The 144179-nt window shown below is 43.8% G+C and overlaps 1 protein-coding gene across 1 annotated transcript; it reads right to left on the reverse strand.

Moving 5' to 3' along the window:
* Positions 1 to 13455: 13455 nt before the first annotated feature.
* Positions 13456 to 89880, reverse strand: LOC310775845 (venom factor-like; the record flags this gene model as incomplete). Its single annotated transcript, XM_083635972.1, is given in 41 exon segments — positions 13456 to 14065; positions 14812 to 14959; positions 15660 to 15740; positions 16565 to 16648; positions 18720 to 18809; positions 19488 to 19593; positions 20526 to 20615; positions 22519 to 22606; positions 26018 to 26069; positions 26422 to 26512; positions 26792 to 26851; positions 27560 to 27715; positions 28768 to 28931; positions 33645 to 33804; positions 34838 to 34945; positions 35662 to 35824; positions 36264 to 36339; positions 37453 to 37656; positions 40477 to 40560; positions 40709 to 40769; positions 42159 to 42371; positions 42664 to 42803; positions 43623 to 43708; positions 49371 to 49863; positions 50929 to 50997; positions 55345 to 55432; positions 55434 to 55475; positions 56011 to 56166; positions 57150 to 57350; positions 58474 to 58689; positions 60532 to 60681; positions 61068 to 61183; positions 61337 to 61451; positions 66878 to 66980; positions 67756 to 67843; positions 68081 to 68163; positions 75570 to 75604; positions 76117 to 76187; positions 85207 to 85372; positions 86625 to 86814; positions 89864 to 89880. Coding segments are annotated over 41 exon segments (5049 nt in total). The 3' UTR covers positions 13456 to 13920.
* Positions 89881 to 144179: the final 54299 nt, after the last annotated feature.

The raw sequence follows: 144179 nt of genomic DNA on the forward strand, positions 1-144179 counted from the left end.
CTGTGCACAGGGTCCTCAAGTCAGGATCGATAATAATAATAATAATAATAATAATAATAATAACAAATAATAATAATGATAATAATAATAATAATAATAATAATAATGCACGTCACGGAGATATAAATCTTGGCAGTGGTCCAGTGATTTTCCGACCTTGCTTCTTGTCCTCCTGAGTTGCCGCCCCTTTTCCAGCGTGAGTCAGTAGAGATTCAGTGATTCCCACAGGCTGATTCTTAACAGTTAATTTTACATTGATGGAATATGCTGAGAGAAAAAAGTGTCATGTCTCAGCATGCACCCCACACAGCCCAGCCAGCCTCAGGCGCATATGGCTCATTTCCACCACATTTTACAGCCCTGCACAGCTCGTCACCACTCGGCTCTACTTGTTTCAACCCGATGGACGTTTTGCTTCCACCGCTGGTCATCTGCCCCCACCCACCCCCGCCCACACCTGGTCGTCATAGCAACCGCATATCTGCCCTCCGCCCATATTCCAAAGTAGACTATAACATATAACGTTACAATTAAATCCATACACAGAACTTTTAAACTGTTTATGAAATACTGGTGCCTCTAAATGACCTACAGTGTACATGGGCAAATGTGACAATCGGCCAGGAGAATGGATATAACTTTTGGAGTTGCAAAAAACTACAAAAGTGCCACTTCCGGCCGCCAGGGGCCGGCAGTGATAGCGAGCGCTATGGTTGCTATGCGCACCACCCATGACAGCAGCGCAGAAGAAGACGAGTGTTTCTAGCTGATTCATTTTGAAGAAATGAGACCCGGGTTTCAGTGAGGGATTAAACATGTTTATTAGTGGCGCTATTGTTTCTACATCATGCGCGGAGGTTCACACAACCCTTTTCGCTCCGTAAGTACATTTGAAATTTCATTTGCGAAACTTTATCGAGTAGTTTGAAAAATTTAGCAGACGGAGCGACCTGTGGTGGCTACATCGGCGGTGTACTAACAAGGGACTGCGTAGTAGCGTAAGCTATGTTAGCAGTTCCGAAAGGGGCAAGATCACCAGGGGTCCTTGAAGGCATTCCAGAGGCTTTCCAGCAGATTTATGCATTTTTAGAATGATTATTTTGATCATAGTTGCTCTGTTGTCTCTCTACCTACAATGTAGTCATGTTGGACTTCTGGACAAAATCATATCTAGCAATACATACGTATATTCTTTCTCATATTTGATCAAAGGCTTGCTAGCCTGCATGAAAGATGCCACTGTGTGTTTATGTTTTTGATATAGTCTGGTCTCTGGTTTATAATGCTGCCACTACTCTTGGCAGTGCACGTATCATGTAGCCTACAGACACAAAAAAGAAAAATATAAAAGATGCATGAGAATTGATCAAGGGTGATATAAAAACAGTGTCAATGCCCATTTACAGTGAACTTTAATTCTCATTCTCATTCTCATTCTAACACAAGAGTGACATGTATTTGAATTGACATATTAATCAGAGCAACAATGTGATGAAATTTAGAATGACAAGGAAAAAATACACATGTCTGTGTAATAGGCTATTAGGCCTAAATAACTCAGTTATATGGTTTGCAATTGTAACGTTCAATATAAGTATCTCATGCTTGTTGATTTAATGATTGTTTTGCACCTGCTGCTCATGTTATGAACAAATGCTTAGATGACCATAGCCTCAGCAACAACTAACTGCAGTCATGTATGAATGTTAGCTGTCTGTCCAGCAAACACACCACTAATATAATATCTATAGGAATCATGCTTCAAAGTAGCCTGCTTTCCCCTCCACTGCATCACGAATAAAAGTATATTTAGGCTCGTTTGAGATACTTCTGGCTCGCCTGGAAAGAAGGCGAGAGCAGCCGAGTACAGTCAGCCAATCAGAGGCAGAGAGGGGCGGGTCATGCCTTTGCCTAGCCTTCGCCATCATCGGAAAAAAATATATTGCGCACTGTAAAGCATCTTTGAGTTTTTAGAAAAGCACAAATTAAATGTATTATTATTATTATGTTTTTTTTATATGATTTTGTCTCTGAACTCAGAAACTATTACATTATCTAACATTAACTATGTTATTTTTCAAAATTGAATAATGGGTAAATTCATCAATTTATCAAATTTGCTGAGGGGGTCCTCAAGGGCCCCTGGTGGTCCCTGGACCACACGTTGAGAACCACTGAGCTGTAAAACAAGCAGCAGCTCACTAGAACCACTAAGAACCACTGAGCTGTAAAACAAGCAGCAGCTCGCTAGAACCACTAAGAACCACTGAGCTGTAAAACAAGCAGCAGCTCGCTAGAACCACTAAGAACCACTGAGCTGTAAAACAAGCAGCAGCTCGCTAGGCGCCGATGTGAAGACGAGATGATGTTTCTGTCTGTTATTGTTGTTGTATTTGGATGTAAAGAAAGTGTGAGTCATACAGGTTAAAACAACAGTGATGCTGACTCAGTACAGTCAGGCTACACACACTGTACACTATTAACATCTGATATTCTGACGTGTGTGTGTGTGTGTGTGTGTGTGTGTGTGTGTGTGTGTGTGTGTGTGTGTGTGTGTGCGTGCGTGCGTGCGTGCGTGCGTGTGTGTGTGTGTGTGAGAGAGAGAGAGAGGCATGAAGCCATGCATAACTGCCAACATTAGGCTGTGAAGAAGATGATTTTCTGGGGTATCATCAGCAATGCTTCAAGTCCATAGAGACTCTGTCAGTAATGAGAAACATGCTCGTGCTACCTTATCAAACAATGCTAACGTTACCTTACCTGTAAAGAGGAGACATGTGGGTACTCATAGAACCAATAGATACAGTCGGTCTGTGTGGGAACGCCCACAAAATGTTACTACGGCTGCCATGCGAGACTAGACGTTTGGGGGAAAAAAAACATATATCTCAATGGGCTGACTCACCAAAGGACGGTGCTGCGGCTCTACACTTCAGGATTGGGCATTCAACAGCAGGTACATAAACGTCTGTTCAGATGTGCGTTTACTGCGGTGGTTGAATCCCCGATCCTGTCTGCCTGGGCTGGGCTAGCAGCTAAATGCTAACTATGCTGGCTGGGAAGAACGGGAGGATTTCCCCCATGCTGACCCATTGACCACGCGTCTATGACGAGACGTCGCCTGAACGCATTCTCATTCAGATATCTTGAGGTGAGAGGTCAAGGGATCGCTTTGAAAACAACGTTTAAAATACCCTGCTCTCTGTGTCACAGGGTGATCATCACCAGTCTGATCCTCACCACCATCTGCTGCTACCTGTTGTGAGTACACACTCTCTACACGCACGCGCACACAGACACACACCAACGGACACGCACATGCACAACACACACGCATGCACGCACCCACGCACGCACAGTTCTGGGAAAAGAATACAACATTTATATTTACCCACTGAAATGAAGTTTGGTGTTGTCCAGAATCCCTGACAGCGATATCAACACAAGTGATTTCAAATCATTGAAATAGAAGCAGCTGTAGCCATATGACAGATTAACGATTATACAGCTGTGATGATTAGTCGTAATTGATTAATTGGACTATTTGATTATTAGTCCATCGACAAAAAATGTATCGCCAAACACTTTTTTTAATCGATTAATCGTTTACTTTAGACTAATTTCTCAGAACTAAGAAATACTGAAATTCTCTCGTTCCAGCTTCTTGTGAATATTTTCTGGTGTCTTTAGTCTTCTGTGACAGTAAACTGATTCTCTTTGGGTTGTGGGCTGTTGCTCAGAACAAGAGAAGACATTTGAGGATGTCACCTTGGGCTTTATCACTAAATATCATTTAGTGATATTTTATAGACCAAACAACTAATCGATTAGTCGAGAAAATAATCAACAGATTAATCGATAATGAGAATAATCGTTAGTTGCAGCCCTAAAATATTACGCGCACCCTCTATCTCTCTCTCCATCCCTCTCCCTCTCTCTCTCTCTCCATCCCTCTCTCTCTCTCTCTCTCTCAGCTGGTTGATAGCGATCCTGGCCCAGGCTAACCCTCTGTTCGGCCCTCAGCTGAAGAATGAGACTATATGGTATCTGCGTTACTTCTGGGAGTAAACACGGTGAGTCCTGTCACAACAACTACAGCTTTCAGATGCCGAACCTGGCTAACAATGATTGAACAAGGCTAGGTAGGCTAGGTCAGGACGTAGCATATGGCCAGCGCGATAAAGCGCTCACGAGCATCGGCACTCAAATCGGCACACAAGTTGGACTGGACAAAGCCAGATATCGGGCCCGCTTGCGCTGGCCAAAAACAGCCGAAGTGGCTGCCGCAAACCGTTTCATTTCACTTCCTGATGACACCGGCCCGCAGACAGACTAATCATCAAGACAACACTCGCCGATTCACTCTGCTTTCAAGCGAGACTACTCTGCATTGGTCTCGTCTAATATTAGAGGTAAGATGTGAGGCATCGATATTCAATTTAGACTGTTTAATAACAATCGAAAATCTTGCTCGTAGCTGCTTTAAGGTTAATAAATAAATTTATTATGCACTTATTAAAGGTCCCATTCCATGCAAAAGCTGTTTTTACTTGTAAATGCATATATACTGCTGTCAGCCCTCCCTGTAATGAGTGGTCACAACCTCAGAACTGCCACAGTTGGATTTGTCCCTATCCAGCTTCCCCCTGCAGTCTCCTTCAAGCCACACCCCCAAACGCTCTATTTCCCAGACGGGGTATCGGGACGTCACGACCTTCCTCAGGCATACTGCGTGGGTCTCTCTCACACAAGCTACCTGCACCATTTTGTCTATAGCCACAAAATTAACACTTCTAGCTGGAGCGACGCCAACTGTACGTGATCCAGCAACTGCGGAGGTGCATTCGGTAAGTCTAGGCATTTTGAGATGTCCTCTTTAGCGTAGCAATGTTAAGTTAGCGATAGCGTTAGTTGTAGACACAACCTAGCGTGCTGGTCCACAGACGCTAATCTGATTGGCCGCTGGGAGCCTGGGGCGGGCTCTCCCTCAGCGGCCAATGGGAACTGTTAGTTCTGAATATATTATAGAAACAGACCATTCTTGGGACGAGGAAGGGACAACTCCGTCACAACAAACGGGGTTGCTATATTTTCGACAAATTAATCCAGAATCATGTTTTATGGACCAGAGACACACGTTTTTAAGAGGTTACAGCTGCACGAATTGGGACCTTTAACAGTTAACTCATTCATGGCCAAAGACGTCTTTAACGTCTTATCAGGAATGTGCCTCCCCGCCAAAGACGTGTTTGACGTGTTTTTGTTTTTATTAGTGCAGCGCGTAGTTCAAAGACTTCCCCAGCCTGTGACATGGTATCAGGTCCCTGGCCTCAAAGACAAAGCCGACAACACGTGAACAAACAACTACCCCAGCTGTTGTTTTGAAATGGAGCAGGAGGAAAAACAGAAAACGGAGAAACGCTTCCCGTTGCAGAGAGGAGAAACGCCATTGAAACGCCCCTCGGCGCGCTGCACGAGCTGGTCGCCTTGCTGCAGGGCAGAGTGAACATGGATGAGTTGTTCGCGGTAGTCAAACCCGTGACCTACATGATCGATCCTGGTCCCGGACCCCGTTCCTGTGTGCCAGCCCGAAAGAGACGAGACGGAGTCACACGCAGCGGGTCGGTCATGGAGGGGCGAAGCAGAAGGAGTCCAGGCAGTGAGAGGGAATGATAAATCCAACGGGAGAAAGTAATCCAGAGATGTGTTGATCAGCGGAGGAATGAGGAAATGATCGATCAGTTTGACGGGTAATCCAGAGGGTGGTGAGGACGTGTTGAATAGCCGAGGGGAAAACGGGAACGATCAAACAGCAGGGAGGATAGGACAGGGAGACATGGACGAGGACGGGTGGACCAGAACAAAACAAAAGAAACACACGAACAGCTAACAATAACGAAAAGTAAGGACGCGGGCAGAAGCGGCAGTCACAGCAGCAGACGCCAGCAGTACTCAGACCCGGAAACAACGTAACGAAGATAAAAGGGGGATCGTGTGTGTGTGTGTGTGTGTGTGTGTGTGTGTGTGTGTGTGTGTGTCTGTCTGTCTGTCTGTCTGTCTGTCTGTCTGTCTGTGTGTCTGTCTGTCTGTCTGTCTGTCTGTCTGTCTGTCTGTCTGTCTGTCTGTCTGTCTGTCTGTCTGTCTGTGTGTCTGTCTGCACACTCACTCACACTGAGTAAACTGTATTGTTGAATGTAAAAAAAGCACTTCATGTATATATATATATATATATATATATATATATATTTATTTATTTTTTGTCATTTGTGTCATAACGAATAATATTTACATGTCTGATGTCAATACAGTTCAAAATAAAAGAATTGAGAGCGAGTTCTGCCTGAGATTGTGTCCTTTACAAAAATGGCATTTTCTCCTGTTTCATTCCTCAGAGAGACCTTTTTGGTGAAAACAGGGTGTATATAAATGGCTATAAGTAGAGTACAGAACATGCTAAAAGCTCACTTTTTTTTTCCTGGTGAACCCAGAGACGTACATCTTCATTTTGAGGTATTGCAAATCACTTTGGTGCTAATAGATAATTTACTGTGGGTCTTGAAAGATGACCAACAATCAGGGCGGACTGGGATCATAATTCAGGCCGGGCATTAGATACCAAGCAGGCCAGGCCGATACGGGCCGACGTGCGTGCCGGCGTCCGAAAATTTGGGGCGTTTGAAGCTCAATTTGGGCCGTTTGAAGCCCAATTTGGGCCATTTGAAGCCAGATTTGGGTCGTTTAAAGCCAGATTTGGGCTGTTTGAAGCCCGATTTGGGCCGTTTGAAGCCCAATTTGGGCCGTTTGAAGCCCAATTTGGGCTAAATAAAATTAAAATAAATTTGCAAAAAAAAAAAAAAAAAAAAAATTTTTTTTTTTTTTTTTGGGCAGGCCAGGCCAGGCCAGGCCACCGGGCATTTGCCCGACGTGCCCGATTATGCAGTCCGCCACTGCCAACAATTATGAAAATCTTTGGCCTGTGCTAAATATTGGCAGTCCTAAACTGGCCATGAATAAGTTAACTATGGTTTTCACAGCTCACCTAGTGTGAAGGAGCACTATGTGGTCAAGGTTGTTCAAATGTGAGTAAAAATGACAATGTTTTAGCAGGTAAGGACAAAAACACTTTAAGACGGATCTTGTGTGTAAGTGTACAAAAAAACAGAGGTAGGTTATTTTTTTCAGTTTCTTTCCAAATTAAGCCTTTACAATCTATCATTTACAACAGTGCAATTGTATCAAAATGGCTGTTTAAAACCTTTCCAAATTGTGCCAAATTGTACCAAAAACTGAGGTAGATGGGGAAAAAAACACAATAGAAAAATAATGGTGTCTTCCAACATGTACAGTAGCATTTACAATCTTGCATTGTAACAAAAACTGAGGTACGTTTTTCATAAAATGGATTAAAAATCAAATTGTCTGTTTCAACATGGAGCACACAATCTATCACTTACAACAGTGATACTCAACTGGCGGCCCGCGGGCCACATGCGGCCCGCGGGTGCCCCCTGTGTGGCCCACGATGGAATTGCAAAAAAAATAAAAATAAAATTTACAGTGCACCTGAACACAACATGCAAGATACCCGCTGAATAAGTGTCCAAATGTTCATGTCATTCTGGCCAATACTCCACTTCTGTTATAGCATTTCAGTCTGGAATATGGAATATCTTTCAATAATCTATGATTTAGCTGCTAAATTGTCAAATACCGCCGTCTGCTCGCTACCCAGGCACTTATGTATGTACTTAACCTAACTAACTATCCGGTGTGCCCAACATTGTCAGACTAAACTCCGGCTGTAGGGCTGGCACGGATCACGGATAATCCGTGACCCGTACGGATCAGCCCCCACGGTTCGGAACGCGGTTCGGAAAGTCAATGGTCCGCGGACCCCCCCCCCCCCCCCCCCCCCCCCTTTGTTTCATTTAACGTTTAACGAGTGTATGAGAACACCTGACACAGACAGGCATCATCATGGCATGAACAAATGAGCTTCCTCATCCCTTGTCGCCGCTGTAAAGTCTCTCTGGCTACTAAAGACAACAAACTTAATTCAACACCTCTGAAAAAGCACAGGAATGCGAGCAGCGTGTTGCGGGCTGCACAAGATAACGAGAGCCACAACACACACACACACACACACACACACACGCGCACACGTTTCACGAACACATTATCACCGGACGGTGAAATGTTGCCTTGGACACATAACAACAAAACAACACGTGGGGCCACCGAGTAGCTTAACGTAGCATCAACGTTTTAAATGTTCACATATGGCATAGCTTTCATTAGTCTATTAATAACTTTCAAAATTAGCTTTTTTGTCCTCCGGCAAAATGGCTAGTGAATGTTTTTTTACCAGCCACTCAATAGATTACCATTGTTTTTGTTTTTTGGGCTGGTGGTGAGTGAAGCAAATCTATCAGCCACTTGCATATTTATATTTTACCAGCATTTGGGTAGTGGCTGCCAGTACTAATTTTGTGCCCTGCTTTTCAAGCAGCATTCAGTTCTGCTTAATCAGCATCTGCTCACTGGCTTGCTTCCTTTTTCCTCATCCTCTTTTTTCTATTTTTTGACTTCCAGATAACTTCTTCTTTCTAACTTCTCTTACTTTCACTGTGAATCATGGATTTCACACGAACAGGCAAGGCAGTTGCCTGCCTTGCCTGTTCACTGCGCCTCTGTCCATAGGCCTACAGTACATGGACATGATGACAGTGTTCATCAAACTGTATGCAGAGAACATTCATCATTTTACAGGACACAGGTGTAAGAGAGGGAGGGAAAGAGACCGAGAGAGAGACACACACATACAGGCGGGCAGACGGGTTGTCATGCCGTTTGCTATAACCCCCCCCCCCCCCCCCCCCCCCAATAACAAAACTCCACAATACAATGCTGATTAACATTATAACCAGTGTTTTAAATCCTGCAGTAGCCTATTTATAAGCCTACCATTTACAAGTACTCACAACAGTTTATCTGGCAACAAGAATGAATGCAGGCAGCAGCCCAGAGCAGCAGAACGGTGAAGTTTCACTTTCTCGTCCTTCCAAACTTCAGCTTCAAAACGATATTTAGCGTTCGAATTTCACAATAATCTTTATACAGAATGAAAGCCCAGGCTTTATTTGACTAAAATCAGGTGACACCCGAAAACAGCCGACATCAATATTTTCTCATAAAATCGCCTGTCTAGGCAAACGGCAGGTTGCGACATCCGACTCATTTTGATAGAACGGGTCACATATTGTAAAGCGTTTTGGATAAAAGCTCTAAATAAATGCAGTCCATTTACCATTTGTACAGATATTGATGAACATCAGGCAATGATCTTTCTGAACAGCTGACATGACTACAGTGAAGCTTATTCCACTGTTCCACTCAATGTAAATTGTTGTGGCTTAATGTAAGCAAAATGTGTAAAGTGGGAATGTAATGACACGATACCTGAGACAGACAGAAGGAAGAGAAGAAATCCACTTCCTGCGGATCGGATCTCATAGCTGGTCATCTCCTCTCTTTGTTCAGGCTATGGACAGTCAAACACATCACCAGGCACATCATGGACATAACATGAGAATATCAGTCACATCAAAAACACACCTCTAATATTTAGCTGGCAATGCCCTGCCCACTCTGCACTTGTATGAAGGATGTGGTCTTGCAGAGGAAATGGTTGTGGGCACATCGTTGCAATCGGCGTAGAAACTGCGTTTAAGGCGTAGCGCTAGGCCGCCTAGCGCTAGGCCGCCTAGCGCAGTAAGTGGGTGTGGACCAGCGCACTCGCTATCTTGGTATCGGCGCTACACGCAGCCTCAACCATTATAACCACGCCTTTTAAGCGTAAAATGATGCATAGTCCGCTCATTGGAGAATTGCAGTAAAGAGTCACACGCTTGCCTTTTAAGCTCCAATTCCTGGACAAATCCGGTAAAACCAGACAAAGCCAAGCGCTCTGCTCCCCCCCCCCCTCCCTTCATCCAGTCTGTCTGTCTCCATATATAGGCTATTATTCCATATTATTATGCTTCTCAAACCAATCTAACTGCAGTTTAAATACTGCAAGCATGTAAATACCCTACACTATAGCAAGATCAAAGTGAAAAGAATGTTCTAAATGCATCAGCTAGAAAAATATAGCCTATTAGATTGGTGAAAGTTTGTCCAGAAAGATATCATTTTCTCTCGCCTGCTGCAGGAAGGATGATGCACATAAATATACCCTACCTTATGTAAAGTCATTGCATAAATGTGTTTTTATTGTAAAACTAAATGTGAAGTAGGGCCAAGTTATTGGAGCGGACATCACAGTATAGCAGATGACAGTACCGCTGTCACTTATCTAAATCACGTTAAATCGACAAGGGATATATATAGGCCCAGGAGGACATAAATGTTTCACACAGGGTGGTGTTTTCATTTCGATGTTTTATTTGGTCCAATATTGAAATGTTCTACAATTGCAGGTTGTGTTACCATTACACATTATTTAGATCTACCTTTATATAGGTTTTCGGCTCATTTGGTTGCTATTTAGTAGCGAAATAGAGTACCACAATGCATGCTGGGACATGCCAGGCAGTGAACTTACAACTTATTTTTCCTATGGGAAGTGTGTTGTGTCTGTCTGAGCGAGGGAGTCAGAGAGAGAGAGTCGTATTGTGCCTGTCAGACTGAGGAGAGAGGGAGAGAGTGACACAGAGAAGGGTGACAGAGGGGAGCCAGAGGGGAGCGCTCCACGCAACCAGCGCACTGAATAGGCCTGGTTTTCAAAAGCGCAAAGTGCTAAATTTACGCCAGGTGGGAAGATATCATTAGGCCGATATTTAACGCCGAAACGCCCATTCTCGCCCATTCAGGGAGTGCGCCACGCCCATTCGGCCTAAAGCGCATTTGGCAGCGTAAAGCCATGTTGATATCTTCCCGAGGCAGGTGCAAGGCACGTTTTTTAGCGTCGAAGGCCCGTTTTAGCGCTGAAGGCCTGTGGGAGAATAGGGGCCATAATGTGCTCAACACGACTGCTAGAATACAGGTTTCCTTCCTGTAACAGTGCAGGTGACTGCATGATGCATCACTTTGTTGCTTATGTGTGTATGTCAGAGAGACACAGGGAGCCTTGCCTTGGTTCCAGCATCACATCAGTATTGTAGCCGAGTATTTGGGTCCGCCTATTACTCACAATTGGATAACAAAATAATAAAAAGAGAGTCAGGCTGTAACAGTATAACACGCGTCCATCTTGTTGTTGTAACTGTAATCACATTACTTTTGTCGGTAACGAGTAGTGTAAGACACCACTGTCCCTAAGTGCAGTAATCACATTACAGTTACTAATCAAACACTTAACTCGTTACTTGCGTTACTTGCGTACTAGCAAGATAAGTATAGAGAGAAAAGGGTAACACTTTACAATAACGTACACAAATAATGTAGTAGCTACTAGTAAACTAATCATTAACTAATAGTTAGTTGGTAGTTACCACAGTTGGTAGTTAGTCGGTAGTTACCACAGTTGGTAGGCCTCATGAAAAATCATTTAGAGTAATTCCCGTGAAGATATTGTAAGTAAGTGGTACCTTGAGGTTGGATAATCTTACTGGCAAGGTTCTCACCAAGTGAAACGAAATGATTATTGAAGCTGTTGGTTAGATCGTTAATATTTTTACTGGCATTTCTGTAGGAGTCAGGAAGCACAGTGTCTTTGAGCCCCCTGTCAAGTACTTCGTTCAGTACCTGCCAAGTCTTCTTGGAGTCACCCTGAGTTGATATCATGCGTTCAGTGTAATGATCTATTTTACTTTTGCGTATGATTAGTGTGAGTTCATTCCTATTGTCTCCATTCACTGGACACTTTGTATCATGGTGCTCTGAGATCTGTTGTATAATAACATGCCCCTGTGTATTGTCTCCATTCACTGGACACTTTGTATCATCGTGGTGCTCTGAGATCTGTTGTATAAACATGCCCCTGTGTAGTGTCTCCATTCACTGGACACTTTGTATCATCATGGTGCTCTGAGATCTGTTGTATAAACATGCCCCTGTGTATTGTCTCCATTCACTGGACACTGTGTATCACAGTGCTCTGAGATCTGTTGTATAAGCATGCCCCTGTGTATTGTCTCCATTCACTGGACACTTTGTATCATGGTGCTCTGAGATCTGTTGTATAAACAAGTCAAGTTTATTTGTATAGCCCTAATTCACAAGCATGTCTCAGAGGGCTTCACAGAAAATATGTCTAGCTAATTTTAGCTGACACAACAGTAGCAAATTACAGTAGTAATAATAACACATTGAACAATCTAAAAATATAGAAATATAGCAAAGTTGCCCATCCATGGGTTACGGCATGACAATATTTGTTTGGCCCCCGGCAACAATCTGGGTATCTCATGTGGCCCCCCATGAAAAATAGTTGCCCACCCCTGCTTTAGAGTGTGAGAGAGGAGAAAGCAGGAAAAGGGGGGGAGCAAATCAGACAATCTGACTACTCTAGCCATTAACCGGAACTAGAACACAGGGAATCTAGCTAATCTACAGCCTAGTCTGCCCTGTCCTATTCTGCTCTAGTCTGATTTTAGCCTCAACACTATAACAGGTCAGTGGAACTGAGGAGTTCCACTGATTTATCCTATCCAGCAGAATCCCTTCTAACTTTGACATAAGCTGGCCAAGCTATGACCTATTAGATGTGTAGGTTACTTTACCAGCTTTGACCTTGATGACAGCATGCCATGATTAAACTAGTAAACAATAGCAAGGAGAGGAGCCATCCTCAACATGAAGGTGTTCCAGCAGAAAAACGACTAGCCGCTAGTTTTGTTATCAAATATCTTGTTCATGCTCTTCAGGGAGGACTCGGCAGACAAGGAACTCTAACAGACTGGCCATTCCAAGATGTCACACGGAGAAATACAGAAGGTCACCTATCCACTATTATGTGTATTCTCCTAAATCAAGGGTTCCCAAACTCTTCAGGCGCCGACCCCCAAAACAACAGTGCCAGACCCCCTCTACCCCCGGAGGTGGTGCCAGACCCCCACTATCCCCGGAGGTGGTGCCAGACCCCCAATATCCCCGGAGGTGGTGCCAGACCCCCACTATCCTCGGAGGTGGTGCCAGACCCCCACTATCCCCGGAGGTGGTGCCAGACCCCCACTATCCCCGGAGGTGGTGCCAGACCCCCACTATCCCCGGAGGTGGTGCCAGACCCCCACTATCCCCGGAGGTGGTGCCAGACCCCCACTATCCCCGGAGGTGGTTGGAGCATGCAAACGTTTATGTGCACATGGGAATTTCGCAAACAAAACACACACAAAACGAACAATTATGATTAAAATGTGCTCTTTTTAATCACATGTATTTGTATTTAACACATTTTGTATTTAACACATTCTTTAGGCCAATTTCACACATTCTGGAAATCAGAACCCCCCCGACCCCTGCTTTGGGAACAACTGTGCTAAATGACAGTGGATTTTCGACTTGAAACATGATGAACATTGGGATTTTATACGGAAGCGTATTGCATTCACTTGAGAAATACAAAATCACCCTGTTTTTCTGAATTAATGAGATAAGTTTTCATTAAAAAATATATTTTCTGCTCTGTTTTTCTGAATTAACGAGTCTGTCTGTCTGTCTGTCTGTCTGTCTGTCTATCTATCTATAAAAGCCATAATATTATTGAGAACATTCTTAACTGTGATTATGGGTACTGAAGTGTTGTTGGTGGTACTCAGTACCACCTCATACCAATTGCATCAGTTCTCTTTTTCCCAAAGACACAACAAAAACGTTTAAGCTGTCAAGATTTCAAATGTCCTTGACTGAATTCAAACTGATGTGTTCAGCCTCTACAGCCTGCAGGCATTAACAGACAGTTCAAACTGATGTGTTCAGCCTCTACAGCCTGCAGGCGTTAACAGACAGTTCAATGGCAGTTTCCTCCAGCGCCGTGCATTTAGCCTGGAGGCTGGAGTTGCTGGAGCACTCTGCAGATGAAGGCCAGCGCTCCACCCAGGTGTTCTTACCCAACATGTAGATGAAGCTGACGGACAGGAAGAGAGAAAGGAAGACGTTAATTTCCAAGGTCCTTGATTCAACAGATTTGAGTTTAAAAGATCAGAGGGGGCTGAAAATGTAATAACATAATAACTTGTGTTTGTGTTTACTGAGTCATATAGGAGCTCTACTTAGCTGACTTGCTCCTCTGTATTATGAAAATGTGTCTTTATCATAGGGCTGGGCGATATGGACAAAATCAAATATCACAATACTTTTGACCAAATACTTATCGATATTGCGACAATATTGGTGCTTTCACGACATATTGACACAATGAGATTTTCGATAAATAATCATCAGTAATGTGGATATAATGAATAAGTGGGTAAAGGCAAATGATACAACAGCTAAAACGTTCTGCTAGGTTCAGAAAATTACATCGGTTTACTGTAATGCAGCCTTCAAAACCAGGAAAAGACAACACTTATGGCATATCACAATATGATATTCGAAACCAAGATGATATCTACTCTCATGATATCAATATAATATTGATGTATTGCCCAGACCAACTTTATCATTTTCAGGTTCAGGTTCAGGTTAAACTTCAGTTGTCAGTTACAAGTCGCTGCATGTCACTCAAGGGCACAGGAAGGAACGGGGTGTGAGTGGATGTTAAAACAGGATGTGGGGGCAGGACATAATGCAGGGAGGGATCATTCAAAACTGTAAACCAATATCTAATATCTGGATTGAAATTTGCTGATCCCTGACACTTCTCCTCCTTACCTGTTGGTGTCGCTGTCTACGGTCCACTGGTCCTCTTTGGGGCCGATGACGAGGTACTGGGAGCCCTGCTGCAGGTTGAGGCCGTCTCTGCAGCCTCCATGAGACATAAAGAGCCTCTTCTGACCTGCCTCCACCCCAGCCTCCACCCCTGGGTGGAGGGAAGGAGAGAGTTGGAAATGTTTACAACATAACTCTGCATAACTAAACACTATATAACACAATATCAGATATTTACAGTCATGCTGTCCACTGCTGATAAGATGGAGGTGTCATTTTCCAACAATCTGGAAAATGTGCAGTGAAATCTGGTTTTCTTTGTTCTTTCTTTCTTTCTTTCTTTTCTTTCTTTATTAAATTAATGTGTCAGTGTTTGTTTTTCCCACAGCGCAGCCAAGAGCATCACTAGGCTAATCCTCCCATACAGAGGCTTCTTCCCAACTGCCATCGGCCTCTTCAACTAGGCCCGAAAGCCCCCCACAGCCGCCTCAACAACAGGCCAGAACCCACTGACTGACATTAACCAACCCCCCCTCCCCATCATATGTCACTATGGACTCCAGCTTAGATCTTTGTGTGTGTGATTGTCTTTCTGTATCGTCTTTGTCTTCTGACTAATTGATGTGACCGCTACACGGCATACTGCATACATACACTAAATCAAATTCATTGTATGTAATCTGATTACCTACTGTTTCTAACAAAGTGCATCTGAATCTGAATATGAAGTTGGTCAGTGTATAGACATTGGTCTAAATGGATCTCTGATGTGCTCCTCATGTCATGTGGAGATGCACAGAGCAGCAGCATTGTACTCGAGCGTGTGTAAGAGACCAAGTCCAGTGACTCACCCAGCTTGATAACCTGTGTGATCTCCATCTCGTACTGGTCATAGTAACTCTGGGTGACATTCAGCACCTTCACCTGGAAGACTGGAGGACAGGAACACCACTGTCATTTTTTATATCACCTCCTAAATGCTTTGTCTGTAGTTTATGATCCGATGCTGGCGTTGGAGTTGTCATGACAACACTCTGCCCTCCATGAAACCAGAGCATCATCAGCATGCTGGACAGTTTGGCCTGTTCACAATCAACAACAATGAAGCTTCTATCATGTTTCACAAAGTTAGCTAGTTCCTTTTTGTTTGATGGGCACTTGCCATGATTAGGATCCTGACACTTCTAATGTTCCTGTTGTCTGTAGATTGCAGGAACATCTCAAAGTTGAGGAATCATTATTTAATATGTGAAGTAACTCCACTTCCCTGCTGAATAAAGGGGCATTTATGTTAAAATTCAAGCTGTTTGGAGGATTATAACATGCTGAATTTAGCACAACACCCGTCAGTAATAAAATGTCTAATTGTTCCGTTAATGTGCTGATAATTCATTTGTTTTTGAATGCAGGAATGTCTGCAGCATGTGCTGCTGTTCACTGTGTTTCAGGAAGCTGTGCTGATATTCCTCTGCAACTCTCTTCTTCATCTACAGCGTCTTCTGTTTATTCCTCATCTTTCTTCCCCGTCTTCTAGCCTACTTCCTCTCTGTGGTATCAGTATGAGTGAATAAGATAACGTACAGGATGTGTGTGTGTGTGTGTGTGTGTGTGTGTGTGTGTGTGTGTGTGTGTGTGTGTGTGTGTGTGTGTGTGTGTGTGTGTGTGTGTGTGTGTGTGTGTGTGTGTGTGTGTGTGTGTGTGTGTGTGTGCATGTGTGTGAGTGCGTGCGTGCGTGTTGGTTGAGTGTGCATCGTACCATGGTGTAAGGTCTCACAGGCAAACGTCTCTCTTGTATTGCTGGGGAAGGTTTGGGTGTCGCTCTTGGAGACGCAGCAGTCACCTAGAGATTAAAATACAGCCAGAGTTAAAACTTGATTTGTATTGATATTGATGCCATTTTCATGGCTGCTTAACGAACCGGGTCCTTATCGGGTCCACTATCGATACTTTTCTTTTGTATTATTTGGTGGAAAGACATGACGGCAAGTTTTGTTGTTGTTACATAACTGTTTTTTGTATTGCTTAACTGTGAGTCTGTGTCTGTTTTATTTGTGAACGGAAGGATTAGCCTTGCCTCCAATAAACAAAAACTGCTGATGCTGTTGCTGTGCATTTATTTGAAAAGGAATAGGGCCCGCATGACATGCAAATCGTAAAATAATATCAGCAGCACAGACATCAGCACTCAGCAACAATTTTTCCAACAATAAAATAAAATAAATGTTATTCACATACCGAGTAACTGTTATCCTTACACCACTATGATTTGTTTCCAGACTTTTCAAGATGTGCTCTGTACTGATACTGAACCAGTGGAAACAACTATTATGAAATTAATGGTTGTATTTTAATTTAAATATTTGCTTTGATTGAAACAAAAATCTTGGCATTAGTATTATTTTTATAGCCTATAACAAGCTGTTAGGAGTTAAACAGGTCATAATTCCCTCTCTCAATTTTATATTGCTGTGAAAACATTTATTGTGCACTGCAAACTATTTGGGCTTATTTTTTTTTATTTTTTTTACGGAATACACATTGAATATCCACACTGGGTAGACTAGCCTCGGTCAACCCACGGTCACCTATTATGCTACATTGCCGCCTGCCCTCCTAATATGGTCGGACAACGGTACATGTCATGACGTGTCACAGAGCAGGACGCATGGCACAAGGAACTTTCATCACTGCCTGGGACCGCATATTTTGGGATTATTTTATCAAGTGGATTATGTCAAAGAACGGGACTTGCGTGGCATCCGTGAACAATGCATACCTTGGGTGGCATTTGGCTCCAGGTTTGTCTTCACTTTGGTGAAGGGTATCCAAGCTTTTGATCATTTAACACATTCAGCATCCTGTCGCTTGTGTCAACTGGTCTGTCACGCAAGTTTGCAACCAAATGAAATGAATGATCAAATGAGCAGTGAACAGGGGGCGTGTCGCATCACGCGTGATGCACGTGATTCAAGTCTTAATCAAATGAAAAGTGTTAGTCACTCACTGCACGGCACGGCAGCACACAGGCTTGAGTCAGTGACAGCCTCAGGGCGCTTGACAGCGAATTCAGCACACAGATCCGAGAGGGTAAAGACCGGCGGGGAGGAATTAATGGACCAACGGCCGCTACTCGATAACAGTATCGATAAGGTCGGACCTTATTGATTTTCGGGTTATTGATACCCGGGTCCCATCCCTAACACACGCACGCACGCACGCACATGCACACCCACACATGCACATGCACGCCCACACAGGCACGTGCACGCCCACACAGGCACATGCACACCCACACAGGCACGTGCACGCCCACACAGGCACATGCACACCCACACATGCACGCCCACACAGGCACATGCACACCCACACATGCATGCACACAGGCACGTGCACGCCCACACATGCATGTCCACACAGGCACGTGCACGTCCACACAGGCACATGCACACCCACACATGCACACACGCACAGGCACATGCACACCCACACATGCACGCCCACACAGGCACGTGCACGTCCACACAGGCACGTGCACGCCCACACATGCACGCCCACACAGGCATGTGCACGTCCACACAGGCACGTGCACACCCACACATGCACGCACGCACAGGCACATGCACACCCACACATGCACGCCCACACAGGCACGTCCACGTCCACACAGGCACATGCACACCCACACATGCACGCCCACACAGGCACGTCCACGTCCACACAGGCACATGCACACCCACACAGGCACGTGCACGCCCACACAGGCACATGCACACCCACACATGCACGTGCACACCCACACGTGCGCATGCACACCCACACATGCACATGCACATGCACATGCACGCCCACACAGGCACATCCACACCCACACATGCACGTGCACGTGCACACAGGCACGTGCATGCCCTCACCCTGTGTGCAGCGGCAGACGTTGTCCTTGCAGATCTGAGTGAGCTCCGCCCTATCCTCGCTGGGCGTGTAGGTACGACTGCAGCGATGATCTGAGAGAGAGAGAGAGAGAGAGAGGGAGAGAGGAAGGGGGACAGAGAGAGGGAGACAGAGCGAGAGAGGAAGAGGGAGACAGAGAGAGGGAGACAGAGTGAGCGAGAGAGAGAGAGAGAGAGGGGAGGGAGACAGAGAGAGAGAGGGGAGGGAGACAGAGGGAGACAGAGAGAGAGAGAGAGAGAGAGAGAGAGAGAGAGAGGGGAGGGAGACAGAGGGAGACACAGAGAGAGAGGGGGAGAGAGAGAGAGAGAGAGAGGGGAGGGAGACAGAGAGAGAGAGGGGAGGGAGACAGAGAGAGAGAGGGGAGGGAGACAGAGGGAGACAGAGAGAGAGAGAGAGAGAGAGAGAGAGAGGGGGAGAGAGAGTATGCAGGGACAATAGACTTGACACCAAAATATTCAAAGTAGCAAATTGCGCAACATTTTCTGTGGGCGTGGCCAGTGGTGGTATCCTGCAGCTCAGGGGGAGGTTAGTGGGACTTCCTGCTTCAAGGCAAAAAGTAGAGCAAATAACTTTAAAAGAACAGCTTCAGTTTGTGGTTTAGCGGTGGCTACAGTAGCATCATATCATGCTGTCTCTTTTGGGCAAAAAAAGGCAGCCTAATATTGACTGACTGATTTAGTGACTTTCATCAGTGAATCTTTTTCAACAGTAACTTCTGTGTGTTTTCCTACCTGGGTTGTAATACTCATAGACAGTGACTGAGGAAGGCTGCAGGAGGCCGACCTTAAAGTTCTGCTGAAGCCTGAAGATCAGGATCTCTGGCTCTTTGTGAGACACCTGAGAGGAGAGGAGGGGAAGGGAGGGGAGAGAGGGAGGAGGGGAGAGGAGAGGAGAGAGGGAGGAGGGGAGAGGAGATAGGAGAGGAGATAGGCGAGGAGATAGGAGAGGAGAGGAGAGGAGAGGAGAGGAGGGGAGGGGAGGGGAGAGGAAAGGAGAGAGGAGAGGAGGGGAGAGGAAAGGAGAGAGGAGAGGAGGGGAGAGGAGAGGAGAGGAGAGGAAAGGAGAGAGGAGAGGAGGGGAGAGGAGAGTAAAGGAGAGTGGAATGTCAGGGAGTATAGTGGAAACAGTGTAAAGTAAAAGATTAGAAGGTCATAGAGCAGAACAAAACCGTAGAGTAGAACAGAGCAGATAGAGAAGAGTTGAGTAGAGTAGAATAGACCAGAGTGGAATGTGGCAGAATAGAGCGCAGAGCAGGGTGGAATAGGGTAGGCATCAGTAGAGTATGCACAACAGAGTAGAGCGCAGTAGAGCAGGGCAGAAGAGAGTACAGTAAAGTAACACAGTAGATTACGCAGAGTAAAGAGAGAATAGAATGGTGTAGAAAAGAGTAGGGCAGAGCAGAGTAAGGTTGAGCAGCGTAGAATAGGACACAATAGAGCAGGGTGAGTAGAATAGAGTTGATAGAGTAGGACAGAAGCAAGCACAGGTGAGTAGAGTGTAGAGCAAAATAAAGTAGAGTACAACAGAATGCAGTAGAGACACAAATACATAAAGCCTGATTTATATTCCAGTCAAAGCCCTGATCCTGCTTCTGTACATTCATATAAATAACCAAATAAATAACCAAATAAATAACCAAATAAATAAATAAATAAATAAATAAATAAATAAATAAATAAATAAATAATATAAATAAAATAATTTAAAAAAGTATACCATGTATACATGTAACGTGTTGTAATGTGTTATAACGTATTGTAAGATGTTACCTTGAAGAGGTGTAGGATCAGGGAGCCTCTGTCACTCAGGTTGTCAACGATCTGGAAGTTACTGATGTAACTATCTACTGAGTTGGACAGCTGCACACACGCGCACACACACACACACACACGCACACACACGCTCACACACACACACACACACACACACACACACACACACACACACACACACACACGACAGTAAGCAGCACTAGCCTGGATGTGATCAGGGCAGCACTTTAGAGAACATATAGCTATTGCAAGTCAACTTGTCTAGTATACTATAGTATACTGTAGAAGTCAACATGTCTAGTATACTATAGTATACTGTAGAACATGTCTAGTATACTATAGTATACTGTAGAACATGTCTAGTATACTATAGTATACTGTATAACATGTCTAGTATACTATAGTATACTGTAGAACATGTCTAGTATACTATACTGTAGAAGTCAACATGTCTAGTATACTAGTATACTGTAGAAGTCAACATGTCTAGAATGCTATAGTATACTGTAGAAGTCAACATGTCTAGAATACTATATTATACTGTAGAAGTCAACATGTCTAGTATACTATAGTATACTGTAGAAGTCAACATGTCTAGAATGCTATAGTATACTGTAGAAGTCAACATGTCTAGTATACTATAGTATACTGTAGAAGTCAACATGTCTAGAATACTATAGTATACTGTAGAAGTCAACATGTCTAGTATACTATAGTATACTGTAGAAGTCAACATGTCTAGTATACTATAGTATACTGTAGAACATGTCTAGTATACTATAGTATACTGTAGAAGTCAGCATGTCTAGTATACTATAGTATACTGTAGAAGTCAACATGTCTAGAATACTATAGTATACTGTAGAAGTCAACATGTCTAGTATACTATAGTATACTGTAGAACATGTCTAGTATACTATAGTATACTGTATAAGTCAGCATGTCTAGTATACTATAGTATACTGTAGAAGTCAACATGTCTAGTATACTATAGTATACTGTAGAAGTCAACATGTCTAGTATAATACAGTATACTGTAGAACATGTCTAGTATACTATAGTATACTGTAGAAGTCAACATGTCTAGTATACTGTATACTGTAGAACATGTGTTGTATACTATAGTATACTGTAGAAGTCACCATGTCTAGTATACTATAGTATACTGTAGAACATGCCTAGTATACTATAGTATACTGTAGAAGTCAGCATGTCTTGTATACTATAGTATACTGTAGAAGTCAACAGGCCCTATCTTCGTACAGGTGATATCCCGTGTATACTAGACATGTTCTACAGTATACTATAGTATACTAGACATGTTGGGCCCTATCTTTCGACAGGCGATATCCCCTATTAGCGCTTGCGCACCTGTTTGCGCGTGCCTTAAGGCAGGAAAGATACCGGTCTGCCTTACGCATTTGTCCAGGTGGTATGCCGAGTTTTGCACCCCCACCCCGGCAGCAAAAAAAAAGCATCCTTACCTCACGGGAGCATAATTGTAATGATTTATACAGAAACATAACTGTTTAAAAATTATAACAGGCATGCGCTTGTGCCTGCCCCCAATTTGCATTGTGCACGGCATTAAACAAGAGCAAACGCTAAATTGCCGCTTTTGGGAAGATAGGGTCCCTTCTCTTTTCGCCTCGCTCGGCGCGCCTTGGCCCCCACAACTCCCATTGACTTCACGTCTGGCAACTTCAGGCTTCACACATCATGCTTGGAAGATAGGAATGAATCCTGAATGATCGCTTGAGCGTGGTTTGAGGAAGGCACATGCGCGGCTAGGTGTGAATGGCTTCGCCTGTTAACAAGGACGCCGAAATGAAACTTGTGGGTTCAGCGTAGGTTGAGCGTTGCTTCGGCGTATGGTGTGAACAGGCTGTAATGCTGGATATGGCTTACTCTGTATGCTGTAGTAGTCACCCACTTTACCTCTCTATAGGCATTCTTATTATTTAGAGCACTAGTGGGCGGTGTTGCTTACCATCTCCAGGTCAGAGTTTTCTGGGGTGAAGCCGGTCGGCAGGTTGATATCCAGAACCACCATCCTGACATATCTGGGTCCTAAAGCCCTGTGGAAAGAGAAGGGAACAGAGATGGGTCAGGATACCAAACATGAGAGGAACCACATGGAGAGATGACAAGCCTCCTATTTAGTGTCAACAGAGCAGCATGGAAAGATTAGAATATTCAGGGCATAATAAGAATAGCACGGGTAAATCGAGTCGTATGAAAATAAGTTAAAGGTGTCCTCACTAATGATACAAGAACCCATTGGGACAATCAGTAACAACTAACAAGATGCATCATCATTCCTCCAAGCAGTTATGGCCTTTCAAAAGATTTAAAAATGTTGCCTCTGTAGCACCCCCATTTGGCCAATCAGTGTAATGTCTTAATGCCAGAAGAATGGCTCAATGACCAAAGGCCTGTGGTTATACTGGCTAGTTCCTGTTTGGTAACGTGTGTACTTCTGAGAGTGTGTATCAAGTCACTGATGAAAACATTTCTGTCTGCCAACTCACGTATTGAATGCAAATATAGTTGCAGAGACTATTGTAAGTCACTTTGGACAAAAAATATATTTTCAAAGTGGGGTGCCGGGGCCCCAGGGACTGCCAGAGGGCATTAGGGGGGCCTCAGCAAATTAATGGAAATGCTTAAAAAAAAACATCTTTATGGGGAAGAAAATAACCCTAATCCTAAGCCTTCAGTTACATTTGTTAATACTACAGTTTAATAAATAAAGAATATCATATATTTGTATTATATTTTATAAATATATTTAGTGTATTGTTAACAAACAAGAAAATCATATTTGCCATGCCCATCTGTCTGATTGCCTGCCAGTCATCACATTCATTGTCATTTCCCCCTGGTGTGGGTAGTACAGTAGTCTGAGTCTGACTCTGGAACAATGTTTATAATGGACAACAGAAAATAAAAGATTATTAGGTTATTACATTAACTCATTCACCGCCAATGACGTCTTTGACGTGTTATCAGCAATGGCCTTCCCCGCCAAGGACGTGTTTGACGTGTTTTTGTTTTTATTGGTGCAGCGCCTGCAGCAAACACTTGCCCAGCCTGTCACACAGACACAGGTCCCTGCCTTCAAAGGGTAGCCGACAGCACGCGATCAAACACATACCGCAGCTGTTGTTTTGAAATTGAGCAAGAGGAAAAGCAGAGAACGGGTAACGCTTCCTTGTGCAGACAGGAGAAACGCCATTGAAACGCCCTCGGCACGAGCTGGAGTCGCCTTCCTCTGTGCCAGCCAGGAGAAAACGGGAGAAAGTAATCAAGAGATGTGTTTGATCATCGGAGGAATGAGGAAATGATCGATCAGTTTGCGAGGGCGGTGAGGACGTGTTGAATAGCCGAGGGGAAAACGGGAACGATCAAATAGCAGAGTTGATATGACAGGGAGACGGGTGTACCAGAACAAATCAAAAATAAACACAGGAACAGCTAGGCAGCAGCGGGCAGAAGGCACTCACAGCAGCCCGCTGTCCTTCTCAAGAGCTCTTCAGTTGGTTCATGAAATCGCTGGGCTGCGTGCCCTCCAGTGTTGCTCCTGGCCAATCCCAGCGCCACAGGGCGTGGTTATTGCTTATCCTATGTTGGGTTAGAAATCTAAAAGGGGGATCGTGTGTGTGTGTGTGTGTGTGTGTGTGTGTGTGTGTGTGTGTGTGTGTCTGTCTGTCTGTCTGTCTGTCTGTCGGTGTGTCTGTCTGTCTGTCTGTCTGTCTGCACACTCACACCGAGTAAACTGTATTGTTGAATGTAAAAAAAAAGCACTTCATGTGTGTATATATATATATATATATTTTTTTTTTTGTCATTTGTGTCCTAACGAATAATATTTACATGTCTGATGTCAATACAGTTCAAAATAAAAGAATTGAGAGTGAGTTATGCCTGAGATTGTGCCCTTTTACAAAAATGCTTTTTTCTCCCTTTTCTCTTCCCAGACAGGCTTTTTTGGTGAACATGGGGTGTATAAAAAGGGTTATAAGTAGAGTACAGAACATGCTAAAAGCTAACTTTCTTTTTGGGGGTGAAAGTAGAGACTTAGATCTTCATTTCGAGGTATTGGACATCACTGTAGTCCTAGTACAGAATTTACTGTGGGTCTTGAAAGATGACCAAACATTATGGAAATACTTGGCCTGTGCCAAAAATGCCAGTCAGATATTGGCAGTGAATGAGTTAATACAAGTAAGGAAATATATTCGGAGGTTGTATGGATGTGATTTTTGACATCTTCAATAATATTATCAATGGGTTTTTAAAGACATCTTGCAATAGGGGGGGGGGCAAAGGCTAAAGCTAATTGGGGGACCTTGGCATGGAAAAGTTTGGGAACCCCTGTGCTAAATGACCTAATGTCATGTCATGTCATGTCATGTCATGTCATGTATGTCATGTCATGTCATGTCATGTATGTCATGTCATGTCATGTCGTGTCGTGTCGTGTCGTGTCGTGTCATGTCATGTCATGTCATGTGTCTGATCCTGTCATTCCCTGCAGCAGACACCTAGCTAGACAAATGAGAGCAGGGAGTGATGATTACATGGCTTAAATACACTCATGTATCTGTGAGCATGCATCTACAGGATGTAGGATGTGTGTGATGTGAATAACTATACTTTTGTAAATGTTCATGTGTACTTATTTGTGTATAATTTCAACCCGATAATTGTCTGTGAGACTGTGTTGATAATTTACTCTTTTACTTGGCTTTTAATTGTATTCTATGCTTTCTCTCTTGTACAGCACTTTGTAACTATAGTTTTGAAAGGTGCTATCGTAAATGATTTACTTACTTACTTAGGGGACATTCACACCCAAAGCGCTTTTGGAGCTGCCAGTGTCTTTCTGCAATTCATTCTCTGTGTAAGGACGCGCTAGACGTGCTCCTCTTTTAATGAACGCACCTGGCGTTTAAACGCTGGTGGCGTCTCGTCTTTTTGGCGGAGCACTCTGGGCGTTTTAAAGCTGAAAAAGTTGAACATTTGGAAGAAAAGCGCGCTGCTCGTCTTTTTACTCCTCCTACATTTTCTCCTCCCAGAGGGATCCTCAACCTCAACCAGCTGGCTACCGTCCGTCTGGTTATTGTGTGCTCAACTCTAGTGCGCGCGACTGCAGGGGAAAATAAAACGAAGCGCAAAAAAAAAACGCTCTGTGCGCTGTTTTGTGCACAATGGAAGCGCTCTCACCATGATTTTCATAGCGTTCTGACTGAAAAAAAAAACGCTTTTGGTGTGAATGTCCCCTTACTAGACTGCCTTATTGAGAGGGGATACTTGATACAGTAAGAGTGGCTGTGCGTATCACGTATCTGCAGCGTGACTTGAGTTGTCCACCTGAACTATAGTCTCACAGGCTTCACTTCATTTCCTCGTTCTCAGCTTTGTCCGTTTAAATAAAATGTAAACCAAACACACAAACACAAATGAGTCATGAAGCAATAACTCACCTCACTCTGATAGTGATCCGGTAGGACTTTTCCACATCTGCTGGAGGCTTCTCTGTTATGGGAGGAAAACACAAAATATGCTTTGGTCTGTCATGGATGAGGATCTCGTGCTGTGAATGTACATTAGGTTAGGTCACTGCTGCACCCTCCACTAACTATCTGCTGGGTTTTATTGTCATTGCACTACAGTTTGTTATGCTATTGTAATAATATTGTAATAACTTGTCAATCACTGGAATTAAATTGTCTTCTCACTTGTATCACTTGATGTAGGTTACATTATATTTTGTACATTATTTTATGTCATGTTTTAGGTTATCTTATGCTACATTATGTCACATTATGTTATAGATTATGTTGTTGTTATAAGTTGTGATATGGGGAAGTGTGAGAGTTGGAGCTACCGCTGGATTCTTCAATAGTGACGTTGAGGTAAAAGTCCTTGCAGGGTCTTTTCTCATCCACCTCGTGCAGCTGGTTGTAGTAGGTCACGACCTGAGGTCAAAGTTCACAGGATCAGGAAGTGAGCCCACATGTAAAACAAATGCGATGAAATGATTAGTATCAGTTAAATATTGGTAGAACAGCTGAAAATAACACCCATTCAAGTATTATTTATAATGCCCCCTGTCATAGGTTTCTAATGGATTTCATGAGCTTCTTGGTCATGAAACTAGCTCTACCTCCCAGCAAGGACCATCAAAATAAAAACATCAAAAGTTGGAGTTGTAACAGCAGCAATATTGGTCTACAAAGGTGTTCATGTGCTCAAACCTCCAGTATTCCCTGTCCGTTCCCTCGAGCCTCCACTTCAAACTCCTGGTCCAGGGCCACCTAGAAAAACACCAGAGAAGAAGAAATTGCAGATGAAATACAACTGAACAAAGAGACGTAAAGTTAGCACCAACTTATTGTTTATTAGAATCGCTGTTAAACTACAAGGGCGTTTGAATGCATGAAGGATGATGGCAACTTCCACACACATGCACACACACACGTGCACACACACACAGACACACACACACACACACACACACACACACACACACCCACACACTAACATTTAATTGTAAATTTAAGTGTATGTTTAATAAGGTACATGCTATTTGCACATGTATGTATAAAACGTCGAATTTGGAATGTCTGAACACGTCTAACGTATGCACATGACATGTGCACCTATGTGCAATGAATATGCCACTGTCGTATAAGCCACCGACTTGTCTTATTGCTTATTGATGCCTATTTCTTATTGCCTTATTGCTGTCTTATTGCTTATTGATGCCTATTTCTTATTGCCTATTACTTATTGCTTGTTGCCTATTTGTACTATGTCGTAAACGGAGTCCACTGCACAAGAATTTCACACGTGGTACTTGTACCATGGAGTGACAATAAAAATCTTGAATCTTGAATCTTGAATATTGAATCTTGAACACACACGCTCAGCTAAATGCCTGAAATATGAATGTGAAGCAGTTTGGTCTCTCTTACCTTGGAGGAGCGAGCCATATAGGAGGTCTTGGGTTTGGTCTCTCTTACCTTGGAGGAGCGAGCCATATAGGAGGTCTTGGGGTCAAAATGGTAGCGGGCGTCACTGCGCCCCGCAATCTTGAGGTCCACCTGCAGGCTGAGGTCCTGTGGAGGAGGCTTCTGGACCAGGTACTCTGACAGCGCCTGGAGCACCACCATGGTGGACTGGGGGGGGGGAGGGAAGGAAGGGGGAGCAGATGTTTTTTTATATTTATTATTATAAATGTCTCTGTGGTGACAAACTCAAAACAGATATTTATGTTTGGTTTCCAGGGTCAGTGCTCTTCAGCAGATTCCCAATATTGTGAAACAGAGATAGTTGGCATTGGTTCCCTGAGCAGGTAGCGATCCCTAAGAAGATCTGAGGGTCTCATTGCTGCTTTGATACTTTTTACCAGCTTGGATGCACTTTAGCCATCTTTTTGTCCGAGCTAAAATCTGTCATCATTTCATCATTGCTATTTAGCCTAAACAGCTATGAACCATTTAGACAACTGAATCTATCACATTCAGTCACAATCAATGTACATCACATCTCCAGCGTCGCACCCGGCTGTCCGCTTTTCCATGTCTTCACAATTGCACAGCCTATAGCACAGTTTTGCAAGCAGAAGCACTGTAAGGATGATCTGTCTCATCTTCACTCAAATTGCTCTTTTTGGTGTAAACGCTTATGTTGTTTGCAAAACATTAAAAAAAAAACATTTTGGAGAGAGGTTATAGTATTCATAAATGTATCAGCCACTCACACAGTTGACCACCTAAAACGTCATCCCTGTAACACAATCTTCACACATTTTACTAGTTACAGTATATTATTATTATTATTTTAATAGCTCATAATTCAATAGTCAGTTGTGAATGGATTTGAATGGACTTCGGCCCCACCATGACATGACAGAATAGTCAGTGCTGAATGAGGTTTAAGGAATTATGCACTAATCCAAGCCTGGAGGACAACGGACATGAGTTAACTTCAAGAGACTGTTCTTAATATTCTGTTCCATTAACACGGCCATTTTGCTGGAGAGATAACGGATGATTGTAATAAATCAACAAGTGATTATAATCAAATGAGAGCCACAGCCAATGAGCTGTGTATATTGTAAAGCACTGTATTGGTAGTTAAATGTGTGTGACGCTGTGGGAATTCTATGAATAACAAGTTGACTGAGCTGCAGCTTCCAGCTGGGCTACCCGGCGCCCCCTGCTGGTACCTGAGTGGAACCGAAGCCTCCTCCTCTCCTCCGTTGGCTGTTCAGCCATTTGAAGGGTGCTTCAGCCTCTTGCAGCCGCCCGCTCTTTAACAGGGCCAGCAGGGCGTAGCCGGTCGCCTCCAGAGTGAACAGGTGGTTTCCTGTGTCAGGCCACTGGCTACCTCCTGGAGGGGGGAGGGGGGGGGGAGAGAGAGATGGAGAGAGAGAGAGAGAGAGAGAGAGAGAGAGAGAGAGAGAGCGAGAGAGAGAGAGAGAGATAAGTGGGTGGGAAAGGGAGGTGGTGGGAGAGGGAGAGAGGTGGGTGGGAGAGTAAGAGAGAGGGAGAGGTGGGTGGGAGAGAGAGAGAGAGGTGGGTGGGAGAGAGAGATAGACACAGAGAGAGGTAGGTGGGACAGAGATGAATGACTTCAAAACCGTCATCTAGTTTGACAGTTATTGAGAGTTGATTTGAGTTAATGAGTTATTAATTTGAGTTAGTGTGGACCAGTGATGTCACTGGTCCACACTTTAACACTCAATAACTGTCAAATTGAATGACAGACTTCAAAACCGTTTACAGTTTTCTGATATACTACTGATGTTCTAATGATACAAAGCTGGTTGAAAATGGGCAGAGTGTTCCTTTAAGAGAGTAGATAGTAGTGTAATACATATGCATCCACCTGTAGATGTTAAGAGAGTAGATAGTAGTGTAATATGTATGCATCCACCTGTAGATGTTAAGAGAGTAGATAGTAGTGTAATATGTATGCATCCACCTGTAGATGTTAAGAGAGTAGATAGTAGTGTAATATGTATGCATCCACCTGTAGACATTAAGAGAGTAGATAGTAGTGTAATATGTATGCATCCACCTGTAGATGTTAAGAGAGTAGATAGTAGTGTAATATGTATGCATCCACCTGTAGATGTTAAGAGAGTAGATAGTAGTGTAATATGTATGCATCCACCTGTAGATGTTAAAAGAGTAGATAGTAGTGTAATATGTATGCATCCACCTGTAGATGTTAAAAGAGTAGATAGTAGTGTAATATGTATGCATCCACCTGTAGATGTTAAGAGAGTAGATAGTAGTGTAATATGTATGCATCCACCTGTAGATGTTAAGAGAGTAGATAGTAGTGTAATATGTATGCATCCACCTGTAGATGTTAAAAGAGTAGATAGTAGTGTAATATGTATGTATCCACCTGTAGATGTTAAGAGAGTAGATAGTAGTGTAATACATATGTATCCACCTGTAGATGTTAAGAGAGTAGATAGTAGTGTAATACATATGTATCCACCTGTAGATGTTAAAAGAGTAGATAGTAGTGTAATATGTATGCATCCACCTGTAGATGTTAAGAGAGTAGATAGTAGTGTAATATGTATGCATCCACCTGTAGATGTTAAGAGAGTAGATAGTAGTGTAATATGTATGCATCCACCTGTAGATGTTAAGAGAGTAGATAGTAGTGTAATATGTATGCATCCACCTGTAGATGTTAAGAGAGTAGATAGTAGTGTAATACATATGTATCCACCTGTAGATGTTAAGAGAGTAGATAGTAGTGTAATATGTATGCATCCACCTGTAGATGTTAAGAGAGTAGATAGTAGTGTAATATGTATGCATCCACCTGTAGATGTTAAAAGAGTAGATAGTAGTGTAATATGTATGCATCCACCTGTAGATGTTAAAAGAGTAGATAGTAGTGTAATATGTATGCATCCACCTGTAGATGTTAAAAGAGTAGATAGTAGTGTAATATGTATGCATCCACCTGTAGATGTTAAAAGAGTAGATAGTAGTGTAATATGTATGCATCCACCTGTAGACATTAAGATAGTAGATAGTAGTGTAATATGTATGCATCCACCTGTAGACATTAACACATTGACTGCCAGCCTTTTTTCAATGCTGTAGGTAAGTTCTGCCAGGTTTTTTTTTGAGGATTCTAGGCTCATTTTACAAGAGCCAAGGATTCTTTTCTGTTAGGACTTCGTGAACACCAATCATCTAAAAATAACTAATATAATGTGTGCTTTCTCTGTCTAAAAGAGTTAGTTTGTAGAGTTAGTAGTTATGTAAGCATTAGCAGTTGAATACAGCATGGTTTCAGCGTCTGAAAATTTATTCAGAGATAAACGGCTTTTTGTGAAATTCGATAGAACAGTCACTTTAACCATTCATTTTTGGCATCAGTAAGACCTAAACAATAGTTTTGAACAGTAATTTCCTCCATAACAGCAGGAAACTCCCCTCTGCTCAACTCCTCCCTCCGTGGGCGTTCTTCTTGGCTGCAGCGCCGTGTCACATACACTTTCCTACCTGTGCAAATGCACTTTCTCATACTCTCGACCTCTCAAATAAATTTCTGAATAGAAATTAAATTACTCTAAATTAGAGCGAAAAAGAAACAAAAAAGAATGGGTTGAAAATCCCATTCTAAAAGCCTTTTATGGCTGTTTCCAATTTGGTGCTATTTTGCAAGGCAAAATTGCCTGCTGCACCACAAGCTTGTCGCCAGTCTCACTGCCCCGCTGCCGCTGTGCGTGTCTGCGTGGCCGCTCCCCGAGGAAGCCCGGCTGGACTCGCCCGCCTCCCGGAGCCCTGGCCGAGAGCTCCGATGAAGCCCCTGCGACTCTGGTCATATGTACGCTGCGTGCCTCAAAGTGTGCTCCATCCGCAATCCACCATGCAAGTTTGCAACCCCGCACCGCCAGCAATCAGCGCGAAAACGAAAGTGTTTTCGCCCCATCCATTTTCACGATAATGGCTTCCATGCTGCTGTCTTGGCTTGCTTGGCTCTCAATAGTCTGAGCACCGTCTCCACTCAGTGGGTCGGCGGAATGGATTGCACACGCCCGGCGGCTCTAACACTATAATAGGAGATGCAAAAGGGCCAGATCAACGATCCACCGTCAAAAAAAAAAAATCGATTTTTTTTGACGTGTTAACACGTCGTTGGCAGTCAACAGCTGGATATTGAAAACGTGTTAACACGTCGTTGGCAGTCAACGTGTTAAGAGAGTAGATAGTAGTGTAATATGTATGCATCCACCTGTAGATGTTAAAAGAGTAGATAGTAGTGTAATATGTATGCATCCACCTGTAGATGTTAAAAGAGTAGATAGTAGTGTAATATGTATGTAATAGTGGTGTAATACATAATGTAATAGTAGTGTAATACATATGCATCCACCTGTAGATGTTAAGAGAGTAGATAGTAGTGTAATATGTATGCATCCACCTGTAGATGTTAAGAGAGTAGATAGTAGTGTAATATGTATGTAATAGTGGTGTAATACATAATGTAATAGTAGTGTAATACATATGCATCCACCTGTAGACATTAAGATAGTAGATAGTAGTGTAATATGTATGTATCCACCTGTAGATGTTAAAAGAGTAGATAGTAGTGTAATACATATGTATCCACCTGTAGATGTTAAAAGAGTAGATAGTAGTGTAATACATATGTATCCACCTGTAGATGTTAAAAGAGTAGATAGTAGTGTAATACATATGTATCCACCTGTAGTGGACTTTTTTCAGAGGCAGATCTGCACTGGAGACAGAACTAATTTCATGGGTTGAGTCAAACCACAGTGCACAGTGGGAAGGGAGGAATGGAATGGAGATGTATGTTCTTGAATGAAATGTCCAAAACAGTATAGTAACTTTAGTCCTTGGTTGACAAAATCTTTATAGGTGATATCCTCTTCATTTCCAGAGTGAAAAGATGCAGAGTGAACAGATACAGTACCTTGAGATGCAGCTGTGAGTAAGACAGAGTGAACAGATACAGTACCTTGAGATACAGCTGAGAGTAAGACAGAGTGAACAGATACAGTACCTTGAGATACAGCTGTGAGTAAGACAGAGTGAACAGATACAGTACCTTGAGATGCAGCTGTGAGTAAGACAGAGTGAACAGATACAGCACCTTGAGATGCAGCTGTGAGTAAGATAGAGTGAACAGATACAGTACCTTGAGATGCAGCTGTGAGTAAGACAGAGTGAACAGATACAGCACCTTGAGATGCAGCTGTGAGTAAGACAGAGTGAACAGATACAGTACCTTGAGATACAGCTGAGAGTAAGACAGAGTGAACAGATACAGTACCTTGAGATACAGCTGTGAGTAAGACAGAGTGAACAGATACAGTACCTTGAGATACAGCTGTGAGTAAGACAGAGTGAACAGATACAGTACCTTGAGATGCAGCTGTGAGTAAGACAGAGTGAACAGATACAGTACCTTGAGATGCAGCTGTGAGTAAGACAGAGTGAACAGATACAGTACCTTGAGATACAGCTGAGAGTAAGACAGAGTGAACAGATACAGTACCTTGAGATACAGCTGTGAGTAAGGCAGAGTGAACAGATACAGTACCTTGAGGTGCAGCTGTGAGTAAGACAGAGTGAACAGATACAGTACCTTGAGATGCAGCTGTGAGTAAGACAGAGTGAACAGATACAGTACCTTGAGATACAGCTGTGAGTAAGACAGAGTGAACAGATACAGTACCTTGAGATACAGCTGAGAGTAAGACAGAGTGAACAGATACAGTACCTTGAGATACAGCTGTGAGTAAGGCAGAGTGAACAGATACAGTACCTTGAGATGCAGCTGAGAGTAAGACAGAGTGAACAGATGCAGTACCTTGAGATGCAGCTGAGAGTAAGACAGAGTGAACAGATACAGTACCTTGAGATACAGCTGTGAGTAAGACAGAGTGAACAGATACAGTACCTTGAGATGCAGCTGTGAGTAAGACAGAGTGAACAGATACAGTACCTTGAGATACAGCTGAGAATAAGACAGAGTGAACAGATACAGTACCTTGAGATACAGCTGAGAGTAAGACAGAGTGAAAAGATGCAGTACCTTGAGATGCAGCTGTGAGTAAGGCAGGTATCGGGTCGAACGGTGGATCTTGCCCCAGCAGAGCCAGAGCGTAGGAGGTGATGGCCACAGTGTACGGCCTCCTCAGCTGTCTCCTCAGCGACCTCAACCTCAGGTGTCTGGCGGCCTTACGGGTGGCAGCCTACAGAGAAGATGGTATACCTATTAAGGGCAGTTTAGAGTCCAGCGATGTATCATAGCCGGACGGGCATCGCTGAACGTGATGTCCTTTCCAGTATCGCTCAACGCTGATTTGGGACGCTGTCGATCATAAAAAGTATAAACACCCAGGCGATAGGAGAACGCATCGCAGAGGCGCAGAGCAGGATATTTTCACATGGATTAATGCCGGGCGGACAGATAGAGAAGCTAGCCAGTCAAGGCATAACGTTACCGTTTTGATTGCAACATTACAAAACTAGTCTATCTGCTTGCTAACATGCTGTATGATTATCCATGCTAACGATGTGTTAGCTGTTACTTACCGTCTGCGTTGAGAATGTCTGCTTTCCAGGCATTTGCCTTTTTAACAGCATCTTCATAATCTGCCCGGTCGTTAGCCCAAACGCACGGGAACCGTGTCATCTTTATTAAGTTTTCGACAAATATGTGATCTTCTTCCATTGTTAATTCAACTAGCTAACTAACTAGTGGCTTCAGAAACTGCGGTAGGAGAGAAGAAAATGGTGGTTGTCATGACAACGGAGCCAACGATGGGGTCAAAGTTGAATCCAGATGAAGTCTTGACGATGGTCATCACAAAGATGGGATATCGCCCGTCGCTGGAAGTATAAACACTTCGTCGTTATCACCAACGATGGAATGTGATCATGGTCGGTCGCAACGACCATAAATCGCTGGGCTCTAAACTGCCCTTTAATACTGCTATGATTATATGGGGCTCACCTGTTAGAGCGCATGCCACAAAGGGTTAGTCCTTCCCGCGGCCGACCCGGGTTCAAATCAGACTGTCCTATCAAATAAAGGCAACAACCCCCCCCCCCCCACCACCAAAAAAAAAGAAAAAAAAAAGAAAAAGAAAAGACTATCGATTATTTATTTATTTTTTGGTTTGCTCAGGATTCTGGTACTTTTACAGTTGCTGTCCTTTTGTCTTTTATTGTATGGTCTCTAAAGCCCTTTGTAAACATATACACATTTTGAGTGTGTGTTACCTCCAGATCAGTGTTAGTACAGTGGATCCCTGCCTCTTTGGCCTCAGCCAGCGCTATGAGGACGAAGGCTGTCAGAGTTGTCTTAGGCTCATCGCCATGGAGACCGCCCTGGTGACACACACAGGAAGAGAGGATTTCACCAAAATCAGTTCAAAAAAACATTTGTTTTTTAAATAATCAACTAACACTGTTATACAGCCGACAGTATCATCATCAATGTATCAAGTTTAATATTGTTTTATATATTCCAGGAGTTATTTCATATTGCAGTGTTTGTGTTTGTGTGTGTGTGTGTGTGTGTGTGTGTGTGTGTGTGTGTGTGTGTGTGTGTGTGTGTGTGTGTGTGTGTGTGTGTGTGTGTGTGTGTGTGTGTGTGTGTGTGTGTGTGTGTGTGTGTGAATCTACTTTCCCTCAATCTACTTACGTTAGAGACTTCCTACAATTCCCAGAATGCCCTTTGACAACCCCCCCAAGAGAATGGGCATATTCAGCTTTGGGTTTAACATATAGGTGGAGAGACTGATAGAAATAGCTGAGTCTGGTGAGAGAAAGTCCCTTGTTTAAAATACAAAATGTTATGTTGCTGCAATGCATTCTGGTTTATTGAGGCTATTGAGGGAGAATTTGGTCTCTCTGCCTCTTCTATGATGATTTATCCCTGACTGTGTCCACACACACATCCATAGTGTGAGTGAGTCAGAGTGTGTGTGTGTGTGTGTGTGTGTGTGTGTGTGTGTGTGTGTGTGTGTGTGTGTGTGTGTGTGTGTGTGTGTGTGTGTGTGTGCGTGCGCGTGCGGAAGTGTCTGTGTGTTTGTGTGTCATACAATCATGGTGGTTTCGTAGACTGGGTTGTCCTCTCTGAAGTTCCCAGAAAACATCTGTTTGCTCATCAGGTAGAGCAGAGCGTCGCACACTTGCTGCTCATCGACGTCAATGCCGACGATAGAATGAGCCATGGAGAAAACCTTCACCACGTAGGCTGTGATCCTGAGATTTAATTTCACTTTGATTAGCCTATATTTATTGGCCTTTTAAGCAGATTATCTGATTTTACAAACAAATTTTTTTTACTTCATAAAGTCGCTTTTATTACTTTTTTAAGGAGTAATGAGTAACTAATTACATTTCCAGAGTAACTTGCCCAGTAACACTGTAAGCAAGTGCAACCACCTATAGAATATCAAACTTCATCAACAGAAAACTCAAGCTCCTCCCCCACACTGTTTGATTGACAGGGAACACAACTGCAATGAACACTTAACATTAAAGACAGAGATGAAATAATAAACAGCAACAATTAATGAGCGCTTACAATTTTACAAAAAAGAGAAAAAAGAGACAAAAAATTTACAAAAAAGAGAGTAAAACTAAAATATTGCCACTTTATGAGGGTCCATCAAAATATAATGTAATGACTGTACTGTACCATGTACTAGCGCCTTGGTTCCTGTAGGGGGGGTAGGAGCCATCACTCTTACGGTACACCAGCTGCTTTTCATAACCTGGGAATACACAGCAACATGGAGCAATGTCCAGACGGCATGTAAAGAGTCAGACCTCCACACTAATACACAGCAACATGGAGCCCCGTCCACTGCTGTGCATATGTAACCGAGGTGAATCAGCGTGGATTCCTCGTGAGTCCCGAGTGGTAGCGAGTGGATTGGTTAAACTCACTCCCCAGTATAAAGGCATGTTAATCAGCTCCGCCAAGGGAGCTAGCTCTCTTGGTGTTGCGGTTAACATGCTGGACTCCCAAGCCGAAGGTCGGCGGTTCGTATCCCACCCCTGGGCAAGTACCACCTACACAACGCCGTTACACATAATCCACTCCAGGTTTTGACAACTCTCCAAGGTGCTGAAGCCCTGAAGGGGACTTTGAACTCTAAAGCTAGTTTTGCCTGTTGGGATTTGAACTCTGAACTGTACATTGTGTTTATCTTTCAGTCAGTAAAGACTTTAAACGCACATTTTGTCTCTGTCTCCTGCATCCTTGGGTCCAGCTATTACACAGCGATTACACCTTTAGCCTCTGTAAGAGACGCACCAGGCTTTTCAACTAACCATAATATAAACCCATCAGCAACATTATTAAATACAACTGCTCCCACCATCCATTCAGAAACTTTAACACCACGGGAGAAAGAACACTTCTGTCAGTAACCCGGGTTGTGATCGGGGTGGAAGGAGGGCATACACACTTGCCTTTCATTCTGGAGACCGGTGTTTGCGTACGATAAGTTAGAACTCAAACGAAAACGCTAACCTTAACCAAGTTGTTTTACCATAGGTCCCTGAACACAACCATTACGCTCTCGTGAAAAGGTGGTGTCCGGTGGCGTCGGAAAATGGAGAAAAGGGTACGCAGTGTGTTAAAAAGTCAAAGTTAAAAAGTGACGCGAAGGGTCGTGACAAAGCGGCGGAATTTGACACCCTGGGATGAGAACGTGTTGGCAGGCATCCATCTACAGTACACACCATCAATGAGCCATTGTTTCCTATCCAGCGTGTGCATCTCTCTGCCTCCAGACTCACACCTCTATCTTAGCCATGTCTCCTAACCATCCATCCATTCATCATCCATCTATCGTCTATTCCCTCCTCGTCCCCCTCACCTCTCCTGATGTATCGGAGGGCCTTTGACTTGCGCTGCACCCCCACGCTCTCCCAGTCATTGGCTCGGTCCAGATAGAGCGTGGCGATGAGCGGTAGCGTGATGCTGGCCAGGTTCTGCTCCACACAACCGCCGGGCATCCGGATCAGAGAGGCCAGAGAGTCTTCGCTGATGGAGTTCTCTATACTGTCTGCCAACACATTACCTGAGAGGACAGGAGAGGAGGAGATGAGGACAGGAGAGGAGAGAAAAACTGTATCATCAAATGGCCCAAAAAATAGGACAGGATACAAACCAACTACAAGAAAATATCAATTCAAAAATGAATAAAAATAAAAAATAAAATAAAAATAAAAATAAATGAATTTAACTGGTGGTGGTGGGGGGGAGCGGGCCCGCTATGGCCCCTTTTCCCTAGCCCCGCTCCTTTCCTGACCATGCCCCTCCCACAACCCAGATACACTTAGCCACTCCGCCTACACAACCTTCGAAACTCGACTCACAACAACAACCTTCCTATTCCTAGCTACCGCCCCTTTTCCCTAGCCACGCCCCCTTCCGTGACCCAAATCTGATCCGATCAGCTCCAACATGTAGTGGGTTCTTCCTTGGCCCATGCTACAGCTTTCAATGTTTTTGCACCAAAAACATTGGTGCCAAACTCATAAAAGTGGTCCTCATGTGTGAAGATTATCCTGCTGAACACTGGTTCGCGTTGGAATAAGCTTGCGTTAACCACAGACCTTATTTGAAGCATCGCGCCAAAAACAGTGAAGAACCCGGAAGTGTTAGCATCGATGTTTTCTGGACTCATTCCTGCGGCTCTCTATTGTACTGGGCATAGGCGTGCCACATGCCAAAGCAGGCGTTTCAGCGCTAAAATGTGGGGATAGATGGCATTATCCTATCGTCAGCAGCGCGCAATTACTTTGCGCTAGGAGCTTTGAAAAGGACATCTTACGCGCAAATACCATACAACCATAATCTCCGTGCTGTGCAGCGCAGTGCAAAGTAAAATTCCTTTTGGATATGTCATTACGCACAGCCTTGGCACGCGTGGACATCAAATTCTGCTGCTAAAATTGGGTATTAGCAGATAATTCAGTGAGGCAATCAACTATAACTCACTGAGAAACTTTTATCACATCGCAAAGAGGGAAATTAATTGAGAAAACTTTTTGGACAATGGACATAGGCTATTTATCTTCATAACCCGGAGGGTCATTGGCACAACACACGATCTGTCCTCACACAAGTGAGTACACTCTATTACGCATGGAGAGAATTACAGCATACTGCATGCCTCGCACAAACAACCATTGTGAGACGGTAATCTGATTGGTTTTGATTGACGTAATGCCCAGCATTGCCTGGCCACACCTGTGAATAATTCTGGTAGTTAAAACCGCTCAAATCCCGTTTGCGCAGGCATTTTGGGGCGCAGATGATTTTGACACGGCTCTAATTTGCGCCTGCGACACGTGCCGTGAACCTTTCCGCATCCCCGCCGAGAATTGCATCCCAAACATATTTTGGGGCTGTTTTAACTTAGAAATCAGGGAGGTCACGTCTACCAGGCAATTATATCACTTTTAAACAGTTAAATGTCTGTATAAATCATTACAATATGCTCCCGTGAGGTGGGGATGCTGCCGCCGCTGGGGTGCAAGACTCGGCATAACACCTGGACAGCGAACTGCAATCTTCCCTGCTTTAAGGCACGTGCAAACAGGGGATATCGCTTCTACGAAGATATGGCCCCTTGACATGACAATATATTACAACTCGCCTGGCCATAGAATGGGCAAGATACATCGGAAATATTACTTTGACCCATCTAAAATCATGTAACTCATGACCCGTCTCTGACCTACTTCCGGTGTCCACCTGTTGCTCTCTTCTGTTATTTCCATCATCTTTCCATCGTCTTTTGTGTTGCTGCCTTCGGCTCTGGTGAAATAAAATTGATCTCCTTGCTCAGCTTTAACATGACGGTGGTTTTCAATTGTTTTGAGAGAGAAAAAGTCCGCTACTCAGGAAGCCCTTTTATTTGTGTGTTTACGTTGGCTCCGCTAGGCCGGAGGCGGGGGTTTAGCGAAGCCGCGGTCTTGCCTGGTGAGTGGCCGGCCGGGGTGGTGGCTTCCCTTTTCCCCGTAGCGTGTAACGCTAAATAACAACAAATTGATATCCATTCTCCTGGCCGATGGTCTCATTGCCCATGTAGGTCATAGAGGCAACAGGATTTCATAACCATGTTTAAAAGTTCCGTGTATGGATTAAATTTTAACGTTATACGTTATAGCTTGGGCTACTTGGGCTATGGGCGGAGGGCAGATGTGCGGTCGCTATGACGACCAGCCGGGGCTGGTGACATAAGTCACATGATTTTAGATGGGTCAAAGTAATATTTCTGATGTATTTTTTTATTTTTTATGTACGGGACGGCATTAGCTCGGGAGGTAGAGCAGGTCGGCCAATGACTCAAGGGTTGGCGGTTCGAATCCCGCTCCCTCCCAGCTGTTGTCGTTGTGTCCTTGGGCAAGACACTTAACCCTCATTGCCTCGTATGAATGGGTATGAATGTCTATGAATGTTGGTGGTGGTCGGAGGGGCCGTAGGCGCGAAATGGCTGCCACGCTTCCGTCAGTCTTCCCCAGGGCAGCTGTGGCTACATCACCCGTAGCTTACCACCACTGGTACGAATGGTGTGAATGAGTAATGATTCCTGTGAAGCGCTTTGGGTGTCTAGAAAAGCGCTATATAAATCCAATCATTATTATTATTATTATTATTATTATTATTATTATTATTATTTATTTTGCCCATTCTATGGCCAGGCGAGTTGCAATTTGTCATGTGATGGTGTTTTGGGGTCATTAATAAATGAGATTGATTCTGTTATTTAAAAAATAATAATTGGTAGTGCTATTTTACATTGAAGTCAATGGGGCGAGGCTTGTGTTTTCCCCCTAAAATGGGGCGGGGCCTAATTGCAGATCTGATGTATGACTCTGCAGTGTCTCACCTCTGATATTGATGAGCGTTACTGGCTGGGAGTTCGGCACAACTGATTCCAGTTCCACCTTGGGATGATGAACTGTCTGTGTCCCTGCACCAGGCACAAACACAGAGGCTCTGGATGACAGTGTCAACTACTGTAAATACGTACAACTTAAGGATAAAATCCCATAAATGTGGCATGTTAATACCGTTAACAGCAGAGCACTGAAAATAACATGTCATTACAATCTTCTTACCGCCTTCTGCAGATGGGTTCAACACCAAACTCCAAACTTCAGTCTTCTGCACTCCTTCCATCTGTTTGGGTTCAGAAAATAGCTTTGCTTAGTGAAAATCAAACTAAACTAAAAAGGTTGAAACTCATTTCAACCTAAATAAGTGTCTATGATATCTTCTTAGTTAAAATTGGCTAAGTGAGCGGTGTCTGTCTGTCTGTCTGTCTGTCTGTCTGTGGGGTCCTGTCAGTCACAATTTGTGATGGAAGTGATTTAATCAGTGATGTCACTTGAACAATTGTGATGTCATCACTGTAGTCCACTCAAGCAAATGTGATGCCATCAGTGATGTCACTCAAGCAACTTCTTCTTCTGTGGTGTTTCATGGCAGTTGGCATCCTTTATGTTGCATTGCCGCCTCCCATGCCGCACCGGCTTCCCACCCGCAGACACGGCCAAATGTGTCTGTAGGAACGTCTGACCAAGCCGGAAGTAATGCTGCCGGGAATTGAACCCGGGTCCCCACGGTGGTAGGCGAGTGCTTTTACCTCTACACACTACCCAGACACCCCTCACTCAAGCAACTGATTGCCCAACTGTGATGTCACTCGAGCTGTGATGTAGTTCTCTCACCACAACAAGAGAGGCATCTTACCATGGAGTCATTACGCCACAGAACTAGTTGCCATGCTGCCATGCCATAGAATGAGTTGCCATGCCATTTCATGCCATAGATCTAATCGCCATGTCATTCGTGAATAAAGCTCGCTACTAAATGGTAAATGGCATGCATTTATATAGCGCTTTTATCCAAAGCGCTTTACAGTCAGTAGGTACATTCACCCATTCACACACCGATGGCGGCAGGTTACCATGCAGGGTGCTGGCACACCAACGGGAGCAATTTTGGGGTTCAGTGTCTTGCCCAAGGACACTTCGACATGCAGACTGGAGGAGCCGGGAATCGAACCACCGACCTCTTTTATCCAAGGCGATTAGTGGACGACCCGCTCTACCTCCCGAGCTACAGCCGCCCCCTGTAGTATGTAGTATGTAGTATGAGCCGATGGCACCAAGTTGCACAATGGCGCCGTGGTGGGTGGGCAGTGCCTGTCTGTCTGTCAGTTATGATTTTGGGAGCCAGCAGAGCGGGCGATTTCCATAACTGCAGCCATGGCGCATTGCACGATGGCGCACAGTTGCACGGGTATTTTGTTTTTAGCTTTAACCCTGTTTTTAATGTCCAATTTATGTCTGATTTTTGTATGTTTTTTTTTTTTTCTTGGTGACGTTTTCTTGTCTGTGAAGCATTTAATGTTTTGTCTGAACTTCACCATCATGGCTAGTAAATTCCAAAACACACCATTGAGCTTCACTATTTTACCAGTTGACTCGTTTGTTAAAACAATATAGGAACACCAAATGATGGCTGGTGTATCACCGTTATATATTCTCATTAAAAGTGACTCACCACCACCCGCAGCAGTTTCTGGACGCGGTCCCCTACCAACACGTCCCCCCTGCCTAGCACCATCACCTCCACAGGGAGTTTCCCCACCACCAGCGGTACAATGGCATAAGGCAGCACCAGAGAAGCACCGGCCGGCAGAGTCACTTCCTGTGTGTGTCTCTCTTTGAAGGCGATGCTGCACATGCCCACTGTCTTCATCAGCACCACTCTCACCTGGGTACAAAACAGCCGCAGAACAGTCACAAATGCTCATAGTTTATTTAATGTATGTCATGTTATTGTATAACTTCTGTGGAGAGAGATTAGTGCCAGGAGAAATTGTATTTGAACTGTATACACATTTTCTTAAAGCCCCTGGAAACCCAAATCCACATAAAATGTGGGTGAGTTGTGAGCTGGTCAGGTGACTGAGGAGGAAGTGGCTGTGCTGTGGGTGAGTTGTGAGCTGGTCAGGTGACTGAGGAGGAAGTGGCTGTGCTGTGGGTGAGTTGTGAGCTGGTCTTACTTGCAGGTCTTCCTGGCCGTAGTTGTGCAGCACAGCTTTAATCACCACCTGTTCGTTCCTCGCTACTGAATAAGGCAGCTTCAGGTCCACAAAGAACTGCTTCCATGCTTTGACGTTGTACGGCTCGGCAACACAGAAACCTACAAGCATTTAGAAGCACACACATTAGTTGTGTGTGTGTGTGTGTGTGTGTGTGTGTGTATGTGTGTGTGTGTGTGTGTGTGTGTGTGTGTGTGTGTGTGTGCACGCGCGCGCGTGCGTGCGTGCGTGCGTGCTTGTGTATGAATATGTGTGGATCGAGTCAGACTCGACCACTATATCAGAGCCTCTCGCACATAATACTGTAGCTTGGTATGAATAAAGCAACCCACTAAGAAATTTAGCAGAATTTGACAACAAATTTCAGAAAAGAGTTGAGAACTGCAACACAGCATGTGTGGATATTGGTTTATATCATTATGTGTCAGGGAATAAATGTAGTAATGGGAGGTCCTCACAAGTATAGTAAAACAAACATGTCTGTAGAGGTTTATGCGCTAGGCAAAAGGGAGACATTTTGAAAGATCGATGGTAGAAGCGAGAGAAACCGTGTACATACAGATCCAAATCTATGATTTAAAATCTATATTAACTCCCACCTCTCTCCAAATCTATGATTTAAAATCTACAGTATATTAACTGCCACCTCTCTCCAAATCTATGATTTAAAATCTACAGTATATTAACTCCCACCTCTCTCCAAATCTATGATTTAAAATCTATATTAACTCCCACCTCTCTCCAAATCTATGATTTAAAATCTATATTAACTCCCACCTCTCTCCAAATCTATGATTTAAAATCTATATTAACTCCCACCTCTCTCCAAATCTATGATTTAAAATCTATATTAACTCCCACCTCTCTCCAAATCTATGATTTAAAATCTATATTAAGTCCCACCTCTCTCCCCCTCCTACCTGTCTCAGGTGATGCGCTGATGCCCATCACACCCCACTCTGTGATGCTGTCAGGTAAGATGGAGTCTACAGTGACAGACGACAACCTGTTGATCAGATTCATGTTAGCAAATACTGAGGAGGTCAAAGTTCAGAGCCACTCCTCCCTGACAAGATGTCATAAATAATCCTGTGTGTATTAGTGTAATCGAGGTGAATCAGCGCGGATTCCTCGTGAGTCCCGAGTGGTAGCGAGTGGATTGGTTAAACTCACTCCCCAGTATAAAGGCATGTTAATCAGCTCCGCCAAGGGAGCTAGCTCTCTTGGTGTTGTGGTTAACATGTCGGACTCCCAAGCCGAAGGTCGGCGGTTCGTACCCACCCCTGGACAAGCCCTTAACTCATTGAGTGCCAGCCACTTTTGGAGAACGGACGCTCCCAGTGCCAGAGTTTCACAGCGTTTTCAGTGATTTCTCGAGGCCCACAGAATATTGTGTGATATTACTATGTAAACACCGAACACGCACAAAGAACAAGGAGACTCTATTGTATCATCAGCAAAAAAAAGTTTATTGATACCATTTTCCGTTCTTTAGTTATGAGCCGGAGAAGATAGGTTGATTTCAGCGTTTTCAGGCGTTTCAAATTAGAAGCTGAGTTATTCAGCCTTTTATGAAATTAAGCATTTCAAGCACATTCACTGACTCTAGCTAATATTTTCTGATGTAGTGACGTGGTGTAGTTGTGTGGTGCCCTGCGTGCCCCACCCCCCTCTCCCCCCCCCCTCAGCTGCAAACTCCTCCCCACACTAACACACAGCCTCACGCACCCAGCGTCTATTTTCGGAGTGCTCCGTTTTTGTGTGCCGGCTCCCAGCGCGACACGGAAAAGCCAAACCGGACTGCTGAGAATGGTTTGGCTTTTCAGTGTCGGGTGCTGCTTTTCTGGCGGCTAATCGTGTGGAGAAACTATGCAGACACACAGACAGACAGACAGAGGCAGAGGGGCTCAGTTGTGGGAGCGGATTGACTGCTGTTCGCAGCCAACGTCAGCTGCAGCCAGAGCAATCTATACGGCTCTGGCTGCAGCATGAGCGGTTTCTCTTTCATCACAGGGCTTTTTCCTGCTGTTTTCCTGACCTTTCTCTAATCTGGAGAGCACTGTCGCCACCTAATGAGTCCGTAAAATAGGTTATACACCTTCAATAGCTACAATATTTGTACAGGAGATGCAGGAGGCTTTGATCCACGTCCCACCGCCAAAAAACGCATTTGACGTCGATCGACGTCATTGGCACTCTACGTCACTATTTACTTTGACGTCGATCGACGTCATTGGCACTCAATGAGTTAACATGGGTTGCTTGCTGCAAGTACCACCTACACAACGCCGTTACCTTAGCAAGCATGATCTGTACTGTTTACCACACCCGTGTTTGGCAAGTAAAATAATGAAGAGCTAAGATAAAATGACAACCCTAAACTTTCTTTATTTGTTTTATTTTTTTTATTTTTGTTCATCAAAGTACAGGACCAGTCAAACTACCGGTCAAGCATTTGGACACACCTGAGTGATGACACACCTGATTCATCATCCTAAAGAGAATTTGATCTAAAGGCTTATGCTTAAAGGCTAGTTTCTTAGACAACTATAAATAGTAAGGCTATTAAAGTAAATAAAAAGCAAGTTAACTGATATTATAACTTATATTAACTTATATAACTGATATTAACTCATTGAGTGCCAGCCACTTTTGGAGAACGGACGCTCCCAGTGCCAGAGTTTCAGAGCGTTTTCAGTGATTTCTCGAGGCCCACAGAATATTGTGTGATATTACTATGTAAACACCGAACACGCAAAAAGAACGATGAGACTCTCTTCTATCATCAGCAAAAACAGGTTTATTGATATCATTTTCCGTTCTTTAGTTATCAGCCGGAGAAGATAGCTTGATTTAACCAAAAGCAGCCGTTTTTTTCTAGAAGCTGAGATAATGAGCCTTTTGTGAAATTAAACATTTCATGCACATCACTGACTGAAGCTAATATTTTCTGATGTAGTCACACCTCAAAAATAATTTCCTTCAATAGAACAGCGAAAACCAAGGAATTTTGTTTGGCAAAACAATATTTTTTAGCTGCAACCAGCAGCGCTGGCCCCTGCGTGCGCTGCTGGTTGCAGCTTCTTGCTGGTCTTGATTTACTGCTGGTGGGCATCAGATATTCTAGCTTGCGTTTGCCAATCCTGTCCTGCTGTCTGGGTCTGTCTGGGTCAGTGTTGTGTGCTGCTCTGCGTGCCCCCCCCCCCCCGCCCCCCCCCCCCGTCCTCAACTGCACACTCCTCCTCTCTGGGGCTTTCTGCTGCGTTTGCTCTGCACTGAAAAGTCTGCTACATCCAGCTTTTTTACAGCGTTCCGCGTGTATTTGTCACCGGCTCCCATGCTTCCAGTTGAGAATAATAACAACTAATAACAAAATCATGCGGATGGGCTATCGCAGCGGACACGGAGATGCTCAATTGTGGCAGCAGATTGGCTGCTGCAGGCACAGCTAACGTTATGCTTCATGCATATCGATGCATACGGATGCGATGCGATTTCCGTTTCCCCAACGACTCGCCTTTCTGTAATCTGGAGAGCACTGTCGCCACCTAATGGGTCCCTAAAATAGCTTTTACACATTCAACAGCCACCATACTTTCACAGGAGATGGATCTGGCTTTGATGCACGTCCCACCGTCAAAAAACGCAATTGTCGAACATACTCGTCCTTGGCACTCTACGTTACTAAACCAATTGACGAACATACTCGTCCATGGCACTCAATGAGTTAAGTTAACTAAATATTATATATATATATATATATATATATAATATTTAGCCTACATATATTTATAACAGTCATATCACAGTTATTGTTGGCCTATAATAATATACAATATGTGTGATGTAGTGACCGTTATAAATATATGTAGGCCTATAGGAGGAATGATCATTATAGCTACTGTACGTATATTATAGTTAGGTCAATTAGGATTATAGTGCAACCATAGGATATAGCCTATATAGAAAACAATCAGTAGCAGGCATATAGAGTAGGCTACTGCAGGGTTGACACATTAAGCGGCCTGTCCAGTAAAGTATTTCACCGTTATAAACCGTGATGATAGCCTACTCTTGCAGTTACCCCAAAAATGGACTTGGAAGGATCATTACCACAGGAGGTTTTTCTAGTGAGGCACGGGAGGATGGACCTCCCTTGTTTTTTTAGAAGAGATCGGGGATTTTATATAATAATATATATATTTTTAATAAAATATCAATCAAATGTGTTTTTTCTTAATAAAAATCATGCTATTCTTAAAATGCTTCAACAACAGTGACACCTGTAGGGCACTGATGGAGCGGCATGCAGACAGAGTCTGTGCCAGGTCTGTGCCAGTGGGTCTGTCCTTCAGGGGTACAGTAGAAAAACATTCCCCCATAGGGCGTTTCATTTCCTCGGCAATTTATCTAATGCTAAATATGATTGGTTGAAAAACACATGCACTTCACAGGGAACAGTGAAGCCTAAACCACCCTCACCAATCACTACCAATCAATTCATTTATTCAACCTAATTGGTTGTTGATTGGATAGATCGGTAAGATTGACATTGTATTGTTCAATGTCTGATGAATGAGTCTCAAAATCTTGTTGAATCCAGCGCCATTGTCTAGGAAGTGAATGCTGACATCAAGATTCCACTTTGCTGTGATGACATGACACAGATTTACACAGTAGCAGCATATTATATTTTCCTCTTCCTCTTTCTATTATTTTTTGTCAAGCAGTAAGTTAGCTCACAAGCCAGACAGTTGTTGCATTGCATTACACGAGCCAACATGAGTTAGAGCGGGCAGCCGCGGTACGCGCTGCGGACACAAATCTCCGCAAACACTGGGATATATGCAACGTTTACTTGTAAAATGCCAATAGGGTTTATTGCAAGTTTTGATAATATACAACTCGCCCGTCTGGTGACACAACTAAACAAGTCAACTCGATGCAGTGTGACGCTGCACGTTTTTAGACAAACATTGGCATTGCATCAAACTCAATCACAATAAAACGTGGCGGCATCTAACAATTAAAACGCAAACACTGTGTAAAAACAATTAGCACATTATCAAGTTTTAGTCAGCTCACTAGATCCCAGTATATTAATGTGATGTCACAAAATCAATTTCTATCATAGCACCATCATAACAAGGCGCTCAACAAATACCCAAGTAGAAGACTTTGGAAACAGTATTTCAGCTATTTTACTGCATAGGTATGTGCCATTTTAAACAATGAAACCATTTTGAGATTAGAGAAAATAATATTTTAAATGACTAATAACAATAAGCGATGGGGTCTAGCATTTTGATGAAAAAGGACACAGATATCTTTACAAGCTGTCTCAGTTTATTATGACGACAACAATAATCAACAAAATCCTCCGATCAATCCTCCTGACCCATAGCCTGGTCAATCATCCTGACCCATAGCCTGGTCAATCCTCCTGACCCATGGCCTGGTCAATCCTCCTGACCCATAGCCTGGTCAATCCTCCTGACCCATGGCCTGGTCAATCCTCCTGACCCATAGCCTGGTCAATCCTCCTGACCCATAGCCTGGTCAATCCTCCTGACCCATGGCCTGGTCAATCCTCCTGACCCATAGCCTGGTCAATCCTCCTGACCCATGGCCTGGTCAATCCTCCTGACCCATAGCCTGGTCAATCCTCCTGACCCATAGCCTGGTCAATCCTCCTGACCCATAGCCTGGTCAATCCTCCTGACCCATGGCCTGGTCAATCCTCCTGACCCATGGCCTGGGCGTCAACAGACGGCAGCAGGCAGCAGCTGTCCTCCCGGATTCACCTGAGGAAACGGAAAAAAACGCTAACGTTAATCTAATCAAGATTACAGCTCAATTGTAGCTTTTTTGTTGCTCCATCTTTTGACAATAATGTTGGTAAAGTGGCAGTTATTGAAACCTACTACCCTGCTTGTAGGCATCAAAAGTCCTCAGAAATTAATTTTGTGTTGAAATAAGTTTAAATTGTAAAAAACTTACTTATGGCGTGTTCTCCGCTGCGTTCAGCTCTGCTCACATAGCACACATGCGCACATCCCTTGGGCCCAATGGCAGCCTCCGTAACCCGGAAGAAAACCACTTCAATTTGCTTCATGCGCCAATGATATTCTGACTGATAACGGATAACTGACTGTCCCCTCCCCTCCCTAGATGACATAGTCAGCACCTGCTGTCTCTCCAGGGCAGAGCGGATCATCCGCGACCACCTCCACCCTGCTCATCACCTGCTCAGCCTGCTGCCCTCGGGCAGGAGGTACAGGAGCATCAAGAGCCGCACAATGGGCCGTCCGGACTCTAAACAATCACAGCAGCCGTTAACTCTCTCACTCAGTGCAATACATGAACTTGTGCAATATATCAAAACGTTGTGCAATATTCTTTTTACTACCTCAGCAGTATTTTATTAGTCTTTTATTATTGTTTTTATGTTTCTGTTTTTTTGCCCCCCCCCCGTATAGGTGTCATGTGTCATCCTTATCTGTTCTTAATGTTTTTTTTCTTAAATGTTTTTTAATGTCAGCTTAATGCACTGTCAGCTGAAGCACTCTTAATTTCGTTGTATGGGGAACTGTATGGGACGCATGGTAAGGCAGGAAGTGACGTCCACTTTGGCTCTCTATAAATCAATATTCCCATCTAGCACTCACCCGTCCGTGCTGTCGGCTGTGCTGGGCAGGTTCACATCCCTCCACAGCCAAGACTCATAGAACTTGGAGCGCAGATACACCTCAGTCTCATCCAGGTACTCTTCTTCTTCTTCCTCAAACCAGTCTTCCTCCATTGCCCCTCCAAACCAGTTGTCCTCCATATTTACAGAATTCACTGAGAATCGAGGTTGTTCAGGAAAGTAATCATAATCTATGGGGAATCTAGCCGGAATTATTATGTAGTATTGACCGGTGATGGTGGGGAGAGGCGTGGTGGTGGGAGGCGGGGTGGTGGTCAGCGGTGGGGGGTCGGTGGGTCGCCTGGTGTCCAGCTCCTGGTCCCGGTAGTGGGCGCAGCAGTAGCGGAATGCCTGCATGCACTCCCAGCCCTCGGTGATGTAGAGGGAGCGCCGGGTGCAGGAGTACGGCATGGGGATCTCCCTCAGGCCGTCCTTGCAGCACCGATGCTGCAGCTTCTCCTTGTAGTGACTCTCTGGAGACACAAGGGGGAGTAGGTGGTTAAGGTCACGTGCATCAGCCACTGAAAGAGGGTGTGTGTGTGTGTGTGTGTGTGTGTGTGTGAAGCAGTTAGCAAAGTATTGTTCAATATCTGCTATTATCGGTAGCCGCTCAATATGGAGGAGGCGTTGCTTTTTGTACCCATGAAGTGGATACTGACCGTTATCTTGTCTTGTCATCATCCTGTGTGTTGTTATCCTATTGTGTATGCATTACTGTGGTTACCGATTGGGCACTCACGTAACCAGTGTTGGGGGTAACTCATTACAAAAGTAACATATTACATGTAATATATTACTTTTAGCAGTAACTCAGTAATATAACTTATTACTTATAGGATTTCAGTAATATTTTACCAGTTACTTTCTCAAGTAACTCAAGTTACAAATTGAGTTACATTTTATTAAATCAAAGCACATATTTAAAAAAAATACAATCATTTCCTAATCAAACTGTGTGTTTGTATGCAAATAACCACTATAGATGACAATAACAAAGGACAATAATAACATTTCGAATTTTGGATTGTTTACACTGACTTCAAGGCGTTTTAAATTATTTTTCGTGATGGTTCCGGGGCAGCCATGTCATTCTGCTGCTGCTGTTGTTTTGGTAAAAGTAATGCAAAAGTAGTGTAATAAGTAACGAGTTACTCTACACAGAAATATTAATATTATAATATTATAAAGTAACGTATTACTTTCAAATGAAAGTAACTAGTAATATGTAATATATTACATTTTGAAAGTAACTTGCCCAATACTGCATGTAACTGACTGACTCCCAATATCTGATTGCATTATTAGTGTTTATGTCCTTTGCATACTTGTATTTATGTGGACATAAATATGTCATTCAAATGTGTGTGTGTGTGTGTGTGTGTGTGTGTGTGTGTGTGTGTGTGTGTGTGTGCGCGGGTGTGTGTGTGTGTGTGTGTGTGTGTGTGTGTGTGTGCATGCGTGTGGGGGGGACTCTACTAAATCCATCGCCGATGATGTGTAGCACCCACCTGTGTCTATTATTTGGATTTGACACTCACCCAGCTGGGATCGACGCTGTAACTGTTCAGCAGAGCGTCTCCTTCTGGCACTGCCTGGACACTGCAGAGCTGAGGAGAGGAGAGGAGAGAGGTGAAAAACATCTGTAACCATAATAGAGCGGAACAGTCATGTGACATTTCTTGCCCCGGAAGAGAGTTCCCCATTCATTTGTCCATAGGCATTTCGAAAAAAACTTTTTAGTTTTAAGGCTGGAACCGCTAACCCGTTACCTACTGAATCTTGAGATTAGGAAGATAGCACCCATAAGGCAACATGGCAGCTAGAAATAAGGTGGATAAAACATTTCAGTTCGAGCAAAAACACAAAATAAAAGACGACGAAAAATTGAAAACTAGATTTTCCCCTCCATTGTTAGTTTTTGTTTTTTCCTCCAATTGAAATGTTTTATCCACCTTATTTCTAGCTGCCATGTTGCCTTATGGGTGCTATCTTCCTAATCCTCCCAGCCAACTGCAACTTGATTGTTGCAGCTTGCGACATTTCCTCGTTAATAATGAGGAAATGTGCAAGCTGCAACAATCAAGACACGTTAAACCGGACCTTCTACCCATAATTATTTTACAAAGGGCATTCAAAAATAAGGTGGATGGTCACTCACGATTCAGTAGGTAACGGGTTGGCTTGGTGGCAGCCTTAAAACTCGTTATATACAGATTTTTCTAAGGTGCCGCGTCTATGTGCCGACAGGCCGCAGTGCCGACAGGTCGCAATGCCGATAGCCCACAAGCAGAACCAGCTGAGCGAGGTGGCGCGCAGCGTGTCGGTGGAGCTAACCTCTCCCAGCCCCCACGCCAAACCTAACCTCCCCCCATGCCTAAACCTAACCTCCCCCAGACCCTAACCCAAAACCTAACCTCTCCCAGCCCCCACGCCAAACCTAACCTCCCCCCATGCCTAAACCTAACCTCCCCCAGACCCCAAAACCTAACCTCTCCCAACCCCACGCCTAAACCTAAGGTCGGCATTGCGGGTGGTCGGCATTGCGGGTGGTCGGCATAGCGGGTGGACCCCTTTTTCTAAATGGCTTGGGCAAGAAATGTCATGTGTCATGTGTTCAGCTCTATGAACAATTGTTGATACACCTTATCTGAAATCTTTTTATCATGCATGATTATTCAATAGACTAGTCAGAATTCTGACTTTAATCTTAATACTGCACCAATTTCAAAAACTTCTGTTCACATTACTTAGTTTATATACATAAAAAAAGGTCCAGGTTGAAAAATACCAAAATTCTCCTTTAAATACCAGGCTTTACTAGCCTGGTAAACCAGCCGGTCACGTGAACTCACATTTCATTTTGTTCTACCAGACCATCTGGCCTCCAGCCCTGGGAGGGCTTCTGCAGAAACTGCAATGCGTACGAGCCAATCAGCGACCCGCCTCGTAGTTGACATCGTAACCGGCCAATCAGGAACGCCGCTGGGAAAACAATAATGGCTGCCTCATTGCCTGTGCGCCTCGAGGAGTAACGTCAACCAATATCCGTTGAGTTTAAACATAAAGGGCTCTATCTTGCGACAGGTGCTATCCCTAAATAGCGATTTGTGCACTGTTTGCGCGTACCTTAAGCAACGGAAGATAGCATACCGCCTTGCGCCGTCCACCAGGTGTTCTGCCGAGTTTTGCTCCCCCGCAGAGCAGCAAAAAAAGCATCCCCACCTCACGGGAGCATATACTTGTAATGATTTATAAGAAATATAACTGTTTAAAAGTGATATAATTGTCTGGTAGACGTGACCTCCCTGATTTCTAAGTTAAAACAGCCCCGAAATATGTTGGGGCTACAATTCTCGGCGGGCATGCAGAAACGTTCATGGCACCTGTCGCAAGCGCAAATTAGAGCCGTGGCAATTCTGCCAAAACTCATCTGCGCCCCAAAATGCCTGCGCAAACGGGATTTGGGCGGTCTTAACTACCAGAATTATTCACAGGCGTGGCCAGGCAAGGCTGGGCATTACGTCAATCAAAACCAATCAGATTCCCGTCTTGCAATGGTTGTTTGTGCGAGGCAAGCAATATGCTGTAATTCTCTCCATGCGTAATAGAGTGTACTCACTCGTGCGAGGACAGAGGGAGCTTATTGACAGATCGTCTGTGGTGCCAACGACCCTTCGGGTTATGAAGGTAAATAGCCTATGTCCATTGTCCAACAAGTGTTTTCTCAATTAATTTCCCTCTTTGCGATGTGATAAAAGTTTCTCAGTGAGTTATAGTTGATTGCCTCACTGAATTATCTGCTAATACCCAATTTTAGCAGCATAATTTGATGTCTTGGCGTGGCATTCCACTTTCCACTGCACAAATACCTCTCTGCGCTGGGAGCGCAGCCATAATCTCCGTGCACCGCACCCAGCGCAGAGAGGTATTTGCGCGTAAGAGGTCCTTTTCAAAGCTCTTAGCGCAAAGTAATTGCGCGCTGCTGACGATAGGATAACGCCATCTATCCCACATTTTAGCGCTGAAACCCCTGCTTTGGCATGGGGCAGCCAATGCCCAGTACAATTATCACAGGCATGCGCTTGTGTCTGCCCCCAATTTGCATTGCGCACGGCGTTAAAGGAGCGCAAATGCTAAATTAGTGCTTTTGGGAAGTTAGAGGGCAAAGTCATAAAGTGCAGTTATTGCAGAAATCTCTTTGCACTGGTGGTTGCAGGCAGCCCATTTTTGCCTGTCGGGTCAGCTCTCAGGCGGAAATGGGATGCCTGGAATTCCTGGCATGCCTGTACCCACTACTGCTCGGCGCCCGGGGACAATTGCAGTCTGATCGTTCCTTAGGGAACAGTTTATGACGATATGCGTCGAAAACGGGAATAAAACTGTCTATTTAAATGGAGGAAAAGCATGCTGCCACTTGGCCCCACGGAGATCCATTCTAGGACTAGCTTCGACGCTATTGATCTCAAAACAACGCATAGGACCACAAAAACGCTGCGGAGAGCACTGGGTGAGTCGTCAGATCATAATTAATGTGAGGAGAGGGCTGCAGGTTAAAAAAAATTAAATTCTCCTTTAACTCATTGAGTGCCATTGACGTCTAAAGACGTCAATTGCGTTTTTTGACGGTGGGACGTGGATCAAAGCCTGATGCATCTCCTGTAAAAATATGGGGGATTTTGAAGGTGTATAAGCTATTTTGCGGACCCATTAGGTGGTGACAGTGCTCTCCGGATTAGAGAAAGGTGAGGAAAAAACAGAGAAGAAGCCGTGGGGAAACGGAAACCGATGCATGCTGGAGCTAACGTTAGCTGTGCCTGTGAACAGCAGCCAATCTGCTCCCACAATTGAGCCTTTCTGAGTCGGTTGCGATAGTTTCTCCATATGATTAGTTGCCAGAAAAGGAGCACCTGACAGCAGCGTCTTTCTGAAAAGATAAATTATTCTCAGCTGGAAGCGCTGGGAGCCGGCGCACAAAAACGGCGGAGCGCTGTGAAAATATACGCTGGGTGCAGCGCACTTTGAAACGTGCAGCAGAAAATTCAGAGCAGCAGAGAGCCACCAGAGACACTCCCACGGAGGAGTTTGCAGTTGAGGGGGGTGAGGCACGCAGGGCACCATACAACACCGACCCAGACAGCAGGCTCGATGGACAGATTGGCAAACACAAGCTGGAATACCTGTTGCCCACCAGCAGTAAATCAAGACCAGCAGGAAGGTGTAGGGTCTGCGCACGCAGGGGCCAGCGCTGCTGGTTGCAGCTAAAAAATATTATTTTGCCATCAAAATTCCTTTGTTTTCGCTGTTTTATTGAAGGAAATTATTTTTGAGGTGTCACTACATCAGAAAATATTAGCTTCAGAGTCAGTGATGTGCTTGAAATGCTTCATTTCACAAAAGGCTCATTATCTCAGGTTCTAGTTTGAAACATCTGTTTTTGGTGAAACCAACCTATCTTCTACTGCTGCTGATAACTAAAGAACGGAAAATGATATAAATAAACTTTTTTTTGCTGATGATACAAGAGAGTCTCATCGTTCTTTGGGCGTGTTCGGTGTTTACATAGTAATATCACACAATATTCTGTGGGTCTTGAGAAATCACTGAAAACGCTCTGAAAGGGCTGGCACTGGGAGCGTCCGTTTTCCAGAAATGGCTGGCAGCCAATGAGTTAAGCATTGCTTCACTTTCAGCAAATACACCTGCAGTGTAAACATGGCCTTCAGCTGCTAGCGTGGGAGGAGGGACTCTCAGAGAGCAAAGATGATCTTTGATCATCTCCAGCCACATTTTGGCTCCGCCCCCAAGATGGAATTGATTGAAGAACCAAGTTTTGATCTCAACATTTATTGTGACAAAAAGTAACTCTTCAATCCAACACAGAGCTGTTTCAGTCTGTAGTTGCCTGAACCTTATATGGCCTGAGGGGGGCAGCAGTCGCTGCCTGCTGTCAGTACCTTGTCTGGTTTGGGTCTCGACCCCAGAGTTGGAGGTGAAGAGCAGTCCTGCATCTGTGAACACCCCCATGTTGTTTTGGCCCCCCCCCTCGGGTGCAGCCGATATCTCCCTTCTCCACCACGTTCCAGATCTGAGCACAAAGTCCAGCTGAGGTCAAAGGTCAGTTGGAGAGGTTTGTGCTATTCTGAGTTTTGGTACAAACTAGCCTACACTAACAATGGTTATTTGTATAGCTCAAACTCTATACTATTTGTGAGTAGTTTTTGGGGTGACTTGCACAAAATAAGTACTCCATTATGTATGTTGCCTAAAAAAAGTATTCTGATTACCGTACACTAGGGGATTACTTTTGGAAATACTTTGAAAGTGAACGGAGAGATGCGTTACGCCATTTGAATAGTAGCAGGTTTTCTCCATCTTTAAATAATATAAATTTCCTATACTGTCATATTTCACTTTTTTTTCTTTGTACCTCAAATAAGTAAATAAGTAAATTAGTCATCTGAAAGTCATCTGATTGTATATTATTAAAATTGATTACAGTTTTGATGAGGTAACTAGTAACCTTTGTTTGTTTTACACGGACTAGGGTTAATACACAAACACACAGAAATGCACTCCCCACACACACACACACACACACACACACACACACACACACACACCTTGCTCTGTGTGAGTCTCTGCTTGCTAAGCAGATACACAGCATTATCCACAGCCACCAGGTTGACCTTTGCCCCCGGGTCACCTCTGACCCTGAAACTGATGGGCTTTCCAGGACTGTAGTCTCGATGCCTGCCGTCCACCGGCCCCACACTCAGCTAGGAAGGCAGAGGGGGCAGGTCATTCATAAAAACGTAGTGAAACAATGATTAAAACAACTAAAACGAAAACAAATACTGATTTGTGACCACACACACACACACACACACACACACACACACACACACACACACACACACACACACACACACACACACACACACCCATGCTGGGCAGGTTGTGAACTCACAACCTGATGCGCCAGATGGTTTGTTACACAGATCTTGTTTTTGGAAACTATTTGGAAAAGGGCGGGCACTTTCAAAAATACTTGGGAGGTGATTGGATGCACAATCTGTCTATCACGAGGGGCACAGTGGCTCAGCTGTCGCCTCACAGCTAGAAGCTGGGTTCAATATCCCACCTGTGAGCGCTGAAGGAGTGCATGCCCATCCGCATGTCCTCGAGTGCCCACCGCCCGGGTGGGATCGTCAAAAGGGCCTTTCTGTGTGGAGTTTGCATGTTCTCCCCGTGCCCCCTGGGGGGTTTCCTTCATATAGGAACCCCACACCAAAACATGCAATATCAATATCCTGGTCGCTGATGTGGTGCCTCCTCTGGTCATTCTCTGGCCTGTTCGGAGGGAGGGGAACTCGTTGGAATAGCGTGATCCTCCCACGTGCTATGTCCTACCGGTGAAGCTTCCCCCTGTGAGGTGAAAAGAAGCAGCTGGCTACTGCACATGTCTCAGAGGAAGCATGGAGCCAGTTTTGGCTCTCTCCCGATCGACAGAGGGTGGAGCAGCAACCAGGATAAATAAATAAAAAATGAGCACTAATGGGGGATAGAAATGGGATAAAAAATCCGGGGGGGTTGGGGGGGGATTAAAAAACAAAACAAAAACAATCTGTCTATCACGGCCTAACTTCAACCACTTAGGAATGCCTTCTACGTCCTCGGATGCTGATTGGTCGGCAAGATGGATTTCTGGCATGATCATGATGTCATGAATCCAGATGCCTCGGAAGGTTAGTGGACTCACCCCTCCTAGACAGGAATCTGCCACATCTACCCAGATGGAGTCAGCCACCACCTCTGACCGCCCTGCCCAGCGAATTGTGTAGAACGCCACGAAACGGAACGAGGGCATCATCTCCGTGGTAACCGCCAGCCCAACGGCGGTGATCGTCTGACCGGTCACATCCAGTCGCTTAGCAACGATGATTTTTCCTTTGTTGAGCACCTGAGAAAGTTGATGTTTGGGGAAGAAGCCAAGAAGAATATTTAATCATTTTCACATTTTGATATTTTCAGTTTGGATTCAAGCAAACGAGCAATCATGGTGTGACATTTGGTGGTAAAAGTAGAGATTTTAGAACCACATGATCCCTATCTGGAACCAACTACCACTCACAGTCAGAAGCCACTTCAGTTGAAATGTTCAAATCTCGACTCAAAACTCTATTCACAATCATATGACTTTTGAGCTCGTCGACACGGTCCTTTCACTTATAGCTTTCTGCCTGTCTGTCTGTCTGTCTGTCTGTCTGTCTCTCTGTCTGTCTGCCTGCCTGCCTGCCTGCCTGTCTGTCTGCCTGTCTGTCTGTCTGTCTGTCTGTCTGTCTGTCTGTCTGTCTGTCTCTCTGCCTGCCTGCCTGCCTGCCTGTCTGTCTGTCTGTCTGTCTGCCTGCCTGTCTGTCTGTCTGCCTGTCTGTCTGTCTGCCTGCCTGCCTGTCTGCCTGTCTGTCTGCATGTCAGCCTGTCTGTCTGTCTGTCTGTCTGTCTGCCTGCCTGTCTGCCTGCCTGTCTGTCTGTCTGTCTCTCTGTCTGCCTGCATGTATGTCTGCCTGCCTGTGTGTCTATCTGTCTGTCTGAATGCCTGCCTGCCTGTTGGTCTGTCTGTCTGTCTGTCGGTCTGTCTGTCTGTCTGTCTGCCTGCCTGTCGGTCTGTCTGTCTGTCTGTCTGTCTGTCTGTCTGCCTGCCTGTATGTCTGCCTGTCTGTCTGTCTGTCTGCCTGCCTGTATGTCTGCCTGCCTGTCTGTCTGTCTGCCTGCCTGCCTGTCAGTCAGTCTGTCTGTCTGTCTGTCTGTCTGTCTGTCTGTCTGTCTGTCTGCCTGCCTGCCCTAGCTTCTGTCCTTTCTCTTACCCTACGCTACATTCACTTTTTTCAAATGTTTTTTCTTTCCTGTATTAACTTTGAGTTTGTATTATTCATTGTTCATCGTTCATTGTCTCTTCTTGATTCGTTTAATGCTCTGTTGTTTATTGGAAAGTTTACTGAGACTGATTGATTGATTGATTGATTGATTGATTGATTGATGGATGGATGGAGGATGGACATATTTTGCTACAGTGCTGGTCTCACCAGGTAGGTGAGGTGTGTGATGAATTGTCTGTGGGTCAGGTCCGCAGTGTTGATGGTCAGCTTCAGGGCCATCGTGTCTCCTACAGACACCATGTTTGTGCCTGTGGAGATGTACAGGTAGTTTGGGTGGCGTGCGCTGTGGGGGCGGTAGGGATACACAGTGGCCTGGTGTTTGGCCTGCTGCTTTGGCTTCAAGTCTGCCTGAGCGGTCTCAGCCTAGGACACAATAGAACAAAACATGTCATTAATTCATATGGATGAAGATTCACAATTTAGCAGTGAAAGATCATAGTTCATCTTCATGTGTTCATACTCCCCCTCGGTCACATCATCCGCAAATTCAACCTGGACTTCCACTGCTATGCCGACGACACCCAGATCTACATCAGCACAAAATCCACTCAGAACCCGGCCCTCACCCACATCGAAACCTGCATTTCCGCAATAAAAACCTGGCTGACCAACAACTTCCTCAAACTCAACAGTGACAAGATATACTATCTGGACTATTGCAACTCCCGTCTCACCGGCATCAACTCCCGCTCCCTCCATAGACTCCAAATGGTTCAGAACTCAGCCGCCCGCCTGCTCACAAACACCCAGTCCCGTGATCACATCACTCCTGTCCTCCATTCCCTCCACTGGCTCCCCATCAAAGAAGGCATGAACTTCAAACTACTCCTCCTCACCTTCAAAGCCCTCCATAGCCCCGCTTATCTGACTGACCTCCTTCTCCCCCATCGCCCTAATGGTACCCTCCAATCCTCATCCACTGTTCCACCATCCAAACTGAAAAGCTTTGGAGATCGAGCATTCTCGAGAGCTGCACCCCGACTCTGGAATTTCCTCCCCCAGCCTATCAGAGACTCACCTTCACTCCCCACTTTTAAATCCCGACTCAAAACCTACCTGTTCTCCCAAGCCTACAACCTCGCCTACCCTTAACCACCTCTTCCTACCTCGCCACCTCCCATTTTTCCCCACCTCCCTCTCTTCTGTGTGCCCCCTGTCCTTGACCTTGCCACACTCTCCCCCCTTCCCCTCTGTTTCCATAGATCCCTGATCGATGTGTTAATTGTTACCTGTATCTGTTGCCTGTTGTTATCTTGTTTTCTATGTACTCATACTGTGTCAGCGTCTTTGGGTCATTGAAAAGCGCTTTATAACATGAATGAATTATTAAATTCTTATTAATAATTCATCATTTAACTTTTAAACATTTTCATTAATTCCATATACTGCTCAATAAAGATCAGAGAATTTGTAGAAAATGGTTTTCTCAAGTGCCAAAGCTGCCAGATCTAGAGGAGTCAAGTGTCAAATTAATTTGATTTGATGAGAGAAAATAGATACAGTACTACAGATGCAGTACAATAGATACAATCCATATTGTACAGCTTTCTTTGGTTTCTTGTACTTTTGACTGCATGTATAGACCTTATTCGATTGACGTAACTCGCGTACGGGCACGCCCACCGCCGCCATGTCCTTGACATAACGCTGCAGCTCTCAAGTGACAGCCTATATAAGAGCAGCGTTTATAGGAAGCTAGCCGCTGTTATCGTTACCTGTATCGTTCCTGTTGTGTTCGGATGGTGACCTGCGTTATACATGGCTGTAGTAATGACAGCAATAAAGTCCCCGTGGTCTGTTTCTATCTCGTCCACAGACGTGAGGGGAGCGAGACTGAGGATATGTCAGCACAGGAGATGTGTGGATAGTTGGGCGAGACAAGTGACACTTTCTGACAGCTCCTCACAGCAAAGTCTGTTCACCTCGTTTTTTCTTTTGTTTATTATTACAGGCATTAACGGCAGCATACAAACAACAACTCTGGGTTTTTTATTGCTGTCATTACCATCGCTGTTTTGTAATGGAACAGAAACGACAATAAGGCTGTTACTAGCGCTGTGTTTGCGCAGGACGGTATGTCAACAATATGGCGCCGTCCAGGGTTAGCGAATAAGGTCTATTGCCAAAGATGCACGGTGAACAGCAGGTGGGAACCGTCCTGTGTAACTTGAATGACAGAATGAATCAGCATGCAGGTATACTAACAGTGATGCGCAGTTTGCGCTGCTGGTGATTCTTGGGCATGTTGATGTTGACTCTGCTGGAGCCGGAGGAGACGATCAGAGGCGTATCCAGAAGATTCAGCCTGACCACGACGTTACGGGCTGGGGAACCGTCATGGTGGCTCACCTGGACCTGGGGAAGTTGGGGAGAACATCTCTTCAAGGGACACTTCACCAAAAAAACAATTCTAATTTATGATCTCACACATAACTGAAAACTAAACCGTTTTGCAGACAATCGTTTAGTTTGACAGTTATTGAGAGTTGACTTGAGTTCAATCTGGACCAGTGATCTCGTAACAGTGGTTCAGTGCCTTCTGATGACATCAGTTAACTCAATTCAACTGTCAATAAACTGTTTGATCTTTAGAATGAGTGAGCAAATGAAGGGTCAATACAACACATGACTGTGTTTGGACAAAAGCCTCAGTCTGCCTTTTATTTACAGGACTGCAAAATGAATATGTCCAGTTTTATGGTTAAATTAAACAGATTGAAACAATAGACGCTGGTCCTTACTGTGAAGTCAAAGGGCAAGCCTGGCTTGAAGAATTTGGACATGTCTCTGAAGGACAGGATGTAGGGAGACGTCACAATCTTAATGCCAGTCTTCTCTGCTTCAACCAGGTCACTGCCTACACAGGAGAAAAGAGAAGAAAGCATTGACACAAGAACATGATGTTAATATCCCTTGTCCCATAATCCAAGGTGAGCAAAGACTAGTCACAGCTCCGCTCCTGGGCATTACTATACACACAGTGTATGTATGTAGGCCTACAGTAACTTACCTGAGGTGGTGAGGACAGAGGCCTTGACATACACAGAGCTTCCCACCACAGATCTGATGTTGGGGTAGGCGCTCCGGAGCTCCTCCATGCTGAGTCTGACAACTCCTCCATTCAACTGCAGGACACCAACATGGCAGTCAGTACAGTGCAAAACACAACAGTCTCTCCCATTCAACGCTCCTGGATGGTCAGAGCAGGGTTTTGTTCCATCAAGTTTTTTTGGTTGGCCAATTCTGGGGAGAGGCGTAGACTACCACATGCTTTCTCCGATACATGTGCAGTTGCCAGCCACTTCTGTCCACCTGACAGCGAGGGGTTTCACCGTGATAAGATAATGCTATTACCCCCAGTTCCCCTCCCCCAATGGAACAGAGGAGACACTAGTGCAGCTTTAATGCTTTTGTCAATAAACAGATTCCCATCAAAGATACGCTTGTTGTTATTATCTGTATGTATCTGTAAATAATGTGATTAGCGCATTAGTCGTCTGGTCAGAGCACGGTCAGAGGCATGAAATAGGATGGTGATATACAATAAAGATTATTAACACATTCACTGCCAACAGTTTTTTTTTTACTGTAGGTAGCTTCTGCCAAGGCGTTTTTTTGAGGATTCTGGCTCATCTTTCAAGAGCCGAGGATTCTTTTCTGTTAGGATTTTGTGAACACAAAATATCTCAAAAGAACTAATAGAATGTGTGCTTTCTCTGTCTAAAAGAGTTAGTTTGTAGAGTTAGTAGTTATGTAGGCATTAGCAGTTGCATGGTTTCAGAGATTTTCAGAGAGTTTTGAGATAAATGGATTTTTAGAACCACCTCACGTGCCTGTGATTATGGGTGCCCTTGGGCAAGTGTGTATACTGTATTGTGTGTGTGTGTGTGTGTGTGTGTGTGTGTGTGTGTGTGTGTACGTGCGTGTGTGCGTGCGTGCGTGATTCGATAGAACAGGCAGAACAGTCACTTTAACCATTTATTTTTGGCATCAGTGAGACATCAGACATCTAAACAATATCGTTCTGAAGAGTAATTTCCTCCATAGCAGCACCCGCACCCATGGCCGTAACTAGGACGGGGAGGTCCGGACCTCCCCTAATATTTCAGAGATTTTTTTTTTTTTTTTTTTTTTATAAAACAATCTGCATGGAAAAGCATGAAAAACACGGGATCGCTTTTATTTTGAAACGAAAGGCAGGTCAGGCAGGAAGTCATCTGACGCCGTGTCCGCGGTAACTTGATTCCGAGAGAGCAGCAGCATGGTGGTGAGTGATGACTGTCTGTCTGCCTGGCGAGATAATTGAAGGTGAGCGAGCTGCGAGACAGTGAGCGAGTGAACGACAGACAGTGAGTGACACTGACAGATTTTTTAGCAACAACCAAGAAAGTAAGTGTCTAGTCTGTCTCTTAAGTAATGTTACCTGTGTGACACGTTGGGATGCTACTGGCTAATCATGCATGATGCCAATTGCCAAGCTCCCGAAGTCAGGTATGCAGGTGGCTATATGCATGGTTTCAGTTTCATGACCCAATAAGTAACAAAAAGAGGTGGTGTAAAGTTAACTCATTCAGTGCCAGCCACTTTTGGAGAACGGATGCTCCCAGTGCCAGAGTTTTCAGAGCGTTTTCAGTGATTTCTCGAGGCCCACAGAATATTGTGTGATATTACTATGTAAACACCGAACACGCACAAGAACGAGCTGGCTCTATTGTATCATCAGCAAAAAAAAGTTTATTGATACCATTTTCCGTTCTTTAGTTATGAGCCGGAGAAGATAGGTTGTTTTCAGCGTTTTCAGGCTTTTCAAATTATTAGCTGAGATAATCCGCCTTTTGTGAAATGCAGCATTTCAAGCACATTCACTGAGTCTGAAGATAATATTTTCTGATGTAGTGACGTAGTTGTTGTGTGATGCCCTGCGTGCACCACCCCCCTCCCCCCGTAAACTCCTCCCCACACTGCACACAGCCTCACGCAACCATTATATTTTCGGAGTGCTGCGTTTGTGTGCTGCTGTCGGCTCTCAGCGCCACAGCAGGGAAGAGCCAACCCGGATTGCTGAATGGTTTGGCGTCAGGGGCTGCTTTCCTGTCTGCTAATCGGGTGGAGAAACTATACAGACAGACAGACAGACAGACAGGGACAGAGGGGCTCAGTTGTGAGCGCGGATTGACTCCTGTTCGGAGCCAATGTCAGCTCCCGCGACAGAGCAAATGGCTCTGGGAGCATGCATCGGGTTGTCTTTGATCCACGGCTTTTAGGCTGTTTCTCGGACCTGTCTCTAATCTGGACTGCACCGAGCAAGCACTGTCGCCACCTAATGAGTCCGTAAAATAGGTTATACACCTCCAATAGCTACTATAGTTGTACAGGAGCTGCGGAAGGCTTTGATCGACGTCCCACCGTCAAAAAACGCATTGGACGTCGAAGGACGTCCGTGGCATTCTACGTCACTATTTAATTGGACGTCGAAGGACGTCCATGGCATTCAATGAGTTAAAAACAACATAATATATTTTATTTTATTTTTCAAACGTTCCTATCAGGAATAAATAAATGTCCCTCTGTATGTTTTTTTTTATTATCGATGATGACTTTGTGTGTTGTGTACGGCTTGGGTTGTGTACCTGTGTTTGTAGGTGTCATTTTGATATGAATTTGGCTAAAACATTTTGTATTTGTTAGTTACAATTATGTTGACAGGAGAGCTGAACAGGTGGTGACATGAAAGAGAATATACTGAATAATGACATCACAACAGTATAATCCTAATGTTGATTTAAATATGGCTAAAAAAGGGGGAAAAAAACCCTCAAATTCTTTTTCGGCGGCGCCCTTGCGGGCGCTGCCGAATCCGCCTCCCCTTGCTGGACCTCCCCTATTTCGGAACCCTGGTTACGGCCCTGCCCGCACCCCCCTCTCCTTCAAACTCCTCCCTCCGTAGGTGTGTCTCTGGTGGCTTTGCAGTGTTTGTTACAGGCGAGTTTCTGCTGCCTGTCTGTCTGTGCTGCTGCTGCTGGCGCGGCCGCTCGTCGGGCGAGTCTGGATTAGACTGTAAAATCGGGCTCGTTCGTTTCTGGGTTTTCGGTTGTGAGCTTTGATGAAGTTGCGTGCGATTCTGGCCTTTCTGCTGGTGTTTCAAAGTGTGTTGCACCCATAATCTATTATGCAAATTTGCAATCCCCCACCGCCAGCTCCCAGCCCGAAAGCGAAAGCGTTTTCGCCAATCCATTTTCATGAGAATGGCTTCCTCACGCTGCTGTTTTTTCTTGGCTTTCTGCTGCTCTGGAGAGCACTGTCGCCACTTAGTGGGTCGGTGGAATGGGTTGTACACGTTCGGTGGCTCCCATATTTATATAGGAGATGTAGGCGGCTTTGATCAACGTCCCACCGTCAAATTTTTTTTTTTTTTTTTTGGACGAGTTGACTCGTCATTGGCAGTCAACCGTTGGTTTCTGCTTGACGAGTTGACTCGTCAACGGCAGTGAACGTGTTAAAGTGTAACTAAACCCGAAAACACTTTTTTCAGCTTTTAACCAATAGTATATATGGCTTTTGAGGTGGTGTGTGAAGGATTCTGGTCAAAATCTCAACATCACAGACGTAAAATGTGCCCAAGTGATAAGCTCTGAAGCCGGCTTGCAGCTGAGAATGGTAGCTGGACTGTTTGGACCCTGTTCCTCAAAAATCAGATTTCGAAGTAGGTGTTATTTTGATAAACTGACCTCATAACGGGGGTCTACATGGGGTCTATACTGTTACGTTAAAAGATCATAAAGCTAACGCTGTTTCTGATAGTTTACTACTAATTTAAGGCTAATGTTGCTGAGCTAGGGTAGCCTGGCAGCTGGCTGTGTTGTTGTGTGACGCAATACTGCCCTACAAATCCTATCCGCAGTAACTACGCTAACAATGAAACTGAGCAAAATGGCTTTAAAGTTTTTTGACTGTCCAGCCAAATGAGTTATAGGTTGAAAAGCGATAATGTACTTATTAAATATGTATACATTAAGTATTTTTGATGGCTAAAGACCATGATCAATTACTTGCCTATATGACCCCAAAAATTCAGATACTGCAATCTGTCTGTGTACCTTACCTTAAACAGATATAGTACAAATGCAAAGCGCAGTAACTACAATCTAGTGTCATTTTCCTGTCTTGTTTTTCATGAGAAAATCGTAATCTGCTTGTTTAAAATGTTTAAATAGATGAGTAACAGAGACATTCAAGGAATCCTGATTGGATTGTATAACTACAGAGGGATTCACAGTGAGAAGAACAAATGTGCCTTGGTGATTATTATGATGTGAGAGGTATCGAAGCCTTCAGGGAGCAAGTAGAAAAGTATAGGCTCATATTTCCTTACGATTTTCTGGATATTTGCATTTCAAAGCAAGCTATATCCACTATTATTTCCCCCCAGGATTGTGCCATTATGAGTGATTGATATGTTGGGCTTCGTTATGGAAAGAGCGGGAAAATTAAAAACGACAAAATCCAACCAAAAAACCAATGCAAACCGCAGTAACTACACCTCGAAGTGTAGTTACTGCGATTTATCTTTGTTTAAGTCCAGCTGAAGCTCTGGTTTTTGGTTGGATTTCGTAGTTACTGCAATTTTTATACTTCCGTTTTTTTTGTCACATGATAAAACATATATCTAAAAGTTCTCAATTTTGACCAAAATTGTAGTTACTGTGGTTTGGATTTGGAGGGCAGAATAGAGCTCAACAGTCACGTTATTTTCCATGACATCTCCAGCCCCGGAAGTGAGTTCCCCATTCATTTTCCCATTTTGAAAAATCCTTATAATGAGTTCCAATTATTTATCATCTATTTTCCTTGATGGGGCCATAATTTAGAAAACGGAGAACATGAAAGCATGAAAAAGACTTTAAATTGTTGATTCATACCATAAACCTATTTGGAAAGTGTTTGTTAAGACATAGACCAAGAGAAGTCAGGTCATTTCCCCATTGACTCCAATGTTAAATGCCTTCTTTTTTTGCAATAGATCACGACAGGCCATGGTATATGCTCATTGTACCACAGCTGTGAGCCAATCGGATTGCTTGATTTGAGAGAGACGTTTTATAATTGGTAAGTTGTCACATTTTATTCATTTAATGTTAGTCTTACATTTTTGGCACGAGCCAAAACTCAATAGAAAACAGTGGCAAGGCTGTTCTATCCATTCAAGTTCTGTGGTGCAGAATTTTTTTCATTTATCTCTATGCCAATGGCCAGAAATACAGCTCAATTATGTCAATGTCAGATGTTTGAAGCAAATGTACAAATTGCATAGCAGATGATGATTTGATTGCTGCCTGCATTCCTGAACTGAACGAAGTAACATTCAATCTATAATTTCTTTCACAAAATATCTGCACCACTGAATTTGCCTACACCCATTTCCACACCCACGTTGTCAGTGGACACTCACTGTAGTGTAACCAGTAATAAGTTGAACATTCTCTGTCCTACATATCTATTTTTCTGGTCAGTGAGAGTAACTGGTGAATGTTGGGATGTAGCATTGACTTACATCAGACACCTGCTTCACAGTGGGTAACCTCCTCATCTCTTTGTTGATCTGCACCCCAAACACCACATAGGCCGTCCCCTGGACTGGCTCCCCATACAGGTACCTGAAACACACATTGAGACAACAGTTAGTCAACAGTGAATGGTTTGTGTTTGCTCTAGCTGTCTATATTTAAACATCTCTGGTGAGGATGTTATGGTGATGATTTAGATTTAAGGTTAAATATAGAATCAGGTTTAGTTCAGGTTATTAAAGGGATAGTTCGGTTTGTTTGAAGTGGGGTCCTATATCAGCTAGTTGCATACACTAACTGAAATATAGTGCAGGAGTTTAGCGGAGGAATACGGTAGTTGTACGGTTGGGAGAAAAAGCAGTGCCGAATGAGACGGCTGTTTGGCGGAAAAGTAAAGCGCTGAAATTTGTCAAAATAGAGCGTACATGTACACAGATATCGATTTGTTTAGGTGGCCGTTGTTTTAGGTGGCTAAATTACGTTTTAGTTCTTGGCCCCGTGTACTAGAGAGACAGAGCTGTGGAGGCTGTTGCTTGGAGTGTTGGGTCTCGATAAACGGTGCGCTCAGCTCCCAGAACACTGTACCTATTTCAGTTAGTGTATCGAACTAGCTGATCGAACTATCCCTTTAATAATGGGTACAAATGTTGGTGAGTTAAGATTAGGGGTATGGGAATGACCATAGTTGATAAAGAAAGGTCCTTACAAATTACAAACCTACATGTGTGTGTGTGTGTGTGTGTGTGTGTGTGTGTGTGTGTGTGTGTGTGTGTGTGTGTGTGTGTGTGTGTGCGTGTCATACGTGCATGCGTATCTGTGTGCATGTGTGTGTGCGCGCACGTGCGTGCGTGTGTACTGTACTGACCTGGCTGAGATCTCTACCTCCAGTTCAGTGTCGTCCAGCTTGAAGAAGGACTTCCTGGGAGTCAAAGTCACATTGAAGGCGGGGAGCACTGAAACACAACACGCCATATAAATATACAGCATTATACAGTTACAGAGCATGTTGTGAACAGCTTCACTCCAAAATGACATATATACAGTTGGACAAATGTAATGCCTACTCTGACAAAATTAATAAAAACCAAACTCACCATTGAATGTTACTGTTATGTTATTACAGTAGCTACTGTACCACGATCAATTTACACAAATACACACTATACCAAGATTGCTTAAACTTGACCTACCATATTTCTTCACCTCAAACTGGGCACTGAAAGAATTCTGCCCTCTGTGGTCAAACTTGGCAACCACCCTCCATGTTCCTTCACTGCCAGAGTCAGACACGTAAACAGGAGGAAACACACAATATTCGATTTACATGTAGCATTTTAAACAACAATAGATCATTGTCAAATTAATTATGACACCTTGGTATAATTGCTGTTAACAAATGAGACCATGGCCAAGACAATTGCTAGCCTCTATATCTCAAATCAGTGTTAGTGTTTCTCAAAAGGAAGATTTTGTGTGTCTGATTTTTGTGTCTGATGTATTTCATGCCTTACCTCCTGTTTTGTGTGTCTGATGCGTTCCATGCCTTACATCCTGTTTTGTGTGTCTGATGCGTTTCATGCCTTACGTCCTGTTTTGTGTGTCTGATGTGTTTCATGCCTTACGTCCTGTTTTGTGTGTCTGATGCATTTCATGCCTTACGTCCTGTTTTGTGTGTCTGATGTGTTTCATGCCTTACGTCCTGTTTTATGTGTCTGATGTGTTCCATGCCTTACGTCCTGTTTTGTGTGTCTGATGCGTTTCATGCCTTACGTCCTGTTTTATGTGTCTGATGTGTTCCATGCCTTACGTCCTGTTTTGTGTGTCTGATGTGTTTCATGCCTTACGTCCTGTTTTATGTGGCTGATGCGTTTCATGCCTTACCTCCTGTTTTGTGTGTCTGATGCGTTTCATGCCTTACCTCCTGTTTTGTGTGTCTGATGCGTTTCATGCCTTACATCCTGCTTTGTGTGTCTGATGCATTTCATGCCTTACCTCCTGTTTTGTGTGTCTGATGTGTTCCATCTGACACATTAATCAATAAGCTATAGGCCTATTTGCATACGCATAATTATGCTATAAGTTCCATGCCATTTGACACATAGACTCACACTGACATTTCACCCAGAGCAGAGGACTTCTCGTTGCTGAAACCTTGGACAGTGCGTGATGTTCCAATAACATCTGATACAGACAGGCAGCCCTGTAGGCTCCAAGTCAAGTCATCATCCCCTCCTCTCTGCCTTTTTCCTCTTCTCCTCCTCTGCCTATAAATCTATGTTACACTGTCGGCCATTGGCTGAATATTTGACTCTGTATGACATATCAGAATGTGTACATTGAGATTCATGCCCTCTGTCAATATACATGTATTGCAGAGAATGTATGGTATTAAATATACTTTTATGTTAAATCTTCCTGGACTCAAGGCCTCAATTCATTTGGTTAGATAAGCTGTTAATTATCACATTTAGCGGATGTATAGAATATAATTTATTCTCTATCACATGCCTTACATCCTGTTTTGTGTGTCTGATGCGTTTCATGCCTTACCTCCTGTTTTGTGTGTCTGATGCGTTTCATGCCTTACATCCTGTTTTGTGTGTCTGATGTGTTTCATGCCTTACCTCCTGTTTTGTGTGTCTGATGTGTTTCATGCCTTACCTCCTGTTTTGTGTGTCTGATGCATTTCATGCCTTACCTCCTGTTTTGTGTGTCTGATGCGTTTCATGCCTTACATCCTGTTTTGTGTGTCTGATGTGTTTCATGCCTTACCTCCTGTTTTGTGTGTCTGATGTGTTTCATGCCTTACCTCCTGTTTTGTGTGTCTGATGTGTTTCATGCCTTACATCCTGTTTTGTGTGTCTGATGTGTTTCATGCCTTACCTCCTGTTTTGTGTGTCTGATGTGTTTCATGCCTTACCTCCTGTTTTGTGTGTCTGATGTGTTTCATGCCTTACATCCTGTTTTGTGTGTCTGATGCGTTTCATGCCTTACCTCCTGTTTTGTGTGTCTGATGTGTTTCATGCCTTACCTCCTGTTTTGTGTGTCTGATGCGTTTCATGCCTTACCTCCTGTTTTGTGTGTCTGATGTGTTCCATGCCTTACCTCCTGTTTTGTGTGTCTGATGCGTTTCATGCCTTACATCCTGTTTTGTGTGTCTGATGCGTTTCATGCCTTACCTCCTGTTTTGTGTGTCTGATGCATTTCATGCCTTACATCCTGTTTTGTGTGTCTGATGCGTTTCATGCCTTACCTCCTGTTTTGTGTGTCTGATGTGTTTCATGCCTTACATCCTGCTTTGTGTGTCTGATGCGTTTCATGCCTTACCTCCTGTTTTGTGTGTCTGATGCGTTTCATGCCTTACCTCCTGTTTTGTGTGTCTGATGTGTTTCATGCCTTACATCCTGTTTTGTGTGTCTGATGCATTTCATGCCTTACCTCCTGTTTTGTGTGTCTGATGTGTTTCATGCCTTACATCCTGTTTTGTGTGTCTGATGCATTTCATGCCTTACATCCTGTTTTGTGTGTCTGATGTGTTTCATGCCTTACATCCTGTTTTGTGTGTCTGATGCATTTCATGCCTTACCTCCTGTTTTGTGTGTCTGATGCGTTTCATGCCTTACCTCCTGTTTTGTGTGTCTGATGTGTTTCATGCCTTACATCCTGTTTTGTGTGTCTGATGTGTTTCATGCCTTACCTCCTGTTTTGTGTGTCTGATGTATTTCATGCCTTACCTCCTGTTTTGTGTGTCTGATGTGTTTCATGCCTTACATCCTGTTTTGTGTGTCTGATGCGTTTCATGCCTTACATCCTGTTTTGTGTGTCTGATGTGTTTCATGCCTTACCTCCTGTTTTGTGTGTCTGATGCGTTTCATGCCTTACATCCTGTTTTGTGTGTCTGATGTGTTTCATGCCTTACCTCCTGTTTTGTGTGTCTGATGTGTTTCATGCCTTACCTCCTGTTTTGTGTGTCTGATGCATTTCATGCCTTACATCCTGTTTTGTGTGTCTGATGCATTTCATGCCTTACATCCTGTTTTGGGTGTCTGATGCGTTTCATGCCTTACCTCCTGTTTTGTGTGTCTGATGTGTTTCATGCCTTACATCCTGTTTTGTGTGTCTGATGTGTTTCATGCCTTACCTCCTGTTTTGTGTGTCTGATGTATTTCATGCCTTACCTCCTGTTTTGTGTGTCTGATGTGTTTCATGCCTTACATCCTGTTTTGTGTGTCTGATGCATTTCATGCCTTACATCCTGCTTTGTGTGTCTGATGCGTTTCATGCCTTACGTCCTGTTTTGTGTGTCTGATGTGTTTCATGCCTTACCTCCTGTTTTGTGTGTCTGATGTATTTCATGCCTTACCTCCTGTTTTGTGTGTCTGATGTGTTTCATGCCTTACCTCCTGTTTTGTGTGTCTGATGCGTTTCATGCCTTACATCCTGTTTTGTGTGTCTGATGCGTTTCATGCCTTACCTCCTGTTTTGTGTGTCTGATGCATTTCATGCCTTACATCCTGTTTTGTGTGTCTGATGCATTTCATGCCTTACCTCCTGTTTTGTGTGTCTGATGCGTTTCATGCCTTACATCCTGTTTTGTGTGTCTGATGCGTTTCATGCCTTACCTCCTGTTTTGTGTGTCTGATGCATTTCATGCCTTACATCCTGTTTTGTGTGTCTGATGCATTTCATGCCTTACATCCTGCTTTGTGTGTCTGATGCGTTTCATGCCTTACCTCCTGTTTTGTGTGTCTGATGCATTTCATGCCTTACATCCTGTTTTGTGTGTCTGATGCATTTCATGCCTTACCTCCTGTTTTGTGTGTCTGATGCATTTCATGCCTTACCTCCTGTTTTGTGTGTCTGATGCGTTTCATGCCTTACCTCCTGTTTTGTGTGTCTGATGCATTTCATGCCTTACCTCCTGTTTTGTGTGTCTGATGCATTTCATGCCTTACATCCTGTTTTGTGTGTCTGATGCATTTCATGCCTTACATCCTGTTTTGTGTGTCTGATGTGTTTCATGCCTTACCTCCTGTTTTGTGTGTCTGATGCATTTCATGCCTTACATCCTGTTTTGTGTGTCTGATGCATTTCATGCCTTACCTCCTGTTTTGTGTGTCTGATGTGTTTCATGCCTTACCTCCTGTTTTGTGTGTCTGATGTGTTTCATGCCTTACATCCTGTTTTGTGTGTCTGATGTGTTTCATGCCTTACATCCTGTTTTGTGTGTCTGATGCGTTTCATGCCTTACCTCCTGTTTTGTGTGTCTGATGCATTTCATGCCTTACATCCTGTTTTGTGTGTCTGATGCGTTTCATGCCTTACCTCCTGTTTTGTGTGTCTGATGTGTTTCATGCCTTACATCCTGTTTTGTGTGTCTGATGCGTTTCATGCCTTACCTCCTGTTTTGTGTGTCTGATGCATTTCATGCCTTACATCCTGTTTTGTGTGTCTGATGCATTTCATGCCTTACATCCTGTTTTGTGTGTCTGATGCATTTCATGCCTTACCTCCTGTTTTGTGTGTCTGATGCATTTCATGCCTTACCTCCTGTTTTGTGTGTCTGATGCGTTTCATGCCTTACCTCCTGTTTTGTGTGTCTGATGCATTTCATGCCTTACCTCCTGTTTTGTGTGTCTGATGCATTTCATGCCTTACATCCTGTTTTGTGTGTCTGATGCATTTCATGCCTTACATCCTGTTTTGTGTGTCTGATGCATTTCATGCCTTACATCCTGTTTTGTGTGTCTGATGCATTTCATGCCTTACCTCCTGTTTTGTGTGTCTGATGCATTTCATGCCTTACCTCCTGTTTTGTGTGTCTGATGCGTTTCATGCCTTACCTCCTGTTTTGTGTGTCTGATGCATTTCATGCCTTACATCCTGTTTTGTGTGTCTGATGCGTTTCATGCCTTACCTCCTGTTTTGTGTGTCTGATGTGTTTCATGCCTTACCTCCTGTTTTGTGTGTCTGATGTGTTTCATGCCTTACCTCCTGTTTTGTGTGTCTGATGTGTTTCATGCCTTACCTCCTGTTTTGTGTGTCTGATGCATTTCATGCTTTACATCCTGTTTTGTGTGTCTGATGCGTTTCATGCCTTACCTCCTGTTTTGTGTGTCTGATGTGTTTCATGCCTTACCTCCTGTTTTGTGTGTCTGATGCATTTCATGCCTTACATCCTGTTTTGTGTGTCTGATGCATTTCATGCCTTACCTCCTGTTTTGTGTGTCTGATGTGTTTCATGCCTTACATCCTGTTTTGTGTGTCTGATGTGTTTCATGCCTTACCTCCTGTTTTGTGTGTCTGATGTATTTCATGCCTTACCTCCTGTTTTGTGTGTCTGATGTGTTTCATGCCTTACATCCTGTTTTGTGTGTCTGATGCATTTCATGCCTTACATCCTGTTTTGTGTGTCTGATGTGTTTCATGCCTTACATCCTGTTTTGTGTGTCTGATGTGTTTCATGCCTTACATCCTGTTTTGTGTGTCTGATGTATTTCATGCCTTACATCCTGTTTTGTGTGTCTGATGCATTTCATGCCTTACCTCCTGTTTTGTGTGTCTGATGCATTTCATGCCTTACATCCTGTTTTGTGTGTCTGATGCATTTCATGCCTTACCTCCTGTTTTGTGTGTCTGATGCGTTTCATGCCTTACATCCTGTTTTGTGTGTCTGATGTGTTTCATGCCTTACCTCCTGTTTTGTGTGTCTGATGCATTTCATGCCTTACATCCTGTTTTGTGTGTCTGATGCATTTCATGCCTTAACTCCTGTTTTGTGTGTCTGATGTGTTTCATGCCTTACATCCTGTTTTGTGTGTCTGATGCATTTCATGCCTTACATCCTGTTTTGTGTGTCTGATGCATTTCATGCCTTACATCCTGTTTTGTGTGTCTGATGTGTTTCATGCCTTACCTCCTGTTTTGTGTGTCTGATGCATTTCATGCCTTACATCCTGTTTTGTGTGTCTGATGCATTTCATGCCTTACCTCCTGTTTTGTGTGTCTGATGCATTTCATGCCTTACCTCCTGTTTTGTGTGTCTGATGCATTTCATGCCTTACATCCTGTTTTGTGTGTCTGATGCATTTCATGCCTTACGTCCTGTTTTGTGTGTCTGATGCATTTCATGCCTTACATCCTGTTTTGTGTGTCTGATGCATTTCATGCCTTACATCCTGTTTTGTGTGTCTGATGTGTTTCATGCCTTACCTCCTGTTTTGTGTGTCTGATGTGTTTCATGCCTTACATCCTGTTTTGTGTGTCTGATGCGTTTCATGCCTTACCTCCTGTTTTGTGTGTCTGATGTGTTTCATGCCTTACATCCTGTTTTGTGTGTCTGATGTGTTTCATGCCTTACCTCCTGTTTTGTGTGTCTGATGCGTTTCATGCCTTACATCCTGCTTTGTGTGTCTGATGCGTTTCATGCCTTACCTCCTGTTTTGTGTGTCTGATGTGTTTCATGCCTTACATCCTGTTTTGTGTGTCTGATGTGTTTCATGCCTTACCTCCTGTTTTGTGTGTCTGATGTGTTTCATGCCTTACATCCTGCTTTGTGTGTCTGATGCGTTTCATGCCTTACCTCCTGTTTTGTGTGTCTGATGCATTTCATGCCTTACATCCTGTTTTGTGTGTCTGATGCGTTTCATGCCTTACATCCTGTTTTGTGTGTCTGATGCGTTTCATGCCTTACATCCTGTTTTGTGTGTCTGATGCGTTTCATGCCTTACATCCTGTTTTGTGTGGCTGATGCGTTTCATGTCTCACTTCCTGTTTTGTGTGTCTGATGCGTGTCTCGGCAGCTCACATTGGGTCATCTCATCACTTTTTGACTTTACGAAAGCCTTGACCTAAACCTAACCATAACCGCAGTGACACCATGCATAAACCAAACCACCTCCTCTGCTGTGAAATGGCATGTTTTTAATAAAGTCCCTTTGTCTTCACTTGTGTTAGCGTGTTGAGAGCTTTGTTGTTCCTGACCTTTGAACCGTACAAATGGATCCAAGAATATAGATTTGAATAGAAAAGACTGTCCCTAGGATCAAATCATGGGAAGGCCGCATTCACCCACTATGCTTCTGCTAGCTGGAACAAACTGCCTGAAGACCTCAGATCTGCCCCAACTTTACTTACTTTTAAAAATAGACTAAAGACTTTTATGTTTAGCGTCGCTTTTAACTGCTGACAGCTGTTTTTCAGGAGATGTGTGTGGCCTATTAAGTTCGAGTCCAACTATTATAAAGGTTATGGACATTGTTAACTGCTGCGCCTATTGCTTAATGCACTTTTTATGCTCTTTCTCTGTTGTGATGCTTTTAAATGTATATTTTATCCTCTTATTCTTTTATTAAAGGGGCGGCTTTAGCTCAGGAGGTAGAGCGCAAGGGTTGGCGGTTCGATCCCCGCTCCCTCCCAGCTGCTGTCGTTGTGTCCTTGGGCAAGACACTTAACCCTCCTTGCTCCCGATGGTGCGTGGCAGCCTGCCGCCATTGGTGTATGAATGGGTGAATGTAGACTATCTACTGATTGTAAAGCGCTTTGGATAAAAGCGCTATATAAATGCAGGCCATTTACCATTTTAGGCCAATTTCCTTGTGTCAACCATTTTATGTGAAGCACTTTGAATTGCCTCTGTGTATGAAATGTGCTATACAAATAAACTTGACTTGACTTGACTATATCCACTGATGTTCTGTGTTCTCTCCTCTCACCTGTAGGAGTCAGTAGAGAGTATGGAAGGAGAGATAAGATCATCTTACTTGACAATCTCTGTGAGAGGGAGAATTTCAGCAAAGACGCCATCAGTGGGTCGTGTCCGAGAGATTTGTTTGACCACAACACCCTCTGGATCCTGAAACACACACACACACACACACACACACACACACACACACACACAGACACACAGACACACAGACACACACACACCCACACACAGACAAACCACCATCATGATCATCATCATCGTCATCATCCTTACCCAAAATAAATGTGAGCTAAACACACATAATTAAATAGTGAAGACCCAAATGAATCATTCTGACTGTCATTTTGTAGGCTACACCGTTTACATCTCGATATTGATGACGGGGTTAGGGGTTATCATATTTGAAAATAATATTTATTATTATTATTATTATTAGTAGTAGTAGTAGTAGTAGTAGTAGTAGTAGTAGTAGTAGTAGTAGTAGTAGTAGTAGTAGTAGTAGTAGTATTCTTTAACCTGGAATTCCACTGTGATGGAGCTGTTAAAGGCCTTGAAGGATGGAGATGACACAAAGGCTCTGCACCGCACTGGAGAGAGAGAGGGAGAGAGAAAGAGAGAGAGAGAGAGAGAGAGAGAGAGAGAGGAGGTGGAGAGAGAGAGAGAGGAAAGATACAGAGGACAAAATGGTAAATAGTAAATGGTGAGCTGACATTTAAGTGAACATTTGGTTTGATTTTGATGTCACAGAACATTAACTTAGTTGTTTCAGCCTGAAACTACTTAGCTAACATTAGTTTGAAGCACAATAAGATAGCAAGCTCAAAGTTAGTTAGTTGGCCAGCTGTTGGATCTCTACAAAAATGTTGCTGTATATTTCATACCAATTATAAATCTTATAGTGTGATTATATGTGAAAATACTTATTGTGCTTATATTGGCTGTAGCAGAGGCTGGAAGTGACTGGTCTCTGGTCCCAAGTAATCTGAGCAGAGGCAGAGAGGAATGTATTTGATGTAGGTAGATCTCAGTGACCTCTGCTCTAAAGTAAACTGACCATAGCCTAAATGACAGTCAAAAAGGGGTCTACTGATAACCAGGATAATTTCCAGATGGTGGTTTTATTATCTTTAAAGTAAGATGGGTTGATAAATGGGCCTAAATGACAGTCAAAAAGGGGTCTACTGATAACCAGGATAATTTCCAGATGGTGGTTTTATTATCTTTAAAGTAAGATGGGTTGATAGATGGGCATGCAACTGTCAGAAGTGGCGCCGAGGCACGGCACAGACAACTACACTGACCATTTGACCATCTGGTAAAAATAAGACCTTTTAGGGCAAAGTCAGCTAACTGTGACATCATTTACTGGCGGTAAAAACCTTCTATAAGACTGTCTGTTAAAGCCAGGAAGGCAGACTTGACCATTCGGCCCCATCTCGTCTCCTCAGCGTCTGCAGTGTTGTGATGTGATACCAGTTGTTGACAAAGAATAAACCATTCTGTTTGCATCAAACTGTGTGTCGCCGGAGCTTCATTTCATCTCAGAGAACCAGATTCAACACTGTCAATTTCACAAGCTAATTGATAGATAGCGTGCTAATGTTACCAATCCTGATAAATGAGTGGTACTGTCTTCAGTTCACACCAAGACGAAATTTGCAAATTTGTGGGATGATCACATAAAGTCAATGCAAACAGGCGAGCAGAAACCGTTTCGTCGGTGAATAATCTCTTAACGATTGACTTCCGGTTTGGTGAGCATGTGAGTGAGAGGTGGCGTCTCGGGTTCTCCTGCCCGCTTATGCTTAAAACCTACTATTTCGTGCCCTATGCAAAGTTTGAATGTTGAATTAAGAATGGCTATCGTTTAAATACTTATCAAACGACATGCCAGCAAAGAAAGCTCCACCCGTAGAAACTGCTGCGCTTCAGAACATAGAAGTTGACGACTCTGGCGTTATTAGCATGCTGGCAGACTTAAGGATCGATATAATGACTAGCTTCGCATCAATGGAAGCGAAGCTAGATAAAATACAGTCTTCGGTGACAGAGCATGGACAACGTATCGACTCCCTTGAATCGAATGTCGACCTCCAAGACCAGCGTATCACTAAGCTGGAACAAAGGTGCGACGCCCTGGCTGAGAGCAACATGAGGCTGATGGCGAAAACGGCGGACCTGGAGGGACGTAGCCGTCGCAACAATATAAGAATCGTCGGCCTCCCCGAATCCATTGAGGGACCTCGACCTACTGAATTCTTCTCGGAGCTCCTAGTGGAATTGCTGGGGGACCAGATCCTCACCTCCCCTCCGGAGCTGGACCGAGCACATCGAGTGCTTACTGCTAGGCCGCCAAACGGAGCGAGACCGCGGCCTGTAATAATCAGAATACATCGATATCAAATCAAGGACCGGATCATCAGAGAGGCTCGTAAACAACGTGGTAAAATACAATATCGAGGAGCAGCTGTGCACATCTTTGAAGATTACACTCCTGAAGTGCTTGAACAGCGCGTAAGGTATCGAAATATCATGGCGAAGCTGTATGGCCTTGGTCTCAAGCCGTCCTTGCTATATCCAGCGCGGCTACAGATCACACTTCAAAATGGAACCAAGAAACGGTTCACATCGCCAGAGGAGGCTGAAACCTTCGCAGTCAGTTATCGACAAGATTGAGGTCTTGTCTTTTTGTTTCCCTTTTTGTTTCTTTGAGTGGTTTGTTACTGGGTCGGAGGAGCTATCTAGCCTAGCCACGGCCGTCAACTTGAGACGAGCTAACGGAGCTAACCGCTACATTAGCCAACACCATTCCACCACTCTGTTTGTGTTACTTCACTTCTCTGGAAACAAACCATAGCGTGCCTCCCGAGACCACACTCCGGTGCGGCCACATTTCTTCACTTCTCTACCTAAACGGGTTGGACTTCACAAAGCTTGACGTTTTCCACATCCTAGGCCTTGACTCTCGATATGGCCTACTTTGGACATGGTTCAGGCTAACTATGATGCTAACTAGTTGGCTAACACAGGACTACACAGTGCTGGCCCTCTATCATAGGACATAAGGACATCAACCAAGAGGATTTTTCATTACTTCTAAAGCGGGACTGAGAGTGGTAAATCAGTCCACAGTGACAATGATTTGGATTATTTTTTATTTTTTTTCTCTCTTTCTTTCTTTGTTCCATTCTGTTTAATTTTCATATCACACTGAGTGCAGACTATTATTGAATAGGCCAGTATAATAGTCTCAGTTAATATTAGTTTAATAAAACCACTGTTGAATGGAAGATCTTTTTGGCCGTGGGTATGGGCGGGGGGGGGGAGGGTAAAAGGCTGAAAACATTATAGGTACATAGTCTGTGATGCCAAAGTAGGGGGGTATAAGTGTGTGTGTGTGCGAGTATGTGGGTGCGCGCCTACATGTAACCCGGTCAGCCATAATGACACTCATGAAATGATTCTACCGGCCAGTCCTCTAATTGACTGATCCAGTTTACCTCTATTGGGGCCAGGGTATGAGTGCGGATGTGTGTGTCCTATAAGCTGGCCAATCAAAGTGATCTACCTTTATCAGCGTTAATGTGGGTCGTGGTACATGCGTGGATATGTGGGTTTTACATGCTGGTCGAGCTGCAAACTATACACTAGAAAAAGAGAAATGGGAGGGGGGTGTGTTTGTGTGCGAGTGTGTGGGTGTGTGTGTTGTGTGTATGTGTGTGTGTGTGTGTGTGGGTGTGTGCAGCCTACAGGCTGGCTGATTAACCTACCTCTGTCAGAATGATCAATTTTTCTTATTCTTCTTTTTTCTTTTTCTTATTAATGCTGATGTACGTGAGGGTATATTCGATTGTATGTGGATGTAGGGAAGTCACATGCCAGCTGACTGACCTCCCTCTATCAATAGGACTTACCTCTATACCGATGTGTGCCTTGGTATGGGAAACTCATGCATATACCTGTGCAAACACCAGAGCGAGCACAGGGATGTAGATGTGTACCTACGAGGGGGTGTGTATCTTTTAGTGTGTATGCTTGTTGTTGTTTTTTTTTTTTTTTTTTTTTTTTTTTTTTTTTTTTTTTTTTTTTTTTTTTTTTTTTTTTTTTGTGTGTGTGTGTGTGTGTGTGTGTGTGTGTGTGTGTGTGTGGGGGTGTGTGTGTGTGTGTGTGTGAGTGTGTGTGTGTGTGTGTGTGTGTGTGCGTATTTTCTTTATTTTTATTTTTTACTCTTACCTCCCTATTGTCTTGACAGGTTGTTCTGTCCTCTGGTCTATTTGGCATTGCTGGTGATACTGAGGATTACACATTCAATAACTGCTATGTTGTCCACAACCCTTACTCTGGTAAACTTTTGGGGCGAAACTTTGGAAGGGTAGTCCCTGGGACATGTCGGGAAAGATAGAAAGAATGCCGTCGTTGCAGAAAGGGAAGTTCAAGGTTTGTATAGGTTGGAGGGGGAGGGTTAGAGGGGGAGGGGGTAGGTGGAAGGGGTGGATGTCTTATGCTCATCCAATAGGGAAGGGGGGTGGGTCGGTGTTTTTTTTTTGTTATTTTATTTTTATTTTTATTTTTTCGTTTGAAAGTTTTACTTTGAAAATGTTGCTTGTTTTGTGTTTCACTGCTCTCAAGTATTTCACTTCTCTTATATGTTTCCTGCATCGTGAGTCTGGCCTGTGCTACCCGAGGTTTCCATGGACCATTCCATGGCAAGCGTGACAGAGGCTCCGGCTGGTGGTGGGCAGGCAGTGAGGATCATTTCACTGAACACTGGTGGGTTAAATGGTGCGGTAAAACGCACAAAAATCTTGACACATATTAAGGACCAGAACGCTGACATAGCACTCATTCAGGAAACGCATTTATGTAACTCGGAACAGCGGAAACTTCATAGGCCATGGATAGGACAGATTTTCCATTCAAGTTTTAATTTGAAGACAAGGGGCACTGCGATATTGATTAGGAAAAATGTAGATTTTGTTTCTAAAGATGTAGTTGCTGATCCGAATGGTCGCTATGTCATCGTTTCTGGTACACTCTACCAGAAACCAGTGGTTTTAGTGTCTGTTTATGCCCCGAACTGGGACGACCAAAACTTTATGAAACTGTTGCTGGCTTCCATTCCATATCTGAATTCCCACTTACTTTTACTAGGAGGCGACATGAACTGTGTGATTGATACTCTCTTGGATAGGTCTAGTACGAAACCAGTGGTAGCTACTAGAATGGCCCAGACTCTCTCTGCTTTTATGGATCAGTACGGCTACATTGACCCGTGGAGATTTCTACACCCATCTACAAGACAATATTCTTTTTTCTCCCATCCACATCGTTCATTTACACGTATAGATTACTTTATTATTGATAAGTCACTTATTTCATCTATTCTATCCACTCACTACTCCCCAATAACTGTCTCTGACCATTCTACTGTGATCTTGGATCTCCACTTTAAATTGAAGCCTAAGGCATTCAGAACCTGGCGCTTAGACCCTCTCTTCCTTACCAATGCAAACAATTGTAAATATGTTTCTGAATCTATTGACTTTTTCTGTGAGACCAACCAAAATGAAGAGACTTCTGCATCTCTATTATGGGAAACCCTTAAGGCTTTCATTAGAGGGAAAATTATCTCACGTACACTACATATTAATAAACTTCGTAGAGCACGTCAAAAGGAGCTAGAAACGGCTATCGCTAACCTTGATATCTTGCTTTTAAACAATCAATCTTCTGGCGTATACAAGGATAGGCTGATACTGAAAACTGAGCTCGACCTCTTGTTAACTAGGGAGGCAGAACGCCTCCTCTTCCAGTCACGGGGTTCTACATATGAATACGGGGACAAGGCGGGCCGTCTCTTGGCTTATCAACTAAAAGCCAAACAAGCTTCAAATCAAATTACTCAAATACTTGATGAATCAGGCTCTGTTGTCTCTGACCCCATTATGATTAATAACACCTTTAAAACCTACTACTCTCAATTATACACGTCTGAACCTCCAAACGATGACACTCTTTTGACTTCTTTTTTTAATAAGTTATCCTTCCCTAAGATCTCGAGTAGCGATCAACAGATTCTTGATGCTCCGGTCAAACTGTGCGAAATTAAAGAAGCGATACAATCTATGCAGAGCGGTAAATCTCCAGGTCCAGACGGTTTCCCGGTTGAATTTTTCAAAAAATTCTCAACTCAATTAGCTCCATTACTTTTAGATATGTTTAATGATTCTTTTCGGCAGGGTTCTCTACCACCTACCCTCTCTCAAGCCTCTATCTCTTTGATCTTTAAGAAAGGTAAAGACCCACTGAGCTGCGCGTCATATCGTCCCATTTCACTGCTACCAGTAGATGTCAAGATACTTGCAAAAATCATCGCTTTGCGATTGGAGTCAGTTATGTCATCAATTATATCAGAAGACCAGACTGGATTTATAAAAGGGAGGCATTCTTTTACAAACATTCGGAGGCTTCTCAGTATCATCCACACTTCGTCATCTCTTACTGAGCCAGAAATGGTTGTGTCTCTGGATGCTGAAAAAGCCTTCGACAGGGTGGAGTGGGCCTATTTATTTTCCTCTTTACGGCATTTTGGTTTTGGAACTAACTTAATTTCTTTGATAAAATTACTTTACTCCTCCCCTCAGGCGGCAGTCTGCACCAATACTGAACGCTCAGATTTTTTCTCGCTTGCCCGGGGGACACGCCAGGGGTGTCCGCTTTCACCGCTATTGTTCGCCATCGCCATTGAACCCCTATCGATTGCTTTGAAGTCTGAAGAGGGTTTGAAAGGGATCCAGAGGTGGGGCACGGAGCACAGGGTCTCGTTGTATGCTGACGACCTCCTTTTATATGTATGTGATCCCTTAGCCAGTATCCCACGCATCATGTCAGTCTTGAAAGCCTTCGGTGCGATTTCGGGATACAAACTAAACATTCAAAAAAGTGAGTGCCTCCCTATTAATAAACCGGCCGACATAATTCCATCTACGTCAATACCTTTTAGATTATGCAACTCTGGTTTTAAATATCTCGGCATTCAAATCACTCGATCCATCCGTACATTACAGGATAAGAACCTGACTAACCTTACAGCCTCAGTTAAAGCAGACCTCCAAAGGTGGGATCGCCTGCCTCTTTCTCTGGCGGGTCGAGTCCAAACAGTTAAAATGAACATACTTCCTAGATATTTATATATTTTTCAATGTTTGCCCATTTTTCTTTCTAAATCGTTTTTCATTACCATCGATGGTATTCTCTCTTCTTTCATTTGGGCGGGCAAGCACGCAAGAGCTGGCAAGTTGTTACTACAGGGGAACAGGTCCCATGGCGGACTGGGCTTACCAAACCTCATGGGCTACTATTGGGCGGCCAACGTGCATAAGATCATGCTCTGGTTCACCTCCCCCCAAAGTAGTTGGTGTCAGATCGAGGCCATGTCATGCCGTTCTACATCACTTCAGGCTCTCGCGTGTAGCACCCTACCCATATCTTTCTCACAGTTCACTTCTAATCCCATCGTGATAAGCTCTCTTAAGATCTGGGCACAGGTCAGGCGTCATTTTGGTTGGTCTTCTTTACCTCAGGCGACTCCGGTTTGCAACAACCACCTATTTCTACCTGCTAAGTCAGACCCTTACTATTCACTTTTAGAGGGAAGAGGTCTCCGCCGCCTGGGAGACTTGTATATAGACGGTGTGTTTGCCAGCTTCGATCAACTTCATACTGTTTTTAACCTACCCTGTTCAGATTTTCTTCGGTACTTTCAGCTAAGAAACTTTGGTAGAACCCACTCCCCTCTATTTCCTCAAATCCCGCCTCCCAGTGGAATAGACCTACTGCTTAAGGCAGACATTCTATCCAGGGGCCATGTCTCCTATTTCTATGATCTCCTCTCTCCAGTGAATGTGGTGGCCATCAATAAAAGCAGAGAGAGCTGGGAAAGTGAACTGCAGACGTCCTTCTCAGACAACTTCTGGGAGGAAGCCTTGCGAGGCGTCAACTCCTCTTCTAGTTCTGCCAGACTTAACCTGATACAGTTTAAAGTAGTACACAGACTTCACTATAGTAAGGCCAAACTGGCTAAATTCTACCCAGATAAAGTGGTTGATGAATGTGAGAGATGCTCACAAGCACCTTGTAACTTGACTCATATGTTCTGGACTTGTCCCAAACTATCTGGTTTCTGGTACTCCTTTTTTAATATGTGTTCGGACATTCTGAAGGTGAGAATCTGTCCATCCCCTCATATTGCAATCTTTGGTAGACCACCGGATGAGCTAGATATGTCGGTCACCCAATCCAATGTTATCGCTTTTGCCTCGTTAATTGCTCGTAGGAGGATTCTTTTTCTTTGGAAAACCTCTCAGCCACCTTCATTTAAAGCTTGGCTTGAAGACATTTTATTTTTGCTTAAATTGGAAAAAATTAAATTCACCCTGCGGGGCTCCTCTGACAAATTTTATTCACATTGGAGACCGCTGATCGAATACGTAGATGGTCTTCCCCCAGACGACGTGGCCCCATAGAACAAGGGCCTGGGCCCTCCCAGGGATGGACGAATACCTTGCTGCCTGCCCACCACACTCACAGCCGTGCAGTGTTTTTCTAGCCTCATGAGACCGAAATAGGCCAACTTGACCCAGATGCTTGCAAGTATAAACTTTGACAACTTGAGTTATTACTGTTTTCACTGTTATACTACCTCTTACTGTATGTACGTGTGTAAATGCATATACATAGGAATATGTGTATGTATGTATATTATTATTATTATTTTATTTTATTATCTAATTTTATTCATTTTTTCTGTTGGAATGGGATTGGGTTGTGGGGAGGCAAAGGAGGGTAGATGTGTTGGTTGCGATGTTTCAATGTGAAAAAAAAAGAAAGAAAATTACACTGGTTATTGTACTGTAATGCCAATGCTCCCTGCTCAAAAATAAATATTATAAAAAAAAAAAAAAAAAAAAAAAAGAAACCGTTTCGTCCCGGTCTATGCAAATCAGACGAATGATGCAGCGTAACAAGATATTTGCGATATTCGCCTCAGTCGCCCATTCGCTCGAGTTGAACATTTTCCAACTTTGCATAATAATTCACGTGGCCAAACTCGAGCGAGTGAAGGCTTTTTTCCGCCGTGAACAATTAATGAATACAATTCGATGTGGGCTTCAATAATCTCCAGCAATCATACCTGAAATTGTTTGTGAGCATTCAGCTGAATGTATTGCAGCTGAAAGACTTGATTTTAGGCGAACATTATGATCGCATTTACCATGTTAGAAGAGATGGGGGGCTCAAAGCATTGATCTATGTTATGTAGCTAGCTAGATAAATAAGTTAACACCCACTTCCAGTAACAAGCTTTCAAATGTATTATATACACATTTACAAACTGTGCTGTAACTGTTATTCAACAAGTTGTGTGTTTTATGTGGATTTTCCAAGTGCAGGGAAAACATGCAAAGACTGTTTTGGACTGAAAATGAGGTCCCATAGGCCTCAAAAGGCGTGTTTGCCGGGTTGTGCTCTTCCTGGTCATTGTTGTTGGTGCCGTTATGTTATTTCTCAATGTGGTGTTTGAGCTCCAGTTTCTCCAGTTCTCACCAGTATCACCAGGGTTATAGACGGGTTTATCAGTCTGGATGAAGATGTAGCCAGTGTGAAAGGACACCATCAGCACCCTCTCCTCGAAGTGGTGCCCCTCAAAGGTCACCTTCAGGTACACAAACTTTTTCCTGTGCTCGTTTCGCTTCAGAAGCTCTGAGGGAAGCTGGGATGACATGAGGTGGATAGTCAGGAGGATTAGAATAGAACAGAGTGCCAAAGTCACACCCTCTTCTGGGGATTTCATCCGCCATTTATTTTTTCCAAAGACATTTTGTTTCCCACCCCCAATTCTAATTGGCTGTCCCTGTCCTTGCTTCACTCCATCTGCCGATCTGGAGGGAGTTGTAGACGAGCACATGCTTTCTCCGATACATGTGCAGTCGCCAGCCCCTTCTTTTCACCTGACAGCGAGGAGTTTCACCGGCAGGACGTAGTGTTTGAGAGGATCACATTATTCACCCCAGTTCCCCTCCCCTGCAAACAGACCGACCAGAGGACGAACTAGTGGAGTGACCAGGCCACATACCCTTATTAATCTGGCTTCCCACCCGCAGACACGTCCATATGTGCTACTGCCTGTATGGACGCCGGAACAAGCCGGATAACACGGGGGCAGGCTAGCCAGTATCAATGACTACCATTCATTGTGCTAAGCTAAGTAGCAGGATGGGCAAGTCGCTATTTTTCTACGACAATCAAAGAGAAAAGAAGGGAATCTATCTTCTCATCTTACTATCACGAAGATGGCAAAAGGGAAAATCTCCCAAAATGTCGGTGCCTTCCTTTAAGTGGCAGCCGTGACCCTGGCAAATCACCTGTATAGTCTTGAGAGTATGGAAGCTGTTATCAAATCACCTGTATAGTCTTGAGAGTATGGAAGCTGTTATTAAATCACCTGTATAGTCTTGAGAGTATGGAAGCTGTTATCAAATCACCTGTATAGTCTTGAGAGTATGGAAGCTGTTATTAAATCACCTGTATAGTCTTGAGAGTATGGAAGCTGTTATTAAATCACCTGTATAGTCTTGAGAGTATAGAAGCTGTTATTAAATCACCTGTATAGTCTTTAGAGTATGGAAGCTGTTATCAAATCACCTGTATAGTCTTTAGAGTATGGAAGATGTTATTAAATCACCTGTATAGTCTTGAGAGTATGGAAGCTGTTATTAAATCACCTGTATAGTCTTTAGAGTATGGAAGATGTTATTAAATCACCTGTATAGTCTTTAGAGTATGGAAGCTGTTATTAAATCACCTGTATAGTCTTGAGAGTATGGAAGCTGTTATTAAATCACCTGTATAGTCTTGAGAGTATAGAAGCTGTTATCAAATCACTTGTATAGTCTTTAGAGTATGGAAGCTGTTATCAAATCACCTGTATAGTCTTGAGAGTATGGAAGCTGTTATCAAATCACCTGTATAGTCTTGAGAGTATGGAAGCTGTTATCTGGGCCCAGTGTGAGGGAGTCGTGCAGCAGCTGGGACGTCTGGCTGAAGTCCTGGATGCTGATGGAGACGTTGAGGGGGTCAGACAGACCACTGGCCTCCAGGTAGATGTTCTCCTGACTGTCGGCTCTCAGCAGGTCCGGAGCCAGCACAGTGAACCTTCAGGAGGGGTCAGACACTTGATTCATACTGCTGCTACTTACACCACTACTATTACTATTTGACTACCATTGGCACCAGTAGTACTTCAAAACTACTACTACTACTACTACTACTACTACTAATACATCAACTAGTGCTTGTACTATTTGTATGACTTCTACATGTACAACTTCTACCACTACTAATAGGCCTACCATTACTCCCACTGCTACTAAGACCAAATAAGCCTACTGTTATTCTACTAAAATGTCCTGTGACCAGTGTCTCAGGACGTTTTACTCTCTGGTAGCAATACATGTTTATTAAGGACACTCAAACGCTTGGTGAACCCTATGACACATCAATAGCCATAGCTTGCTCAGTCTCGCTGGCCAGCCTCCCCTCACTTCCGTGAGAGGAGTCTGGCGCGCTGGTCACCATTCTAGAATTGCGATGGGCGGCGCTTAGCGGCAGTGCCCTTGAGAAATAGTTTCCAACAATCCAACTTGCCATTTTCAGCGTGTAGCAACGAGCTAGCATGTAGGTTTCTGCCGTTAGCTTGCTAGCTAGTTAGCGTTGTTGTTTTCACTGCGGTGGCAGGGCACTATTTGCAGCGACACACAGGGAGATTGATTGATTGACATGGTTGGAGCCAATGACAGAGCTTGTAAGCGGGGAGCGTAAATCCCAGCAGCGACTGAAACAGTTGCTCCAATGGGAGAGCAGCTGTAGAGCAGGGGAGGCTGGCAAGCGAGACCATAGCTTGCTTTCCCTACATCAATATGTTCTCATGAGCTTTTATTTTATTCTTAATTTCTGTTTTAGTTTAATGTTATTCTATATATAATTTCTTGTATATTTTTGTGAATTATATATTGCTATGCTAATTATTCTTTATGCCGAGAGGACCCAGCGTACAAGCATTTCATACACTATTTCATACACATATTGCATACACTAACTATAAAAGGGAATCGTAGCAGAATCTCCACATATATGACTGGTATCTCACAGTACGTAGCCCAGGAAGAGTGAACAACTTAATAATGACATTGTGAGACACATTCAATCCACAAATTAATTTGTACATCAGATTTCGCAGGAGCAACTGGTCACCCTCGCCTTACAGAACAGGTCACTAGCACTACTCCACCTGGGCTTTTTCAGCAAAATACGCATGCAGTCGTTATAGGCAACCCGAGGTTTATGGATGCTCGCTTTTTTAAACTTTACCCACAGGGGACAGTATAGATAGGGGTACAGTATGCCATAAGAAGAGCTATCTTAACATCATCACAACAGGCCCTTACAGAAAAACCACATGAACAATAATCAATAATCATGTGATTTTGCACAGGTGATTTTTCCACATGACATTTCACATGTGCATTTTCATGTGCCAACATGTGAAATTTCACATGTGATCACATGTGGAACACATGTGATCACATGTGCTTTTCCCATGAAAGCATGTGGTTTTGGAACGTTTTCACATGTGAAATGTGTGAAACCCATGTAAATTCCCATGTGATAACATGTGAAACCTATGTGATTACATGTGAAACCCATGTAAATTCCATTTGTAAATGCATACAAATTCCCATGTGAAACCCATATGAAACCTATGGGATTACATGTGAAACCCATGTAAAACCTATGGGATTACATGTGAAACCCATGTAAATTCCATTTGTAAATGCATACAAATTCCCATGTGAAACCCATATGAAACCTATGGGATTACATGTGAAACCCATGTAAAACCTATGGGATTACATGTGAAACCCATGTAAATTCCCATGTTAAACCCATACCAATACCCCTGTGTCAGAACAGGACTACAATACTGTAGGATTATTATAGGAATACCTGATTCTTATTGCCAAATACAATGTATTGACTGTATGTCCTATACAGGGCAGGACTAGGCAGGGCACGCTTCACCAACACCGCAACAACTTTTTTAAATTAGAAAGAAAGTCACACACTCAAAAATTCTCCTTTGCTGTGTTTAATACCACACTAACATGTTTTGGCGGAATATGCCTTCTTCAGGGGATATCAGGGTCAGGGTATATTATATACCCTGACAAAGGCATATTCTGCTGAAAATGTTGGTCAAATGTGGTAAAACAGAGCAGAGGAGAATCTTTGAGTGTGCGACTTTCTTCATTTATATTATTTTCGATGTTTCGTTAGTCTGCACCTCTTCAACTTTTTTTGGGGTGTGCTCCACTCTGTATATATAGGAGCAAAAGAGACGGACTAAACATAGCCAACATGTCGACGACTATTTTTGGGCTAAATCATGGCCACAACGGACCGACCGGATTTAGCCATAAAAGCAACGTCCGTGGACATCGCTGGGTGGGTACTGTTAAAACAGCAAACAGAAATTGCAATAAAGTGTAATATCGAATCGTAATACTTGTAATCACAATACAATCGAATCGGCACCCAAGTATCGTGATCTCAAATCGGGAGATGAGCATATCATCCCTGCCCTATAGTGTGCAGGGTAAGTCTCACTAAATATCATATCTGTGCCAGCCCGTTTCACTTTTGATTTAAAAATGCTTCCACCAGATTAAAGAAGAGGTTGGGCTCTATAGTCGCAATGGCGGTAATTTTGCGTTAGCGCCCGTTTTGCGCTCGAACAGCACTGCGCGCAGCGCTAATTGTGGGCGTGTTGGTGTTGCCCCTCTGCGCTTTGCGTCAACTCAGCGCAAACCTCCATATAGGCGTGTTTAAGCCCACAATTATTCACAGGTGTGATCATGTCCACCCCCCTTAAAAGCCACAGTGTCACGTATGTGACAGCAGCTTCCTCCTCGCTGAGTGGGCAAGCAGAGGGGCAGAGTGAGAGAGAGAAAGAGAGAGATCGACAGAGAAAAGAGAGATGGGAAGAAAGAGAGAGGGGAGAGAACGAGAGAGGGGAGAGAGAGAGGGACAGAATTGGAGGATGAACATGTTCGGATTCAACTAATACAAAATTGTGATAACGAAAATTGGTGCTGATGGAACGATATTCAATTTGAAACACACCAAAGGGCTGCCGCGCACTTACGCAGTGGATATCCCCATGGTGTTATATGTCCCAAAGCGTGCGCTTACTGTAATTAGACGTTTCGTTCATATAGGATATAACATACACATGTAAAAAATATTTGTTTCTTTAATAGGGTAGAGATGTGTGAGAATTTAATTCTAGCCTATTTCAATAGCCTATATCAGAATTGTCCACTTGGGTTAAGCTATTGACTGCAGTCACGCCATCCACGCTGTGGAGGAGCGTGGTCTTGCATGCGTGCAATTGCAGGGAAAGAGGTTACTGTGACATCACTTGCCACCCAGAAATGCGGAACCCCGCGGCAGTTAATAGTATGAGTTGTGCCAAACAAACATTAATATCTCAAAAACTATACATCACATCGCTTCTATTTTGACATTCTGAGTGAGAGCAGAATTAGCTCAAGAGTTTGATGTATAATATACATGTATGCATGTCGTGTTAAAGATGTGTGAACTGTCGCAGTTTTTTAAATTTAAACAAAGTTAACCGGCTAGAGTCAGACACTCAAGCCTCGCGCCACAATTACCCCCTCAGTTACAATGGGCATGATGCTTAGAGCCCACTTTACACTGTTTACAGAGCTTGTGATGCTTGTTAAAGCCTTGATCGTTGTGGGATTATTACACTTGAGAGACAGACAGACGCGGCAGGGCCGGCGCCAGGATGAAATGACTGAGGGGGCGGTTATAACTGGGGAGGGGGCTGATTTTTTTTTTTTTTTTTTTATAGTAAAACATAGGTTATATACCCGCTATGCCATTTTCTGGACTTTTTAACCATAATAACTTCTGAAAAGCGCAATAACAACACAAGAAAGACTACTATTCAAAATCAAATAAAACATTTATTTCACAGCAGCAGATTAAGGCATTAATAGAGCTGAGCTTTGCATAATGTGAAATGCGGGACCTGTCTGGAGCACTCTGAACATATATGTCTATATGAAAATTCATAGAATAAACAATTGCTGCAAAAATCAACAAAAAGATAAACAAAATAATAGCCAGTCAGTGCCAGGTCCATTAAATTAAAGAAATAAAGTGATCAGATGCGTTGTCTCCATCTTTCTGCTCATGGCATGCTGTGTGCTTGGGTGCAGCTGATTTCTCTCTCTCTCTCTCTCTGTGTGTGTGTGTGTGTGTGTGTGTGTGTGTGTGTGTGTGTGTGTGTGTTTTAATCACGTCATGATCACTACAACATGCAGTGAGGTTCAAATTTAATAAATAGCTACATCTCTGACACCTTGTGACAACCAAAGCACAGCAAATAGTGCTTCCCTGCCAATTTTGAAACAACAGAGCTATGTTTATAGGGGGTAGCCCTATAACTTAAACTGATCAAATTTGATGAAGAATGCAGAAACAGCAGCCGAAAAATGTCAGGTACAAACATTGCCTAACTGGCCTTTATAGATGAACTATTCTATATAAAAAAAAGGGGGGAAAAAGAAGGAGAATTTTGTTTTTGTTTTAACCTGGAGCCCTCTCCTCACCCAGTGTTCTCCGCAGCGTTTTTGTCCATCTTAGGCGTTGTTGATCGAAATAGTGTGCAAGCCAGACCTAGAATGGAGCTCCGTGGGGGCCACTTGGCAGCGTGGTTTTCCTCCATGTAAATAGACAGTTTTATTCCCGTTTTCGACCCATATCGTCATAATCTGATCCCTAAAGAACCATCAGACTGCTATTGTCCCCCGGGCTATTTGCAGCAGTAGTTACAGGCATCCCATTTCCTCCTGTCGGGTCAGTGAGACCAACTCTCGTCAAGTCAGTCCACAGGCCAGCGGCAGGAAAGTCTCGCGGGACTTGACGAGAGTTGGTCTCACTGACCCGACAGGAGGAAATGGGATGCCTGTAACTACCGCTGTAGTTCGAGGAGTGCGCTTAGCTCAAGGAGGTGCAGGGAGCTGAATTGTGTGCAATTTGGCATAGCGCCACCTACTGGCAAGACAAAAAGCGCTTTATCTCGATAGCCATTCATCTGATCGACTTCAAACTTGGTAAGTGTGCTGCTGGGAACCTGACATAGAGCAGTGCAGAATTTTGTGCAATTCGGCACAGCGCCACCTACTGGCAACACAAAAATTGGGGAGTGTGCTCCTGGGAACTCGAAGTAGTGCAGTGCTGAATTTCTTGCAATTTGACATAGTACCACCTACTGGAAACATAAAAAGCAGTTTATCTCGAGAAACATTTGTCCGATTGTGACTTCAAACTTTGGGAGTGCGCTGCTCGGACCCCGATGGAGTGCGGTGCCGCATTTCATGCAATTTGGACTTATTCCAGGACTGTCTGTTTGTCTGTCCTTCGCGTATCTCGAGAACCGTTTGTCGGATCGACTTCAAACCAGGGGCGTAGGCAGAAATTCAATTATGGGTGGGCCTGGATAAAATTGGGTGGGCCTGGATAAAATCGGTGGGGCAATTGCATGACGAAATTTTGCGCGGGAAGCACGCAAAATTCCTGGATGTCATGAAGTCGTCATGCATTAGACTCTGGAGATGATGTGCCCTGCGTTTTTAAGCTACAAAACCATTAGCTAGCAAGGCAGCAGCAAGTTTGCCTCTAGAAAACAACCAATGTTTTGTTTTGTTTTTTGGGTGGGCCAGGGCAAGAAGTGGGTGGGCCTGTGCCTACCCAGGCCCACCCGTAGAAACGCCCCTGCTTCAAACTTGTGCTTAGGGGGACCTGACAGAGTGCAGTGTGTGTGCGGGGAGGAAGCGCCCACGGGGTGGTGCATGGGGGAACGGGCACTGCACTAGTAATAATAATAATAATAACAACAACAACAACAACAACAACAACAATTAACATACAGTTCATACAGACATTACAGAATGAAATTCAAGGACTTTAAAGTACTTTTTCAAGCACTGTTTTTTCATTTTCAAGGACTTCACACAAAGCAAATAATTAATTTTCAAATGTAAATTTGCCCCAAAGGGGAATCAAATTTGCATTATATTTTAGATTGTGTCTTTAGCAAGTCAATTCTACTATCAATCCCATGAATAATATTGAGTTAAAAGGGTGTCTTCGGGTATAAACAAGTTAATTTTAATACTTTTTAAAGATCTTTTATTAAATGAAATTGAACACCAAGCTTGCGATGGGATTTACACACCAAAAGCGAAAATAACTAATTCCAAGTAAACCCATTATGTCATTTCAAAAGGACAAGCTTAGATTACAGTAATTGGTTGAATTTAAAAACTGTCGAAATAAACTGACTGAATGATTGACAGGTATCGATCTCTGTCATGATCAGCTCTTTTTTTGAGGGGAGAGCTTATCTCCACAAGCTTATGAAACATCCTATTGCCTCCTGACCTCTGCAGCATTAACTGTAAACAACTAACCAAAACGCACACACACACACACACACACACACACACACACACACGCATGCACACATGCACGTAGGTGTGTGCGCGAGCACGCAAACACACACACACATGCACGCACGCACGCACGCACGCACACACGCACACACACACACACACACACACACCTTTATTCAGCAGCCTATAACACTTTTAGCTCGTTGAAGAAAAATATAGCCTACTCACCCAGGACAGGGAACATCAACAGGGCTGGAGGAGTTACTGGATATCCTCTGGCACCTCTTGTGGACCCTGTAATAATAACAATAACAATAACAATAACAATAACAATAACAATAACAATAACAATAATAACAATAATAACAATAATAATAATAATATTAATAATACTAATAATAATACTAATAATAATAATAATAATAATCACCTTCACCTATCCCAAATTTTAGACCCACCCCCCCCCCCCCCCTTTCCCCCCGGGTCTTTATTCATTTTTTGGGTCCAAGTGAAATGTTTTATTCATTCATTCATGATACAGTAGGTCACAGGGTGGCTTGGTTCCAGCCTTAAAACTCGTTATACAAGTTTTTGTTTTTTATGTCTATGGAGAGAATGAATAGGAAACTCTCTCCCGGGGTGAGAAATGTCACGTGACTGTTGAGCTCTATGGGGTTTTAGAATGGGGATTTCACTTTAAATGCATCAAATAATGTCTGTGGTTCAACATGTGATGAAACTGCGGCCTTTGTGTCAGCCCCCTAATCTTCACAGAAATCGCAAAAAAAAAAAACAACGCATTTACGTTTCAAAAGTCATAAAGGTGGTGGTCGTTTGTGAAGATTATCGCGCTCACACAAACCACAGACCTTATTTGATGCATTTAAGCGAGATCCCCCATGTTAAATCCCCATAGACTTTTCCCCTGACGAACCCAAGTGCTACTTCCGGACTCAATCCTGCGGTGCTCTATAAAGGAACAGAATTCACGGGGAGAATAAAACGGTCTGCAGTTTATGATCAAATCAGCACTGTTGGAAACATATTACATGTAATATATTACTTTTAGAAGTAACTCAGTAATATAACTTATTACTTATAGGATTTCAGTTATACCAGTTACTTTGTCAAGTAACTCAAGTTACAAATGAGTTACTTTTTTAAATCAAAGCACATAGGCTAATTTAAATAAAGATACAATCATTTCCTAATCAAAGTAACTAGTAATATGTAGTATATTACATTTTGAAAGTAACTTGCCCAACACTGCAAATCAGATCGGGAGAACAGGTTTGTGAAATCACTTTCGCGTCATTACACCAGTCAGCCAGCTGTACAGCAGAGTCAAAGTAGAATAAAACAGGCGAACGCTATAGCAGGAAATGTGTCAAAAACACATTACACTGATTACATCACATAGAATGGAAGAGAGATTGGAGAAAATGATTGTTGTATCAATTGTTTTGCAGGAGTAGGTCATTACCATTTCAAAAGGCATGTATATTTCATTTTTGAGCCAAACTTGTAACAGTCTGCATTAATTTGACAAGTAAGTAGCACTACATGTACCTTAGACGTTGCCTGATGATGCCATGGTATTGCAGGTATTGGTTGAAATTGCAGAAAAATAAAATGAATAAAATGTATTGTAGTGTCACTGTCCACTGAGGCATGTTGACCGACTGGAGTCTGGCTGGACTGATGGGAAGCCAGTCTGCTTCCACACACGCACACACGCACGCAGGCACGCACGCACACACGCACGCACGCACGCACGCACCCACGCACGCACACACACACACACACACACACACACACACACACACACACACACACACACACACACACACACACACACACACCCACACACACACACATCAATAGAGAGGTGTGGTTTTGGTGGGCCAGCAGGCACTCCACTCCCAGTGCAGTTGTTGCCAAACTGTTGTGTTGTGGAATTGTGTTGAGGATAGACTCTGACAGGGACAATTTAAATCACATTAGCCTTTATTTGGACAATCACTAGTTATTAATATATTCATATAACATACACTTTCATTTAAGTGACACATAGTTAGGCTAATACACAGAGTTATTGTGCATACACAGACAGACAGGCACCATATTCCTATCTCACAGGGAGCCCTGTCATGGTGCTCTTTGCAGGGCCAGAAGAATGCTAGGTCATCTGCAGAACGCTAGGTTGTCTAAAGAATCCCTGCCATTATGTCAACGTCATGTCTGCAGAATGCCTTCAAAATATGTGGCAGGGCTGATGTCACCTGATGTGGGTTCTATACATGTCTGTGACTTTCTGTTCATTGTATGTAAAGCCTGTGTATCCATCCGTGAATATACAGGAGTGCATCTCTTGGCCAATATGTGAAATACATCATATCAGATGACTTCTTCTGACTCCTGGCTCCATCATTTCATTTCAACTGGTTTTCTTCAAGTGGTTCACTGTTTACCTTTTGGCTGTGGAATTCCATTCTATATCAGACTCCAATACATCAAGGCCAGAAACACACTGACTAAAGAGATCAGGGGAGCTAAGAGGCGCTAGGTTTTCAGACAATGACCCGGCGTCAGTGTGGAGAGGCCTAAAGGAAATCATTAACTACAAGAAGCCATCACCCCCCACTGCACAGAGCCCTCAGCTTGCAGAACAGCTGAATGGATTTTACTGGTCTTTTGATAAGCCTTTCACATCTATCTATATCTATATGATTCTATCATATCTAAGGGTAAAAGGGCGACCGTGACAATCTTCAACAGATCACTGGAGCTGTAACTATGGTACGCTAACGGTATCGAAGAAGGCCTCTATCACAGGATTAAATGACTACAGAGCCATTGTCCTGACGTCTGTGGTGAAATCCTTTGAGAGGCTGGTGTTGTCCCACCTGAAGGACGCTACAGGTCACCTGATGGACCCCCTGCAGTTTGCCCATGAGCTGTTGCCTCTGTGTAGAACTACTCTATTTCAGGGAACAGTTCATTAGCAAGCAATTATGGTGGCGTGGGATTCATAAAAATATATATATATTTCACAAAGTAATCCACGTTTTTACAAAAAACTAAAATTGTATTTGTTTACACAAGGACTAGTGTAAAAACATAACTTTTGTTTTGAGCTATTCATTTCATCACACTTTTACTTTATTTGATTTCTGATTCAGTGGATGAGTTACAACGTGATTTTTTTCTCACTTAGTCAAAAGATTAAATTATTATAGGGCTATTGTATGTATTAGATGGCTTTGAGTTAGCTGTGTTATGTGTTTTGTTGTTTTTTGCATGTCTAAGTGGTTGTGGGACATGTTTATTGTTTATTGTTTATTGTGGATCCCCATTAGTCTGCACCAAGGTGAGACTACTCTTCCTGGGGTCCAAACCGAAACACAGTCTCACAGAAAATTGTATAATACCAACGTTTTGGACCAACGTTGCTATTTTACAATTTCGGCTCGAAAATTGTAAAATAGTAACGTTCTGAGATTTTAGGGTTAGGATTAGAGTAGGGGGAGGGGTTAGAAACAGAAAATCTCCGTAAAACACGCCCAAACCACGCCCACCGCTGTAGACACATACGTTACCATTTTACAATTTCTTAGCCGAAATTGTAAAATAGCAACGTTTGTCCACAAACGTTGCTATTTTACAATTTTTTTCCAAACACATAACATAAAAACATCATACAGTAACATTGCTGATAATTTTAACAACAAAGACAAAAAAGAGAGTGCATCAGCTCACTCTATTACAAATCATACATTTTAGAAGTTCATGAATTAGTACAGTGTAGTGTTATATAATATAACATAGCATATTGCAGTACAATACAATACAATTCAACATATGTGTACAATAATTAATAACCCAAAGTATCACATTATTCATCACTGCATGTTTTAACTTTTTTTTAAACAAAAATGTGTTACTTGCCACCGTTATATTACTAGGTAGATTATTCCAATACGCAACTGCTCTATACATTACCGTTCTTTTCAGAGCATTGCTTTTTGGTAGAGGTAGAGTGAATTGAGCATCTACTGCCTGTCTTGTAGTATAGCCATGTCTACTCTTAGTGGGGTACAGTTGTGAATGTAAGCCCTGTGGTGTCCCACTGTTCCAGATGTTAAACAGAAAGGTTACCAAGCTGCATGCTATTCTTTGTTCCACTTTGATCCATGACAGTGCGGCATGCATCCCCTCTACACTGCTCCTCATAGAGCAGCGGAGAGTGAGGCGTGCCGCCCTGTTCTGGGCCAGCTGGAGTTTGGCCAGGTCTTGTTTAGAGGCGCTAGACCATACAGTTGGGCAGTAGTCTAGGCGGGATAAGACTAAAGATTGAGTCACTAGTTTAGCTGCACTACGAGTCAACATCAGATTAGCACACCTTCTGATCATTGAAGTAGTGCTGCTCATTCTAGATACCATGCAATTAATTTGTTTTGACCAAGAAAGCGTTTCATCAATTACCACCCCCAATAATTTAGCATCTCTGACCTGTTCAATATCATCACTATCCAGAGTAAGATGTAGTTTTGGATTGGTTCTTAATGTGTATTTGGATGTAATCATTATACTCTTGGTTTTCCCAACATTTAACAACCTCTTCCCCCCTAGCGGGCCCGCCGGCGGGCTGAGCCCTTGTCATCTCTCACAAATGACTCTCTACAGCAGCCTAGGAAGCAGGCAGCGAGACATACAGTACACCAAAATGTCAGGAAGAAACGTGGCTACAAGACTCTGACAAGCATTTGTATTCAAACGAAAAATAATTCCAACCCCAAGCAACAATATCACCATGTAGCAAAAACAAGAAAACCGTGCATGCCTGCGTTTATGTGGTGATTTGTTTTTGCGAGTGAATCTTTTCTCTCCAAACGAGACGGCTTTGGATAGCTAAAGGCCTAAACATGGTCGTCCGTCCGCCTTGAATTGGAGCCGTCTCGCCGTCTGGCGGCGCCAGCGAGCCCCACATGCTCGGACGCCACTATGCCCCCCTCCCCCCCCCCCCCGCGGAAGCTCCGTGTGAAAATGGCGGAGATTGTGTGCCAGGCAGTCTGAATGAAATTGAATGTAACGTTCCCAATTCTATGTATTAAATTCTAAAAAACGACCCTCAACATTTGGGAAGGCTAAGCCACACAACTAGTTGTTATAATCTAACATCATGCTTTGAAAGGCGACTTTACGACGAAGAGCCAGGGCAACGGCCAATCACAACTCTCCTGCAGCTGTCGTCACGCACGTATCGTCGCCGTGAAGTCACATTTTCGAGCAGCCCCCGTCAGCCGACGGCGGCCCCTCCCCGTAGGACGGCGCTTCACCCGCCGTCACACGGGGAGGGCGGGGCGAGGCTCTGACGGACGACCATGTTTAGGCCTTAAGGCTCTGCTCTTTCCAAAGAGGTATAGATCGTCTCTGAGAGATGAAAACTCACTCAGTAGGCTGTCAAAGAACAGCAAAAAAGTTTTAACGTTTTACAGATAAAACTACAAGTTATGTCTTACCTTTGCTGTTTTTCAAATCAAAAGTTGTGTTTGACTTCATAAAAACGCTACTAATTGCTACTCCTAATGCCTCTTCATCATCTTAAAGTGTTGTTTTTTTACAGTCATCGTGTTTACAAAGCCATATGGAGGATTTTACATGGAGTGGTCATCTTCACAGAATAGACGAGCTTTGGGTTCAGTCGACAGCATTTCCTGGAAAAAGGTCTGACGTAAATTCTTTCAGTTTACGTCGATTCTATTGGCTCTGACGCTTCCATAGAGGTGTCAATCATCGAAATCGGCCAATGGGGTCCCGAGATATCCCTCAGGTAACGTCCCAGGCTTTGCAGGCAAATTGAAGAAGCCCTTTTGATGCATTTCACAGAGTAAAAATACAGATATAACGCTTGAGGGTTATCCAAACCATAACGCATATTAACTGAGTACCTATAGTGATATGTAAGTAGGAGAAAAAAAAGGTATTTCAGTGTTCTACCATAGAAAAGTCAAATGGCACTCATGATGCCCAAAATGTGCCCAGATCATGTCCGCCTGGGCCTACATGTAGTAAATCATCTGTACAATTGCTCTGGTTCACTTTCTAAGGATTTCCTTTGATACAAGCACTCATAAGATATTAGTCTACTGCTCCATAGAATAATTTGGCTACCAACCCATGATTTTCAGGTGCTTTTCATCCAAAATAGTGTTGTTTTTTTTGGGCGGAGCTTGAATTTTTAATTTTTTGCCATGTTCTAACTGATTTTACTCTGATACAGTACATTTGTAATTAATTCTGACACTTTTACAGCAATCTCACAGGTGTTGGCTAGCTTTTGAAAAAAATAATTTTCAGAAAATACCCTGTAGTTGTGGAGATATACTCAATTCAGTTCAGGCATGTCATTTTCGGCAGGTGAGCTGAAAAATGGGCTTAGGGGTTAACAGGTTAACTTTAACTTATTTTCACTTACCCAGTTTGACACAATCTTTAACTCATCCTGCAGCATTTTATTAACAGACTCAGGATTCTTTGCCGCTATGTACATGGTAGTGTCGTCTGCAAAGATCTCCATTGCTGCATTATTCAGAATCAGAGGTAAATTGTTCACAAAAATGGAATACAGTAATGGACCAAGGCAACTTCCTTGGGGCACTCCAGCATGGAGGTTCCTCATCTCAGACAGTGTTCCATTGAACATTAAGCATTGTAACCTACTTACCAAATAATTTCTCAACAATTTAATGGAGCTTCCTTTGAATTTATATGCTGCAAGTTTCATCAGCAGAAGCTCATGATCAATAATGTCAAACGCTGTGCTAAAGTCCAGAAGTACAGCACCAACCATTGACTTCTTGTCTATATGTTTAAGCCAGTTGTCAGTAAGTGATGTGAGTGTGATGTATGAGTATGAATGATACATATATGTGTATTTGTAAATGTGTATTTGTGTATATAATGTATTTTCTGAATTGAGGTATTGTAAAATATTAATCTGGACCCCAGGAAGAGTAGCTATACTGTTACAATACAGTAGCTATGGGGATCGAAACAAACAAACCAACAAACAAACCAACAAACAAACCTATATTATTCAACCATCCTGCAATGTGCTGCAAAATCAACATGGCTGCCCTGCAATTTGGTGATTTTCATTTGATCACCCTACACACAAACAAGTTAGTGTGGACCTTGCACCCTAGCTTAAAGTGATAATACGGAAGACAACACCTACGGCCATGAGCAATAATTGCAGATGGGATCCACAGAGTGGCGCATATGTGACATGAAGGGTTTCTTCTTCTTCTTCTTCTTCTTAATACATTCAAGTAGGCCAGTGGGGGCGGTAATGCAACGCTTGGACGCCAACCGCGCACACATCTCAAAAGAAGAAGAAGTTGGTCTGCGGTAGTTAGCAGAGCTATATAATAGAAGAGTTGCGACATCTCATTCACTCAGTAGTGGAGGGTACACCGGGGGAGAGGGTGCGCCCGCCCCGGGCCCAATCCATAGTGGGCCCCCATAATTTTTTTTTTTTTTGGCAGGCCAGGCCAGGCCACCGGGCATCAGCCCGATGTGCCCGATTATGCAGTCCGCGCCTGTCTGTGTGTGAGAGAGGGAGACAAGGGGCAGACAGGGTGCTGTCTGTGACAACCTGTCGCTGTCCATCTGCGGTGGTGCTGAACCGAGGGCTGTGCCTCGGTGCTGAAACATCTGAAGAGGCCTGGCTGGCAACCTGTGTTTTTCTTTTTCTTCTTCAGAACAAGCTTGTCTGCAAAATGGCTTCACTGTAGGCTTTCTTTTTACTTGGCTCAATGAGTGACAAATTGGGTTTTCGGATATAGGGGCTATCAGCTATTTTACAGTTGTGACTTAAAATGACTTTATTTAATAAAGTCTGTGGTTTGAGTGTGAGAGGAATTCAATCAATAGACAATAACATTGGTGTGTTTAAAATGAGATATTCCACTAAATATGGCTAAAACATGCAAAAAAGGCAAACTTGTCTTCGCCTCGCGGCCAGCGGCGTGGGCCCCCCTAAAAGCTTCGCCGCCTCTGGGCTGATAGGGTCGCTCCGCCCCTGCATTCACTCCAATGGACCCGTTTTTGGATTAAGCAGCGCTGTCGGGTTGCAGCAGAATGGACAATGTGTGATGTACTTTTGAAAGGGTAACATGTTTAAAGAATCAAATTGTATATTATCAGCTTTATATTATGCATTAAAACGTAGCATGAGAGCCCTTCCCGGCTATACCCCCGTTATGTGAGTCATGCATTTTGGCCAAGGCCGTAGCCACCGATTCAACATTGGGGGGGGATGTCTGCTGGCTTCCGAAGGGCGCCGGCGAAAAATTTGGCCACTTTGTCGCCAAATTAGAGGAATATTAACATTAAGATTAGACTGTTGTGATGTCATTATTCACCTTTTCTCACTCACCTCCATGTCACCTCTCCCTGCCCGGGTTGTAGTAGCGGGCTCATTTTTAAAGCATAGAGCGAAGCTACTGATATCATATGAAACTAGAAGATCTAAGGCATCCATTGATACCAACCAGGACATGCTACCTTGTCAGCAAGGCGGGTAAATACTGCTCCAAACTTAGACAACATTTTGGAAAGGGAAAAACGGACATGGCCATATTCAAAGGGGTATAAAAAGTAGAGCGCGCACATCCACTCAAATTGCAGGTGCAGGACAAAAGCAATGAAACATAAAAAGAAATAGAGTCCGCACACTGCTTGACTTGCTCCCAGTCGATTTATTTTTGACGTTTCGGTCAACAAGGACCTTCTTCAGAAATGAAGCAGGAAATGACAGAGCACTCAAATTTATACAGTATGGGTCACACCCACTGGTAAATGTTACAAAATCAAAGGCATTATCAGTTGTACTACAGTCAATATCATCTATATGATTAAGTGGGTTGGCCTATATTGGCAAATCTTCCAGAGCCTTGAAGACCAGGATTTCTGAACATAGGAGTGACATCAGGACTAAGGACTTTAAAATTCCTGTAGCCCTTCACTTTTCTCAGGCTCAACATTGTATTTCATCATTGAAATATATTGGCATAGAGCATGTCAAAATGCCACCTAGAGGAGGAGACCTCAACGCTCTACTAAGGAGAGAAGCATACTGGATCTCAACTTTAGACACAGTTGCTAGGGGCCTGAATGAATCATTTGACCTCAGACCGTTCCTGTAGCTACTCTTATTTTAATCTTTATTTCCACTTTTGTATTTCTACTCTTGTAACTCAGATGTGTATTTTTGAACTGCCTACTTCCTGTCTGTTAGCAGAGTTGTATGCCCTATGTGCTCTTTTTGTAACCTACATTCATATTTAATGTACTTTTATGATTATATGATTGGAGAATAGTCTGTTCTCTTTCTTCGTAACTATTGCCTTTGTTTAATATTTGTGTAGTGCATTGTCCATTGTAGGCTATTGGGGTCTTTGTTTCTCCTACACAGGATTTAACAGGAGTTTCTTTGCCATTTTTTAGCTCCACCCCATCTGATCTCCTACACTGGGCATATATTGCATTTTCTTAATTGTTTGTCTTGGGTTTGTATACTTAATTGATTTATTTACTTGTGTGAAGCAAGATGCACTCTATTCTCTTACTGGTTGATTGTGCTCACATGACACCTTTTTTTTCCCCTCTGCCAATTGGTGGATGGGTGTGACCCATACTGTATAAATTTGAGTGCTCTGTCATTTCCTGCTTCATTTCTGAAGAAGGTCCTTGTTGACCGAAACGTCAAAAATAAATCGACTGGGAGCAAGTCAAGCAGTGTGCGGACTCTATTTCTTTTCATATTCAAAGGGGTCCCATGACCTGTCACCTCAAGATATCTGAATAATAATGGGTTCTATTGGTACCCCAGTCTCCCTTTACAGACATGCCCACTTTATGCTTATCCATTTTATTCTTCCAAAAAAATGCATGCATTATAAATGTGTTATTTTTGCCTATTCTGAATATTTCTGCATATAGGACCCCTAAACAATATTGGAATTGTCGAAATTGAGTGTGACTGAAAAGCTGAGAGTCGTGTAAATTCAATTAGCCCAATTGTATTCATGTGTGATGATGTTAGTCCACATCATCTACATTGTGTCTTGTGTCTGGTATGTGTGTGTGTTGAGGCTCTACTTTAGCAATACACTCATGTAAATTGGTGGTATTTATTGCCATAGTAAATTTCACTTTGTATGTGTGTGTGTGTGGGGGGGGGCACTTAAAGTCTGGGTCACCTCGGGGCATCACACAGTGTTAATCCGGCCCTGATGATGAGCGCATCTGAAATAGCTAGTCATCATCTAACATATCAACACATCAGTTTACATAATAAGGATAGAACAATAGCCATCAAGAAAAGCACAGCAGCTCACAGTATGAATGAATGAACTGCCCCTAATCAGACACACAGACTGGTGCGCATTTTCCAACATAACTAACAAGACCAACATCAGGACATCCAAACAAGTTCTGACAGAGAGCAATGTGATTGGACCACATTGGACAAATACATTTGCATACTTCTCCCAGGACGCATTGCTGCTTCTTCCTTCCAAACTTTTTACATGAAAGTAACTAACCAAATTAAATGTGGTGGGTGGAAATAATAATTAGCCTATTCTTATTTAAACATGCAGTTTTGAAACTGGGGGGGGGGGGGGGGGGGGGAACAATTCAAATCATGTGTGGAAAACATGAAGGTCATTAACAAATTGTATAGATGGAATGACCTGCGGTGCCTTTTTCTTGTAGTTGGTCAGATTCTTGAGTGACTTCCAGGCCGCAGAGGAGTCACATTTATTAAATTGAGCCTCCGTTTTTACTTTGTAGTTCATTTTTACTCGCCTATAACCGGATTGCTTAGTTTTCGGTTAAATGCTTGGGTGGCATTGCTATAGCTTACAGCTAGACCCAGGTAGCCTCTCTTATAGGCATTGGTCGGTGTGAGAATTAAAACATTGGTTTGATATTGCTCTTCACATCGAATCTAACCGGTATACCGAATTTTGACACTAGGTGTTGCACCTGCTGGGAAGAGGTGCTTCCCAGTTTAGGCGATAATTGACTGTAGTGCGACTCCAGTCCACTTGATGGCGATAATGCCCCTCTAAGCTGGTTTGCCAACCACCAATAACTAAAGAAGAAGAAGAACGAGCTGTTTTGTTTATTAAATGACCGTCTGCGAGATATAGTGTAATGAATGAATGATCATACTGTCAGCGCGAAGTTATGGCCCTCTAAGTATCAAAATTTGAACCGCGTTTTTCTCAGTTTGTTGTGTGATGCCAAAGTTGCTATAGATGCATAGCAACTTTGGATAATTACCTGGGGATCGTATGGATTTGGCATGGATTTTAAAGACTCCTTTTCTACTGTTTTGGACACCAATCTTAACCAGGTGAGTGGTGATTAGTGTCCCGTTTACAGTATATTCTCCACTCAACTCAGTGTGCTGTGTACATCCCCCCCTCCTCTCGTTAGAACGTATTTTGGAGCATACACGTATTTCACGAACACACAACGTTATGATCGCACGGTGAAACGTTGAGTTTAGTTCCAACACATTATCATTGACAATGTGACAAACCCACTTGTATTACATAACGTACTGTGGAACATGCAGGTGGCTATACTTAGCTCATGAGCTCAGCTGACAGCAGGAGTCAGACAGACATGCGTTTCACGAACACACAACGTTATGATCGCACGGTGAAACGTTGAGTTTAGTTCTAACGTTATCATTGTCAAACCCACTTTTATTACATGCTGTTATATGTGGAACACGTTCTCATTGACAAAGCCACTTTTATTACATGATGTTATATGTGGAACACGTTCTCATTGACAAAGCCACTTTTGAGTGGGTGAAAGTTTCACGAACACGCACAACTTTATGATCGCACAGTGAAACGTGTTTAGAACACCTTATCACAACAAAACAACATGTGGGACCAATGAACAGCTTCCCGCTGCATGTGTAATGTAATGTAGGTCAGCAGCCTCTGTCTGTCTGTGTGTCAGGCCAGCGTTAGGTAGAAATGGGACAGTAGGATTAGAGAAATACATTGTCGGTTTGACTGGTTAATGTCGAATCAAACCGGTTTAAGCTTGTACACCGGACCGGCAAAACCGGAAATCGACCCATGCCTAGCCTCTCTCTCTGCTAGCCCCCGAGCATAGCGAGAAGAAGATCGTCTGCCCTTGGCTTTACTCTCGGTGAAAATATTCACAGCAGCACAGAGGAGATTTGCTGCTTTAAAACTCATGTGAGCGCCTTTCCTATTCTGAACGAACCTCAGCAAGTATGCGAGTGCTGCTTGTAGTCAAGATGTTATTGAGCACGGTGCTGAGCTAACCAAGTTAGCCGACATCGTCAATATCATGCTAGCATGTCGGGAAGGGGATGCAAATAATGCTCCAAAGTTAGGCACATTTTTGGCGAGGGAAAAATGGACATGGCCATTTTCAAATTGCCCCCTCACAATTTTCACCTGCCCCCCTCAGTCACTTCATCCTGGAGCCGGGCCTGGCGCAAGGAGAAGATCATAATAAAACATTGTGCCTTTCCCCCCCCACCACACACGTGGATCGGTTTGCACGTTAGCTTACAATGCACCTCTTTTGTGCAGTAAAAAAATGACTAAAGTGAAATCATAAAGTGCTGCAAACGCATTTCTTGTGGCCATCCACAAAATGTATCGATTTGAAGAAACATGACGTCTCACAGACATGTGAGGGATCACAGGCACACACCTTTTCTTATATACCCAACCTCAATAGGGGTTGCTTCTGTCAGGGATCAGAGAGGACTCTGTCCCCATCGAGACCTCTCACCTGACATTCAATGTTTCATAAAACCTGGGTTATATTCATAACCCAGAGTTTTACAGTGTAATACTACTCAGGACGCCTTTCTTGGAAATGAGAATAACTTTATTTATTACAATTTGAATTAGAATCATGAACAATGAGGAAGAAATAATCAAACCGTAAAAACGTATAATCAAATCATTCAGAAACATCAAACATTGCACACAATGAGTGATCAAAGAACTACAACTTTTGATAGGAGTAAAAAAATTATCAAACATAAAAAATCGAATCTTTCAGAAACATCATCAAACATTACAAACCGTACATAGGTTATGTGTGGTAGCCTGCAAAAACCCCTTACATGATGAAAATTTGACGTTTTATTTCTTTCCCCATATAAACTCTCCCCTATATATAACTTTTAGAATGACTGAGATAGCTCTCTCAGATCAAAACGTATAAGTATGTTAATCGGTTATGTGTCTAAAAGTAAAAAAAACTAGCTTTAAACATTCCCAAACATTCTATTTTATACCGTGGTATTCCACCAAAGCCATCTCAAAATAAATAATTTCCCCTTATGCAAATAATGATTCAATATTCACCATGATGTACTACGGAAATGAAAGTAACCAAATCACTCAAAATCTCAAAATACCTGCAAAACTCATTTTCGACCTCCTTGGGCTCATTACCAACAATGTGTGTCAGCGACATGTGAAGGGTTCTCCCAGACCACCACATATATCAAACACACCAAAATGTTGAATACAAATCAGACTGATCAAACATTCAGAGTGATTAAACATTAAAGATCAAATCATCCAGAAACATCAAACATTACATACATCAGAGCTTAGATGTTTCTTATATATCAGACACAGTTTTGTCATTGACATGTTTATACTGTAATTAGAGTTTAGATTATTCTTATATATCAGATTTGTCATTCCTACCTGACATGTTTCGACGGTAACACTTCCGTCTTCATCAGAGGCGTCACTAGATGATGTGTGACGACGTGACATCTGTGACGGAAGTGTTACCGTCGAAACATGTCAGGTAGGAATGACAAATCTGATATATAAGAATAATCTAAACTCTAATTACAGTATAAACACAATGAACCCTTTTGGATTATTACCATGTTTAAAAAAAAAGTGATCAAAGAACTACAACTTTTGATGATTAAAAGAATGATCAAACATAAAAAATGTAATCATTCAGAAACATCAAACGTCTACTAAATGCAACATGTGGTGAACAGGTCATGTACGTTTGATCACCTTTATGGCATGAGTCAAAACTGTGGTTCCTAATTATATTATAATTTATTAATGTATACTTTAATATACATTTAATGTAAAACTGTGCATCTTCAGTGGTAACCTCATGCTGCACCAGCGGGCATGAATCAAATCTCCAACTAATAAAAGACAACGGTCAAAGATGAATACTTCTGTCAGTGCTCCTGACCAAGGCACTGGGAAAAAGAACTGGAGTTGGTCCCCGGGCGCTGCACTGCGGCTGCCAACAGCTCCTGGTTCTAGGAAGGTTCCTAGTGGGTCAAATGCAGAGGATGAATATCCCCATGGGGACAATAAAGGATAACATAACTAACCTAAAATATATTATAGATTTTTTTTTTTACAATCCCGCCCCTCTACTCTTCCCATCCCTTAAAATGGCCGTTTTTTCCCTAACTGATCTCCCATCAGTGATGATGTCATCAGTGATGTCATCCGTGATGATGTCATCCGTGATGATGTCATCCGTGATGATGTCATCCGTGATGATGTCATCGAGCAGGCAAGGCCGTGTAGCGGCCAAGCTGCGTATGCAAAGCGCAGTGGGCGAGCTGCAGGGCGGGTGAGGCCGTGAGCCTTCACAGCGGTCGAGACTATGAATCGAGCGTGCGAGATTGCTAGTATAAATAAAAACTACATACATAGTTTTTACAACATAAATAGTTTAATGTTTGGTCTTCCAGACATTTTTTCATAAAACCATGAATTCTATGATATTAGCCATTCATGCTGGAGTTAAGGCTTCCAATTTGCAGATTTGACTGGTTTCCACTTGATTTCCTCAGCATATGGATCTATTACATGAAATTGATCCCTATACTGTATAAGAGCGTGACTGCATGGGTTACCAAACCAACAATGGCAGTAAAAATAGATGCAAAAAAAAGTCACCTGCAAGTTTATGGATGCCGAGTTTCCCCTGGTGTTCGAACCTGTGGACAGACAGCACAAAGGTTGTGTGTGTGTGTGTGTGTGTGTGTGTGTGTGTGTGTGTGTGTGTGTGTGTGTGTGTGTGTGGGTGGGTGGGTGTGTGTGGGTGTGTGTGTGTGTGTGTGTGTGTGTGTGTGTGTGTGTGTGTGTGTGTGTGTGTGTGTGTGTGTGTGTGGGTGGGCGCACGCGCGCACGTGTGTGTGTGGTAGCCTCGCTTGCCAGACTCTCCCTACAACGGGGTAGAGTCTGGCTGCTCCTCTACCTCCGCTACCTCCACTCTGGTATAGCGGGTGGAAATGGCTCTGTTTACCTTTACAACTATCCACCAAAAGTACCAAGCAGGCCTCATTGTACAATCCAGATTCAATCGTTTCCAGCATGTAGCAACGAGCTAGCATTGTTGCAGATGTTTCACAGCGGCGCAGGCATTTGAGGTGGACAGATTCGTCACGGAGGGAGCGGAAAGGAAATCCATAAATGGTCACAGCCAGTCAGTCAGAGTGGGTTGGAGCCAATGGCAGAGTTTGCAGGGAGCGGAAACGGATTTTCCTCCGCTGCCGACTGAAATGGTCGGCACCAATGGCAGAGCTTATACCAGCAGCCTGTTTCCATGCCAGACTTGTCACGGCAGGGAGGGAAGTCTGGCAAGCGAGACTAGTGTGTGTGTGTGTGTGTGTGTGTGTGTGTGTGTGTGTGTGTGGTAACTCACCATCACATTCCCTCTTTGTCTTCCATTTGTAGAGCAGCAGCAGAATGACAGACAGCAGCCCAACGGCCACAGCCACAGTCACACCCACGACCAACAACAACAGAAATCTGGGCTCACCTGGGCGAGAGAGATAGAGGGAGAGTGGAGAGGAGGAGAGAGAGAGGGAGGGAGAATGAGAGCAAGTCAGAAAGAGAGAGAGAGAGAGAGATAGAGCAGGAGATGGTTTCAAAGTGGGAGGCGGGCCTCCAGAGGGGCTACAAACAGTTTCAAGGGAGGCTCAGTGATTAGAAGTGAAAAAATATTACATTACATTAGTTATCAAAAGGAGATCACATAGAACAGCCAAAATAAGTGTGATTTGATTAAACAGATAGTTTAGAGTTATAGTAGTTTTGTAGAATTTTACTTTTTTTCCCACTTCCCCAGAGTCACAAACAAATAAATGCCTTCCCAGCAAACATTTGCAACGTCACCAGACAAGCAAATTCCAGTCCGTCATCTACCCAGAAAGTCATGCCGCTGGTGGCCACAAGGTGACGTTGTCTCCACGTTCCCCCAAAGTACAGACTATCTTTCTTAATTATTTTTAATAACTCTACCTGCTAGAGCGATTAGATGGGTAGGAGAAGTTGTAGCTCCTAATGGGTTCCTGGCCTCACAGTAATATTCTCCACCGTGTTCAGATGTGATGTCAGTGATGGTGAAGGTCTGTCCTGATGCTTTTGGAGATGCATCATTCTTCTTGTACCAGGTGTAGGTAGCTGCTGGGTTGGCATCAGTGCTGCAGCTCAGAGTCACTGAACTGCCCTCCAGTGTTTCACCAGAGGGACTCACCAACACTGAGGGGACCTTTGGACCATCTGAAAAAGAAAATGTATCCAGGCACAGTTCATTAGTATTTACTGAAAGATATGGAAATAAATTTGGATTGTAAATTATCTAATTGCATGGCTTTATAGAAACATATTTTTTTTTATCTGCATGTTCATTGAGGTTTCTTATTTCTGCACAAGTGTGCTTGGACTTTTTAGGTTATCAGGGGGTTTGCATGACAGGAATCTCATAATGTTTTTGTAAAGTCATTATGGACCTAAGAGATCTGCAAATGTTTCCTACTTACATTGAACATCTATGAGTAGAGATGAAGACTTGAGCTGTCCGTATTGATTCTCAGCTTGACAGTGGTACGTCCCGCTGTCCTCAGAGCTGATGGAGGTGAAACTGTAACTTTCCTCTGGTCCTTGATGCAGTGTTCGGTTCTCCTTGTACCAAGTGTAAGTAGCTGCTGGGTTGGCATCACTGCTGCAGCTCAGAGTCACTGAACTGCCCTCCACTGCGTCACCAGAGGGACTCACCAACACTGAGGTGTTCCTGGGACCATCTGGAGAACATGGATTAACATGGATTATATAAAATAAGGATGTGTTTTAACAATGACACATACTGTAATTAAACAATTAGTAGTAAAGATGTGAGAGGCAACATCTGAACATTTGGAAGTCAGCTTGTGACTGGAAGTCTGATGGTTTGAATCCACAGAACAGCTGGGAAGATCTTGTTGACAACAGTGAATTATGTAATGCTCTCCTGCCCCTCAACATCTGCTGTCACTGTACCCTTGAGCAAGGCACTTCATCTCCAAGTGCTGCAGTGGAGCTGCTCAGTGAACTACAGTCACACATTGTGGTTGTACTGGGCAGCTCACAGTTGTGAAAGTGAAGCAGAAAAAAACATACATGCTGAGCTAAACCTTTCCCTGGTTAACGGTTAAAATAATTTTACATATTAAAAATGTTTGTTTGTTTGTTTGTGGTTTGTTTGTTTTTAGTTTCACTCACATGTCACATTGACAGAGACAGAGGCAGACCTCTTTGTCCCCAGCTCATTCTCAGCTTCACAGTGATACTCTCCAGAGTCAGAGGACTGGATGGACACCAAGTCAAGCTGTGGTCCTGTTTTCAAAGCTTTCTGCTCTGGATCTCCATTCTCCTTGTACCAGGTGTAAGTAGCTGCTGGGTTGGCATCACTGCTGCAGGTCAGAGTCACTGAAGTGCCCTCCAGTGTTTCACCAGAGGGACTGACCAACACTGAGGGGATCTTCGGACCATCTGAAGAAGAAAATGTATACATGCACAATTAATTCGTATTTTTACTGAATGATATGGAAATAAATTTGGATTGTAAATTATCTTATTACATGGCTTTATAGAAACATCATTTTTGATCTGCATGTTCACTGAGGTTTCTTATTTCTGCACAAGTGCTTGAACTTTTTAGGTTCTCAGGGGGTTCGCATGACAGGAATGTCATAATGTTTTTGTAAAGTCATTATGGACCTAAGAGATCTGCTAATGTGTCCTACTTACATTGGACATCTATGAGTAGAGAGGAGGAGTTGAGCTGTCCGTATTGATTCTCAGCTTGACAGTGGTACGTCCCGCTGTCCTCAGAGCTGATGGAGGTGAAACTGTAATTTCCTTCTGGTCCTTGATGCAGTGTTTGATTATCCTTGTACCAGGTGTAAGTAGCTGCTGGGTTGACATCACTGCTGCAGCTCAGAGTCACTGAAGTGCCCTCCACTGCTTCACCAGAGGGACTCACCAACACTGAGGTGTTCCTGGGACCATCTGGAGAACATGGATTAACATGGATTAATTAAATAAGAATGTGTTTTTATCAATGACACATACTGTAATTAAACAATTAGTAGTAAAGATTTGGGAGGCAACAACTGAACATTTGGAATTCGGCTTGTGACTGGAAGTCTGATGGTTTGAATCCCCAAAACAGGTGCCCAGCAAGCACGGACGGACCCAGACGAATCGAGAGAGCCCAATCGGGGCCAGCTCAAGTCATATCATGACGAGTCATATCTGGCCCAGATTATCACTGTATCACTATCCAACTGATTTCACTCACCGGTCACCACTGAAATATCCATGAGGATAACTAAATGGTTGGAATCAATCACGTATTTCTCAGCCTGGGCTATTTATTTATCCAAAATCCAAGTGATCAGCACTTGCATGTGGACAATCTCCGCTCATTAACAAACTGTTTATTCGTGGAGTTGGGTCTACGAGGAGATAAATTGCGGGGAATCCTGCAATTGTCTGCAATGTGTTTCGGGGTTCTTCTTACACAGATTGTAGACGGTCACACTGTGATGTCCGATCCAAGACTTGACGCCAACGTTTTAAATATAAAACAAGTTTCTGCCATAATCCTACATAGGCTATATTCGTGTCTCGTATAGCCTAACAGGAGCACTGGGTAAACAAACGTTATAGGGTGACACTTGTAAATTTTGAGGGAATTCCTCAATGATTCTTCGAGATTAAGGTTTGAATTAAATTAGCTTTCGTTTTTATTCAAACTGTCCCGACTCCATGGATGTATACCGGTATAAAAAGAACAAGGGGTCCATGTTTTGAAATGGTAGGCTATATTACTCGGACATACAGCAGATAATTTCAGCGAACAGGTAGCGTGGTATTAAGTCAAGTCAAGTCAAGTCAAGTTTATTTATATAGCCCTAATTCACAAGCATGTCTCAGAGGGCTTCACAGAAAGTATGTCTAGCTGATTCTAGCTAACACACAGTAACAAGAATATACAGAATAAAGATAACATTTGAACATTTGAAGAAAGCAGGAGAGTGGAGGAGGGAGAGGGAGGAGGGAGGAGAGGGGGGAGGTGGGGAGAAATAGGAAATGTGGAGGAGGAGAGAACAGAGGAGGAGAGATGAGGGTGCAGGGGAGGGAGAGCCAGGGTAGGGGTAGGGTCTAGGGTTGGGGGAGGGGAGGGAGTAGGATACGGGCCCGGATTAGGGCGAGGGTGGGGAGAAATGGGAAATGTGGAGGAGGAGAGAACAGAGAAGGAGAGGTGGGAGGGTGCAGGGGAGGGAGAGCAGGGGGAATGTGAGAGGGAGGAGAGGGCAGAGAGGAGGAGAGAACAGAGAAGGAGAGGTGGGAGGGCGCAGGGGAAGGAGAGCAACGGGAATGTGAGAGAGGGGAGAGGACAGAGAGGAGGAGAGAACAGAGAAGGAGAGGTGGAAGGGTACAGGGGAGGTAGAGTAGAGGTAGGGTCTAGGGTGGAGGGAGGGAGTAGGATACGGGCCCGGATTAGGGCGAGGGTGGGGAGAAAATGGGAAATGTGGAGGAGGAGAGAACAGAGAAGGAGAGGTGGGAGGGTGCAGGGGAAGGAGAGCAGGGGGAATGTGAGAGAGGGGGGAGGACAGAGAGGAGGAGAGAGGCAGAGAAGGAGAGGTGGGAGGGTGCAGGGGAAGGAGAGCAGGGGGAATGTGAGAGAAGGGAGAGCAGGAAGTGGCAGGGATTCAGGAAAATAGGGGAGAAGAGGAGAAGGAGCAGAGGGGGGGAGAAGGAGGAGAGAGCAGGAGAAGGGAGGGGGGGGCGGTGGGATGTGGGGGAGGAAAGAGCATGGAAAGAGAGGAGAACAAGAAGGGGGAAGAAGGGAAGAAGCGGGGGAAGGGGGAAAGAGAGAGGGGGGGGGGGAGAAGATCAGACAACTGACTACTCTAAGCATTAACCAGAGCTAACTGGGACATAGTATCTAGCTAATCTACAGCCTAATCTGGCCTATCCTACCCTGCTCTAGTCTGATTTTAGCCTGAACACTAACAGGTCAGCCTTAGGCTGTAGCTAATCTATCGCCTACCTAAGCTGTTCTAAACCAACCGGCAGCCCTCGACCAGTGATGAAGAGCACCGATGCCCCCCGACCCGGCCCCCGCCCACATAAGGCGTGGGAGGGAAGGCCAGGCCGGGACACAGCGGCACCCCCTCACCCCCAGTGAACGCAAGAAAACCTTTCCACCATATGGTGGCAATCCACACATGGATCGCCACATGGATTGCCCCAGTGACTTGGCTGAGGAGGAACCTCGTGAGGTCGTTGTGCTAGGGGCCCATTGCTGCGGCCCGGGCGGACCCAGCCCCCACGCGACCCGCCCCCCCAGCCCCCAGCCACCAGCATAGTGACTGAGAGCGTGAGAGCAGGCCACGCGGGGGACGGGCCCACCCAGGCCACAGCAGCGGACCCCCATCTGGGGACTCCCCTCCGAGACAGGCCGAGAGATGCCGGGCTAAACCATGCACAGAGTTTCCGATAATGAAACTCTGTGAATGGTTTATTATGGAAATAAAATTTACATGAGAACAGAAAATTGAAAATGTAAAAAAGAGTCCAACAGAAGGGATATAAAAATGTAATTTTTAAATTATCCTAAGATCAGGGAAGGGAGTTGAAAATCTAAAAAGTAGAGTCCAAAAAGAAATAGAAAATGCAGTCTTTAAGTGTTCGTAGGTTTAGAGAATACTAGTTAATTAGCTAGGTGAAAAAAGGGGTAACAAGATTGGGAGTTCCATGAGGATGATCTGAGGAATCCATGAGTCCGCGTTGGTGACATGGGTTAAGAGGAGGGGAGGGGAGGATAGGAGTCGGAGGTGATGATTAAGAGGAGGGGAGGATAGGAGTTGGAGGTGATGATGAGGCGGCGGGGGGGGGGGGGGCTGTTAGGGGCTGTTAGGGGCTGTTAGAATGGCTGTTCCGTAAGTTGTAGATCCTGAGTTCAAATCCCACATGGGGTGGTATTATATTTTTTGAAAATGTAGCATGAATTGTTAATCTGGACATAATTATAGCTTTATGTATAAAGTTGCTGAATATACACTGTGTACATAGCAGAATAACTGAACATGCCCATTCATGGTAATGGTCATATTTCAACGTCAGCTTGACGTTCCTGCGTAGACGTCTAAATCATCCCCAAATCACCCTGTGATCCGGCCTAGTCCTGAACGTCACTGAAACACGTCATCACAACGTTATCATGACGTAATTTTGCTTGCTGGGTGGGAAGATCTTGTTGACAACAGTGAATTATGTAATACTCTCCTGCCCCTCAATATCTGCTGTCACTGTACCCGAGCAAGTCACTTTATCTCCAAGTGCTGCAGTGGAGCTGCTCAGTGAAGTCACAGTGTGGTTGTACTGGGCAGCTTCGTGTTGTGAAAGTGAAGCAGTAAAAAACATACATGCTGAGCTAAACCTTTCTCTGGTTAATAACGGTTAAAATAATTTGACATATTAAAAATGTTTGTGTGTTTGTTTGTGGTTTGTTTGTTTTTAGTTTCACTCAAATGTCACATTGACAGAGACAGAGGCAGACCTCTTTGTCCCCAGCTCATTCTCAGCTTCACAGTGATACTCTCCAGAGTCAGAGGACTGGATGGAAACCAAGTGAAGCTGTGCTCCTGATTTCAAAGCTTTCTGCTCTGGATCATTCTCCTTGTACCAGGTGTAAGTAGCTGCTGGGTTGGCATCACTGCTGCAGCTCAGAGTCACTGAACTGCCCTCCACTGTTTCACCAGAGGGACTGACCAACACTAAGGGGATCTTCGGACCATCTGAAGAAGAAAATGTATACATGCACAATTAATTCATATTTTTACTGAATTATATGGAAATACATTTGGATTGTAAATTATCTTATTACATGGCTTTATAGAAACATCAGTTTTGATCTGCATGTTCGCTGAGGTTTCTTATTTCTGCACAAGTGCTTGAACTTTTTAGGTTCTCAGGGGGTTGCATGAGAGGAATGTCATAATGTTCTTGTAAAGTCATTATCGGCCTAAGAGATCTGCGAATGTTTTCTACTTACATTGGACATCTATGAGTAGAGAGGAAGAGTTGAGCTGTCCGTATTGATTCTCAGCTTGACAGTGGTACGTCCCGCTGTCCTCAGAGCTGATGGAGGTGAAACTGTAACTTTCCTCTGGTCCTTGATGCAGTATTTGATTGTCCTTGTACCAGGTGTAAGTCGCTGCTGGTTTGGCATCACTGCTGTAGCTCAGAGTCACTGAACTTCCCTCCAGTGTTTCACCAGAGCGACTCGCCAACACTGAGGTGTTCCTGGGACCATCTGGAGAACATGGATTAACATGGATTAATGAAATAAGGATGTGTTTTAACAATGAAACATACTGTATTAAACAATTAGCAAAGATGTGGGAGGCAACATCTGAAAATTTGGAAGTTGGCTTGTGACTGGAAGTCTGATGGTTTGAATCCCCAGAACAGCTCAATATACAGTTAATATAACGGCAACGCTCTCCTGCCCCTCAACATCTGCTGTCACTGTATCCTCGAGCAAGGCACTTTATCTCCAAGTGCTGCAGTGGAGCTGCTCAGTGAACTACAGTCACACACTGTGGTTTTACTGGGCAGCTCACAGTTGTGAAAGTGAAGCAGTAAAAAACATACATGCTGAGCTAAACCTGTGAGTGAAAAATTATTGATTTATTGTTGATTGATTGATCTAACAAAGCACTGTTTTTGCTTAGCTGGTTTGCTTGTTTTTAGTTTCACTCACATGTCACATTGACAGAGACAGAGGCAGACCTCTTTGTCCCCAGCTCATTCTCAGCTTCACAGTGATACTCTCCAGAGTCAGAGGACTGGATGGAAACCAAGTCAAGCTGTGCTCCTGATTTCAAAGCTTTCTGCTCTGGATCTCCATTCTCCTTGTACCAGGTGTAAGTAGCTGGCATCACTGCTGCATCTCAGAGTCACTGAAGTGCCCTCCTCTGTTTCACCAGAGGGACTCACCAACACTGAGGTGTTCCTGGGACCATCTGGAAGAAATTATATTCACATAAATAAACTTTAGGATTAAGTTTTATCATGGATTTTATCTGGCTCCACCAGGTGGCTTTATGTCAGTGACACACTGTGGAGTAAACTCACACACTGAAGCAGAGGGGAAAGCCTCATATCCTTCTACAGCACAGGAATAGTTGTCTTCAGGACCAAAGTTGGCTGGATAAGAAGAAGAACTTTCTTCCTCTATTTTCTGTCCGTTGTTGTACCAGACGTAGGAAAGACGACCAGCTAGATGACAGCTGCTGTGACACTTCAGCTCTACCTGGGTAGAGAACTGAGATCTGGTCACCTGCACCTGGAGATCTGGATATGTGAACATGGAGCAGAAATGTCATTAGACACTAAACCTTCAATCACACACACACACACACACACACACACACACACACACACACACACACACACACACACACACACACACACACACACACATACACACACACACACAAACCCACACACACATCAACATTTCCAAGGCTAGTGCAGTCCCGTTCACCCGAGCAGACAAACGGTTCATTATCTTTCTCTCTCCCAAACACACACACACACACACGCACGCACGCACGCGCGCGCGCGCGCGCACGCACGCGCACACACACACACACACACACACACACACACACACACACACACACACACACACACACACACACACACACACACACACACACACACACACATTTGACATATGACATATGTCCACATAAATACAAGTATGCAAAGGACATAAACAGTAATAGTGCAGTCAAATGCTGGGAGTCAGTCAGTTACATGAGTGCCCAGACGGCAATGTCGTAAGATAATCCAAAATTAATGTAGAAGGAGTGGTTTAGTAAACTCCTCCCTTGTATGTTAATAGTCTCCTCCTCCTTCTTGGTCATTTAAATAGATTGTGCAACCTGAGAACCGGAAGTATTACAGCTACGAGATATGAGATGTAGAAGGATACTTCCATGTGCGCACATGTATAATAAATCATGGATTCTTTTAAGCAAATAGAGTTGGTTATTTAGTAAGTAGGAAAATTCTTACGACAGTTTGGTGTCCGAAACCCGGTCCGGAGGAGGGACGTGTGAAGTGTTTGCCGCCTGGGAGCAGTGAAAAAAACACAGTCGACAAAGGGGGCCTATTTGGGGCCTGCTCACTGCTTCGAGGAGACAGACAGACAGAGAAGCGAGAATATAGGGTAAGTTGCCTATTTGCTTTTAAGAGTCTGCGGTTGATTGTGAAAGAAGATATCTAGGGGGGAATTTCAGTCTAATTAATTTGGAAGACGGAGATAATTTGGGAAATGCACGACCTGATAAGATCAGAGGGAGGCAGACAGACTACACTGTGCAGAATTCGAACAAAAGTTCTGAATCAATTTTGAGAAATGATCAGTCTGGGGTACAAAGTCTGAACGCCTGTGCACATTTATCGCCTGAGGAAGAGTGGAAATTGAGACATTAGATGTTAGTATAACACCATTAGATGGAAATTAAAATAGTTTAGAACTAAACAGATTTAGAATCTATAGTAACTAGGTTACCTAACTAGACAGATTTATAATCTGCACGGATTTAGAATCTGACGTAACTAGGTTACTTATAATGCAATGTCGACTTAAAATCATTAGATGATAAATTAAAGCCATTAGATGGTAATTCAATGCATTTAGAATGTATGACGCGTCAGATAAATTCCAGTTAGACTGATGGAAATATAAAATCTCACTAGGTGAGGCGTTTAAAACGTACCGTTAGACGAGACCGTTAGACGGGGGTTTTTTATCAAAAGCAGAATTATTCACAATGTGTGTGTGGATAAGACCTTAGAGGCCTGTAATGTTTATGCTCTAGATAAGGACCTGATGCATTAGATATTAGTATAGGATTAAAGAGAACCGAAAATAGTGAGTAAATTTGATTAAGAGGGAACTTACGGAGTATTATAATGCTCACAATAATGAGTTATATTGGGATAGATAATACCATATCGTTATAAGTGCACGTGTGTATGAGGACTGTCCATGGATGTGTGTTGTGTTTGCAAACTGTGTGTGTGTGAAATTTGGTTGACTGGGCTGATTCCAGACAAGCAGAGAGAAAAATAGTTTAACAGGGAGAAAGTTCACTTGTGTATTGAAAATGGGAGCTAAACTCAGCCGTGTGGCCTCTCGCAAGACAAAGGAGGAGACAGGTACTCCACTGAGTGGGGGTAGGGCCACGCCAGAGGCTTGCAGGAAGGAGGCACAGCAGTTGGGACCAAATTCAATAGCTTACCCTTGGCCTTTTGCGGCTCCACAGCCGTGGAGGGGAAGGCAAAGAGAAGCAACAGGAGGAAGGGTTTGAAGCTAACAAATGCTATTCAGGTGGAAAAAACCCTGCCATTGGCAACAAACTCACTCTGATACCCAACCCCCACCAGATAGCTCCTCAATCACTGTAGGGCCCACCTAGTGGCCATAGAACAAAGGAGAAGCCAGAGGGCGGAATTCAAGGCGTGAAGAACAAACAAGTAGCATTCTATTCATTGAGAAGCCTGTCATAGAGAAGAGAAAGTATTTCTATTTTAGGAAAGATGTGTTCTGATGAAAATTGATAAAGCAATGGCATGTCTGACATTAACCTGAATTTTGTTTTTCTGTTTAAAAAGCAGGTTATTGTGTAATGAGGAGAGGAGAAAGGCATTACATGAGGATAACCTTTGTAAATGGGAAAAAGTGTAAAGTGTAATGGAAAACATTTAATAGTACATTTATCATAATTCAATGATAGCTTGGTTTCATGATACCAAATATTTGAACAGAGTAAAGAATATCCTAATTTATAATAACCCAATGGTCTTAGGAAAATACATTTGTACTAAATTGTTCTTATAACTTTTTATAAATCTTTACACTTTATGGGATATTCATTAAGGGGGTCTTGCATGGTTCCCAACCCCACCCAATTGTAAACATGTGGGATTAGATAGTATTTGGGGCACAACAGATGGCTCACTAAACTCTGGCCTGGGAAGGTGTCACTTTAGCCATAGGGGGTACTAGAGGCAAAATAGACTTTGATAAAAGATCAAAGGGCCATGTGCAGGATGAGAAGAAGCCACTGGAGGTAAATTTACATTATGAAAGAGACATGGTCTGAAACAATGCTGATGGAAAGATCTGGCAAATCAACATCCTGAGGGAGGTAAGATTGAGCAAAAATCACTCTTATTTAGAAAAATGTACCTTAGAGTAACTGTGAGATTAATCTTAATAGAAGGATGTTCCATTATTTGTGATTGCAATGACTAACTATAATTGTCTGCTTAAATTTGTTACAGAGAGTTAAAAGGAGCAGAGGTGACTTTGTTGCCCAAATTGCATGTTTATATGCAAATGGCCTGAATGGCTCATTCACTGCCTGAGGAAAATAAGAGAAGTCGTTTTCTGAACAAACATTTAGAATAACATTATAAAGTTAATTTGATTTGCAGACATTTACTACTTTCCAAATCTATCATTATTACCGTTAGTCTGATAAGTAGTCTCAAAATTAAAAAAATATACAAGCCATGTGTCTCGCAAGAAATCAAGATGCAGTGAAATTTGCACTTAATAGAAGTGTGATTATAGTGATAAGGTGCAAACAGACACTAGTTGACTGGGAGACAACAGCTGGAGGGCTGCTGAGCCAGGGGGCTTGACAAAACAAAAGAATAATAGGTGTTTGTTTATACAGCGAAGGTACTTTCTCAAAGCCATAAATAGGTTAACTGCGTCCAGCAGGAACAACTGCAATCTTCTGTACGATAGATTGAAAGTATCGTAGGTTAAAAGTAGTCTATTATAACGTTTCTATTACAAATGATCAGAGGAAGGTACCATAAAAGAAATATTAGAAGTCATTTTGGATAAATGCCATAATAGGCGTTAGATGAATAAGTGATTGGAAGCGGAAGTGAGATGGATCTAAATGCAGTGCTTTACATGGTAAGTGGAAAACTACTTATCATATTACATTTGAACATGAAATTAAAGCTACAGCCTAAGTATGATATATAGATATGTTAAGAGCCAAATTATAAATGAAATAATAAACTTACAAAGATATGAAATGGGTTCTTATTAAATAATATCTGTGTATAGAATTTCTATTTGCAGAATGAAGAGAGTGAAACTCTAGATATAGATCTGTAGGAGTTTCAGAAGGGGGGATTTATAGGATTTATAGGATTTATAGAAGATATGATTTATTTCATTGTGATGTGTTGCAAGGAAATATTGTTGCAGATTGGAGAGACTTGGAGAGACTTGGAGGGAAGTGATGATCAGAGGGAGGTATTCTGACTCGAAAGACTGCTGACTGGACTTGTTGAATTGACTTGACCGAAATGAGCTCATGTAAATATGTACAATAATTATGAAAATGTTTGTTGGGTGAGGCAAACTTTAAATCCAAGTGTGTTTGGGGGCATGTGGTTTGATGACAAACTAATACACTAACCAAACTAACTAATTCATAACTAACTATGAAAAGTTGATTGTTATAACCAAAGTTGTTGGACAAACAGCCGTGGAGGGGACCGAATCCATGGCAGGTAATATTGAAGAGGAATCAATTTAAGAGGTGAGATGAATCATTCTTAATACAAATTATGCTGTTAATGACAATTGAACCTGTGTTTGTGTGTTGCCATGTAAATAAGTTGTTAGAATAGCAATTTAAGTGATCATTTCAATGTAGTGTGCATTGTGAGCAGATGAGATGCTCAGAGTTATATTTGTGTCATTACAGGAGGGAAGCAGAGGACTGAGTTGTCAATCCAGCAGTAAGACCATTTGGTATGGCAACAGGGAGGTTCTGAACCTCGCTGCCTGGAGGGTTAACTCAGTTGAATGGGGTCCAGCCTGTAAGACTGCACCCTGGACCAGGGAGGTCCAAAGGACTCAAGCGGCAGTACAAATTTAAAGTGTAAAGAAGGCGGCATAATGAGAGAAATTGTCCAGTGTTGATTGCTGGAGTCACTACATGAACAGACTTGCTAACCAGACGGAGGACTGATGGGGATCGTCTTGCTCCGTTCGGCTACACGCGGCGGGAGGAAAGAACACAGGATCACACATTGGAGTGCTGAGACACAAACAGGTGTAGCGTTCTTATTGTACATATATTAGAAATTAATGCGTGCATTATGGAGTAGGAGGAAAATTGAGTTCTTATCTCTTTTACGAAGGAGAACGGACTTTAAGTGAAATACCAATGTGATCTATTGAAGCTAAACAGGAATACTGCACTAAGATATATACTTTCATTACAGGTGACACAGACGGAGACCATGGCGAGGGATCTGCGGCCAGGAAGTCATCGGATTGTCATCATCGGGTACCTGCTGAGTGATCGTCAAGGAGAGGGGGACAAGTTCTCAACACATCCTGCAGAGGGGCCATGAGGGGACATTGAGGACGCATTGGCCAACATGACGGTGATGACAGAGAGGAGCAGTGTCACTTGAGCTGATGGGTCATGTGACCACCGATGTCATCATCCTGACCCTAAAGAGCACGGCATCATCACCAACCAGGACGACAGGAAGCAGATCTGGCACCACCTCTGTATAGCGAGCTGTATGTGGTCTCGGAAGAGTAGCCTATCACACCATACTGACAGCGGCACTCTTCACTCCAACGCTCATGTTCGAGACTTCCAACCTTGTCATGTAGGTCACTTCAGGGCTCTGAGGTCCTTGTGTGTGCCTGGCTGAATCACAGGAAGTGTCCTGTGTACTCTAGTAATGGTGAGACCCACGTACTCTTTCAATAAGAGCTGCACGCTTCTCCGTGTCATTATGCGTCTGAACTTGGATGGTCGAGACTTCACAGACTACTACATGGAGAGCTTGACATGGATGAGAGATAATATTCCAGTATCTACAATACTTAGGTCAGATGCAGATTGGTTGTGATAGACATGAAAATCACATTGTTTTCTGGGTGCTATCTGTGAATGAATCGGAATTGTATATAGGAGAAGAAGAAGAGTTCCACAGGAAAAACATGTGGACGCCAGAAGAAAAGACATATTTCATATAAATATTGCAGAATTATAGTGTGATTATTGAGAAGTGTTCCCAGTATGTACAATGTTGTTACATCGAATTTGCAAGTTGTCTGAACTAAACACATCTGTAGAGATAGAGAAACCTAATGACATCCATTATACAGTATATGATTAATGCAAGACTATAGGTAAGAAAGTAGACATTCATATTATTATTACCCATTCCTTTTGATAGCCTTACAGTGAGATTCAAATAACTCCAATAAGAGGGAAATACTGCTTTAAACGAGTTCATTGTCTTTGTTGTGGTTGTAATGTTAATTACTATTGGAAGGGAAACATTTGTCACCCTGGGAAGGTATGGCCACCTCATCCATAGTTCATCTTTTTGTCACAACTATTGAGTTAGTAACTAGAATATGTGTTTGGTGGGGAATTAAATATTGTGGCCTAGACAACAGTAAATGATAAATATGGAATTTGGGGGAAATCAAGAAGGTGGATGTCATCAGGTTACTTTTGTTTGTTTTAGACCGGCGATAAATTGGTGTGCATTTGGCATACTAATGTTTCAGTAATTGTTATTGGTTACATTAGATTGTAGCCTACTTTTATTTTGTCTTTGGTATATTTCATGTCTTTGGTATATTTACAACAGATGAAAGTAATTATACGTGACAGTAACTAGCTGGTTATAGATAACTAGCCTTGGGAAATATTTCTGTATGATTATTTTGATTATTTTCATGATTTTCTATTCTATTTTATTTTATTTTATTGTATTTCATTTTATTTTTTCATTTCTGTCATATAACCTGCTGTATATTGTAGATTAGTTGTTATGTTGGAGAGTCAATCACCCTAGGGAGTGTTAGAATTGCATCACGTGGTACATTTAGGACGAACCATGTCTTGTAGGCTCGCCAAGTATTTTTCCCTAGATCGGGGTTTTTCCCTACAAGTTCATGATTAGATTAGTTAAAATACCTATTTGCGTCTTTTTACCTCACCCTAGTGAGAAAGAGGGGAGGGTATTTGGCCGAATATGGCACCTTGATTTGTGACGTCTGATGTGGGACAATAGGGCGTGAGGGTAGAGGTTATAAATCTTGGTATTTATAACAGAGTCTTTCCAAGCTAATTGGAGCTTGGGCATCAGGCCTCATGAATTAAGCTGGAAGAATAGCTAGGCTTCATATTAGATTAAATGTTACATTATGCAGAAAAATGTAACTACAATGTGGTGATTGATTTTCATAGAGAGGAATGATCAGAAGTGGGATCTTGACAGACTAAAGTGGACTTTCAACTGATGAGACTTGTGACTTGTGACTTAAATTAACTTACTGGTAAGATGTGCAGAAACTGAGATTTGTATTTGACATAGGTTAATATAAAGTTATTAGGAAGCTTTGGGACAGCCAAGCACTTTTCACTTATGAAATACATTACTATAATAGCTATGAACCTGGAGGGTTGCATAGAGACCTTTGTAATACCATATTTCATTGAGAAGTGCATCGTTGTGTCAGTCAAAAATAATGTTCAGGTAACCAAAGGATTTGAAAGGAAGTAGACCTGAGATTGAGACTGTACAGTAACCATTGGAGAATGACTTAAGCTTAGAATAGGAATTAGTGACACTTTAAGGTGCAACTGGACTAAATTTGATCTACCATATATTATGACGTAGTCCCACCTCTGATCAATAAATTAGATGTAGAGGATTTCATCCAATACACAACTGTTAGCTATAGGTTTCAATAGGTACAAATACACTTTTTGTACTAGGTAGCAGGAGGAGGGTCAGCTATCTTCCATTCTTTGTATATATCACTGTATTAGTGAATAATAAGTTTCCAATGTATTAATTGTTTTATTAACTGTGTAATGTAATTTTGAAAATAATGTTCTGATGAACAAGAGGGAGGAATTGTCGTAAGATAATCCAAAATTAATGTAGAAGGAGTGGTTTAGTAAACTCCTCCCTTGTATGTTAATAGTCTCCTCCTCCTTCTTGGTCATTTAAATAGATTGTGCAACCTGAGAACCGGAAGTATTACAGCTACGAGATATGAGATGTAGAAGGATACTTCCATGTGCGCACATGTATAATAAATCATGGATTCTTTTAAGCAAATAGAGTTGGTTATTTAGTAAGTAGGAAAATTCTTACGACAGCAACCACAATAATGCATACACATAAGAAACACACAGGATGATAACATGGCAGGTTGATGTATACAGTTATACTGTAATGCAAGATAGCGGTCAGTATCCACTTCATGGGTACAAAAAGCAGCGCCTCCTCCATATTGAGCGGCTGCCGATAATAGTAGATATTGAACAATATCTCGCTAACTGCTTGGCCCTTCTCTTTGGGAGACCAGCCATCTGAAGGCCTCTCACAACCAGCTTATGGACATGACCTAGGCTACCAAATATGAAAACTAGAAGTTTACACCTGTAGCCCAGCTGTGAAATGGTCTGTTCTAGCTGTTGGTATTTCATCATTTTGGTTAAAGGCCTCCTCTAGGCTGTGGTCAAAGGTACAGCCAACCTCTAGAACAAACACCTCTCTATGATTTCCATTGACAACAACAACATCAGGAGTGTTAGCTGGAATATTCAAGAACACATCTGAATCGTCACTACACAGACTGAACATGCTCGGCTTCACAATAGAATGTTTAAAAAGCGATATTGAAGACCCGAAAATAGAAGAGATATCTTTTGATATCAGATCCACTAATCTGTCATGCCTACATAATAATGTAAAGCCATTTGTATGCATAGCAACCATTTAAGATGTGAGCCATGGTTTCAGTTATCTGTTCATGACCATGATGTATACAGTGAGGAGCATGACTGTCAGGAAGCCAGATGGAAAGATTGAGCTTGGTTGGTAAAACTTGCAGTCTTGCTTTTAGAGTGAAGATGATAATGCTCTCATCCAGAGCGACACTTTTAAACACTGCATGAGAAACAGAGTGATCTGCTGCAGGGAGACATGCACGTTTCCCTTGGAGTTTTCACTCAGTCCTGTGTTGTCGTTGTCTTTGTTGTAGCGCCCTCATGAGGTGACCTCGGGCATTCGTTAGAGGGAGATGATGATCTACTCCACAGATATTCACGGTTGCTCTCACACACACACACACACACACACACACACACACACACACACACACACACACACACACACACACACACACACACACACACACAGAGGTTGGCAATGTCCTAATAATTTCCCTAATGTCGTGGAAAGAACCATGAAATAATGTTCTCATTATGAGGAAAATAGCCTATCCACCTCATTTCTAGCCTGTTACATCTTTGGCGGTAGGTTGCCTAAAGGTTCTTGGTTTGGGGATGGGGATTAAGTTGCATTATATTCTAACACTAAACTGTTCCACTAGGTGTCCACATTGTGCTGTGGGTAACCTAGTAAGTATGAACTTTCACTCAGGGGACAGGCCAATGTTTACAAAACTCCTATTATTAAAACTATTTGCAAACTAACTATGTACATACAAACTAACTATTTACAAAACTGTTATTATATTCACAAGACTTTTAGTCTTAAAAGTGAAAAGAAAACAACTTTGGGCACTCATTACTAAAAAAGTAATATATTACATATTACTCGTTACTATTTTCAAAAGTAATATTATTACTTTACTTATTACTCCATGCCAGAAGTAATTCGTTAGATACTCGTTATATTACTTTTCCGTTACATTCCACACAAATGGCAATAGGCCTTTTTCACTGCAGCGATTTTGTGTCTAAAAGGCAGGAGGTAACACAGGTGCACCAAGATGTTAATTAGGGCTTCCAACTTCCAGTCCATTTAGGTGTTCCAGTGCTGGAGCCTTAATTAGTTAGTTGGTTGCACCTGTGTATACTCTGTCTTCTAGACACAAATGGCCGTTGTGAAAAAGGCCCATAGCATTTTTCTCATCAAAATGCAGACTTTGCGGTGCGAATGTGTGAACTAGGTCTATTATGTGCCGTTCCATTTAAACTAATCGCTTTGCCAGAGCACAGCTTCCTACAGAGATGCTTGATGAAGAGCACACCTGGCGCAAAGTGATGACTGACAAGATGCAAACTTTTATCTTCTGTTTTATAGAATGCAGTATGCACTGCCAATGCAAACTCAATACGTATAGGCTACATCTTTGCTTAACAAGTTTGTGTCACAAATAACGTTAGCTCTGCAACATTAACATTAACCTGACAATAATAACAGCAATGTTTGATGTCCACCAGCTTGTGAGTTTTTACGTTATCTCTGTATTGTACTGTACTGTAACAGTTTTCCGGTTTCTGTTGTGCTGTCCTCTCGTCTCGTAACGTTAACGTTAGGAAGTTTGAGCTCGTGTTTTTCACAGTGGAAAGAGTGTTAGTAGCCTACCTGTCCTGGACACCGTTTACATTTGACTTTGATGTTCAATCGTGTCACCTTTCTTCCCGACAAAAACAAAGTCATGGGAATATATCCGCAGCCACGGATTTTCCTCCTCGGCTCTGCGGTGACGTCACCTTGTTTTGGGAGCGTTAAAGCCATGCTGCTTGTGACACAGTGAATGCCGACTGCGTGTCCTTTTGCAGCGCAGCGGCATCACAGAATGGACTCAACAAAAGATGTAACGACTAACGTAACGAGCTCGTTCATCTTGAAGTAACTGTAATATTATTACTTATATTCTATAGTAATTCGTTACACTACTCGTTACTTGGAAAAAGTAATATTATTACAGTAACGAGTAACTAGTAACTCGTTACTTCCCAACACTGCCCACCGTCAGGCCTGTTCTTGGGGCAGTCGATGCCTACCAGCCGGCGCGCCAAGGACGTAATGATGATGACATCATCAACGATGACAATGATGTCATAGCATAGAGTTCACCTGTGAGGTCATCGGCGATGTCAGACATAGCACCGATGATGTCATAGTTCCCTCGAACGTTGTGACATCACCAATGACGTGATGTCATACACCGGAACGCGACCATATAAACACAGTGTTCCGTGACGCTACACATCCGAGAGATTCCTGCTTGGTTCCTTCGAGATTCCAGAGATTCCATACCTCTACACCCTAATAATGTCAACCATTAGCACAACCTATTGCGGACCCGAATTGAACCCCTGCTGTCTTACAACCAGCCAGGCCCTGCTGACCAACTGCCTTACACACAGACAGGTCAACAGTGGTAATTCAATCGCGTCCCAGGACCGACCAGTCGGTCCCTATCTCCATCTCCGTGATTCTGATCGATCACAGCCCGTGAGCCTTCATACACGATCCAGCACACTTCATGAGGCAAGCCCCAGGGCTTTGCCCCCAGCGAGCCCAAAAGCTTCGCTACAATTTGGTCCTTCGAGCCGGATCAGAGGACTTGCGACGCTCAGAGATGGAGCAGGAGTCAGGTGAGCTCGCTCTGGTCACGGCACCTTACCGACCAGAGGAGCAACCCTTCCCCCACCAGATCGAATCTGGATACCGCAGAGTATCCAGCGTTCGGAGTAGTACGAGCGAGGCAGGAGCCCCAGGGCCAGACCCCCTACACTCCGACCAGAAGATCCACCAGGGGCAGGAACTCATCCGCAGCCACCACCGACTCCCTGCTCAGGCAGACCAGACAAGGGCCGATCTCCTAGCTCGAGAAAAGGCTAAGTTCGATGCTACGATCGTGCGCCAAAGGGAGACCAACCAGGACATCACTGAATACTTCAAGGAATCCCAACGCACTGGCAGGTCCCATCAAGCTGGCCACCAGTCAAGTCGGGACAGGTCAGGTCATGGAGGCTTGACCTATGACGACAGAGACGCCCATGTATCCCGCAGCCCTAGCGGGCGCAGGAGTCACCATCATCAGGGCGCAAGCCACCATGACGGAATATCTTCGGCCCAGGCCCTCGCCTATGACCCGGAGACCCCAGGCCGGTATGGGTCAGCCCGGTACCAAGGGGTCCGGCCCTCTTCCCGAGCAGAGCCTCGGTCGAGGAGCCCCAGTCACTCTCACTATCATAGCGCCAGCAGTTACTGCAGTCACCATAGTGCATCGCGACACTCTAGCGCCAGCTCACGGTCAACCGTACGCACCCACGCGTATTCCCCAGCCCAAGCGGCAGCTTACGAGGAATACAAGACACGATTGGCAACCGAGAGCCTTCGCTGCCAACACGCGGAGGAGGAGGAAGCCGATGCGGAGTACGACCGGCTGAATGAGCAAACCAGAGCGGCGAGGCGGGTCCGAGAACGGGCCCAAGAACGGGTCCAAGCAGAGGCTCAACGGGTCCAAGCAGAGGCTCAACGGGTCCAAGCAGAGGCCCAAGCAGAGGCCCAACAGGCCCAAGAGGAGGCCCTCCGAGCTAGAGAGCGGATCACCCGCCGCCTGGAGAGAAGCCGACACCTGCGGCAAGCTGAGCTGGCCCACCACGAGGCCCGGGTTCGTGCCCGGCTGCAAGTCGAGCAGGAGCACGTAGCAGCCCGGCCTCGCGCCTGTCTGCTTGCCGGGGACCCGGCAGTTCCACCTGTGCCTCTCACCTCCCACGACCAGGGTCAGGTCAGCACGGCGGCTCCAGAGCCAACGACCCAAACTACGGAACCCACTGTTCCAGTGCCAATGCCACCAACACTCCCACCTAGGACAGAGGTCGCCGACCCTGAGCATGCAATACAGTGCAACGGGGCGGCCGACCCCGCCACTGCGATACCCCACACTCAGGTAGGCACGGCGAACGTTGGGACCAACAGCACAGGGCACAGCCAGCCGGACGGCGTCAATCATTCCCACAAGATAGCTGGACACGACAGCTGGGACCCCCCCAGAGGGTGGGACCAGCCATCTCAACTACCTATTCCCAGAATTCACCTCCTGGCCCTGCCCGGGCTCATGGAGACAACTCCAGCCAAGACCTCTAGGGAGGCCAAGAAGTCCGAGCAAGTGGAGCAAGTGGACATGCCTTTGCGGACGGCGAGGCAGGAGCCCCAGATGCTTCACGGGGCGGCCGTCTCCCTCATCGTCTCGCCGGCAATTTGCCCAGAGCAGACCTATTGCACCAAGAGAGCCTTTACGGAACCGAACCTTGGTCTAGGCGAGCAACCTTACCCCATCACCGCCCTGCAGCAGGAATCCCGCCCGAGGAATTTGCCCCTCCATCAATTCGGGAGGATCCATCTTATCCTGCTCATACAGCACCGATGGAAATGGGAACCAGGCTGGGATGATCTAGTCCTACCCGAGACACTGCTGCAGGCCTGGGAAGAGTGGGAGGACGACCCACCGCAATCACAGGTAGCTGTTGTGGTCGACACTGCGTGGGGAAGGCCTCTTCCCGCACTCACCACCAGCAGTCGGGGTTGCGGATCCCCTGGCCAAAGACACCCCGACTCCACACGACCGCGGATAAGAGCGAGGAGTTGAAGCCAAGCTACGGTGGCCTCAGGTCGGCCCCCCCCCTGCCGGAGGAGCACACGACCGTCGGTGCCCTCAGTGAGGATGCCACACCGGCGCTCCACGGGGCGGCCAACGAGACACTAGGGGCAGAGGCCTCCCTCCAACGAGGGCAGACAAACTGCTTCCTCACCGACCCTACGCCGCTGAGGTTCCTCGACTGGAAACTCAAGCCACCAGAACCAGAGGCTCCTCACTACCGCAGTAGCTGGGTAGGATGGGTAGGATGGGTAGACCCCTGGCTCCTGAGCGGCTCCCGCGCTGACCTCACGCCGCTGAGTTTCCTCAACTGGAAGCTCAAGCCCCCAGAGGCCATTACAGCTCGCTACTGCAGTAGGATCCCATACACATCCTGGCCAACGAGGACGGTCACCAAATCTTGGCTCTTGTGATGTACGGGACTGGACAACGGCGCGCGGACCCGTGCCTACACCCGGCTGGTGGCCAGGCGGACCACAGCCCCCCCTCACTCCCAGAATAATCAACCAAGCCCTGCCTATACCAGGCGGGACTGGAGGGCCATTCCGGCCATTTCTGGAAGAATACAGATTCCCCACAGGAATCTGGGAGCGGCTGTAGAAACGGTCCATAATGGCCCACCGTCAGGCCTGTTCTTGGGGCAGTCGATGCCTACCAGCCGGCGCGCCAAGGACGTAATGATGATGACATCATCAACGATGACAATGATGTCATAGCATAGAGTTCACCTGTGAGGTCATCGGCGATGTCAGACATAGCACCGATGATGTCATAGTTCCCTCAAACGTTGTGACATCACCAATGACGTGATGTCATACACCGGAACGCGACCATATAAACACAGTGTTCCGTGACGCTACACATCCGAGAGATTCCTGCTTGGTTCCTTCGAGATTCCAGAGATTCCATACCTCTACACCCTAATAATGTCAACCATTAGCACAACCTATTGCGGACCCGAATTGAACCCCTGCTGTCTTACAACCAGCCAGGCCCTGCTGACCAACTGCCTTACACACAGACAGGTCAACAGTGGTAATTCAATCGCGTCCCAGGACCGACCAGTCGGTCCCTATCTCCATCTCCGTGATTCTGATCGATCACAGCCCGTGAGCCTTCATACACGATCCAGCACACTTCACGAGGCAAGCCCCAGGGCTTTGCCCCCAGCGAGCCCAAAAGCTTCGCTACAGTCCCCTTTTTTTGGGTGGGCAAGATTCAGTTTTTGCCCCATCTAGATCCAGCCCTGCACCCAATACATTCAATGTTATACTTTTGTTGTTAGCAAATCTGGGTTCTTCTGGGTTTTGTTCTATCAGACAAATAAACAGTAAAGCGATTGGTTAAAGTTAGGGTAAGAATATCAGGGCAAGCCAATCAGAGGCAGCGTTGGCCTTGTGTCAAGAAGTACAGTAACGTTAGTTTTTACAAGCTCTGTCATTGGCTTCGACCATGTCAATCAGAGCGGCTTCCGCTCCCTCCTCCCTGTGTGTCGCTGTGCCCTGCCGCCTCAGTGAAAACAGCTAACTAGCTAGCAAGCTACCGGCAGAAACCCTAGCTCGTTGCTACACGCTGAAAATGGCAAGTTGGATTGTTGGAAACTATTTTCCAAGGGCACTGTCGCTAAGCGGCGCCCATCGCGATCCCACTATGGAGACCTGCGCTGCCAGACTCATCTCACGGTAGGGAGGGGAGGGTGGCCAGCGAGACTAGGGCGAGCCTAAATCGAGCGAGCGTAGCGCGCGAGATGCCTAGTAGTAGCCTATGCCTAGTAGTATGCCTAGTAGTATGGCTTGAATATCTGTATCTTGAATAAGTGTAACTGTCACCCATGTCAGCAGTTGACCTGGGTGGATCGATCTCTTCTAAAAAAGTGTAGTCACCTGCAGGTCAGCAGTTGACCTGGGCAAATGTCATGCAATTGCCCGACTGTCATCTAATCAGTCTCCTAGGGACATTAGGGAGCAGTGATGTCATCAGTGATGTGACATATTGATGACATCATCAGTAGTGTCACACTACTGATTACATCATTAGGGAGCAATGGCTTCCCAAGCAGCTACATCTCAAACTGTAGCTGGATGTCACCACTGATGATGTCGCAATGTGATGATGTCATATACCTTATGCTAATGAAGTCATAGAGACTGATGATGTCATCAATATGTCACATCACTGATGACATCACTGCTCCCAAATGATGTAGTCACCTGTCACCTCTAGGCCAGGTGACTACTGATGATGTCATAGACATTGTGACATCATTGGGATGTCATCAGTGAGTGATGTCATCAGTGATGCAAAGTTGGTTAATTGTGCACTGCATGCCAAAGAGCAGAGATGATGTCATAGGCACTGATGATGTCACAATGCCATCAGTGATGTCACTCGAGCAATTGTGGTTTTTGGTTACACTCGGGCATCATTGTGATGCCATCAGTGAGGCATGTCATCAGTGATTGAGTGTTGATGTCATAGGCATTGTGAGATCATCAGGCTTGAACCCCTGGCATTGCCCCTTGCGGCTATATTTAATATTATTGTTGAATCCTATATTCTTCACATCGCGCCTCCCCTGACGTTGGCACACGCCTCGCAGGGGAGACGCAGCTCACACTTTGAAAACTGCTGCATAGAATGTGCAGACTCTACACACTATCTACAGGGTAGATTAGTTAGTGACTTAAAATGATCATCCAATTAATCTCTGAATGGGGTGAACAAAAATTAATATAATCTCGATCAATTTTACATAAAACTGTTCTCACAATATTCAACAGTATTGTCCACATTCAGATGTCATCAGTTAGTTTAAATGTAGTTTAAAGTCGCTCATCCCGATCTCGACTCTTCTCGTCCCTGGCACCTCAATGGTGGAACAAGCTTCCACCTTCGGTCAGGACAGCTGAATCACTGCCGATCTTTCGGAAAAGACTAAAGACACACCTTTTCAGGTCCATCTGGGCCCTTCTTGATCTAACTTCGTTCTCTCTCTTTCTTTATTAACACATTCACTGCCAACAGTTTTTTTTTTACTGTAGGTAGCTTCTGCCAAGGTTTTTTTTTGAGGATTCTGGCTCATCTTTCAAGAGCCGAGGATTATTTTCTGCTAGGATTTTGTGAACACAAAATATCTCAAAAGAACTAATATAATGTGTGCTTTCTCTGTCTAAAAGAGTTAGTTTGTAGAGTTAGTAGTTATGTAGGCATTAGCAGTTGAATACAGCATGGTTTCAGCGTCTGAAAATTTAAGCTGAGATAAATGCCTTTTTGTGAAATTCGATAGAACAGTCACTTTAACCATTTATTTTTGGCATCAGTAAGACGTCAGACATCTAAACAATAGTTTTGAACAGTAATTTCCTCCATAACAGCAGGAAACCCCCCTCTCCTTCAAACTCCTCCCTCCGTGTGTGTTCTCCTCCTCCCTCCGTGGCTGCAGCGGGTGTGTCACAAGCGAGTTTCTGCTGTCTGTGCTGCCTGGCTGCCCCTCGTCGGGCGAGTCTGGATGGGCTCGCTCGTTTCTTGGGGTTTCGGTTGAGAGCTTTGATGAAGCTTTTGCGATTCTGGGCTTATTTATGCTGCGTGTTTCAAAGTGTGTTGCACCCAGTCTATTTTTGGAACCCCCCACCGTTGTGCGCCACCGTTGTGCGCCAGCGCGAAAGCGTTTTCGCCAAACCATTCTACAGTATGAGAATGGTTTCCTCGCGCTTTCCCCTGCAGTTTTGGCTCGGCTTTTTCTAGTCTGGAGAGCACTGTCGCCACTTAGTGGGTCGGTGGAATGGGTTGTACACGTTCTGTGGCTCCCATATTTTTATAGGAGATGTAAAATTAGATCCACGTCCCACCGTCAATTTTTTTTTTTATTTTTTTTTTGACGAGTTGACTCGTCCACGGCAGTCAAGCGTTGGTTTCTGCTTGACGAGTTGACTCGTCCACGGCAGTGAACGTGTTAAAAAAAAAAAAAAAAAAAAACTAACCTAAACTTGTACCACTAACCTAAACTTGTACCTTCAGAAGTTGTAGTTGTCATAGACTGTGCTCCATAGTTGACTGCTCTATTGCTGACAAAAAATGTGTTATTGTAAGTCGCTTTGGATAAAAGCGTCTGCCAAATGACGTAATGTAATGTAATGTAATGTACCATGCTGTTGTATATATCAGTTTGTGTTCAACATACCTGTGACGCTCAGAGTTGTTCCAGGAAAATCTTTTCCCTATTGATAATGACTCTGTGCTTTGAATGTGAAGTGATACTGGTGTGAATCGCTCTCTCTCAGGTCAGTGATTCTCAGAGTTGAGCGTACTCTCTTTGCTGTCTCCTCTCTGTCGATCAGCTGGACACGACCTGCAAACTCTGAGTCCTCACTAAGGTCTTCAGGCTGTGAGGAATACTGCCATCGATGACTATGTGTGGGACTGAACCACAATTTTGATTCAACATCATAATAACTGTTGTATGTGCAAGAAATGTCCACTGATGAGCCCTTCAAGGCACAGATGCGTCTGTCGGTGTAAGTCACTCGGTTACAGGTTTGACCGTTGACACCTGAAAGATGGAAGAGTTTTTAAACATCACTCTACGTCTTTTAAATACATGCAGTCATGGTACAGTGCATTAGTTAAAGGTGTCCACCAGGTGGCGCTATGTTAGTGACACACTGTGGAGTAAACTCACACACTGCAGGAGAGTGGAAATCATCAAGTCCTTTTACAGCACAGGAATAGCTGTATGAAGGATGAGATAAGCCTGTATAAGAAGAAGTTTCTTCATTCATTTGTCTGTATCCATTCTGGTACCGGAAGGACGACCAGCTAGATGACAGCTGCTGTGACACTTCAGCTCTGCCCGGTCAGAACTGACTGTTGATCTGGTCACCTGCACCTGGAGATCTGATATGTGAACATGGAACATAAAACAGAAATGTCATTAGAGACTAAACATTCAATCACTCTCACACACACACACACACGCACGCACGCACGCACGCACGCACGCACGCACGCACGCACACACACACACACACACACACACACACACACACACACACACACACACACACACACACACACACACACACACACACACACACACACACACACACACACACACAGTGGTGTATCTAGTTTATTGTACCTGTAGTACCTGCCGGGGGGGGGGATCCAGAATCAGCTCTCACGTAACAAGTGGCCAGGTTAGCCTATCTACATTGGACATGTAGCAGCATAGGTTTCTAACCGGATAACAAGCTGATGGCGAGAAGCGGCCGTCTACCACTGTGAGATCTCTAACCAATCATGGTCAAGTGTTCAATCAGTCTCCCTCACGGGTCTGGGCACACTTCCTGTTTTTTCCAACTTTTGCTGAGGCTATTTTGTCTTCAGTTCTCACTCTGGTTGCTGTAGGGGACGTCTGACTTTTGAAAATAATTTAGTTAAATATAGAAGAATGACAGTTGTGATAGTTTCTGTTCTCTCATTGAACTCTGGACAAATTCATGTCAGAAATATTCAGATTTTGGTTTGAGAATCATTGGCCTAGGTCAGTGGTTCTCAACCTTTTTGAGCTGTGTGTGACCCCCAAAAAACTTGAGGCTGGGGTTGATCATGCGAGCTTGCCCCCTGCGAGCGATGTTACAGAGCTTTTCATGTTGCTTGCCGACAGATTTTCGATGCAAGTCCAAAGTCTGTCTCGAGAGATTACCTGAAGGGTAGGTGGGTGTATGCTCACACTTCCTGCTAGCTCCCCTACCAGTAATGTCATGTGCTTGTAGGCCTACTGAATGAATGTTGTCAATAAAAAAAATTACCACAAAAAAAGATTTACAGATTTACAGGTCCTATGTGTAAGTTTGGCGGGAAAATAAATATTCACAAAGTGTTTTCTATTACCCATTAGTGAATGCGCCGTTCCGTAACTTAAAAAAATAGCCCAGCCGCGTCTCTGCGTTCACCCATTGCAAAGATATTGCAGGATTTCCATGCTGGTCACAGGTCATACTTTCCCGGGAAATTTGGCGGATGTGACGAATGTGATGAAGAAGATGGCTAACAGGAAGTGGCTAACACATGTTACGTTCGTCGCTAGCTGCCAGCAAAAACAAACAACACAGACTCCAGCAAAAAGTCCACACAAAAATAAATAAATATGTATCTAGTGAAGCCCGTCTGGCCAGACAGCAGCAATGTGACCGACATCAGGGAAGAACCTAGAGTCGGGGCTGTGTTTTCAGTTCATGGAGGGACCGTGATGTTTGAAGCTGCTGTAATGTTGTTTTGGCCGATAACATTAGCTGCTTGCTAATGGATTTACCACCTTGTCAGAAACTCCACTAACATTACCGTCTTGTGTGAAGTCATGCAACAGTCACAAATATGCCTAACGTTACTACCATTATGCTCATGGAACATTGTTTGACTGACTGCAGTTAGCTGCGGTGGTGAGACTGCCTACTGTAATATTGTTTGCTTGATGCTATACGCGGGTAACTAATATATTTACTAATGACATTTATAGAAATTACCACCCAGCCCCACTAATAACGTTACCATCTTGTGTCGATAGTGAATGTAACAGTCTCAAATATGCCTAACGTTACTGTCATGCTTATGGAACATTGTTTGACTGTTCAGTTTGGTCAATTCCAGGCATTAGACGGTACCGTATAATACAGAGGAAGCAGGGTAATTCCTAGCTCACGCTTACGTGAATATCCTTTCCCCGCAGCCAATGCAAGCCAAAACACGACCAAATAACGTCCGATAATTCATCCATGCTTATGGAACATTGACTGTTCAGTTTGGTCAACTCCAGGCATTAGACGGTACCGGGGGAGCAGGCTCTGACTGCAGTTAGCTGCAGTGAGACTGCCCATCGCGGCTAACTAATATTGATTTACAGATTTACATTTCTAGAAATTACCACCCAGCTCCACTAATAATGTTAAAGCCAAGCCACGTCAAGCCAAAACATGACCAAACATGCCACAATAAATTGATAAATTAATCATCCAGTTCGTCTCTGAATGAGCTGAACACAAATTCATATAATCTCTATCAATTTGACATTAAACTGTTCTCACAATATTCAATATTGTCCACATTCAGATGTCATCAATTAGTTTAAATGTACCATGGTGTTGTATATATCAGTTTGTGTTCAACATACCTGTGACGCTCAGAGTTGTTCCAGGAAAATCACTTCCCCAGTCACTACCGTACTGCTCTTTGAATGTGAAGCGATACTGGTGTGAATCGCTCTCTCTCAGGTCAGTGATTGTCAGAATGGAGCGTCTTCTCTTTGCTGTCTCCTCTATGTCAATCAGCTGAACACGACCTGCATACTCTGAGTCCTCACTAAGGTCCTCAGGTTCTGAGGAATCCTGCCATCGATGACTATGTGTGGGCCGGAACCAGAATTTAGAAACAACATCATCTAAATAACTGCTGTATGTGCAAGAAATGTTCACTCATGAGCCCTTCAAGGCACAGATGTGTGTGTTCCTGTAAGTCACTCTGAGGCAGGTTTGACCGTCGACACCTGAAAGATGAAAGAGTTTTTAAACAGCACTGTTAAATGACATATTTTAAATACATGCAGTCATGGTACAGTGCACTAGGTAAAGGTGTCCTGGAGTAAACTCACACACTGCAGGAGAGCGGAAATCCTCAAGTCCTTTTACAGCGCAGGAATAGCTGTCTGAAGGTCTAAAGTGGACTGTATAAGAAGAAGTTTTTTCATATCGTCTGTCTCCACTCCTGTACCAGATGTAGGAAGGACGACCAGCTAGACGACATCTGCTGACACACTTCAGATCTATCCCATATCATCATGTCTGACTGTTGATCTGCTCACCTGCACCTGGAGATCTGATATGTGAACATGGAACAGAAATGTCATAGAGACTAAACATTCAATATCTCACACACACACACACACACACACACACACACACACACACACACACACACACACACACACACACACATACACACACAAACACACATACACACACACACACACACACACACACACACACACACACACACACACACACACAGAGAGTTATGGGGGGCTTGGCTCCCATCGAGAGAGTCTGAGCCCCCATGAACAAGAACACCTGTGGGGGTCTCTAATATAACTCACCCCCCCCCCCCCCCCAAATGAGATGTCCAGCATTTTATGCTTGAGAGCGAGAGAGGGGGGGAGACAGCCTTTCTCCTGTCTCTCATGTGCTCTCTCTCTCTCTCTCTCTCTCTCTCTCTCTCTCTCTCTCCCTCTCTGTCTCTCTGTCTCTCATGCTCTCTCTCTCTCTCTCTCTCTCTCTCTCTCTCCCTCTCTGTCTCTTTCTCTCTCTCTCTCTCTCTCTCTCTCTCTTCTCAGCAGCCTCCAATCTTTGATATTTAGTCTTCACTAAACACTGCTGCTACAGTCTATTACAAAGCACATTTAATGATCTATTCCATGTTTTTATTTAGATTTACTGAAAAATCCACTTTCAAACAAATAAAGAAGACAAACAGACATTATTACATTTGTCCTCTGGCGCCTGCAGTTAGCAGACTTTGATAATCTCCACATCTCTGTGATTCTGAGCTGTGCTCTTATTGTAACATCATGTTCTGTTCAGATCAGCCAGTCATTTTGTAGCCTACTACTACAGTATATGGTTCTACTTCAATATGTGGTTCAGTATTTGTTCTAGAAAAGTCTGACTAACTTTAATGTGATGGTGTTTGGAAAGCACAAACATGCCATGTGTTCATATCTGTTGTTGGAGAAAATATAGGCAGGTCATCCCCTATGTAAAGCCTTTTAAAACACTATACTTGAAAGAAGGTGAGTGAGAAAATGAGCTATATATATATATATATATATATATATATTAGGGGTGTCACGATACACTCAGTTCACGATACGATACGTATCACTATACTGGGTTCACGATAACGATACGATACGATACGATTTTAACAATATTTTTTTAAACTTGAATAATGACAATATATGACTGGAAAAGTAGTATTTTATTTGAAATGCACAAATACAAAACATGCTGTTGTGGGAAATTGTTATTACAATAACAACTAGAAAAAACATGAGATTGGAGATAAGGCTTATCTTGAAATAGAATGAGTTACTGTACACCGTCACTTAGATTTACTTTGAACTAAAAGGTTTCTCAGCAGTATAAATTCTCATTATGCATCTTCAGTTTTTCTTCAAACTCAAACAACAAGACTTTTCTTAGTCTATTTTTTATGCATCTTCAGTTTTTCCTGTCAAGTAAACAGTTTTGCCAGAAACTCAATTGAATGGTTTCTCTCCTGTGTAACTTCTCATGTGTCTCTTCAGAGACTTGTTCAACTGAACTACTTTCCACAGATTGAACTTAAAAAAAAAAAAAAAATTGCGATATGAGATTTCATCTCAACGATACATATCGTGACGTTTTACTATCGCGAAATTTCGTGGGACGATATATTGTGACACCCCTAATATATATATATATACATATATGTATATTGTTGGTTAATAGTAGACTGAATAATGACATCACAACAGTCTAATCCTAATGTTAATTTAAAATGAGATATTCCTCTAAATCTGGCTTCAAATGGCCACAAGTTGAGAAAAATTGCCAAAATGTTCCCTGAGGTCACTGCTGAGGGACTCCCACAATTAGCTCAGATTGCCTGGCCTAGAACAAACATCTCTCTCTCTCTCTCTCTAGCCTCTTCTAAACATGAAGTCTGGATCATGTCCGGCTAGCCAGAGCAGGATATTTTCCGGTTTTACCTTTCTAGACATGAGGAGTCTTTGTTTATTAACAGCTGGAAATGGTCCGTATTCTCTCTGCCGATAGTGAATAGAGTGGGCGGGGGGAACCAAACTCAATTAAAAAATGCATTCCGACGCATTCAGGCGATAACGTGGGGTGGCAATGTGCCAGAAAAAGTGAGCGCTTGCCTTTGTTACACCGCCCAAAAGCCGCCAGTCAAAATAGTGGTCGCACCGTCGCACTAACATTAACTGTGGATGATTTTACAAGTAGCATTCAAGTCATATCTGACTAGTTTTCAATTTATTATCGAGACATATAGCCTAACAAAAGTTAGGCTATATGTCTCGATATATAGGCTGATGCAACTCTTGCCATTTAACCACCCACCCACTCAGACATACATGATCTGGGACATGAGCTGCCGGTGTTAAACAACAGCCGTTTTTCCAATAATGCGGATCCTGTACTAGGGTATCAGATGGTGCTGATCCGCACTCGCGGGAGTGCGCATAATGCGGCTAATTGTTTCTAAACATGCAGCCCGACCGGCTAGCAGCTGGTTATAATCCGGATTTCACTGCATGTTTAGAAGGGGCTTCTCTGTCACACACACAGACATTTGGAACTGGGGAGCAGCACCATGGGGATGGTGGTAGCAAGCTCATTTTGAAAGCTAGAGTTAAGCTAATTTCTGAGGGGAAAACTGGCATGGCCATTTTCAAAGGGGTCCCTTGACCTCTCACCTCAAGATCTGAATGAGAATGAGTTCTATGAGTACTCACAAGTCTCCCATTACAGACATGCAGACTTTATGCTAATCCCATGAGGGTTTTTGGCAGTTTTATTTTGACCTATTCTATTTGAATATTTCTGCATACTGGGGTCCATAAACAGTCTTGGAATTGGATAAATTGGGTATGACTGGAAAGCTGAGACTCTTGTGTATTCAATGATCCAAACTGTATTCATGTATGGTGATGTTAGTCCCTATAATAGCCATTTCATTGGAGTGAGACTTTTTTTTATCTTGACCTTACTGTATAAAATGATATGACCTATTGTGACCTATATGACCAATATGACCTGCCACATCCCACAACACATCAGAGGAATGATCACGAGTCAAACTGTGATTCAAGACAGCCAACTTTACCACCCAGTGGCAGGCATAACACCATCATAACAGGATGTACAGTCTCCCCCATCTTGTTCATCATGAGGATGAACCTTCTCATCACTGCTGCAAGGAAGGAATCCCGAGGGCCGGTGATGGAATCAGGAGCCAGGCAACCGCCAATAAGAGGTTTCATGGACAAGACACTTGGGGACTTGGCATCATGGGCAAGGATGACATTCAAACCAAAGAGGTCGAGAGGCATGGTGATCAGGAGAGGAAAACTGACCAACAAGTTCGAGCTCCAGGTCCAGGGGGAGGTCATTCCATCAATAGGCGAGAATCCGATCAAGTGCCTGGGAAAGTGCTACGATCAGTGACAGAAACAATGTAGCCAGTACTGAAAAGCAGGCAGATGAATGGCTGAGAAGAATCGAAAGAGCAGGACTGCCAGGAAAGTTTACCAGCACGGTCTGCTACCGACACAGATGTGGCTACTGACAGTACAGTATATGAAGTGCCAATGACAGCTGTGGAAGGAGTGGCAAGAAGAGTGACCAAGCACCTCAGAAGGTGGCTCGGAATTCCCCCTAGCTTCACATCAGTAGGGCTCTATATCAGATCCGGCCAGCTCCAGCTCCCCCTTTCATCTGTAGTGGAAGAGTTCAAGGGTAGCAATGATGTACAGAGAATCAAACAATGAGCAGGTCAGAAGTGCAGGTGTCACGACAAGATCAGGGCGCCAGTGGGCAGCGGACGCATCGATGGCACAGCCAGAAAGTGCACTTAAGTTGAGGGACATCATTGGGAATCCATGCATGGGAAGACAGGGGCTGGGAACCACCCACTTCCAGCAATGGGGAAAGGCAGATGCTGGAGAGAGGAGAGAGATGATCCAGGCCAAAGTAGGACATCTTGAGGAGGAAAACCGGAGGGCAAGAGCAGTGGAACTGGTATCTCAGGGACAAAGTGGGACCTTCCAAAGGGGAAAGTCTCATGGGCCGAACTCTGGAGGTTGGAGCCCTTCTGGATTTCTTTTCTGTTGCGATCTGTATACGACACCCTCCCATCACCATCACCAGCAAACCTGCACAGAGAAGATCCACTGTGCAAGCTCTGTGGAAATAAAGGCACAATGGCCCACATCTTGTCAGGTTGCAACACCACACTCGCCCAAGGGAGATACAGATGGCGGCATGACAAAGTGCTCCTGGCTCTAGCTAACATCTTGGAGCAGGAGAGACGGAAGAAACGGCAAACCCATGGGACAGTAGAACCAGCCATCAAGTTCATCAGAGCAGGGGAGAAGCCCTCCATGCCCATAAAGACCAGGAACAACATCCTCCAGAAGGCACAAGAGTGGGAGATGAGGGTGGACTTGGCAAGGAAGCTGAAGTTCCCCACAGTTGTGCAAACATCCCTGAGGCCAGATGTGGTCATCTGGTCAGAGGAGGCGAGGAAGATAATCCTGATTGAACTGACTGTACCATGGGAGGAAGGCTGTGAAGAGGAAAGGAAAGCCACCAAGTAACAGGACCTGGTCCAAGAATGCAAGAACAAAGGATGGCAGGCCTGGCTATTCCCAGTTGAGGTTGGATGCAGAGGATTCCCAGCACAATCAGTTTGGAAGATGCTCTTGGGAATAGCAGGAAACGAGAGGAAGACGGCGGCTCGCAGGTTGGGGGAGGCAGCAGAACGAGCCTCATGTTGGCTATGGAGCAGAAGGGAGGAGATAAGCTGGAGGTCTGCAGCTGATGGGCAGTGATTTGGACCACCACTGCCGACCCGCCAACAGGAGGGTGTTACGGTTAAGGTTTGAAACGCCCGGTGAAGGTTGGGCACCATCTGACGACATCAGCTCCAGGCCAAAGGCTACAGTCACAGCATGAGTGACTGCAGATGACGCATCCCATGATGTATTGAAGAATGACCTCTAGGATATTCACAGTGTCATGAAACTTTACAACCACAAACTAGAGACCTCTAAGGCAGGCCTGTATCAGTCTCTCTCTCTCTCTCTCTCTCTCTCTCTCTCGCTCTCTCTCTATTGGTCTTTCTCTCTTTCTCTCACCTCCCCCCCTCGTGCATTTTCCAATTGCGTTTGATAGCGAGCGCCATGTGAGCAATCCCTGTCGGCTTTCACATCCATGCACTCTAACTTGCTCTACTGAACTCTCTCTCCCCCTCTCTGTCTCTCTCTCTCTCTCTCTCTCTCTCTCTGTCTCTCTCCCCTCTCTCTCTCTGTCTCTCTCGCCCTCTCTCTCCCCTCTCTCTCCCCCTCTCTCTCTCTCTCTCTCTCTGTCTCTCTCGCCCTCTCTCTCTCTCTGTGTCTCTCACCCCCCCCCCCTCTCTCTCTCTCTCTCTCTCTCTCTGTCTCTCTCCCCTCTCTCTCCCCTATCTCAATGACACACAGAGGCTTCACCAGCAGATACAAATCAAGTGCTGTTTCTGTTTTCCATCTGTGGATTTTGATGTGGATTTTTTTCATTTCTGTTTCTGGAAAAAAGAGAATTACCAAAATAAGTTGGGAGAAGAAATCAAAACATGGACCATGAGGCTGTGATTAGGTGACTTTTGTAATGTAGTCAAATCAAATATTTGAAGTTGTGGTGGTGCTGATGATAATAATAGTTCACGGAAATGTCCGGGCCCCGGGCTCTTATAGCTTTCTGACAATGTGGCCCTCTGAACATAATAGTTCTGACCTATAGGGCATTCAGGGGATGTACAGTATGGCTTTCCTGCTATATTTACAATAAGATGTTTCTGAGCAATTTCCAGAACAGAAGTGCTCACCACCCAATTACCAAAAATATAAGTTCCACCGTAAAATTCTAAGTCCTTATACACTCTAAACTTTCAACATTTGAATAGAGCCCTAACCAAAACACAATGTTTATTACATATTTATGACTAGAAAAACTTGGCCGATAGTGCTGATAAACTGTCTTACGATATAAAAAATAATTGCCCCCTCACACTTTAACTGCCCCTCAGTCACTTGATTGTGGAGCTGTTTGTAACTGAAGTAACAAATGATCTGATCAAAGAGTTACCTGTGACAGTCAGAGTGACTCCAGGTGAAGCAGTATGGCTCCCAGCTGAATGGTTTGTTGTGAAGCT

Source organism: Poromitra crassiceps (genome assembly GCF_964638095.1).
Source record: "Poromitra crassiceps genome assembly, chromosome: 4".
Lineage (NCBI taxonomy): Eukaryota > Metazoa > Chordata > Actinopteri > Beryciformes > Melamphaidae > Poromitra > Poromitra crassiceps.